Source organism: Oryx dammah, unplaced genomic scaffold (assembly GCF_014754425.2).
Source record: "Oryx dammah isolate SB20612 unplaced genomic scaffold, SCBI_Odam_1.1 HiC_scaffold_8, whole genome shotgun sequence".
NCBI classification, from domain to species: domain Eukaryota; kingdom Metazoa; phylum Chordata; class Mammalia; order Artiodactyla; family Bovidae; genus Oryx; species Oryx dammah.
Genome location: NW_024070192.1, coordinates 33,789,809 through 33,932,233, shown reverse-complemented (window position 1 = coordinate 33,932,233; position 142,425 = coordinate 33,789,809). Strand labels below are relative to the sequence as shown.

General features: G+C 49.7%; 3 protein-coding genes and 1 long non-coding RNA gene across 6 annotated transcripts in view; all 4 read right to left on the bottom strand.

Moving 5' to 3' along the window:
* Positions 1-2,516, bottom strand: part of MFSD6L (major facilitator superfamily domain containing 6 like) — a 2,679-nt gene extending 163 nt beyond the window's left edge. The window contains exon 1 of the mRNA XM_040243380.1: positions 1-2,516. This exon is cut by the window's left edge and continues 163 nt beyond it. Within this exon, the coding sequence (XP_040099314.1) occupies positions 558-2,336 (1,779 nt within the window). The 5' untranslated portion in view covers positions 2,337-2,516 and the 3' untranslated portion in view covers positions 1-557.
* A 2,879-nt stretch (positions 2,517-5,395) lies between these two features.
* Positions 5,396-53,021, bottom strand: PIK3R6 (phosphoinositide-3-kinase regulatory subunit 6). The gene is made up of 20 exons (XM_040243379.1): positions 52,932-53,021; positions 43,019-43,122; positions 33,459-33,542; positions 32,799-32,890; positions 32,032-32,100; positions 31,196-31,328; positions 30,986-31,055; positions 29,737-29,920; positions 22,324-22,489; positions 20,091-20,177; positions 18,287-18,710; positions 17,872-17,950; positions 17,030-17,152; positions 15,060-15,170; positions 13,191-13,281; positions 12,837-12,907; positions 12,258-12,348; positions 11,803-11,918; positions 6,618-6,730; positions 5,396-6,032 (listed from the first exon to the last, which is right to left on the bottom strand). Exons 2-20 carry the CDS (start codon positions 43,029-43,031, stop codon positions 5,879-5,881), a joined length of 2,271 nt encoding a protein of 756 aa, XP_040099313.1. The 5' UTR covers positions 43,032-43,122; positions 52,932-53,021; the 3' UTR covers positions 5,396-5,878.
* A 12,797-nt stretch (positions 53,022-65,818) lies between these two features.
* PIK3R5 (phosphoinositide-3-kinase regulatory subunit 5) lies at positions 65,819-139,736 on the bottom strand. Of its 3 annotated transcripts, none has more exons than XM_040243375.1 (19): positions 139,621-139,736; positions 93,023-93,138; positions 90,758-90,858; positions 87,746-87,814; positions 86,811-86,949; positions 76,220-76,289; positions 73,494-73,668; positions 72,737-72,890; positions 72,020-72,103; positions 71,031-71,772; positions 70,740-70,902; positions 70,296-70,421; positions 69,704-69,832; positions 69,478-69,571; positions 69,230-69,306; positions 68,635-68,728; positions 68,352-68,434; positions 67,713-67,825; positions 65,819-67,602 (listed from the first exon to the last, which is right to left on the bottom strand). In XM_040243375.1, the coding sequence occupies exons 2-19, from the start codon at positions 93,123-93,125 to the stop codon at positions 67,449-67,451; spliced, it is 2,670 nt and encodes an 889-aa protein (XP_040099309.1). In that variant the 5' UTR covers positions 93,126-93,138; positions 139,621-139,736; the 3' UTR covers positions 65,819-67,448. The 3 variants fall into 3 exon arrangements, with proteins under 3 accessions (XP_040099309.1, XP_040099312.1, XP_040099311.1); XM_040243378.1 differs by having other exon boundaries at positions 69,704-69,829; XM_040243377.1 differs by lacking the exon at positions 139,621-139,736 and adding an exon at positions 94,672-95,268.
* Positions 84,446-85,943, bottom strand: LOC120865993. The gene is made up of 2 exons (XR_005721576.1): positions 84,833-85,943; positions 84,446-84,608 (listed from the first exon to the last, which is right to left on the bottom strand). It is a non-coding gene; the product is annotated as an uncharacterized LOC120865993 (long non-coding RNA).
* Positions 139,737-142,425: the final 2,689 nt, after the last annotated feature.

The window sequence follows — 142,425 nt, the reverse complement described above, 5'->3', positions numbered from 1 at the left end:
TGTGACACTTGTATATCAGTGCAGAGAGAGAGAGGCAAAGAGAAGAGTTTTGGTTTCATTATCATCCTGACCTGCCCTATAAGACAGGGCTCATGCCTTAGGATCCACAGGAATGCACGTGGCTCACCAAAGTCAAGGCCCCCTCTGCCAACTGAATCCTGCAGGTCCCATTGCCTTCCTGGCCCCATCAGCTTCATCTGAGCACTTCAGCCATGGCTGAAATCAACAACAAACCATACAAAGCTCTTCCAAACCCCATCGCCAATAGAGTGACTACAGAGGGAACATTTTTTGTTTTATAGCAAATGTATTCTTGCACCATTATTTTCAAAAGATTGAATGGCCAAAAGTTGAATCTCCTTTTACTACAAAAGTAAAGAAAATCATGCAGTGAGATGACCCCGTGGAGCTTCGGCACAGACACGCTTCTGTCTTGCAGGGCTTCCTGCAGCCCTGCAGGACTTGTGGGCCTTGCCCTAGCAGAATGAGTCTTGTCCATCCGTCCGGCTCCTTCCCAGATCAGTGCGCATCCTGGCTCTTTCTCTCAGCCCCTCCAGTCAGTGTTCCTCCCTCATGGCCTTCACTAGCCAGTCCCGTTCAGTCCCCTGCTCAGAGTCGCTTGTGTCACTGGCTTCCACAGCCAGCAGCTTGGAGTAGTTGATTTTCCGCTCCCGGGGCAGTCTGGGCTGGATGGACAGGAACAAGGCCAGCCAGAGCAACAGGAGGACACAGCAGGCCTGGTAGAGCACAGGCAGGCTGAAGCGCATCACCACGAAGCCCCCCACAAAGCTTCCCAGGCTGGCCCCGCTCCCACACACGTGGCCTCGGAACACGGCGCTCAGGGGTCTCTCTGTTCCCGGAGTGGCCAGGTGCTCTATGGAGGTACTGACTGCCCACCACAGAGCCCCGTGGCTGAGGGCGCTCAAGATCTGAGCAGGCAGGACGGACCACCAGCTCCAGAGAAACGAGTAATACAGCAGCTGCCCCGCCAGGCAGCCCAGCCCCAGCCCCACCGTGCCTACCCTGGACAGCTTCCTAAGCAACGGAGCTTTGAAAGGATGAAGCATAATTTCCCCCAGCAAGCCCAGGGCCACCGAGAAACCCATGATCAGCTCACTGCTCCCGTGGTCTTTCATCTGCCAGAACAGGAAGTTCTGCACTGCACTGGTGGCGCCTCCTGTCAAGAAGACGGTGAGGGCCAGGACGGTGAGGTGGGGGTCGCCGACCACGAGGGACAGGGCTTTGACCGTCCTGTAGCTGGGCTCCTGCCGCCGGCAGACGGGGACGGGAAAGGTGATGCTCACCAGAAAAGCCAGGGCGCTGACGAGGGAGTAGCCATAGAAGTGAACCACGCCCCGCGGGCCTCTGGTCGCCAGGAAGCAGTCCAGAGGCCCCACCAAGGCCGCAATGCCGCACACGCCGACTGATGTGCCCAGCAGCCTCCACACCCATAGGCTTCGGTAGCGGTCAGTGGCGTCCACAAAATCCAGGTATTCGTAGAGGCTGTCGTCAGCCACCTGCTCCAGAGGGGATGTCAGCAGCTCCCAGAGCACCATGGAGCCCAGCGAGAGGATGAAAGTCCACTGCAGCCCTTCCAAGGAGAGGCCAAGGGCCCTGCCATCCCCCTTGGCTGCTGACTGGTTGGCTGGACTTGCCAGGGCCGTGCCCCCAGCAAACAGAGGGAGTGGCAGACTGACCACTCTAAAAGCACCTTCGCGGGGAGAACCTGTCACTCCTGGAGTGTCAGGATGGAGGAGAACTCCGGATCTGTTCCTGGTTCCTTGGGTGGAGCCCACGGAGGAGCCGGGTGGGTAACTGAAAGGTTCTTGGCCACTTTCCCCAGGCCCTTCTCCGAAGCCACGGGTTCCAGCGACCCCAGAACTCCTCTCCCCTGGGAGGCTGAGCGCCCCCGCTGGGGAGTTGGAGGCTGGCTCTGAGGCCAAGGTGACAGTCACAGTTAGTGCGACCCCCGGTGGTGGGCCCTCGGCGGTCAAGCTGTGGCTTCCATTACACCGGCGGTGCCCTGGGTCTCTGTCCAGGGGCGGCACCAGGACCATAAACAGGCTGGCCCCCGCCGAGCCCAGCAGCGAGGCCGTCATGAGCACCCTCCGCTTCTGGTAGCTTCTGGCCAGGAAGGCACAGAAGGGAGCCCAGGAGGCAGCGATGAGGTGCTTGGTTCCCATGAGGATGCCCACCCAGGGCGCAGCCAGGCCCAGCTGCCGCAGGTAGAGGGTCAGGAACGGGGTCACGCAGGCATCCCGGACTCCACACACCAGGTGGAAGAGCCTGGCCACCCTCAGCGCCCTGCTGATGTCCCACTGGGGGTTGGCGCTCATGGCTGCCCGGCTCCCTCAGACCCGGGCGGGCGGCGCCGGCGCGTCCTGTCCCCCGGAGGGAGGCGGCGGAGCGAGCCGCAGGGCGCCTCCAGCCTCCGGCGGCGCCGCGGTCACCGGGTCAACGGCCGCCCCCGCCCCCACGTCCGGCCACCGGCCCGGAAGTGGCCCCGCCCTGAGGACGCCGCACCTCGGGGGCGGGGGTTGCGCACCTGCGGGGCGCACCTGCGGGCCGTGCGCAGGTGCGGGAGGCTTGCGGACTGGGGCCTGCGGGGTGCGCTCCAGGCCGCCCCTCAGGGCCCCACGTCGCCCGCGAGGCTGAGTTACCTGCCTGAACTTCTAGAGGCAAGGAAAACTTGGGGAGCGAGAATGGAATTCGTGATATGACACCCCGCCCCGCTTCATGCCCTTCAGGTGTTTACTCACTGGCCCCTGATTAAGGACCATCCAGTTCCCCTTCAGGAGCCGTCCCTGCCACCCTCACTGACAAATCCTGCCCCTTCCGCAGGCTCACCTGCTCGCCTTCCTGCTTAGTTTCCTCCACAGTAGTGTCCCTGTCAGACACACTACTGGCTTCTGTTTCAGGGGTGTGTCTGGTTGACTGTCTCTCTCCCGTCAGAATCAAAGCGCTATTTTTGTCCCCCAGGGCCTAGAACAGTCTGACTGGATGTGAGCTGCCCCTGGAAGAGGCATGACTTTAGGTAACACAGTTTCCTCCAGTGGAGACATCCCCTGAGAGGGACTGACAGCTGAGGGCGGCCTTGAGGTGGCAGCTCCTCCAGGCAGCCCTCCAGCACACCCCCACCCCACCAACATTATGCATGTCCTGGATCGGTTTTTATTTTGGGCTACATGTGTGATCTTAGTTCCCCAACCAGGGATCCAACTGTGCCCCCTGCATTGGAAGCACAGAGTCTTTACCACTGGACCACCAGGGAAGTCCCTGGATGGTTTTAGATTATCCCTAAGAGTGCTTTGTTGTCCATTTGGGGATACACACGCCTGGGATGGCTAGCTAACATTTCATCCAAAAGTCACTCCAGAGGCAGTAATACTAGCATGTGAACAATCTTACATCAACGGAAGTGGATTTATTAATTATCCCGAAAGATACTGGCAAAATTTCACATGTCACATGGATTGTTTATAATTTTTTTGAGGCATTTCCTCCCTTGGTGAACAGGGTATTAGAATCCAGAGATTCCAGCAGCCCAAACCCTTTGGAATAGCAGCCTTTACTCTGGGATGGCCCAGTGTTCATCAAGAGCTGTTCCGTGAACTTTTCAAGCAAGATTTGTTCAGAGCACCTAATTTGACTGGGGGTGAGGATGAGAGGGCTACTTGCCAATGCACACCTGAATGTGCAGCAGAATTTGGTCTACGACATGCTTTCTTTGTAAGCTGGTGGGGAAATTGTTGCGGGAAGGCTCAGAGCCTTCCGTAACTCTGAGTAAATCCTGCAAACATTTAGTCCAAGAATCTAGTACTTGTTGCCCAAATTGGTATGAATCAATTAACATCACCCCAATGACAGAAAAATAAAATCTAGCCATGTTCAGCGATGCCAGTCATTCCCAGTTTAAAGACACCTTAGTCACATTCAGGGCTGTTCCTAGTTCCCCCCTCTTCCCTAGGCTCCTCACGGGGCAGCTTCAGTGGAGGACTGCACATTCACCGACCTCTGCATCTTAGCTGTTTAGGGTCGACTGCCAACGAGCAGCTGGAGAAGGCAATGGCACCCCACTCCAGTACTCTTGCCTGGCAAATCCCATGGATGGAGGAGCCTGGTAGGCTGCAGTCCATGGGGTTGCTAGGAGTCGGACACGACTGAGCAACTGCGCTTTCACTTTTCACTTTCATGCATTGGAGAAGGACATGGCAACCCACTCCAGTGTTCTTGCCTGGAGAATCCCAGGGACGGGGGAGCCTGGTGGGCTGCCGTCTCTGGGGTCGCACAGAGTCGGACACGACTGAAGCGACGTAGCAGCAGCAGCAGCAGCAGCCAATGAGCAGCAGAGCCTTCGCCATGTGGTGTCCATCAAGATATCCGCAGTCCATATCCTGGGGTCCCTGCTGCCACCTCACGGCTGCACCTCTCCCCTTTCACAGTGAGACCCCTTGGGCTTGTCTGCATTCAGCTATCTGGGAAAAACCTTACCGGCTCCCCATGCCCACAGAGGCACAGGGGCTCTCTTTAAGGCTACTCTTGGGCCCATCTGCCTAAGCACCCCAGGCAGCCCCTCTTACACCATCTCCTTAGGCTTTGAGAATGTGCTCAGACTTGCCCCCCACTCCTGGGGCACTAAGGCCACAAGAGAAGTGCCTACTTCTCTACTCTTCGGTCCCAAACTTGGAAGGGACTCTTCCATCCCATGCCCAGTCACTGGGCATTCCAGTCACCATGCCTAGCTGATAGGTATGAACTTAACATCTGGATATATGCTGTTGAACTCAAAGCCAAGAAATCTGATGTCTTTAATCTCTGGCTCCTCTGAAACAAACTTGCATTCCCACCTCCACTTTGGCAATAGTGCTGGTCAGGAGGCCCTCAGTGAACGTGAATGAGGAGGGAGCTGGGCAGGTGGACAGAACACACCAGTGAACGTTTCACCAAGCTCTCACCTAGCTAAACGGATTCATCAGGTTAGACTAAGTCGTGCCTCCGCTGTCTGTTGAAATACACATGTTGAGAATTCCCTGGCGGTCCAGTGGTTAAGACTGTGCTTCCACTACAGGGGGCGCAGGTTCAATTTCTGGTTGGCGAACTAAGATCCCACGTGTCATGCAGGGTGAAAGTGAAGTCGCTCAGTCGTGTCCGACTCTGCGACCCCATGGACTGTAGCCTACCAAGCTCCTCAGTCCATGGAATTTTCCAGGCAAGAGCGTTGGAGTGGATTGCTATTTCCTTCTCCAGGGGATCTTCCCGACCCAGGAATCGAACCCGGGTCTCCCGCATTGCAGGCAGACGCTTTACCGTCCCAGCCACCAGGGAAGCCCGTCATGCAGGGTGGCCCAAAAGAAAAAATTTAAATGAAATAACATACAAGTATTGCTGGATATCGGATGAAAGCAGGGAGACTTTAGTGTGCATTTACTGAATCTAACATGTCGTCTCACCTGGGAGAGACGCCCTCCTGGGAGTGGTGGCAAGGCTGAAGGGAACAGCCTGGGCGGGAAGGGAGGGTTGTGGCTGCTGCTGCTTGCTTCCTGTTTTCCCCAGGCTGCTGGGCCCTGGCCCGGACCGCAGCTCTCATCTTGGTTTCAGCCTGAGTGGGAGAAGATAGTGGGAGAGGCGGGAACTGGAAATTCACGCAGGAGTGGATGCGGGCTTGAGGAGCTGGGTTCTATGTGCATGACTTGGTCCCGGCCTTCTTGGGCCTTTGTGTGGGTGCTGCTCCATCGCCCCCGTCCTGTGCTCCGTTGCAGTTGCCGGCTTCTAGATGCGGCTGGAAGCCGCCCCAGGGAACCTTGTTCTAGCCACTGGGGCAGGGACGGGTGGTGTATCCTTTCTCTCAAGCCCGCCACTCTCGGACTCCCCTTTGGGTTCACTGGACGATGCCAGAGAACGTGTTAATGGGTATCAGAAGAGGCTTAGCCTTGGCTTTGTTCCTTTCCATCTCCTGCTGGTGGGAGCTGAACCCCAGCACTTTGGATTTCTGGGTCCTGGAACACGGCTCTGGACAGGGAGCAACCTCAAACCTATGGGCAGAGAGAGGCCAGCTCAGGAGACCCATCTCAGGGGTCAGATCTGTCTGGGCATTTTAAAGGTATTGACAATATACCTTTAAAATATACCCTTTATTGTCTTGTATAGATAAGGGAGAGGGACCGATGAGAGCTGAGGAAGAGTCAAAATGAGAAAGAGCATGCTGGGGTGAACACAGGGAGAGGACGTGCCCAGGTGGGTCACTCTGTGTGCCTGCCTGATCCAAATACACCTCCCAGGTGACTCCAGTAAGTGTCACATTAACTGCAGCGTAGCTGCCTCAGAAGAGCAGCCTGTGTGTGTGTGTGTGTGTTTGTGGGGGAGTGGGGCACAGTGCCAGCCTCAGGGATGGGTCAAGGGCTGCAGGCTGAGCGTCTGTAGAGGAGATCTGGAACCGTGTCATCTCAGCTGCTGCCCACCTTCAGCCACTCAAGTGCTCTTTTGCCTGGATTTAAGTCATCACCTGAGTCCTTACCCATCTGGGACAGCTGCCTGGCACAGGATTCAAACCCCCTTCAAGGTGTTCAGGGCTCGAGGCAGGAGGGGGAGGGGCTGGCTGCCATGGAGCCCAACCTCACCTGACCACATCCCTGTACGTGCGGCAGCTGTCCTTGTCCAGTGACAGGGTCAGCAGCCTCCGGTCCTGGCTCTGGATCTGGATGTTGGTTGTCCGGAAGGTGTTTGTCACCACCTGCAACAAAAACAGCTCAGGGAGCATCACCTTGGTAACGGATGGCCCAGCCAACACCTCCTGCCCTGTTCATGGGGGCCCCCGCCTCTCTTTCTACAAGTGACTCTTGAGCAGTGACAGCCCCGCAGGAAGCGCTTCTAGGCTGCCCTGGCCCTTGACTTGCCCATCATTTGTGCAGTTCTTTTTTCCAACCTGTTGTCCTTAATTTAAAAAACAACTTGGGATGCTGTGGCTGGACCCTCCAAGTGCTCCAGAGACCTGAGCACCTCCTATATGACAGGCGTGTTATGTGTGAAATTGGGGGATACTTCCAGGTTTTTATAAGCCCTGACCCCAGTTATTAGTTGGATTGCATACAAGATCACTTCTCTGGGGCAGAGACAGAAGGTCTAGAAAGTGGCAACTTACCCCTGTGAGTCAGACCAGGCCTGTATCAGTTTGTTCCAGGGTACCAGTGATAGGCAGGAGGGATCCATCCTCTGCTTGGGAAACCCGGGTAGGGGTGGAGGAAATTCCACCATCCAAACCCAAAGCCCTGTAGCTTCTTCAAAATGCACCCAGGACCAAAGGAAAACAGCCCTGAGGCAGCCCTCCAACCTGTGACCTGGGGAGCACGGAGGTGGGGCAGGGGGTTGCTGCTCTTGAGAGGCCCCTCCTCCTGGACAGAGAAGGTGGAGCATCTTGGGTTCCAGATGGGGCTCTGAGGGCCTTTCTGGTCACTGGCCACTTCCACATGTGGACAGCAGGTTTGGGTGATCCACCACCACGGAACACTAGTTTCTAGAGCCTTAGTCTCCACCTCTTTCAAGCACAGAACTGCCTTTCCCAAACATAAAATTAGAGATTCTGATCTGAGTGGTCTGGAGTCCAACCCAGGCCTGGGCATTTTTCATAAGGTCACCACTGTAGGCAGGGCTGATTTGTCTTCCTGCTGTCAAATTGCAGGGAACTGCTTCCCTGATGGCTCAGTTGGTAAAGAATCTACCTGCAATGCAGGAGATGCTGGTTCTTTGCCTGGGTTGGGAAGATCCCCTGGAGAAGGGCAAAGGCTACCCACTCCAGTATTCTGGCCTGGAGAATTCCAGGGACTGTATAGTCCATGGGGTCACAAAGAGTCGGACACGACGGAGCAACTTTCACTTTCAAAACAGCGCCGAAGGTAAGAATCTGCCTGCCAGTGCAGGAGATGAAGGAGATGCAAGTTCAATCCTGGGGTTGGGAAGATCCCCTGGAGGAGGAAATGGCAACCCGTTCCAGTATTCTTGCCTGGAAAATCCCAAGGAGAGAGGAGCCTGGGGGGCTACAGTCCATAGGGTTGCCAAGAGTCAGACATGACTGAGCATGTATGCATGCAAACAGAGACTAAACCTGGGGAGGTCAAGCTCATCCGGGCATTTCTGCTGGACTTTTGTGGACTGGGAGGGTTGGCTGCCAGAAGTCTCTGGGCAGGGTGTCCAAGAATCTCCCAGGAAGAGAGTCAGAGACTCCACACCCAGAGCATCCGGGTTCCTATCCTGGCTCTGCCATTTATTAGTTGTGTGACCTTGGACATGATTCTTAATCTCTCTGTGCTTTTTGTTTCTCACCTATTGAGAACAAAAATATGTTACTATTAGCATCTACCTTGTAGGTAAAAGGGAACTCACTGGGGTGTTTAGATTTTCAAAAATCCCACAACCAGGTTATTTAAAGAGGTCATTCAAAATAGAAACCATTGTAAGGAACTGACTTTGAAAGAGGAAATACATGAAAAGGAAATAGGTCCACCCTGGAGCTCGAAGCTCAAACACAGAGCATCCTGTCTGGAAATCTCAGCTCAGTACAGAGCTTTCAGCCCGTAGAGGGCTCCTCCAGGCCAGAGGCTGCCCCAGAAAAAGGGAGCTCTAGTTAGGGGTGAGATCCTGCAGAGGTGGAGGCTGGATCAGGAGACATTTGGAGAGCTCCTGCTGTGAGCCGTTCCCACAATGAATGATGGGAGGGTGGAGAAGGGCCTGAGCCCTACAGAGGCCTTGAGATCACATCACTGATAGTTTTGCAAATGCTGCCCATGGCCATGTCCCCAGGGTTTGTGGCGGGGAGGGTGGCAGCGGGCACAGACGTGGGGATGTAGCTCTCCGGGGAGAGGGGTGGAGGATGTGCAGGGAAGGGCCTCCTGGGGAAGATGACACCTTAGTTTAATCTTGAAAGAGAAACAGAGGTTCTTAAAGGAGGACAGGGAAGAGAAAAGGAGGAACGGGGTTTCAGGCCAAGTGAGGCACAGAGAAAGGATGGCCAGCACACTTCCAAATGTAACTGAGCATGGTGCTATGGGGCCTTCCGGGGAACAGGCCCCTCCCCCATATCCTCTGCTTCAGTTCCTCTCTGAAGTACCTAGATCACAGTATCTGATGCACATTTCCTGAGTTGTTTTATTACAGATGCTAAAACCACCACCAATGGAAAAAATTAACTACATGATAATTATTAATTACATAATCATGAGCAGGTAGCCCCCAAACCCACTGGCACCTAATGATTGATGGTGTTAATGCCTATGACATCATTCCGTTCCCTTGCCATCAACCAATCATAGAATTGTATTATCAGCTGATCACATACCCTAGGACGCGCCTCCCTCATCTGGCTTTTAAAAGTGCTTTGCTGAAACTCCTTGGGGAGGTCGGTGGTTTTGAGCATCAGCTGCCCTGGACTCCTTGTTTGGCACCTGCAACAAAAGCTACACTGCTCTTCACCACAACCCAGTGTCAGTAGACTGGCTTTACTGCATCTGGGCGAGAGGACCCAGATTAGGTTTGGTATCACAGATAACCCAGTGTCAAGGGCATGCAGGGCTGGCTGTGGTTGCAAATGGAGCGGAAGAGGAACCAAGCTATGCAACACTGAAGTTCTTCCACCCTTCTGCCTGCAGAGAGGAAGATGATCAAGGGGTTTTAAGCACGGAGTGATGTGTCTGTTTTAGAAAGATCACACAGGCAGAAGTGTGGAGAGTGGACTGAAGGAGCACTGGTGTGACAACGGGGGGCTGTTGAGTTTGTCCAGAAAGAGGTGGATGAAAAATCTGGCCCAAGAATGACAAGTTTGTCTAGAATTTTCACTAATTTTAGCACTAAGAGCCTCAAATCCTAGCAAACTCTCCAGTCCCAGCAGATTGGGACAGCTGGTCAACCTTGCTGGACCAAAAGGAGGATGGAGAAGAAGGGAGGGGCATGAGAGCATTTGAGAGGGAACACCAGCAGACAAAGGGAAGTAAGGAAGAGAAGGCATCTGAGCTGACTCCCAGGTTTCTGGGAAAGGTGACTGGTTAACGATGGCCTCACTGGACAGGAGATGGACACAGCAGAGGAGGGCATGAAATAACAACAGCCACTAACACATATGGGACCTCCCAGATGGCTCAGTGGTAAAGAATCCACCTGTCAATGCAGGAGATACAAGAGACACTGGTTTGATCCCTGGGTTGAGAAGATCCCCTGGAGAAGGAAATGGCAACCCACTCAAGTATTCTTGCCTGGGAAATCCCATGGTCAGAGGAGCCTGGCAGGCCAGAGTCCATGGGACTGCAATGAGTCCGACACGACTGAGCGACTAAATAATACCGTACCACATATATAGCTCTGACTTGGACAAATGCTCTCCTAGAACCTTTACATGTCACCATCATTCAGTCCTCACAGCAGCCGGATAAAGTAGCTACCATTATTATCCCCATTTTCCAGATGGTGAGACTGAGGCACAGAAAACTGGAGACACTTCCCTAAAGTCACATAGCTGGTAAATGAGAGCCCCAAGATCTGAGTCTAGGCAGTCTGGCTCTAGAGAACTGCACTACTGGAAAGCTCTGGCTTTGGTTTTGAGTATCTTGAGTTTGGGGTGTTGTGGGACACCCAGCTCATGTTAACTTAGGGGTCAGACACTCAGAGGTGAATGTCAGAGCAGGAGATAAATGTGGGTGCCCTGAACAACTTGGACTAAAGCCACAGACATAGCTTTGATAGCCCAGGAGCTAAGAAAAGAAGTGGGTTATGGACCAACGTGGAGAACACTATTTAAGGAGCTGATTTAGGAAAAAGAGTCCAGAGGAAAGGGTTGAGTAATGCCCAGGGCTAGGATGAGGTGGGAAGTGATAAGATATCCTGACCTGCAGGGATGCAGGATGTCACAGAAGCACTCGAGACACTTGGGCATCAGACCTCCTAGGCAGCTTGACCTAAAGGGAGCATCTGCCTGGGTGAGGGGGGAGTCCAGGCTTTCTGACAACATGGTTCAGGTGTAATCATGCACTCCAAGCCCAACTGACTAGGGCAGTGACATCCAGAGTGGCCATCAGATAGGGAGAAAATGGGCAGGTCCTATGTCTGTATCTCTATGAGTATCAATAAGAGCAAAGGGCAAAGTGCAGTGGTAGGGCCATGGGCTGGTTTTATTTGGCCAAAGGCTGGGGCCATTGCTGGGACTTCTTAGATGCTACAGTTGCTAAGAATCCCTCAGCCAATGCAGGGGATACAGGTTTGATCCCTGGTCCGGGAGGATTCCACATGCCACGGAGCAACGAAGCCCATGGGTCACAATTACTGAGCCCACGTGCCCTAGAGCCTGTGCTCTGTGACAGGAGAAGCCGCTACAGTGAGAAGCCCAAGCAGCACAAGGAAGAATAGCCCCTGCTCGCTGCAACTAGAGAAAGCCCAAGCACAGCAATGAAGGCCCAGTGCAGCCAAAAACAAACAAACACAAAGGCTGGGCCGTTGCTGTTTTGGCTGCTGTGAGCAGGGGATACAGTACTCGGGTGCATTCTGTAGTTATCTGTGTGCGTCTCAGGTCCTCCGATGGTCCAGGTGGAGGTAGGGGTGGGGCCTTACCTCTTCCAGGGCCCTGGAAGAGGGCCAGTGGGTGCTCAATATTTCAAACAGACTGGAAATCAGATTCTTCCCAACAGGAAGACTGGCTCCAACAGCAGGGGCTCACAAAGGCTCGGGGTTCACTCCCTCTTCTCTGCACACCCTCCCCAGGTTCTCTTCTCTAATTCACCCTACCCTGTGTGAATATCCCCGGTTCCTGTCCTCTCCAGGACTTACAGAGAAGGACCTTCCTGCCAAGTTGGAGGTCTTCACAATCTCTGTCACACTAACTCTCAGGCACGTGTGGTCTGTGTCGGGCGCAGCAGTGGGGGTGCAGTAGGTGGGCCCTGAAACTGGGAAGGGTGAGATGCGGGGCTGTGAATGGGCCTCCAGGGAAGGAGGGCAGCTGGGGATGCTATGTCCTAAGAAGGACACGAACCCACTGTGACCACCACCCCTTCCTGCTTTAACCCCTTCCCGTACCCGCTCATGCAGGGGAGCGTCACCCTGGGCGGCTTGATGATGACCCACCTGAGGGCCGGGCTGGGCCTCGCCAGGCAGCCTGGTGCCCAGCTCGGCCCGGCATGAGTGGGAGCTGGACTATCTTCCTGCTCTCCCAGGGACGGGGAGGGAGGCTGCCTTCCCCCGCTCCCTCTACCCACCCCAGCTTCCCTGCTTGCCCAGCTCCTCACCTTCAGTGTCACTGGCTGGAAGGGTCTTCAGGACCAGCCCAGTGGCGCGCAAGGAGACGGTGACCTCCTGGGTCCGGTGGCTTAGCAGGGCCTGGGGAGGGGGACGCAAGGACAGAAGGGGTCCTCAGGACAGGGCACACATCCCCACATCAACAGTCTGCTTGTCTCCCCACCCCTCCTTCTCTGCTTCCCGCCACTGCCCTGAGCATCAGTTAAGCTAACGTCCAGTAAGGAACCAGAGGACGAAGGCTCAGAGCACTCAATCCTGGGAGCATGTTCCTTCCTCCAGACTGAGGACTGTACTCCAATGCATCTAGTCAGCTAGGGAGGAGGGTATTTTTGAACAAAGGGACAGTGCCCTGTTCCTTACATCAGATGGCCTCCTCGTCCATATGTAAGGCCAGTCATAACCCACCCATCCCTGCAAAACTCTCTGGAGGTCGGGAAACTGGGGGCTGTGTCAAAGGAAGGTCAGAAGGTCCCTCTGTCTGCTCCCCGCTCTCCCCCACCATGTTCCTGACACCTGCCTCCCTCCAGTGGTACCTCTGGCCACGTCCTGATGGCACCACGCCCACTGACCTTCTGGTAGCAGATGGAGAGCTCAGCCCCTGGACCCTCAGCCACGCCTCTCCTCCGGGGTGAAAAACTATCTGTGGGAAGAGAAGAGGCTGAATGAAGGTGGGAGGCCCTATCCCTCCCTCATCAAGGCCCAGGTGAAGCTGCATCTGTTCCGAGCAGAAAGGCTGCATCTCAGGGGGGACCAGGCTGCCCTTAGGGCTGGGCGAGCCTGCAGGGGACAGGGCACTCTGGTGTTCAGCAGAGGTGGGAAGGAAGGGGTGGGATGGGGCCGTGAGAGGTGGGAGGAGTTTCTGGAAGTGGGCCTTGAGGAAGCTGAGTCGGCTGAGCTTTGGGAAACGGGAGACAGATGCTCACCTTTGGGGAACTTGGAGTCTTGGATCTTGACCTTGAGCTCGGTGAGGAAAATGTCCTCGGCAGGGTCTTGGCTCAGGTCACCAGAAAAGATCTGGAGGGAGGTTGCGAGGGGAGAGGGAGGCTGGGGGAGGTCGTCCCTGCCAGGGGCAGCTCCCAGTAACCCCCACAGCCCAGGATGTTTTTAAAATATTTACTTATTTATTATTTATTTGGCTGCACTGGGTCTTAGTTGCCGCATGTGGGATCTAGTTCCCTGACCAGGGATCGAACTCAGGCCCCCTGAGTGGAGTCTTAGCCACTGGACCAGCAGGGAAGTCCTGGGATGTGGGATTTTGAACTTCCCACCACTGTCCTAGAATCTTCCATGTGCCGACCGCCTTGCCATCATCTTCCCCCATCAATCGTTTAATATATTTTTCTACTCATTTGAGTTCTCACAAAAACCCTGTGATGAAGATTACTTTCCCCATTTTATAAATGGGGAATATGGGGCTTCCCTGGTGGCTCAGTGGTAAAGAATTCGCCTGCCAATGCCAAAGACATGGGTTCGATCCCTGGTCTGGGAAGATCCCACATGCCACAGAGCAACTAAGCCTGTGTGCCACAGCTACTGAGCCTGAGCTCTAGAGCCCTCGAGCCGTCACTATTGAGCCCATGCACCCGAGAGCCTGTGCTCTGCAAAAAGAGAAGCCACCATGGTGAGGTGCCTGCAAACTGCAACTAGAGATCACTGCAACTCAGGAAAAGCCAGCACAGCTACAGAGACCCAGCACAGCCTATATATGAATACATAAAGTCATTTTTTAAAAAAGGTGGGGAGGGGGACTTCCCTGGTGGTCCAGGGGTTAAGAGTCCACCTTGCAGTGCAGGGGACATGAGTTCAATTCCTGGTCAGGGAACTAAGATCCCACATGCCTCACAGTAACTAAGCCTGCATGCTCTGGAGGTGCAAGAGGAGAGCCCGTGTGCCACAAGCCAATGCAGTCAGTAAATTAAAATAAATATTTAAAAAAAATGTGGGGAGAATCAATGTGAGGGAGGTGAAGGGAGCTGTGATCATACAGCGAGCATGCAGAGGGACCAGAAGGCGAACCATGAACTTCTCACTACCTCACACTGCCTCTAACTCTATACCCACTGCACACAGCCAGTCCCACACTGACCCATCCTCTGATACCTCCCCCCCACACACAGTTTACTGTGCTGCTAGCAGGAGACTCAAGATGAACAAAGTATAGTCTCATCTCAGGGGACTCAGAGTCTTGGTGGGGAGGCACTGGCGTCTGCAGATACATGACAAAGTGGCAGTGGATCGTGTAATGGGGTGAACAGAGCAGAGGTGAGGGCAGTTGCTGCAAGAGGTGAGGTTGGCAAGGATGATGGGGAGGATGTAAGGACAGAGAGTCCTTCCGCGTGAAGTCTGCTTCTGCTTGAACGTGAGGTGTTAGAAGTTAACGATTATCTTACTTATCCGGAGAGGAAGAAGATAAAGTCAACAACCAAGAATGTCTGGATGGGGGACTTCTCTGGCGGTCCAGTGGTTAAGAACCCACCTTGCAATGCAGAGGACACGGGTTCGATCCCTGGTTGGGGAACTAAGATCCCACATGCCGAGGAGCAACTAAGCCCATAGGCCAAAACTTAGAGGGTCTGTGAACCACAACGAAAGATCCTGTGTACAGCGAGGAAGACCTGATATGGCCAAGGAAATAAAATAAATAAATATAGGGGGAAAAAAAGAATGTCTGGATGAGTTTATGACTTGCATCTTCATCCCCTGGTTCCCCGGAGCCAGGGTATTTAGGTTGTAGGGTCCTGGAGTCCAACAGGCTGCCATGGTCTCGTTGGAGCCCCAGGTGGGAAGCTTACCTTGACCGTGTAGATCTGGAAATAGACAGGCTGGGTGCCCATGCGAACATAGTAGGTGATGGCGTCTAGGACGAAGGGGTCTACAGTCTGGGATGTGTCCAGGGAGAGAGGCTGTGAGGGAGGGAGGGAGACTGTCTTCAGCCAGCTCCCTCCACACTGCTGCGGGAGCTGCCACTTTCTTAACAGAGAAACTCCAAAACCCCCTCGTGCCCCTTGCCTTGCACTAACCTCGCTGTTTCTTCAGCACTGTCCAAGCCTTTCCTGCCGGCTGATTTCTACCCCTAATCAAAAGGGTCCCTCCAGCACCCCAGTGTTCATAACAGCACTATGTACAATAGTCAAGACATGGAAGCAACCTAAATGTCCATCAACAGATGAATGGATAAAGAAGCTGTGGCACATATATACAATGGAATATTACTCAGCCACAAAAAGGAACGAAATGATGCCACTTTCAGCAACATGGGTGGACCTACAGATTATCATACTAAAGGAAGTATGCCAGACAGAGAAGGACAAATATCATGGGATATTACTTATATGTGGAATCTAAAAAAAATAATACAAATGAAAACTGAACACCGATCCTGAGGGAAATAAAGACTTTAAGAAGTGAAATTATACCACACCCCCAGAGGGTAACTTAATGTGCTAAAGAAGGTCATTCTCCAAAATTCAATCAAAATCTCAACGAGATTAAAAATAAAACTTGACAGGCATTCCCTGGCTGTCTAGTGACTAGGACTCTGTGCTTCCACTGCTGGGGGCATGGGTTCAATTCCTGGTTGGGGAACTAAGATCCCAATGCCTTGCAGTATGGCAAAAGAAAAGAAAAGGAAAGGAAAATCCCAAACAAACAAACTCAACAATGGAATTCTAAAACTTATATGGAAAGATAAATAAACATAGTCTGAAAAGTTTTGCAAAAGAAGAGTAATGAGGTAAATGTATCATGCCACATATTAAAATATAAAAGTGCAAATTTATACAGAAATGAATAGATCACTGAGAAAGAATAAACTCCAGCATGTGTAAGAATTTTAATAAATGATAAAAGTGGCATTTCAAGCTGATAGTATACCCAATAAATAGCTTTACAACAATAATCTAAACACTTGGAAAAAATAAAATTACATACTGAAGTTAATTGCAGACAGGTTATCTAAATGTAAAAAATTAGATGCTAAAAGTGTTAGAGTAAATTATCAGTGAATTTAATCTTGGAATGGAGAAGGTCTTTCAAAGCATGGCTGCAAAGGCAGAAACCATAAAGGAAAAACATATTTGAAATTCTGTAGGTCAAAACAAACCCCACTTCTGATAAGACTGAAATGAAAAAAGTGGGAAAAAAATGTCTGCAGCACATATGACAGCAGAAGGCCTTTCAAATCAGTGAAAGTCGAGCCCCTTCTCTGCCTGTCCTCACCACAGCCTGGGCCTGGGGACAGCACGATGGCTTGTGGCTCAGAGAATATGCTTTGAAATGAAGCTGCCTTATTCCAAGTGGGACTCATCCTGTTACTCTGGACAAGAGACCTAATCGCTTTGTGCCTCAGCTGCTTGATCTGTAAAATGGGGATGTGGTGACTATAGCAGGTAGACAAACACGCGTACCCAGCTGGCAGGGCTGCAGGTGGGAGTGCTTAGAACAGTGCCTGGCATGGAGCCATGCTCAGGAACGTTAACTGTTGCAGCCGTTGCAAAGAGGCCCAGGAAACTCACAAGTTTCCAATGAGAAGCATATCATTGGCCCACACACTTTAATAAAGAATAAAAAATGTTTCCCTTGTCCTCTCCACACAGCGGGACTGTCCAGACAGGAAGGTGCCTGGTACAGAGTAAATTATAGCCACTAGCTCCCTAGGGCCCCTCTTCTGCCTTATCCTTGTGGGGCCCCTTGCGGCTGACTCTTGAGGTCAAAATTCAAGAAAACACCCCCCACCTCCCACCACTATCCCTCACCCCCCTACCATCTCTGCCAGCTTGTGGATGGTGGGGCACAGGGTGTTGACGATGCTCTCGTACCACGGGTCCGCACGGCCCAGGAACGCAGCCAACTCTCCCAGCTCCGAACGCCTGGATGCTGCAGACATCTGCGAACAAGGGGACAGGGCAGACGGGTCAGGCCCTCTCTGGCACTTTCTTCCTGCTCGGTGGGAGGCGGGTCCCCACGTACCGGTCCTAGACAAACTAGCTTTGGGAATGGGTCAAATTATTCAAGCTCTTGGGGCCTGGATTTCTGTACCACATGAAGACGGGTCTCATACCTGAGGTGAAGCTGGAACCCCCCTTCCCGAGGATGCCTGCCAGGGACACCAAAAAACGGTCATTAGCCTTAAAGGGGAGAGACAAGCAGTGCCTTGAATTTAAGGATCCCCTGTCAGAAGTAGAATGGGCGATAGAAATGAAATATTGCCAGTGCGGCTTCATCTCCCCCTAGGAAGGGGTAGGGGTGTGTGTGTGTGTGTGTGTGTGTGTGTGTGTGTGTGTGTAAGAGAGGCCCTCCTGTTTGAGCATCAGCTTGCCACTGATTCCATCAGACAAGCAAAACGAAATCAGCCATGGTGTCGTGGGGTCATGGGCAGGCTGCCACAGTAAAAAGGCATCTCTGCCACCCCTAGGGCCCATGTCTGTGGCTTCTGTGATCGAAGCCCTCCAGGTCTTGCCCAGCTCCGCATCCTAAGGAAGACTGACCCCAGCTCCTCCTCCTGACACCCTTGAACCCTTCCCCAGGGCTCACCCCCCAACTCTGCCCTCCACCCCTTCCCCTAGGTTCCCCCATCTCCCAACCACCCCCTACCCAGTCCAGCACCTCGGGAGCCAGCAGGGGGATGTAGTAGAGCTGCAGGCTGAGTCGGGGGGTGAGGCAGAACCTCTGGGTCTCTCGCTTCCTGGCAGGGGGAGCAGAGCGCAGGCATGAGCAGGGGTTTGGGCTTCCCACAGACTTGGTTCCACCTCCTGGCTCTGTTACTTAATATCTTTTTGACTTTGGGCAATTGACCTGCTCACTCTGAGCCTCTGCCTTCTCATCTGTAGAATGGGTGCAGTAAAGCAGGGAGCATGGTGCTCCACGGTGGCTGGGTGTGGGGTTTGGGGGGAATACCGTGTACCCCACCCTCCATTCCACCCTGGTCTCGGCCTCCCCCAGCCCATTTCTCCATTCTTCATCAGCCCAGGCCAGGCCCACCTGTGTCCCAACCGTCCCCAGCCGCCCTCTGGGGCCCTACCTGAGGTTGCAGTAGGCCCGGGCCAGGCGCCCCAGCATCCTGTCATCCCCCAGCACCAGTACCCGGGCTGTGTGCAGCCGGGAGATGCCGGGCAGCAGCTCCCCATCCCCGCTGGGTCTGCCAGTCCTCCGGTGCAGCCCCGGGGGCCCATCCCAGCTGCTGGGCATCATGATGTCCGCGGGCCACACCCGCTTCTTGATGCCCCCCTTGCGCTGCAGCCCAGCTCGCTCTGCCTCGGGGCTGCCAGGTGTCAGCAGCTCGTCGGCCCCCAGAGGAAGGTCCCGCTCGATGCCACTGTCGGTGGACAGCATGGATGCCCGGGCCAACTCCCAGTCTGGCAGGAGGCCCTGAAGATCCAAGGCCTCCAAGTCTGCACTGAGGCGCAGCTGGGTTTGCGGGCGCAGGAAGAGCACCAGTTCTTTCCCTGGGACATGAGACCAAGGGGACTGTCAGGGTGGAGAGGGGACACCAGGCTGGCTGGGCCTCACCCACGAGGCTGGTGGTTCCAGTTTGCCACACACTTGTTAGCTGAACAGAAGCCCCATGAGATGCTTTGAGAAGGAACAGAGGTTATGTGGCAAACAGAGACTGAGAACCCCACATACTCATACCACAAGTAAACATCTTAGAGGTTCGAGAGCAAAGACATCAGCTTAAAGGGCTCTGAGAAGTCCTGCTGCAAAGACATCAGCTAATGCACTGCCTCTGGACTCTGGAGCCCTCTTCCCCGTGGGCTCACGAGCACCCTCCTGTGCTCCCACTCCCCTACAGCTTCCCCTGGAACAGAGACAACAGAGCATCAGCTCCTGGAGAGGCCTCTGGGCTTTTCCAATTGCCTTTCATTTTGTTGCTCGTGAGGAAACTGAGGGTCCAAGGGCACTGAGCCCATCTAGGGTGACCCAGCATGTGAAAGATTGTGTGGACCTGGAACTTGGTTCACCAGCCTGGCACTGCCCACTGCAACCTACCCCTCTGACTTCCCCCTCCCTTGAGAAGAGCAGGGCCTGTGGGGGAAGGAGACCGACACCAGCATGGAGGGGAAGTGTGGGCCCCCTCCTGCTCCAGGAACCACAGGTTCTTTGGCACCTGCCTCCTTCTTAGGGTATGCACTGTCTATTGGCATCAACATGGTGTGTGGCACTTTCTGGACACACGTGACCAGAGGCTAATGCACAGGGCTGCTCTGACACAGAGAAATGCTTTTCGGATGCTGCAGACAACTCAATGGGCAAGGAACACACACACAGACACACACAACAGATGCATAGAGACACAGAGACAACACAGACACACACACGCAAACAGACATACAAAGAGGCACACAGGCACACAACAGATGCACAAGCAGACACTCAGAGATAACACAGACACACACACAGAGGCGCAAAGACACACACAGGCACACACAGGCATAGACACACACACAGGCATAGACACGCACACAGACACAGGACAGATTTACATAGGGATAGGCACACAGTGCACACACAGACACACACAGGCACACAAAGGCACATACAGGCATAGACACGCACACAGACACAGGACAGATTTACACAGGGATAGGCACACAGTGCACACACAGACACACACAGGCACACACAGGCACACACAGGCATAGACATGCACACAGATACAGAACAGATCTACACAGGGATAGGCACACAGTGCACACACAGACACACACAGACACCAGCACACACACCGAGAGACATACGCATAAACACACAGAGGCACAGACAGACACACACGCATATCCCCCGTGGTTTCCAGCCCGCTCCCCATGGAGGTCCAAGGCACTTACAGAGCTGCTCCTCGTCAGTCCACAGGTGGAAGGTGATGCGGGGGCTGGGCAGAGGGACACTCAGCGCCCGGTCCTGGAGGGGGTCACCTGAAGGAAGGAGCAGGCTGTGGAGACCACGGAGGAGAGGGTTGTGGGAGTCTTCTCTGCCCCACCCCTGGCCCCTGTCAGGGGTCCCAGAGGAAGTGGCAGAGACTCACTACCTCCCATGTCTGGCCTTGCTGAGTTCCCCTGCCTCTCTGCCACCATCAGCTCATTGGAGCTAACACCCCTGGTCTCGCAACCCAAGCACGCCTAGTGGCTCCTGCTTCCTGCAAACTTCCTAGCTGGAACCATAGGACCCTTCTCAAGCCAGTCCACTTTATCCTTCCCAACCTTTTCTCCCGCTGTTGGCCCCTCCCACTGCAGTCCCACCCCCAGCCCCGCTGCTACCACGCTGCCGTTCCCACTGTCCATGAGCAGACCAGGGGAAGAGGCCTCTGGATTTCTCGGGGTCTTCTCTAGGAGCTGGGTGCAACAGATGCTCCATTAACGTTAATTTTACAGACTCACGGCCAAGTACTAAGTGCAGAGGGAAGCCTGCATCTAGGGATGAGACCAGGGCCAGCTGATCCCCACTCCTCCATCCAGAAGCTTCCTGACACTCCAGCCCCGGGAGTCATTCCCTCCCCAGACCTTATTGGCTGCACATTCGGCACACCTAACGGGCAGCCTTAGCGTTTAACTTCCCCAGAGCACGGCTCCCTCCAGAATAAGGCTGCAGCTTCCTCAGGTGAGAGCAACCCACAGTCACGGAACACTTACTACTGTTCTCACCTCACTTACCATCTCACCAGGTCCTACCAGTGACCCAAGGTCACAGGGAATAGTATCTTCACTACAGAGGGGAAGTCAGTGGCACAGAGAGGTTAAGTAACTGGCCTAAGGTCAGACAGGAAGGGGCAGAGCCAGAATTTAAATCCAGGCAATCTGGCTTCAGAGTCCATGCTTTTACCCATGATGTGGTGCCCATAACCACTGTCTCATATAGCCCCCTAGAAGCAAGGGATCAACGGGGATGCTGGCTGGTCAGTAAGATGTGCTGGGCAAGTCTGGGTGGGAAGCAGGTGTCTGGATATGGCAGAGATGGTGGGGACAGTCCAGACAGGTCTTGTCCTGCCAATGCAGAGTTACCACTGAGTTAGCAGGTGGTACCCAAGAAGAGTAAAGCCAGGTTTGCTCCAGGGTTTGGCCCAACTTTGGGACTGGGGGTAGGGTTGGGTGGATGGGGAGCTTCATGAATAGGTATTTCCATGTGGTAATCAGAAGCACTACAGAATACTTATTTTTTTGCTGCACCGAGAGGTATGTGGGGTTTTTGTACCCTGAACAGGAACTGAACCTGTGACCTCTGCATGGGAAGCACATTGGTTATTATAATATACTGACGGGCTTCGCTGGTGGCTCAAATGGTGAAAAAATTCTCCTGTAATGCAGGAGACCTGGGTTTGATACCTGGGTCATGAAGATCCCCTGAAGAAGGGAATGACTACCCACTTCAGTATTCCTGCCTGGAAAATTTCACAGACAGAGGAGCCTGGTGGGCTACAGTCCAGGGAGTTGCAAAGAGTCAGACACGACTGAGCAACTAACACCACACACCTAAGAACCAGACAGCCTATGCTTGAATCTCAGTTCAGCTACTTAGGAGGTGGGTGACCCTGGGCAAGATTTATAGCCTCTTTCTAACTCAGTTTTCTCATCTGTAAAATGGGGATAATGCTTTCTATTTCATAAGTAGTTTACTGCGAGGATTAACTGATTTAATCTATGCAAACTGTTTCAAGGGCTTCTCTTGTAGCTAAGTCGGTAAAGAATCTGCCTGCAACGCAGGAGACCCAGGTTCAATCCCTAGGTGGGGAAGGAAATGGCAACCCACTCCAGTATTCTAGAGTCCATGGTGTCACTGGAGTCAGACACGACATTGTCTAAACCACCATGTAAACTGCTGAGAACAGCAACTGTGGTGTAGGGAGGTGCCCAGTAGGTGTCAGCTGTTATCATGACCAAATTACCCGCCTTCATATTAACCCAGGACCTTCAAGTTCTTGAGCATCCTCAGGCCCTGGGCTCCTGGGAGCTGCTGTGTGTCCCACCCCTGCTTCAGCCACACTGGCCCGCTCCCGGCTGGTTTAGAGTTGCTCTTTGGCGCCCCCTGCAGGTGCCCGAACCGCAGCTCACCGCGCCTGCCTCTTACCGCCGCAGCGCCCCCTGGCGGCCGCCGGCGGCCCCAGCAGCGAGCAGTAAATCTCCTCCAGCCTCTCCAGGTGGACCTCTCGGCTAGGGCTGGGCTCTCTGGCCATCTGCTCCACTGCTGTCACCACGGCGTGGAAGTAGCCCTCCAGGGCGGGGCGGGAGCTGGCCTGCCGAGAAGGAGCATCAGAGGTTGAGCCTTGGCCCAGCACCTCCCGCCCCTGCTCCGCCCAGTCCTCAGGTGTACCCACATCTGGTGGCACCTCCCCTCTGCCCTGGACACCGGCAGGAACTTTCCCAGGATAGCTTCTGCTCCCCACGTCCAGGGACTCGCTGTTGCCTGATGCTCTCTGCAGCTGAGGTGGGGTCCCCTCGGCCCCTCACTTCCTGTTGTGGGGGGATGGCTGGCGACCAGGAACCCAAGGGGCCAGGGATGACACTGACGCCCACCCTCCTCGGAATGTCACCAAGCATTCTGGATCACTGTTCTGCGGTCACTAGGATGTAAATTCCAGGAAGGCGGCAGTTTTGTCTGTTTCGTTTACAGCTCCCCAACCCCTATTACATCTGCCGGCACAGTAGGTGCTCAATACATTACTTGCCGCATATTTCCTAAACATCTGCCACTCCTATACTGCTTTGACATACCACCTATAATCATTACTTTTCTTTAAATCGGTGCACTTTTTCTTTGGTTCAAAATTATATCAAAAGGAAACTTTATATTGCTGCTCTAAGTAAAAATGCTACAGTCACTTCTCATAAATAGAAAATAAGTAAGCTGAATATAATAATCACAAGTGTTAAGCTCTCTGTCTTGTCTGACTCTTTGCGACCCTATGGACTGTAGCCTGCAAGGCTCCTCTGTCCATGGGATTCTTCAGGCAAGAATCATGGAGTTGGTTGCCATTCCATTCTCCAGGGGATCTTCCTGACCCAGGGGTCGAACCCGGCTCTCCTGCATTGCAAGCCGACTCTTTACCATCTGAGCCACCAGGGAAGGATCACAAAGCTCTGTTATTAAATTCTAGCCAGGTACTATGGGCTGCCAAGGCTTTAGAGCTGGCAGCTTGCTTTCTCTTTTGAGAAAGGTAGATTAGCGAGTGCTAAAGAGGTGAAGGGGAGGACTTCCCTGGCAGTCCAGTGGTTAGGGCTTCACCTTCCAAAGCAGGTGGTGTGGGTTCCATTTCTGGTTGGGGAGCTATGATTCCACATGCCTCGGGGTGAGAAAACCAGAACATAAAGCTGAAGCAATAGTGTAACAAATTAAAGACTTATATAATGGCCCACATAAAAAAAAATTCTTTAAAAGAAAAAAAAAAAGAGGCTAAGGGTAAAGCACCAGAGCCCTTCCCCTTAATAGAAACAGGTTTTGAAAGAGTTCCTCCCTCTTTGAAAGAGCGGCACCACACTCTCCAGCACCGCAGGCTCCGTCTCCAGGGTACCGTCCTGCCACCCTGACCTGACAACCACCCTGGGTCACCATTCTCGGGCTGTGTCCTGCTCCCTACTCCCCAACTAATCCCAGCTCATCACTGAGAATGCAGGACCCAAAGAAGTGACACAGGCGGGCACTGCAGGACTTGCTCTCTCTTCTGTTCTAGGGGTCTGCTGAGCAAAGTCTTAACTTCCTGGGCTCAGGGAGAGAGGGTCATTCTGACTATTGAGGCTTCCAGTAAACACCTGCTGGATGATCAACTGAATGAACACAAGTGATGACAGGGACAAGGAATCAGAGCTGGAAGGGACCCTGGGGACCATCTCATCTTGTTGCTTCATCTTACAAATTGATTATAAGTGAATTTAATTAAATATTTACCAAGTACCCCCTAGGTGCCAGGCACTGTTCTAAGTTCCAGGGTACAGCAGTAAATAAAACAGATAAAAATTCCTGTCTTGGGGACTTGCCTGGTGGTCCAGTGGCTAAGACTCCAAGCTCTCAAAACAGCTCTCAAAATCCCTGGTCAGAGAACTAGATCCCATCTGTGGCAACTAAGACCCAGTACAGCCAAACAAATATTTTAAAAATTCTTGTCTCCATCTAGCTTATATTGAAAGTGAAAGCTTATAGCGAAAGTGTTAGTCTCTCGGTTGTGTCCAACTCTTTGTTACCCCATGGACTGTGTAGCCTGCCAGGCTCCTCTGTCTATGGAATTTTCCAGGCCAGACTGCAGTGGGCTGCCATTTCCTTTTCTAGGGGATCCTCTCAACCCAGGGATTGAACCTGGGTCTCCTGCATTGCAGGCTTATTCTTTACCATCTGAGCCACGTGGGAAGCCCAGCTTATATTATAGTGCATCTCTTTGTATGTGTGCATGAGTGGGGGAGGGGAAATAATAAACAAGATTAGTGAAATGTACAGTATCATAAATAACAGTAATGAAAAGAGAATAAAACAGGGAGTGGATGCGAAATGTGGGGGAGGGGCTGAAGTTTTAGATAGTGTGACCAGAGGAGCCTCAGTGAACGGTGACTTCTGAGTAAAGGCTTAAAGGAAGTGAAGGACCGAGCCTTGTGGATACCTGCCGCGGGGCAGCCCCACCTGGACACCCGTCTCCAGCAGGCAGAACACGGTGCAGTGTGGCGGAGAGACAGTCGTCCCAAGCTGACCTTCAAGCCTCGAGGCCTTGTCAGCTGATTCTGTGGACACGCGGGGAGGCCAGTCTACTTCCCCCACTCCCTACCTGAGGGTTGGAGCAGGCCCTCCGCAGACAGGATGTGGTCTGCTGGCCAGATATGGCCTAGCCACCAGACCGTGGTTGGCTGGGCCACCTCTCCCAGGCCCTACTTGTCCTCCAGCCGGCAGGTATGACTGGACATGGGATCCCTACAGCTTCCCCAGGAGCAGAATTCCAGGTAAGGAGGCTGGGGTCTCAGGGAGTGGGCCACCCCAGGCCAGGCCTCTGTCTGGGTGCACCCAGAATGGGCGGGGGGTGCCAGGGGCCCTTCAGGACCCCTTAACTCCAAGTTTCTCAGGGTCTCTAACTTCAGATAGATGGTGCAGTCCCTATGTCTCTCCTGGCACTTCTTTGGCCCCTCCCACCACTCTCTATTCCCTAAAATGGACACTCAGATAAAGTGACGGAGAGGGCATAACAGGCTGACTGTGCTTAAAAAAATACAGCTTTCATTTTCAGCATTTTTTTTTTTCCTGTAGCAAAATAGTGCAGGCACCCTTTAATTCCAGCTCCGAACCCCACTCCATTCTTGACCGGCCACCTCCCAATCCTTCCTCATCCCGATGCCCTCAAACTCTGCCCAGCCTCACTGCTAAGCCAATTATTCCTGAACCCCAGGCGCATCTGATTCAGGGATGGAGTGAGGCCTGAGATGCTCTATTGCCTGTACCACTGAGAAACAAAAGCCAATGTTCCTATGTTAGGGAACCATTGGTTAACACAACCCGCCTTGGCCGGGCAGGATGAGAAGTGCTCGCCTAAGTGGTCTCACAGCAGGAGGTCCCAATAACACTAACGGGGAGAATTCAGGAGAGGCCACAACAGGATGGAGACAACCAGCCTCCCAGAATCCTTTGCACTGGGGTCCATCTTGGCTGAGAGATGCGTGTGCCACCAGGAAGGACCCGAGTCAGACCATGGGCCAAGCAAGCTGACTGGCCAGAGGCAATCCCGAAGCTAACCCCCTCACCACAAAACCTGAGACTGCGAGCCACATGGCAGAGCAGTCCTCCTGCGTTCCCTTACGCTACTGCTCTCCACCTGGCGCCTTCCCAGTAGTCTCTTGCTTGGTAAGCATGTGTGTCTCCTTGGACTACTCATTTCCCAGCGTTGGACAAGAGTCCACTCTTGGACCCTGGAAGGGATCCCGCTTCCTGCAACACTGACGTAGCTGACATTGTTGTGTCAAAATGGCGACTTGACCACAGCCTGTTTGGTGGCCAGAAACCATCTGCAGAGCCGCAGGTGGCCGCACGGGGGCGCCGGGTCAGCCCACGAGCTCTGGTCAGGAAGGCTGGTCAGAGTTCCCCTTCCTTCTCCCCGAGAGCCACGGCAGAGTGCAGGGAGAGAGGACAGCAGCCCACAGGAGGGGCCTGAGGTGTCTGTGCTAAAACCAGCCTGGGGAGGCTTTCCTGGTGGTCTCATGGCTAAGATTCCCTGCTCCCAAAGCAGGGGGTCCGGGTTCAATCTCTGGCCAGGGAAGTAGATCCCATATGCCACAACTAAAATCCAGCACAGCTAAATAAATAAATCTGGGGCTTAGGTACAAGTTGGGGGGGCATTCCTCCATCATGTGGCTGTGTGCACTGAACCCCTAAAAGGACTGTTATGGAAAGAGAGACGTCCGGGATGGTGAGGTGGGAGGAGTGAGTCGAGAACCCTCAGTGGGTCCAAGCAGGTGGGCAAGCACAAAGGAATGGGGTGGATGGTGCTTCTAGAGAAAAGGTATGACAGAAAACAATTGACACAGTTTAAGGTTTATTTCAAATCCTAAAAGGTGATGCTGTGAAAGTGCTACACTCAATATGCCAGCAAATTTGGAAAACTCAGCAGTGGCCACAGGACTGGCAAAGATCCGTTTTCATTCCAATCCCAAAGAAAGGCAATGCCAAAGAATGTTCAAACAACCGCACAACTGAACTCATCTCACATGCTAGTGTAGTATTGCTCAAAATTCTCCAAGCCAGGTTTCAACAGTATGCAAACCAAGAACTTCCAGATGTTCAAGCTGGATTTGGAAAAGGCAGAGGAACCAGAGATCAAATTGCCAACATCCATTGGATCATAGAAAAAGAAAGAGAGTTCCAGAAAAACATATACTTGTCTTTCATTGACTATGCTAAAGCCTTTGACTGTGTGGATCACAACAAACTGTGGAAAATTCTGAAAGAGATGGGAATACCAGACCACCTGACCTGCCTCCTGAGAAATCTGTATGCAGGTCAAGAAGCAACAGTTAGAACCCGGCATGGAACAACAGACTGGTTCCAAATAGGAAAAGGAGTAAGTCAAGGCTGTGTATTGTCACCCTGCTTATTTAACTTATATACAGAATACATCATGAGAAATGCCAAGCTGGATGAAGCACAAGCTGGAATCAAGTTTGCCAGGAGAAATATAAATTAAATAACCTCAGATATGCAGATGACACCACCCTTATGGCAGAATGTGAAGAAGAACTAAAGAGCCTCTTGATGAAAATGAAAGAGGAGAGTGAAAAAGTTGGCTTAAAACTCAACAGTCAGAAAACTAAGATCATGGCATCTGGTCCCACTACTTCATGGAAAATAGATGGGGAAACTGGAAACAGTGACAGACTTTATTTTAGGGGGGCTCGAAAATCACTGCAGATGGTGACTGCAGCTACTACATTAAAAGACACTTGCTCCTTGGAAGAAAAGCTATGACCAACTGAGACAGCATACTAAAAAGCACAGACATTACTTTACCAACAAAGGTCTGTCTAGTCAAAGCTATGGTTTTTTCCAGTAATCATGTATGGATGTAAGAGTTGAACCATAAAGAAAGCTGAGTGCTGGAGAATGGATACTTTTGAACTATGGTATTGGAGAAGACTCTTGAGAGTCTCTTGGACTGCAAGGAGATCAAACCAGTCAGTCCGGAAGCAAATCAACACTGATTATTCACTGGAAGGACTGATGTTGAAGCTGAAACTCCAATACTTTGGCTACCTGATGTGAAGAACTGACTCCTTGGAACAGACTCTGATACTGGGAAAGACTGAAGGCAGGAGGAAAAGGGGACAACAGAGGATGAGATGATTGGATGGCATCACCGACTCGATGGACATGAGTTTGAGCAAGCTCTGGGAGTTGGTGATGGACAGGGAGGCCTGGTGTGCTGCAGTCCATGGATTTGCAAAGAGTCAGACATGACTGAGTGACTGAACTGAACAGGGGTACACAAAAGACACGCATCAAAGGAAGGATCCAAGATGTAGGGCTCAGGATACGGAGAATGGAATACAAGAGGAGGAAGAGTAATGCCTCCAGTGTGTTTTGACTGGCAAAGAAAGAACAGACACCCACTTCCTGGGGCAGGACAAGCAGAGGATCGTGGATCCCTCCAGAAGAGGCAACCCCTCTTTTGGAGCCAGCTCCTCCTGCAGCCGCAGCACCGCACCACAGAGCCACCCGCCAATCCACCTTCCCCAGGGCCGGCACCTTGCCCCACCCCGTGCAGACTCCGATTGGCCCTTCTGGCACCCTCCCCTGCCCAAGAAATCCAGCACCTGGGGCCACCCCGCCCAGAGAACCTCTATCTGCTGCGGTCTTGGCTGTGGATAGGGGCTGAGGCTGAGTCAGAGAGAAAAGCTAGTGAAAAGTGAAACTAAAGTGGCTCAGTCGTGTCGGACTCTTTGTGACTCCATGGAGGTCTCCAGGCCAGAATACTGGAGTGGGTAGCCTTTCCCTTCTCCAGGGCATCTTCCCAACCCAGGGATTGAACCCTGGTCTCCCCCATTGCAGGTGGATTCTTTACCAACTGAGCCACAAGGGAAGCCCAAGAATACTGGAGTGGGTAGCCTGTCTCTCCTCCAGGGGATCTTCCCGACCCAGGAATCGAACTGAGGTCTCCTGCATTGCAGGCGGATTCTTTACCAACTGAGCTATCAGAGAGGCAGAGTCAGAAAGGAAAGCTAGGAAACAAACCAAATGCCCACAAGAGGAACAAGGGACTAGTTAAACTAGTTAAAGGGATGACAGCATGTTCACGAGAGAGAATTCTTGGCCCTGTTAGAAGCATAGCTTTCCAAGGAAAATATTTCCATATGGCATATTTCAGTGTTAAAAAGGATGGGGGAGGGGTGGGGCTGGACGGCAACTAAACACAGGCTTGAAGTCAGATAGACCTGGGTTCACATCCAGGCATAGCCACTTCTTATCTGGGTCACCGCAGGTAGGTGATCGGCTTCTCTGTGCCTTTGTTTTGATAAGTACACCCATTTCACGGTGCAGTGGTATTTTAAGGTGATACATGTAAAATGTCTAACATGGTACCTGGAACCCAAGAGACATTCAAAAAACTGGTTCTGGGATTCCCTTGGTGGGCCAGTGGCTAAGGCTCTTTTGCTCCCAAAGCAGGGAGCCTGGGTTCCATCCCTGGTCAGGGAACTAGATCCCACATGCCCCAACTAAAAGATCCTGTGTGCTGCAGCTGAGATCCAATGCAGCCAAATAAATAAATAAATATTTTTTGAAAACAAAAAAACAGTGGTTTTTATGATGGCCAGCATCGGTATTATTCATGAAATATACCGAATGTTAATTGCTAACATGACTGAGTAGAAGGGTGCGAGTGATTTTTATTTTCTTTCTCGGCTCATCTGCATTTTTCTCCGCAATTTTCCTTAGTGAATGTGTATTTATGTTTGGCTTAAGGGGTGAAAGTTGGTATGGAGAGAGGAGAACGAATATGGGTGAGCAGGGCAGTGACCTTACCAGCAGCTTCCTTTGCAGCGCGCCTGCGTGGCAGGCCGCCCCCAGCGCTGCCTGCAGGGCGTGGGAGACCACGTGACGCATGCAGGCCTCCGGCGTCTGCTGCCGCTGGGCCGCCTCGATCTCCAGCAGCAGGGCACTGCACACGGAGGGAGACACCAGCTCAGGATCCACGAAGAGGAACACTCTGAGGGCAGAGGTGGGGGGGCCGGGGGCTGATGAGGATGACCGTGGGGAGGAGGGCCACTGGAGGGGCACCCTCAGAGCCTTGCAGACTCCCCCCAAGTTATTTACTTCCTCCAAAAACAGGAGCTTCGAGTTCAAAAGTCTGTGGGGGGAGGGGTGGATAACACTAGGGAGCGGTGGGGACTGTGGCAAAGAACAGCAGGCACAGTCCTTTTGGGGGGCACCTCGTCGCTCTGAGGACCTCTAGTCTCCTGTCTAGGGAAACTCCAACTGAAATGTCGCTCTCCGCCTCAGCGTTGTGCCCCAGTGACCCCGCTATCCTCCAGGAGGGACCGTATATCCTTCTCACTGAAACTGGAACTCCAAACCTTAAGTGAGCCCCATCTCTCATCGCCTTCATCATACCGGAAAACCAGTCTCACCCACCCTTTCCTCCGTACTCAATCCTCCCACCCTCTCCTCCGTACCCAACTGTCACCCAGGCTCTCTGATGCCACGTCCTCTGGGTCCCTTCCACTCCCTGCACTTCCATGAACACTGAGCCTCAGGCTGCCCCTTTCAGTACCAGGTCAGCAGAGGTACCTGCGGGGAGGAGGCTCTGCACCCCCTGCCCCACCCCCAATCCCATCAGCTCCTCTCTCCAGCACGAGCAAGGATGTGTCCTCAATCTTATCAAAAGGGGCTACACTCACAGCCCAGACGTCATGGTGTGACTGTGGCCTGAACTACTTAAATCCTGGAGCCAACCCCCCGCTGCCTGATGCTACATCATAGCCAAGGGCAGGCTGGAGGCAGAGCCACAGAACCGCAGCATGGCCCAGGGCTCACATCCACGTTCTGCAGGTGAAAATGCGGGAGCTCTGAATCCAGGCCAAGAAGAAAGACCTGACTGCTCTCCGGGACTTCCAGGGAAGGACACATCCCATTCCCCCTGGAGGACGACGTCCCTTCCCCCCTGGAGGACATCCCCCATGGCTGGACAAATGAGAAGCTCTGCTGGGGCTCCTCTCCGTCCAGCCTCCCGGCTCACCCTCCCGGCGGCAGCACGCTGGCCGGGGCCACTCACCTCTCCCGGTAGGGGTACAGCTCGCTTGTCAGGTTCTGCTCGGCAATGACCAGCCTCTGGTACAGCGTCCCTGCAGAGCAACTGCTTCAGCCAACCAGTCCCTGAGTCTCTGGCCCCTGTTCCCCACTTTCCCAGAAGCTGCTGGAGCTTTCGAGCTGCCTGGAATCCTGAGAGGAAGGCGAGATCTCAGGTGGAGCTGGGAGTGCTCACCTGGGACGGCCGTCTCCGTTTTCAGCCTGATGGCACAGTCCAGGGCGATCGTGCAGTAGGGGGCGGGCAGGGTCAGCAACCTCATGCAAAAGGCGTATGTTCTCCGGTGGAGCTCCTCTGTGATGCCTGTGGCCTGGGTGAGAGGGAGGGGTCAGGGTGCCAAGAACCCTGGGTCACAAAGGGCCCTGGCTGGGGTGGGCTGATGGGATGGGAGAAGAGCCAGAGACCTGGGCTCACACTTCCCTCCCAAGTCTACACCTTTAGCTTCTTCTCCCATCATCTCTAAGACTCCTCCCCTCTTGACACCCCATTCAGGTTTCCCAGGTGGCGCTAGTGATACAGAATCCGCCTGCCAATGCAGGAGGTGTAAAGGACATGGATTCAGTCCTTGGGCTGGGAAGATCCCCTGGAGGAGGGCATGACAATCCACGCAGGTATCTTGCCTGGAGAATCCCATGGACAGAGGAGCCTGGGGGCTACAGTCCATAGGGTTGCAAAGAGTCAGACACGACTGAAGCGACTTAGTATGCACTCATGCAAGACACTCCATTCACATTTATCAAGGTGGAAATTCATCCCCATCCTGTTCCTCCAGCAAATCAACTCTCCTCCCAACCCTTCTGCTCTGTTGGGGTTGCACCTTTACCCCCTGCCCCCCACCTCCCCAGTTTCATCTCTTCATGTCCCAGGGCAAGGACAGGGCTAAGGGAGGAAGCCAGGTAGGGGCAGGCAGCAGTTCTTCCAGGCTTGCCAGGCAGAGACCCGGTGTCTCCTGGGTGTCCAGCCTAGTCACTTGCGGGGTCACCACGACCACCCAGACCCTCAGCCCAGCTCACCTTAGTGAGCACGTACATTAGAGTGTGCAGCAAGGGGATGATGATGTGGCGGGCGTCCTCACTTTCTGCCTGGAAGACAGGAGAGAGCACAGGGCATGGAGGGGGCCAGAGGCTGGGGGGACTTGCTTCATCCCAGTGGGAGATGGGGTGGAGGCAGTGTCCCACCAGGCCAAGGGGTGTGGAAAAGGGGCCAGAGCCTGCCCTGGCAGAAGAAGAGCAGTGGGGGTGGGGAGGGCGCACGGGTGCAGGAGCCCAGGTGTGGGGGGAGGGGAACAGGGACCTCCATGGGGGAGGGGCAGCAGCTGGCAGCAAAGGACAGGTGAGTCCCCAGCCTGGAGGACCCTGTGAGTGCAGCTTTCCCAGGTCTAGAGCACTGGGTGGTGAGAAGGATGATTATAACTTTGACAATTCTTAGTAGTCATACATTTATGTTGGTGGGAGCTTTTTGTTTCTGTCGAGTGACATGGGTTTTCCATGTATGGTGGTGTTCTAGAGATTCTTTCTGAAAGATGTTAACTCAGGTCAAACAATGGAATCAATGTGCGAATACTATTGCTCACAGGAAAGTACAGGAGAGGGAGAAATATGGTAGAAACCAAAAGACCAGAGTGCGGGGAACATGGGGCTGATGGGCAGACATGGCCCTTCTTCCTCTCATCCCCTCCTGGAAGCCCGAAAACCTACCTTCTTCAGCTCTCCGAGTGAGAACCCACCCACCTTCTCTGAGCAAGAACGCACCTTCCCCAACTCTCTGAGTGAGAACCCACCTTCTCCAGCTCTCTGAGCAGGATGCGGACCAGCACCGGGCTCTTTCCAGGATCCCGCTCAACCTTCTTGTGCAGGGACCACCTCCACATGCCTGGGCCAGGAGAGGGTGGGCACAGTGCTGAGCAGGACCCTGAGACTTGGAGCCCCAGAACCCCAAGTCTGATCCTGCCCCCCACTGCCTTGGGTGCCAGGCTCCAAGCCCATGGGTAGGCTTCTCACACATGGGGGAGCTCTGATCTTCACCCCAGTGGGCAGTGAATTCCCAGGGCAGAAAGGACAGAGGTGGGATGCTAGTGGGGACAGGTGTGTGCACGTGGCTTCTGGAGCTCAGCCACGTGCTGGGGAGTCCTTGGGGCCTGCAGTGCCAGGGGAATCTTATTTGCAAGGGGAGTTGGAGAATGTGGTTAAGAAAGAGGATGGCAGACCCACGATGGGCTCTGCCACGGTCTCTGGGAGGGCGAGCCAGCTAGCAGAGAAGGCATCTGGGTTTTTCAGGCCCCAAGGACTTCCAGCAGGATGGGGTCTTGGCTGAAAGCCTCCCTCATCCTGTGAGCTCCGGGTCGGGGCACTTTCCTGAGAAGGCATGGGCAGAGCTGGCTGGGGCGGTGACGGGGTAGTAGGGAAGCCAACAGAGTGCACGGAGGACGGCTGGTTCTCACCTCGGTTGCTCTGCAGGGCGGGGGCCTGGGCGCTGAGCTCTCGGAGCACAGCCTGCACGCTCCGCTGGAGATCCAGCTCCACATCTGGGGTGGGGGCGTGGAGAGGGTGGGGGCGGGGAGGCTTTTAGGCTGGGAGCTCTGAGGCTCAGCTGCCCCAGCCTTACCCTCCCTCCCACCTCCTCTTTCCCTGAGAATGTCTTTAGCCTCTTCTTCAAGCCTCAGAAGGAGCCCAGAAGCAATCAACTTAGAGCTGGCAGCCTGCATCCTGGCCAGGGCTGGAAAACAGCCTTTTGATCAGAATGTTTGTGTTCTTTGTACAACCAGAGTATCTCAGGGCGAGGTATATATACTGCCAGAGATATGTGGGACAGTCCCATTTGTTTCTTTCTGGTGGCACCATGAGCCATGTGGGATCTTAGTTCCCTTACCAGGGATCAAACCCTGTCCCCTGCAGTGGAAGCACAGAGCCTTAACCACTGGACTGCCAGGGAAGTCCCATGAGACAGTTTTCAGTGGTATACAGGTGATCCCCAAATCTGAGTAATTCTGCACTGATTTTAATATATAGAAAAACTATGTAACTAGTTCCTCGACTAGAGTGAAGAAGCTAAAATTTAAAGTCAACTTAAAGAAATACATGAGCTAAATGGCAGGAGGTGACAAAGACTCTCTTCCTGACCAAATTCGGGATCCTCGAAGCCTTTTTCTCCACTAGGCTCTCAGCACAGCCCCTGTCCTGTCCCTGGCCTCCCAGCCCAGTTTTAGAATGAATCCTGCTGCCAGTCATTCGAGAAGCCCCGGCTCGATGATCAAGTTCTCTATTCCCCACCTTTGATGGGTAACTCCTCAACCTGCCTCCAGCAAGAGTCCTGTTAGGACCGTCTGTCGAGAAACCCCCGGCCCTGAGGTTCTTAGTAGTTTTCCACTTACCGACCTCTCCCTCTGTTTGTTGACTGCAAACCCCCTTACGTCTTTGCCTTATTTAGAGCTGAGCCTCATGCCCCTCCTCTATTGCAATCATCTTGAATAAAGTCTTCCTTAGGGTTTTTTTTAATACATATATAATTTTACTTATTTATTTATTTTTGGCTGTGCTGGGCCTTCCTTGTTGCTGTGGGCTTTTCTCCAGTTGTGGCGACCAGGGGGCTACTCTCTGGTTGCAGAGCACGGCCTCTAGGGTGTGCGGCTTCAGTACTTGCAGCATGCAGGCGCGGGAGCCGCGGACTCAAGGGCTCCAGAGCACAGGCTCAGTAGTTGTGACACTCAGGCATGGTTGCTCCTTGGCACATGGGATCTTCCTGGACCAGAAATTGAACCCCGGTCTCCTGCACTGGCAGGTGGATTCTTTACCACTGAGCCACTAGGGAAGCCCCCGTTAGAATTTTAACAAATGTCAAGATAATTTTTTTTTCCTTTAACAGCAGCGTGCTGACATGGCAAAACTCTGGAGATGGTAACTGACATTTGGAAAGCATGGTAGCTGTGAAAATGCACCTAACTCATCTCCCGCTACAAGGAGTTTAAGGGATCCAGGAGCTTGGGGCTGTCGGGCTGTGAAATCCATCGCTTTCCAGCCAATACGGACAGCAGCAGGGATTCTAAAGCCAGCTCGTCCTCAGGAACCTTTGTGGACGGTTGACTTGTTCAGGGGTTCCTCAGCCCGTGGTCAGTCTAGCACATTTCCACCCAGCCCTTCCTTCCTTTCTCCTTCTTTCAGTGTTGGGCTTGCCCCACAGTCTGAGCGCTCGCTCCTCCAGCCCTCACCGGCTCCCTGTCTGTTTTCTATCCCACAGGTGTTTCCCCACATGAAGCCTTGCATGTCCAATCTTGTCTCCTCCGTCTGCTTTTTGGAGGATCAGGACCAACACAGGAAGCACGGCAGACACTCCCTGTACCATCAATTCCCCGTGCAGTCTCTGGTTGCCAGTACAAACCACACACCCCAAAAGGTTCCGCTTTTGCCTGAGCTGTCAGGAAACTTACAGCCACATGGAGGCCCTGCCTCAAAACCCTGCTCATCTCAAGAGATGGCGATTTCTTTCCTTTGCTCCTTTTGGGGTGCTCCTGCTTTACAAACATATATTTTAATTCTTCTCGGGTTCCTTTGAAAGTAGGTAGGACGAAGGCATGGAGAAGGCACTGGAGACCCACTCCAGTACTCTTGCTTGGAAAATCCCAGGGACGGAGGAGCCTGGTTGGCTGAAGTTCGTGGGGTCGCTAAGAGCTGGACATGACTGAGCGACTTCAGTTTCACTTTTCACTTTCATGCATTGGAGAAGGAAATGGCAACCCACTCCAATGTTCTTGCCTGGAGAATCCCAGGGATGGGGGAGCCTGGTGGGCTGCCATCTATGGTGTCGTACAGAGTCAGACACGACTGAAACAACTTAGCAGCAGCAGCAGTATCAGGACGAAGGTGAGAACGTGAAAGTGTTAGGTGCTCAGTTGTGTCCGACTCTTGGAGACCTCATGGACTGTATGTAGCCCACCAGGCTCCTCTGTCTGTGGAATTCTCCGGGCAAGCATACTGGAGTGGATAGCCATGCCCTGCTTCAGGGGATCTTCCTGACCGAGGGATCAAACCCAGGTCTCCCGCATTGATGGCGGGCTCTTTGCCATCTGAGCCAGCAGGGTAGATAGAGAGGACAAATCTAAAAACCCAGCAGGTTGCAGCCCAGGAGTCAGAGTTTGTTTAGGTCAAGGCACCCCATGCTGTCACAGTCATGGACCCACTTTTCCATGACTCTTGCGTGGACCCTTGCAAGTCTGGGGTCGCCCAGCATCCCTGATACTCTCACTTTCCTCCGGCCTCTCACTCACCCCCCTGCCCAAGGCAGGTCCAGGTCTGAGTCTCCTTTGGGCTCCGAGCAGGAAGTGGGCAGGTGTTCCAGTCCACATTAGCCCACACGGCCACTCTGCTGGGCAGTGCAGCATCTCCCCAAACTGGGAAGGAAATTATTTTGCCTGGCAAGAAGGCTTGTCCCAAGCCATCCTTCCATCTACCTAGTTTCACATGGCATGAAGATGAATGTGTTAATGCAGGATGAGTTAAGCTTCCCACGGTGGCTCAGTGGTAAAGGATCTGCCTGCAATGCAAGAGACCATGGCTTGATCCCTGGGTCCGGACAATCCCCTGGAGAAGGTAATGGCAATCCACGCCAGTATTCTTGCCTGGGAAATTCCAAGGAGCCTGGTGGGCTACAGTCCATGGGTTGGGGCCGGTGTGTTGGGGGGAGGGGTCCCAAAGAATCAGACATGACTGAAGCGACTGAGCACAGGGTGTGTTATTTAAAAAATATGCTACGTTCTGTCTCTTCTTTCTTCCTTTTCCCCGCCACCCCAACATGGACCACACAAAAGACTTAAAACTGTGATATTAATAACTGTGTTTTCCTCACTTATTAAAAGGGTAGCCAAACCTTTGTCTTTGGAGCCCTAGGTTCCCCTACTGTTTTGCACAGGGAGTTATGTTTTTATGTTTCAGAAAAATAGAGAAGTTAAAAAAAAAAAAAAACTCTGCCAATAGCCCGGGGAGAAAACCCCTAAATAAATCCTGTTTTCGAAAGTCTGGGCAGCCGGAACAAACTCAGGCTTTGGTCCACATCTGGTTTGCAGACATGTCTTGTTTGGGCTTGCAGAGTGTCTTTGGGGAAAAAAAATTGAACTAGCTGCCAACATTCACAAATGAGGAGATTTTGCATAAAAGCTCAAATTCCTGGCATCTCTGGAAAGTCTGTCAACACTGGGCATGCATTCTTCTCCCAGGTGCCAGTGACAGGGGCTGGGGAGCAGCTGCTCTCCTGAGACAGGGCATGGCTCCTCCAGGGCTTCAGAGCGGTCACTCTCCTTGTTTCCCTTACTTACATCCTTTCCTCGGCCCCTTGACCTTGAGACCCCTGGCTGTCTGATTGAGACATTCACGCTGGTTGAAGGCTGCTGCTTTTTGTTAAAAAGAAGACTGGCATATAGATGTCAATGCTACTCTCTCAATTCGACCCATCCTCTCCTTCCCCCGCTGTGCCCACAAGTCCACTCTCTACATTTGTGTCTCTAGTCCGGCCCTGCCAACAGGTTCATCAGTACCATTCTTCTAGATCCCATATATATGTGTTAATATATGATACTTGTTTTCTCTTTCTGACTTACTTCACTCCATATGACAGACTCTACTAGGTTCATCCACATCACTCACTACAAATAACCCAATTTCATTCCTTTTAATGGCTGAGTAATATTCTACTGTATATATGTGCCACATCTGCTGTATCCATTAATCTGTTGATGGACATCTAGGTTGCTTCCCTGTCCTGGCTATTGTAAATAGTGCTGCCATGAACACTGGGGTACCTGTGTCTTTTTGAATTATACACTACCGTGTTTAAAAACAGATAGCTAGTGAGAATCTACTGTATAACGCAGGGAGCTCAACTTGGTACTCTGTGATGACCTAGAGGGGTGGGATGGGGGGGCGGTGTGGGGGAGACTTAAGAGCAAGGGGGATGTTATGTATACTTACATCTGATTCATGCTGTACAGAAGAAAGTAACACAATACTGTAAAGCAATTATCCTCCAATTTAAAAAAAAGAGAGAGAGAAAGTGGCAATTTGAGGGTAGGAGGTCAGATTCTCCAAGATTGTGAGGATACAAGTGTTGTGGGGACCCCAGGAAGGAGGAAAACCAGGGCTGGCTGGGACAAAGTTGATGGGTGGTGGCAGAGATCTCAGATGGGGGAGCTAAGCACCAAACTCTGTGCACCTGAGTGCCCCTGGTGTGTGGTGTGGTCTCCTAGGCCACCTTGGCCAGGGCGCAGGAATGTCCCCAGAGGAGCCCCTCGTCTCATGGATCACACAAGCCTGACCAGAGTGTTCTGGGGGCTGCAGGCACCATGGACTGAAGACCTACAGATGTTTCCATCATCCAGACTTTGTGACCTCTGGGCTTCTCACAGGATACCAAAGAGCTGGGGGTGGTGCCCCCAGTGAATGACACAGGAATCTGTCCTGACCTCGGAAAACTAGAGCTGGAAGCTGGACTGGATTTGATTAAGCCCACGAAAGTATTTCTCATGCTTCAAATATCTCAGAGTTGTCATTCTTTCTCTTTTTTTGGCCCTACCACACAGTATATGGGATCTTAGTCCCCCAGTCAGGGATTGAACCCATGTCCCCTGAATCTCTGCATTGGAAGCACAGAGTCTTAACCACTGGACCACCACGGGACTCCCTCTGACATCATTCTTGATCCAGGACAGCCACTAAATAAACAACATTCCTTATCCTCCACTCCACTCAGCAGCAGGATATAACTATCAGGTATCCAGATAACTACTCATCCCTAACATTTAACTAGCACTTGAGAGTAGACACGTAGAAAGTCTTGTGTAGGTGTAGCAAGACAATGGTACATGTTAAACCAGTTTGATTTTTGTCATGGCTAGATGAGAAGACTACATTTCCCAGACTCCCTTGTGGTGGCTCAGTGGGGGCCATGTGACTGAGTTCTGGCCAATGGCATGCGGTGGAAGTGGTATGTGGCATTTTCAGGTGTGGCCATAAAACCCTCTACCCTGTCCTCCATGAGCTTGGAAGAAATGATGATGGTCCCTAAGAGGAAAGAAATCTCAGTCCCTGAAAGACTGTAGCCTGTATTGAGGAGCCACCTGAGTGAGAAATAAACATTTGTTGTGTTGATCCACGGACACTGGGGTCATTTGTTATAGCAGCTACTGTTCTCTGACTCAGGGACATACAAAGTGTTCTCTGGTGTGTTGAGTTCATTGGGTTTTGGGCAGAGCCCTGTGAGTTTGGCAGAATAAATACTGTTCTCCCTGTTTTGTGCAATCTAGAGGGACAGACCCTTGTCTCTGTCACCTCTCCAGCCACAGAAGGTCAGACCCAGAGGGGCCCTGGAGCTGACTCTCTTCCCATTTCACAGATGAGGAAATGAGGCTCGAAGGGGAGAGGTGATTTTTGCAAGGTCACAGAGCTGCTAGAGCAGAGCTTTCTGTTTGCCAATTGCTCTTCCTTTAAAGCTGTCATCTTATGTGCAACCATTCACCTCTTCACTGGGGAAAGAGAAGAGGGTGTACCCAGGTGAAACCATGGGCATGTGTCTACTTATGTGTGCCTGGGGCTTGAATGCACAAATAAACACCCCTGATGAAGTTGCCTGAAAAAAACTTCCCATAGGATCTCCCTGGTGGTGCAGTGGTTAAGAATCCATGCTTCCACTGCAGGGGGCATGACCCTTGGTCGACCCTTGGTTGGGGAACTAAGATCCCGAGTACCATGCAGTATGGCCGAAAAATTAAAAAAAGAAAAAAGAAAAGAAGGTGGAGAGACAAACCACACACACACATACACATCGGTTCCCAGCTCTCCAACCAGCGTAGATGTTATCACAGCTAAAGAGACAATAGGGAGGAAGGAAAGGAGAAGAAAAGCTGACAGGGTCCTGACCACAGTGGGACCCCCTAGTCTGGGGTCTGCTCCTCAATTTCCGGCCATTCAAAGCTGACCTAGGACTTGGCAGTGCCAGCTCTCTGTTACCCTGCGATCCTAGACAATCAAATCTCTCCCCAACCTACTCTTGGATGGTGTCTTTTCCGCTAGTTCCCAACCTTGGCTGCACATTAGAAGTACCTGGAGAGCTTTCAAAACTGCCAATGCACAGCCCACTCCAAACCAAAAAAATCAGATATCTGAGGGTGGGGACTAATAACCAATTTTTTAAAATAGCTCCCCAGGAGACTCGAATGTACAGGATTACAGAATTAACCTAATTCTAATGAGAATCAGTGTCTTAGTTTGGAGATCTGATATCTGTTCTGTAAGGGAAGGAGTGAAATGACAAGATGCTCAGAGTTCACAGAGGACAGTCATCCCTGAATTAAGAATGAAGGTCATGACTTCCCTGGTGGTTCAGCGATTAAGAATCTGCCTTGCAATGCAAGGGAGCTGGGTTCGATCCCTGATCAGGGAACTAAGAACCCACATGCTGTGGGACAACTAAGCACACAAGATCCAGAGCTTGCGGGCCGCAAGGAAGGATCCCACATGATGCAACACAGAATGAAGCTCCCAGGGTCAGGATGGTCAGGGATCAAAGCTGCGCCCCCTGCAGGGGAAGCGTGGAGACTTAGCCACTGGACCACAGGGAAGCTTCTCAGTTATTCACTGACATTTATGTGCTCAGCACCCAGATGCGCCATTGACCGGAGTAATACAGTTCTTGCTCCTCTTCCATCCTGTACCTGACCTCTGCCTTCCCTGCATGTGGAATAAAGGCTCAGATGGTTCTAAAAAGATTTGCAATCTTGCCCCTGTTTGCAGGAATGACAAAACAGCAATACCGTTGGTGCCCTTGAAACACTGCTCTTTTGCCCTCAAAATAAACATCTTCATTTTCTGGAGCCCCTCTTCCTGACCCTAGAATGAGAGGACTCTGAGGACTGTAGAAAGGCGGAGCAATGTAAAAAAACAACTGTGATTTGGGAAGTCAGCCAGGACAACTGCAGTCCTAGCCATGATGAGAAAGCTCCTCTTTCGCGCTCCCAGACAAGCATCCTAATTTGGGGAGGTTTCTCTCACCCACTGAACTTTGGGAGGGTGGGGGCCATCTGTCGCATCTTTGAGAGTGGATGCTGGTGGTCCTGCCTGCCCAGTAGCCTTCTTTACTCACTGTAATCTCAGTGAGACTGGCCTTGGAGTGGCACAGAACCAAGCTGGCCAACAGGCCCTCCTCGCCCTCTGGGTGACCCTTGTGTGGATGATGGACTGGAGTGAAGAAAACCTCCCTTTTCCTGTTCTGCTGGCAGATCCACTCTGTTCCTTGTCTTTTCTGCTGCCTGGTGCTTCAGTTGTTCCTTCCATGCTCTGCTATATTTTTGAAAATTAAATGAACCGTATGGGTTTCTATTGCTCGTTTCCAAAGAAAGTTTATCGGTACACCTCTCTTCTTAAAGGCTTCCCTGGTGGCTCAGACGGTAAAGCGTCTGACTGCAACGCGGGAGGCCCGGGTTCGATTCCTGTGTCGGGAAGATCCCCTGGAGAAGGCAATGGCAATCCACTCCAGCACTCTTGCCTGGAAAATCCCATGGACGGAGGAGCCTGATAGGCTACAGTCCATGGGGTCGCAGAGTCGGACACGACTGAGCGACTTCACTCACTCACTCTCTCTCTTCTTAAAACACAGCATGGTGGGTCTTAACTGTGATTCAAGTGAGTGCAAAGTAAGTTGATTTTGAAATATTTAGGAAACTTTCACAGTGCTCCGCTACCCCTGTCCTCCCAGCCCAAACCCCAGCTGGTTAAAGACAACCAGGAATACTGAGACACCAAGAGTCACTGGTGAGGCTTCTTCTCATTGGGCGATTCACTGGTTGAAGTTTCTTCTCATTGGGGGATTCATTGATTGAAGCTTCTTCTCATTGGGTGATTCACTGGTTGAAGCTCTTCTCATTGGGAGAGTCATTGTTTGAAGCGTCTTCTGATTGGGTAAAGCTCTCTGAGAGTAAGCAGGGTGTGGAAAGGATGCTTGTTTTGGGAATGATAACAAGCTGGTAGCTGTGCCTGCCTCCGGGTGTCCCCTACCATTCCCTGAAACAGGGATCTTCAATGACAGTAGAGTCTATGCCTGGTGGGGGGAGGAGTGCCTTCTTACTTGCTGGAAGGACATTAGTTGATATACATCTTGGAGGTAGGGTCATCTCTGCCTGTTATCCCAGGATGGTGCAGGGAGAAGAGTCTGGGTCTTGGAATTAGCCAGGCCTAGGTTCCAATCCTAGCTCTGCCACCAACCAGCTGGGTAGCTTCCAGCAAATTACCTAACTTCTCTGAGCCTGTTTCTCTTTCAGTAAAATGAGGACAATTGTGCTGATCTCCCTACTTCGCAGAATCCTTCTGATGTTTGCAAGAGGCAGCCCACAGTGAAGTCATTCACAGCCTGGACGCTGGAGCTAGATTGCTGGGTTCAAATCCTAATTGCTGTTGTTGTTCAGTTGCTAAGTCATGTGTGACTCCTTGCAACTCCATGGACTGCAGCACGCAAGGCTTCCCTGTCCTTTACTGTCTCCCAGAGTTTGCTCAAACTCATGTTCATTGAGTCAGTGATGCCACCATCTCAAATCCTGTTTGGACCACATACTATCTATGTGTCCTCTCTCACTTTCCTGTTCTGTAAAATGAAGGCAATAATGCTATCTGTCTTACGGGGTCTTTGTGAAGACTCAACAAGTTAATATTTGTCGGGTGCTTTTTCTACTACTTGATATATTGTTAAGTCATGGAGATTTTTGTTAAATAAATGCAAGTATTTGGCAATACATATTGGCTTTTACTGTCATTACTCCCAAAGTCCAGCTGAGTGATCTGCTAGCAGCTGGGACTCATACAAGTGCATGGATGTCCATCTCTCAACAATGTTGTCACATTTGGGCAGCTGAGTGGGGATCTCCCAGCCGGGCTGGGTGGAGGTGGCCTTGCCAGCTCTTGGGGCATTCTCACCTTCAAGAGGGGCCTCCCCAACCCTGCAGACCCCTCTCCCCCCAGCCATACTGACCTGAGCTCTCCATGGGAGCCTGGGGTGTGTGTAAGAGGAGGATGTGGTTGTCTCAGGCAGCAGAATGGAAAGTAAATTGGTTGTTTTTCTGCAAAGAGGTGGTTCTGCAAAATAAGAGACAATGTAAGTGGTGAGAAAGTGCAGAAAGTCTGTGTGTGGAATGGAGTGGAGACCAGGGGACCGAGGCGTCTCCCACACGGAAGGGGAGTCTAGATTTATTTAAGAAGTGCTTCTGTGATGCTTGCTACGTGCCAGGCACTCTTCTAAAAATTTAAAAACTGTCAACTCTTCACCCTCAGTGTTTTGTTTGTTTTTGGTCACACTGTTCGGCCTGTGAGACCTTAGTTCCCTGACCAGGGATCAAACCCATGCCCCACCCAGCCACCCCAGCAGTGGAAGTGCAGAGTCTTACCCACTAAACCTCCAGGGAAGTCCAAACTATCCACTCTTTAATATTAACCTTATGCTGTTGCTGTTCAGTGGCCAAGCCGTGTCCAGCTCTTTGTGACCCCATGGACCATGATGGCATACAAGGGTTCCCTGTCCTTTCACTGTCTCCTACAGTTTGCTCAAACTCATGTCCATTGAGTCGGTGATGCCATCCAACCATCCTCATCCTCTGTCTCCCCCTTCTCCTTCTGCCCTCAATCTTTCCCAGCATCAGGGTCCTTTCCAATGAGTCAGGTAGGTACTCTTTTCTCCCCATTCTACCAATGGGGGAATTGAAGCACAGAGGTTAAATATTGATTCAAGGTCAGATAGTTAGTAAAAGAATGAGCACTTGAACTCAGACTGTCTAGCTCGAGAGCTCAAGCCCTCCATCATGACCACAAGCTGCTCCACTGGTACCCCAGAGGGAAGGACTCCCAGAGTTAGCTTCCCAGAGCAATACACTCCCCAAGTGAGAAGCAGAGGAACTCTGAAAGGATCCAAGAGCTTGTTCTTAGAAGAAAAAAAAAAAAAAAAACTACACACGCGGGACAGCTAATCAAGAGAGAAAAAAGAGACAATATTAGGAATGATAAACATCACATAGGACATTGATCTATACAAAGAAAGCCCTGAATCCTCGATATCACAGTTTTCTTGGAAAATAAAAATAACTCAAAAGGTTCTAGAAGACTCAGAGAAATTGCTTATATTGGTAACCAGTGAGGAAACAGAGAAAGCCCTCAAAGAACTAGCTCTTAAAAAGTGACATCTGGCTCAGATGGCTCCTCTGATAAGTTATCTCAAATACGCAGAGCAAAGCAAAAACTGTTCCAAAGCAGAGAGAAAGAAGAAAAGATTCTCTGAAGAAGGCAGCCTACTCTTGATATGAACATCTAATGAGGATAGTTTACAAAAATAGAGGAAACACTTTGCATCCACCAGGATAGCTATTTTAAAAAATAAATACAACAGTTGGCAAGGGTGTGGAGAAATGAGAACTTGGGTTCATGGCTGGCTGGAAAGTAAAACTGAGCACCTACTATGGAAAACAGTAAGGTGATTCCTCAGAAAGTTAAACAGAGATTCCTTGTATGGTTTACCAGGAATTCCACTCCTGGGTAAACACCCAAAAGAATTGAAAATAAGGACTAACAGATATTTGTACACCAATGTTCATAGCACCATTATTTAAAAATTGCCAAAAGGTGGAAAGACTCCCAAGTGTTCACACAAAATGTGGTGTATGCATAAAATTATGCACCCCTAAAAAGGAATGAAATTCTGATACATGCTGCAAGGTAGCATGAACCTTCATGCTAAATGAAATAAGTCAGACACACAAGGACAAATGTTATATGATTCCACTTACATGACACATCTAAATAGGCAAATTCACAAAGACGAAATATAATGGAGGTGACCAGGGGCTGGGGGGAGGTAGGAATGGGGAGTCACTGTTTAATGGGCACAGAGTTTCTATCTGGGATGATGAAAAGCTTCTGAAAATAGATAGTAGTCATGACTGTACAATATTGTAAATGGACTTAATGCCATGGAACTGTACACTTTAAGGTAGTTAAAATGGGTAAATTTCATGATATATATAATTTTACCACAACAGAAAAAAAAATAGATCTGGCTCACTTATAAATACAGATGTAAAATTATAAAATAAATATCAAACAGTTGAATTTAAAGTATTAAAATTATAATGTACTCTGAATAATTTTAGTCTAATGATAATCATGGATGTGAGAGTTGGACTATAAAGAAATCTGAGCACTGAAGAATTGATGCTTTTGAACTATGGTGTTGGAGAAGACTCTTGAGTCCCTTGGACTGCAAGGAGATCTAACCAGTCCATGCTAAAGGAGGTCAATCCTGAATATTCATTGGAAGGACTGATGCTGAAGCTGAAACTCCAATATTTTGGCCACCTGATGCGAAGAATTGACTCCTTAGAAAAGACCCTGATGCTGGGAAAGATTGAAAGCAGGAAGAGAAGGGGATGACAGAGGATGAGATGGTTTGATGGCATCATCGACGCTATGGACATGAGTTTGAGTGAGCTCTGGGAGTTGGTGATGGACAGGGAAGCCTGGCGTGCTGCAGTCCATGGGGTTGCAAAGAGTCGGACATGACTTAGAGACTGAACTGAATTGAATGATAATCATCAAAATGAGTGCAAAAATGTGACAAACCATTAGCAGAGATTAGAAAAAAGAGTAACATCAACTATTGGGGAGGACATGAGAAATTTGTTCTGTCAAATTAGGGGACTTCCCTGGTGGTCTAGTGGTTGGGAATCTGCCTGCCAATGCAGGGGACATGGGTTTGATTCCTGGTCTAGGAAGAATCCACATGCCACAGGGCAACTAAGCCCGTGTGCCACAAGAGAAGCAACTGCAATGAGAAGTCCAGACACCACAGTGAAGAGTAGCCCCCGCTCACCACAACTAGAGAAAACCCTCATGCAGCAATGAAGACCCAGCACAATAAAAAATAAATAAATAAATAGAAATTTGAAAAAAAGATAACCAACAAAGACCTGCTGTATAGCACAGGGAACCGAATTCAATATTATATTTTATTATTATACTATACATATGCACTGTAATGTATATGTATTATAATATATATTATTATAACTATATAATAACATATAAGGGAAAATAATCTGAAAAAAAATATATGCATATATTTATTCTTGAAAGTGAAAGTGTTAGTCGCTTAGTCATGTCTGACTCTTTGCGGCCCCATGGACTGTAGCCCACCAGAGTCCTCTGTCCATTGGATTCTCTAGGCAAGAATACTCGAGCGGGTAGTCATTCCCTTCCCCAGGGGATCTTTTCAGGACCCAGGGATTGAGTCCAGTTCTCCTGCATGGCAGGCGGATTCTTGACCATCTGAGCCACCAGGGAAGCACTATATATATATATATATATATATATATACACACACACACATAAACTGAATTGCTATGCTGTACACCTGAAACTTACATGACATTGTAAATCAGCTCTACCTGTAAAGCTGTGGATGACCTGGATGGATCTTTAACATTCATGTATCTATTTGGTTATGCTGCATCTTTGCTGATGCTCAGGCTTTCTCTAGTTGAGGCAAGCAGTGACTACTCTTGGTTGTGGTGCTCGGGCTTCTCACAGAGGCGGCCTCTCTTGTGTAGCATGAGCTCTAGGGCTTGCGGGCTTCAGCACTGCAGCACATGGGCTCAATAGTTGTGGTTCACGGGCTTAGCTGCCCTGTGGCACATGGGATCTTCCCCGACCAGGGATCGAACCTGTGTCCCCTGCGCTGGCAGGTGGATTCTTATCCACTGTACCACCAGAGAAGCCCTGGGCTGATTTTTTTTCTTGAAAGTAAAATTCTAAGAAGCTTCAACAGTCACTGTCAGAAAGCCTGTTTATTCATTCTTCATTCACTCGCTCATTCATCAAACATTTATCCAGCGTCCATATATATTTGTGTGGGACCTGGGGATTCTCTGAGCCACCCCCTTGTTCCTCTGAGGGGACCTGTGTAATCTATTTCCTGTCCTTTGGGCTGCTGACCACACCCATGTGGGGCAGAGCCCTTGGGGTCAAGTCTGCCTCAGACAGGAAATATGCAGAACCCAGGTCATTTCTTGGAATGCATCAACATTGCATTTGCTTCAGTTCAGGGTGATGTGAACTTCTCAGGAAATAAAGCTTGCCCTTTTAGGGACGTGGACATGCCTCTAAGGTGTTCTGGGTGAATGTCATGGGAGCTGATTGCATGGACTAGGCTGTAACACGGTGAAGATTCCAGGGGCTGTTGGCAGCTAAAGGAAGCCTCCATCCCACACTGAAAGGCTTCTTTTCTCTGGTGTGAATGCTGTTTCAGCAGTGGGCTTAGAACATCTATCTGGGCTGCTCCAAGGCCCAAGGATGCTCCTCCCTAGCTCCTGGCAGTAATTCTAGGGGCTGAGATCGCTGAGTAAACCAAAGTGCACCTATGGAACACTATCCTCATGGTGGAAATTGTGCCAGGCCCTAGTGTTTAGAGATAAATGAGACACGGTTTCTTACCCTTAGGAGCTGGGGGGTCTACCTGTCCGTGACTTCTTACTGACCGTGGTGTGACCCTACTCGTCACATTCTCCACAATTGGCACATTGACCATGCAACAAGCATGAGAACACATTTATTTCACAGAGACCGAGGGCAGTTATCAGTGAGTCGTTTATAAATAATAAGTCGCCTGTGCTAATTTCATCATTCCTGAGCATGCATCCCATGAAGGAGCCTATAGCTCAGCTGTACTAGTGAAGAATGATTACCTCACCTTTTTCTTATCCCCATCACCTTTCTCCATGCCTCATCTTTTAAAATTATGCATCTATATGTCTGTTCATTTTTTGGCTGTGGTGGGTGTTTGTTGCTGTGCACGGGCTTTCCTCTAGTTGCAATGAGCAGAGCCTACCCTCTAGTTGCCGTGCAATAGGGTTACATCCTGATAAGCTCATCGTTGGAGCTTCCCTGGTGGCTCAGATGTTAAAGACTCTGCCTGCCATGCAGGAGACCCAGGTTCGATTCCAAGGCCAGGACAATCCCCTGGAGAAGGGAAAGGCACCCCACTCCGGTATTCTCACTTGAAAAATCCCATAGACAGAGGAGCCTGGGGAGCTTCAGTCCACGGGGTCGCAAAGGGTCAGACACGACTGAGCAACTAACACACACAAACCCATCGTAGGTTGAAAATATCTTACGTTGAATGCATTGAACACATCTACCCTTACAGGACATCCCAGCTTGGCCCCGCCCACCTTAAACATGCGCAGAACTCGTCCATGAGCCTATGGTTGGGCAAAACCATCTAACACAAAGCCTATCTGCTAGGCTATCTGACGATCTCATGTAATGGACAGAACACTGTAATGAAAGTGAGAAAAAGAATGCTTGTCTGGATGCAGAATGGTTGTGAGTGTACTCGTTGTTGACCCCTGTGACCGTGCGGCTGGCTAGGAACTGCCCTGCCAGCAGCAGGAGAGAGGATCATACCCTCTACGCTAGCGCAGGAAAAGATCACAAATTGGAGCACGATTTCAACTCAATGCATCTTGCCTTTCCACCACTGCAAGGTCGAAAAACCTTAAGTCCAACCATCATAGTCTGGGGACTGTCCACTTCCACCCAGGCCCCAGTTCTAAGAGAGAAGAGTTCATTACAGATGTGCCTGATGTGAGCTGGGAGTTGGAGTTGCCCCGAGGTGCCATGTGAGTCATTCGATAAACGCTTATGGTACACCTCTCTACTCCTCCGTAGCCCCTGACTCACTGTATAGTGACTGTCAGGCACACATGTGAAGACAACACAGGGTCCCTGTCTCCAAACCATTCTTAGGTCAGGGAGCAGAAGCCAGTCTGTTTGGCACGGTTGGCACGACAGATGGCACAGGTCACAGAGATGAGGCTGATGCTCAGAATCCTGGTAAAGAGACAGCCTTCCCGTGGGAAGGGGGCCCGGATGGAGTGGTCAGGACACTACTCACCCTCTGTGGGAGGGACTGGGCTGGGCTCTGTCTTGGACTGTGGCTCTTTCTATGCATCGCTGACCAAGCAAATGGCACATCCAAGCTCAGCTCGCAAGCCCCTGCCCTCTCCCCGTTCTCCCAGTCACAGCAAGAATATGACACCGTGGGATAGAAACACACCAGTCTTGGCCACCAATCCGGAAGACTCCCAGCAGTGGGTACCAAGAGCATGGGAAGTGGCCGAAGGGAAAATTCCAACAACCTGGGAGCATCCCCAAGGTCACAGCACCGTGGCCTCTTACCCCCCCACCCCAACTCCCAGCCTGAGCTACTCGCTCCTCATCTCACTTGCTCTATGTGACAGAGCCTTGTCTGTCCTACAGATTCAAGTGAGGAGAACCAGGTCTTCCTCTGAAGATCAGACAAATGGATGGATTCATTCATTCACTCAATGAGTATTTTTTGAGCCTCTCCTAAGTGTCAGATGCTACTCCAGGTCCTGGAGATGTGGTAGTAAGTTAAAAGCAAACAAACACCTGCTCGCATAAAACTTGTACTACCTGTGGGTTTGTTGAGGGGAGGCGGGGGGTGGTTTAGTCGCTAAGTCATGTTCCCATGCCTCTTGCGACTCCATGGATTGGGAACCTACCAGGCTGCTTTGTCTATGGGATTCTCCAGGCAAGAATACTGGAGTGGGCTGCCATCTCCTTCTCCATGGGATCTGCCCGACTGAGGATTCAAACCCGGGTTTCCTACACTGCAGGCGGATTCTTTACCAGCTGAACCACAGGGGAAGCCCTATGTGTGTGTGTTGGAGAGGGGGGGTGCAGACAAAAATGCCATCGAGTTGTGTATTAATTATACAGCTGAGAGGTGCTAAAGAAATATGGCTGAGAATAGGATCACGACATTCCAGTGATTGGGGTGCAGTATGAAAAGGTCTCCCCGAGGAGGTGACCTCTGAGTAGAAGCCTGCAGGAGGAAGGGAGCAATCGGGCAAAGTCTGCAGAAAACACGTTCCAAACGAAGGGAGGGCCAGCCAAGCACTGAGGAGGGGGTGCTGGAGGCATTTCAGGGGACAGTGCAGCCGGGGTGCAGTCAGTAGGAGAACCCTGGCAGGCAATCCTCCATGGGTTTGTGCCCACCTCGTGAGCGTTCGTTCCAGATCACTTCTTCAAGATCTGTATCACAGACAACCTTGGAACAGAGAGCCTGCCCTCCCCAGGGCCAAGAACAGATTTCTTCGCCACCAGTGGAATAGAGGCAATGTTTCCTTCCAGGGCAGAAGTGGCAGCTTTGCTGGCAGCCCACCCCCTCAACCCCTTGAACACTAAGGGTTTCAAAGCTCCGGGCTCCTCAGTGGTGATGCACAGCACCCTCCTGGGACCACCTCTTCGCTCTCCCAGGGGATTTGAGAGCAGGACGCTCATGCTGCGAGTGATAAAGATATGTGACTCTGGAGTCTCGTGTTTTCTGCCAGCGACCATAAAACTGCAGACTAACTTGTTAGTGGTTGTTGTTGTTTAGTCCCTAAGTCATGTCCAACTCTTTACAGCCCCTTGGACTGTAGACCACCAGGCTTCTCTGTCCACGGGATTTCCTGGCAAAAATACTGGAGTGGGTTGCCATTTCCTTCTCCAGGGGATCTTCCTGACCCAGGGATTGAACCCGTTTCTCCTGCATTGGCAGGTGGATTCTTTACCATTGAGCCACCTGGGAAGCCTCAACTTGTTAGTTATCAGTAGGGTAAATCTTAGACCCTTACAGCTCTTGTCAGAGGGATGGGACCAGAGACAAAGAATGAACAGTGCCTGAATGAATCGGGATTCAGAGCACATTCCTCCTTAAACACAGAACACTAGCAAAGAACAGTCCTCAGGGAGGGTGCAAATGCACAGCTGTTCACTGCCTTGCGGCGGGGCGGGGGCGGTAACACAGGCCACAGGACCAGCCACAGAACCAGAGATGGCTCCATGACACACAGCAGCAAGAAGCCGATGGGACTCTATCGGCAGCAGCTGTTGCTCATTCATTCTGTGCAGGAGATTGTGGGAAAGACTTCTTGGCCAGAGGAAGGGCTGCAGGCAGCAGGACTGAGAGGGTCTGAGATGGCCAGGCTCTGGGTCATTTTGCCATGAAGTTTACAGCTGATGCCCTGCTTACCCTGGCCTCCCACCCCCACTGCTGGCTCCTGGGCCAGACTATTTAGCCAGAAAAAGCCGCCACCCAGCCCACCTATGCCACCCCATGGGAAGAAAGGCACGGAACTTCCCAGGAATGCACTTCTGCCCCCTCCTGTCCTCTGCCTGCTGTTCTAGCACAGAGAGGGGACCATTCCACCACGGAGCCACTTCCCTCTCCTCCCACCCATGCTCCCTCCCGCCCCCAGGGTATCTGGCAGATGCCATCTCCAGGGCTTGGATTTTTTTCTCTCCATAGATACAGACTTGCCAGGTGACACACCCAGTTCTTTGATTTAAAGCATGTGATTAGCGGAGGTAGAAAGGCAGAGCTTGGGGTTCCGAGGGGACCCCGTCAACCCTCATCCCACGAGGCCCCGCTGGGCTTTCCAGATCCCTGAGGGCTTTATTTCCCAGCTGTCCCCGAGGACTGGGCAGGCCTGCTTCCTTTGTTGTGTCTGCCCCTGACTGCGAAGGAAACACCTGGATGTGAGAGAGCCAGTCTAGGAGGCAGGAGAGTATTGTTCCTGGGGGCAGGGAGCCTAGGAGGAAGGTGACGGGGCCTGGATGCAGACCAGGAAGGCCTGAGGACCAGGTGGCCACCAGTCAGCCTGGGATTCATGCCCACCCTGGGAGCCGAGGAGGTAACAAAGGGGAGCCACACAGTGTTGGGGCAGGTAGCATTGGGCGCTAGACTGCTGGGTACCAAATCTCTTTGTTGCTATGGCAACATGTTGCTTAGAGCCTTTGTGCCTCAGTTTCTCTATCTTTAAATAAGACTTAATAATAGCACCTGACTCATAGGGTTTCTGTGAGGACTCAAAATGATGATATTCAAAAGCCACTTATTTACAGATAAATAAACAGGACAGGCCCCTGCTGGTTGGTCCTCCACAAACGCATGCATTAGCAGCCAAACCGAACCTCTAGCTGTTCTTTCCTGCCATCACACCACCTTCCTCCTCTGTGTTTGCAGTTTGTCCCCTTCAGCGAGATGCCTGCAGCCCCATCTCTGCACACCAGCCTCTGTCTGCCTCAAGGCCCAGTTGACATTTTGAGCAGAACCTTCCTTGACCCCACCCCTGGGGGGCTTTCTCCACTTGAGCCCACACCTCACTCTACCAGGGGCCCCGGCACCTGTTACTGTCTGTGTTGGTCATGCACAGTTGGGTCTCAACCCCATGCCAGCTGGGCCTCTTCATGTGTGTGTGTGTGTGTGTGTGTGTGTGTGTGTGCAGAGAGTAGCCAAGAGCTGAGACAGACAGGGACAGATGATGTCCCAGGAGGGACACAGATGGGGGCCCAGAAGATTCTCTCGGAGTCCTGCATCTTGCTTCCCCACCCTACAATCTTTGGCAAGTTGCTCCATCCCTCTAAGCCTCTGTCTCCTGATCAATAAATGGGCAGTATTAACACATACCCAGCCCTCCTCCAATCACCTGTAGGAATCCAACAGGCTAATGAATGTACTCTGCAGCACCAGGGAGGAATAATTAGCCCTTCATTATGGGCATTTACTGGATCTGGAGAAGAAAGGAGAGGTCTTCTCACAGGGTCTTGCATCCTTTTTTCTTGTGAAAATGGGTTGAGTAATCTTAACCTGGCAGAGCGGTCCTAGTAGCCACCATACCTGGGTGACCTGTCTCAGAAATGCTGGGCGTGTGTTCATAAGGGCTAGGGATGTCTCAGCCCCTCATGGGCTCCCCTTCCAACGTCCCTCCTCCGGGACCCTCCATCTGCCCCTCCCAGATCCCTCCCTGGAGACCCTGCCCCCAGCCAGCACCTACCTTGACTCAGCAGCAACTCAGCGGCCCACAGTCTTGCCCAGGGAGGCCACCAGTCCCGGACGATGGGTGTCTGCAGCTCTAGCCCTGCAGAGAAAACTCGGTGTCACAAAGGCCTGGCTCTGTCTCCTCCTCTTCCTTCCCCTTCCCCATGGCCCTCGAAGCTCCTCCCAGAGCACATCCTGCTGTGAAGTCTCTTTCTAGAGAAGTGTCTGTGGTCAGCCACAGCCACTGGACCTTTTTTTTTTGGCCATGCTGTAAGGCATGCAGTATCTTAGTTCCCTGACCACAGATCGAACCCGCACCTCCTGCAGCGGAAGTGTGGAGTCTTAATCACTGGACTCCCAGGGAAGTTCCACTGACATTCTTTATTCTGATCAGGTGGGAGGTGGCACCTCCCGGGGGCCCCCTCTGGGGCTGGCTGGATGCAGGGAGCTGAGGATTCTTTCTGGAGCTCCAGACACACCAAGCACCTCCCACTGCAGACACTGCTGGCTAAATGCCCCCAAGCTTCTCCAGCTCAGTTGGTACAAACCCAGTTCATCATTTCACCCTCAAAACCCACTTCTCTGCTGCTCATCTCAGAACCAGAAACCTGGGTGTCACTTTTCATACCTCCTTCTCCCTCACCTGTTACACCTCAGTGGCACCAAGTCTTATCACTGTCTCATGAATTGTCCCCCTTTTTCCCATCCCCATGGCAGTCATGAGGTCATTATCGTCTTTCTCCTAAATTATTACGACCCCTTGCTGTTTACCTGCCTCCACCTCACAGCCAAAGGTCTCTTTCTTAGAGTGAAACATGAATCTGATCCTGTTACACCTTTGTTACAACCCCCAGTAGCACCCTATTACTTTCAAGAGAACAGCGAAATTCCTTCACGTGATTTGCAAGGAATGACCTGGTCCTTCCTTGATCCCCAACCTCGGGCTTTGTCCTCTCGCTCTGACACCTCCAGAAGTCCTGAATGACTATAGTTCCTTAAAGATCCAGGCCATCTCCCACCTCCAGGCCTTCATGTGGGCAGTGGGATTATCTTCCCAACCCTTCTCCTGCCTCACTCCTAACCATCCTTCCTTCAGAACAGAAGCAGGAAAAACAGGTCAGGGAGGAAGGAGGAGAAGTGGAGTGCTGTGGAAGCGGGAGCGAGGACAGTGTCAAGGATATGACAGTCTATGGTATCCAAGCCTGCAGAGAGGACATGGATGCAGAGCAGGAAAAAATATCTGCTGACCTTGGTGATTAGGAGAGAGCAGTGCCGGGGAGCAGATCGCCTCCAAGGGGATGCGCTCGCTAGTTTGTCGTATTCTTTCTTCTCACATTTGGAAGCCAAGCAATATTTAGGGGCCTCTCCAACACATTTCTAGACCTTTGGGAAAAAAACTCAGAGATTCTGTGCTATCATCAGATTTGGCCTAATGGCTAAATGGCTCTGGAGAGAGGCAGATTGCTGACTGCATGAACGCCTGGTTTCAGCTGTGCTTAGAACCCTGAGGCCTAGATCTTCTCTTAATTGTTCAACTATGTGATCTGATAAATGGCCCCTTCCTTTTCCGTTAAGACTGTTTGCATTTGGTTTCTGGTACTTGGGTTTCTCCTTTGCAACCAAAGGAGAAGTCATTGACCCTTCTCTGAAAGGGCTGAGTGGGTTGGTTCCATCTCTTCATTTTGGAGAAGAGGCCATTTGAAAAACAAAAAAAAAAAGACCAGAAATTTAAACCATCTGCTCTATAGCTCAGCTTCCCTTTTATAGTTATTTCTTAAAAAAAAAATTTTTTTTTATTTGGCTGCAGAATCTAGTTCACTGACCAGCGATCAAACCTGGGCTCCCTGCATTGAGAGCAAAGAGTCTTAGCCACTGGACCACCAGGGAACTCCCTTATAGCCACCCCTTTTCGGTCCCACTCATGTGAGCGGACTCCCAATTTTATCAAGCATCTTTGTATTCTTAGGTCACATGTCTGCCTCATCCCTCTGCCCTCCCCCAGTAAGTTCTGAGAAAGAAGCAGCTAGGTCTTATTCATTATTCTATCCATCACAAGATAAGAGAATGTGGAGAGACGGTTGAGGTCAGTAAATAAAACAAATGGTTAAATGGATGAAGGAATGAAGGAGGGAATGAATGAGTGAAGTGAAAAAGTTCAGGACAAGACAAAGGGCCAAGAACGGAGCCCTTGCAGGTTCAGCACTCAGCAGCAGCTGGCAGTGTGGCCATCACCGGCAGCGCCTTCTCATTATCAGCTCTGGCCTAACTGATCGGAAATCACAAGTTGATGTCAGCCTCCTGTGGCTGCTCCTCTCCTCTTATCATGGGCTGCTGTCTCTGCAACTACCCTGGGTGTGGTGGCCACCAAAGGGGCTGCTTGGTGACCGTGGACAGCCCCGGAGCTGTCCCCTGCAAGGATGAGCTGAGGCGCCCTCATTTTGAATTTATTGTCATTTATTTATTTTGGCCATGCCATGTGGCAAGTGGAAATCTCCCAACCAAAGATGGAACCTGTGCCCCCTGCAGTGGAAGTCGGATTCTTAACCACTGGACCAAGAGGGATGTCCCTTGCAACCTTATTGTGATGGCATGCCGCCGAGGGCCAGCCAGGGGCAAAGAGAGAGTGAAAAGGAGGTGCAAGGATGAAGGACTGAGACCCCTAGGTGCCCCCAGTTCACCATATGTACCATCAGCAAGGCAGGTGGCACTGCCTCTCTGGTTGATCCTAGTGGCTCCCTGTCACTCTAGGGTTTGTTTAATCTGGGCTTTTCAGGCCATCTGTTGCCAACTTCCCCGTCTGCACCAGTCTCCCAGGAACAGCCCCCAGCAAAACTGTGGAGCCTTATACCAAGGTCACAGGACAAAAATCTCCATAATTAACCAAGCCTCATAGCAACTGTTGCCACAAGTCTCCTGATCTAAACCGGCCAATTCCCTGACTTCACAGGTAAAATATCTTTCCTATAGCTTCCTGACCAATCTGGTGGCTTAGTGGTAAAGAATCCACTGTAATGCAGGAGACGAGACGTGGAGATGCGAGTTCTGTCCCTGGGTTAGGAAGATCCCCTGCAGGAGGAAATGGCAACCCACTCTAGTATTCTTGCCTGGACAATCCCATGGACAGAGGAGCCTGGAGGGCTACAGTCCATGGAGTCACAAAGAGTTGGCACTCAGGCACATGCATAACATCCTCACCTAACGCCACCCTTTCAGTAGGAATTTTCTTCCTCTTGAGGCTATAAAATTGGCTACTGGCCTGCGAAAGGAGCCATCCCGCTGTTTTGACAGCATCTCCCGTTCTAATAAACTCTATTCTCCTCTATTTCTGCCTCATGTCTGGAAATTCTTTTCCCACCCATGCACAGACCACATGATCGATCAGCATCAGAATCCAGAGAGCTAGGGTTCCCTGCACTTATTGCTCTGGCTTCTGGATCATCGGTGAGCTAAGGGCAGCAAAGATGCTCTGGATGGTGGGTGCCCAAGATACAGAAGCTGAGGCTCACTGTCTGTGGCTCCTCCAGCCACAGCCAGATGGCTTCGCCCAGGCTCCTATATCCCTCTACATTCCTGGGTGTGTGGAAGACTGCTCACTAACTCACTTGAGGCTGCCAAGTTACTTAGCTTTCCGGCAGAGAATCCACCACTTCTGTTCCATCCTTATTCCTCTTTCCAAGCCCCTCTATTCAGAAAAATATTGACCTATTTTCCTGTCTATTACAGAGCAAATGAAAGTTTTAATTTTTAAACAAATTAAAATCCTCTTGTAACTATGGTGGCAGGTAGATGAGTGCTGGGATCAGGACACTCTGGAACACCACGGTATGGGAGTCCAGTAAAAATTGTTAACATTTGCTTTGGGGATAGGAAACCCAGGGCGATCTGTGTGTTCCTCCAGCCCCACCTTCTGTGGGAACTGTCTCTGGGATCGTTCAGTAGCTGATGCAGAATCTATCACCTCATTGAGTTTTCTAAGGAATTCACTCACAGAAAATCCTAAAAGGCAGTGTAGGTTTTCCTGAAGATTACATTGGGAGGACAGAAAAGAAGTCAATATTAATCATCTCTTAACAAGCTATCTAAAAATCTTCCATGAGAGACTTCCCTGGTGGTCTAGGGGCTAAGACACCATGCTCCCAGTGCAGGGGGCCCAGGTTTCATCCCTGGTCAGGGAACTAGCTCCCATATGCCACAACTAAGACTTGGCACAGCCAAATTAAAAACAAACAAGCCAAAAAAAAAAAAACATCTAAACTTCAAAAAAAAACTTCAGTGGATATTTATTTTGTCCAGATGCCCTCTTCCAGACCATGCTATGGAGCCAGAAGAGTTCTTTTTGTCCTCTCTTTTCTCCCCAAGTGATCCCAACTCACTAACTCCTGGCTCCTTCCACCCAGAGTTTTTCACAAACACCTCAAAGTCCTCTTGAAGTGCCTTCAGAGCACCTCAACTCCATTCTAATCCTTGTCTCCCAGTTTTTATACCCCGAACTCATTAACAACAACCCAAAAGTCAAACGGTTCTCTGGTTGGTAGGACCTATTCTTAGAAAGCTGAGAGAAGTAATAAACCAGAAGATAGCTGTTATAGAAATATGCAATCACTTTATGAGTTAGGGCAATTATGGCAAACTTCACTTCAAAGGCTCATGCAGGGATTTCCCTGGTGGTTCAGTGGCTAAGACTTCATGTTCCCAGCGCAGGGGACACTGGTTCAATCCCTGGTCAGGCAACAGGGAGCTAGGATCCTGCATGCTGCACAGAGTGGCCAAAGTAAATAAATAAAGAGATGTTATCGTGGAAAACAAAACTTTTTTAAAACAGGCTCACGTAACTGGCAAGTGGTGGGACTTGAACCAGGAAACATCTAGTCCAGGGAGTTCACTGAGGGCCCACAGAGAGGACCGCAGGCTGAGCAAGCCTGAAGCCTGTCCTATGCTCCTGAGGCGTTGGCAAGGCTGCTTTCCTGGTGGGCATCTCTGCTTCTAGTGAATTCCCTCCGGCGCTCACACCGGTGGCCCAGGGAAGCAGGGGAAGCAGAATGTCAGGCTCTAAACCAGGGTTTCACAGGCGTGATTCCTGGACCAGCAGCATCAGAGGCATCTGTTAGTAACTTGTTAGTAAGTTGAACTGTCTGGTGTGGGTGTGTAAAAGGAGGAACAGTACACGTATCGGGAATTTTCCAGACTTCACTTCCAACAGTGTTGTTTTGTGGGGTATGTGAGAACCCAGACTTAGGGCTAATAGGGTGACAATTGTAGGAAGCAGATTTATGCTTTTATCTTTTTTTTAATCTAGTGACTTATCCTTTCAGGCATTCTTATGTGGGAAGAGAAGGAATTTTTATTTTATTTATTTTTGGCCATGCATCATGTGGGATCTTAGTTCTCTCATCAGAGATTAAGCCCGTGTCCCTGGCATTGGAACTATAGAGTCTTAAACACTGGACTTCGGGAGAAATCCTGGAATTTTTATTTTAAACACCATTAACTTAAAAAAAAAATTTAGTGTTTAAAAAATTGTTCAAACAATTCACAAATATGTTTTCATTGTAAAAACAAACATTATACTGCAGTATACATATACATTCATATTTAAATTATAAATATTTAATTAGAGTAAATTAAATATATATAATTTTATATTAAATATAAACTACATATTATATATATACATATATATTATAGAATTAAAAAATGAGCTTTCTCTTCCTCCTTCCCAGCTTCTTTTCCCTCTCCATTCAGTGATCACCAGTTTCCATAGCTTGGAGTGATTTATACAAATTGTTTTTCAGCTTGCTTTGTTTCTTAGAAATCATTATTAGTATCTAAGGACCAACTACATTCTTTTCTTAAATGTCCATAGTTTCTGGACTAGTAACACATTTAAATGGATCAAGACTGGAAAAATACAGGGCTTCCCTGCTGGCTCGTGGTAAAGAATCTGCCTGCTAATGCAGAAGACACATAAGAGGAGATGTGGGTTCCATCCCTGGGTTGGGAAGATCCCCTAGATGAGGGCATGGCAACCCATTCCAGTATTCTTGCCTGGAGAATCCCATGGACAGAGGGGCCTGGCAGGTTACAATCCATGGGGTTGCAGAGCCGGACCTGACTGAAGCAACAGCACGCACACACGCCAGTGCAGGAGACCTGGGTTCGGTCCCTGGTCTGGGAGGATCCCACATGCCTTGGAGCAGCTATTGAGCCTGTGCTCTGGAGCTTGGGAACCACAGCTACTGAGGCCATGAGCCCCAGAGCCCATGCTCCGCAACGAGACACCACCGCAATGTGCAGCCTGCGCACCGCAACTACAGATTAATTCCTGTTCTCTGCAACTAGGGAAAAGCCGGCGTAGCAACAAAGACCCAGCACAGCCAAAAATAAATAAATAATTTAAAAAATCTGGGTTTGGCTATTAAAAAAAAGAGAGAGAGACGGGATAGATAGAAACCCAGTCCATTCTCTCTGGTACAAGCCATTTTTCAAGCTGGTGAGGAAAACTTTGCCCAGGCCTCTCTTCACACCTGTTCCCCTTCCAAACTCCTGGGGACCCTCAGGTTCCTCTGAGACTGGGTCAAGGGCAGAGAGAACTTCGGGCTTCCCTGGAGGGCAGGGCCTGGGATCCCCTTACTCTGCCTGTTCTCAGGTCGCCTGTCCTTCATAGCATCCCCAACCCCCTTTACCTTCCTATTAGGCATGTCCTCCAGGACAGGTCTGCAAGCTTCTCAGGGTGTGGAGGAGGTGCTTGTCTGTGTAAAATTCGCACTGAGAAGGCAGAGAATAGACGAGGACACCAGGGAGAAAGCTGAGTCCAGTCCTCTGTTACCTGTGCGAAGCGTCTGGCTCGTGCACGTGTGCACACATGCACACACATGCAGGCACACGCACATACACAGCGCATCCTGGCCCCCACGCTCTGGTCCTAGCTGCTTCTGCTTGTCAACCCCTCCTCTCTGGGTCTCGGTATTCATCTGTGACCCAGTGACTGGAGAGTGTGTTTGCACAGCCCTCGCCAGCCCTCGCCAGCCCTCTCCGGCTTCTTCCGCAGACAGTCCTGGTTCTGGCCTTAGAGCCCTGTGGTTACAGTTTTGCTCAGAGAGGGCCTCTGGCCCCTCAGATGAGAGGCCCCTTCCTTGGGGTGGGGGATGGGGGGGTAAGGCTGCTTTGCTGCCCCCCCCTTTCCTCTCTCCAGAAGTCCCAGGGGATCCCCTTGGGCCAGTACCAGCTTTGGGGGGGTGGAGCGACATTCATTCACCGAGGGCTTCCTTCCTGATTCTGCTCCCTCCCCCCACTCCCACCCCAGCAGTGGCCGCCCTGGACTTGCCTGGAGCCTTGCCAACCATTTTCTGTCCACCTCCACCCCTACTTGCACTTCACCGCACCCCACTCCCAGCCGGTCCCCAGGGAGAGAAGAGGGTGGCTGGGCTCCTCTGGAATTCCCTTATGATGAAGCCATCTCTCTCAGATTCGTGGGAACTTTACTTTTCTGGGCCTCAGTTTCCCTACAGCTCACCTGAGTGGGTTGAGGGAGTAGCAGTAAGGACAGGGACTCTGGGGTGGCGCTGAGCCCTGGCTTCCGCTTTTCACAGTCTCTGTGACCTTGGACAAGTTCCTTAGTTTCTCTGCCTCAGTTTTCTCATCTGTAAAATGGGGCACAATAGTACCTACCTCACGGTGAGACAGGCTGGGAACTGGGACCTGGGACCCTTTGCGGCAGTGCTTGCACCTGGACAAATATCTTGGAGCAACAGAATACAGAAAAACTATAAGGGACTAGAATTAACTGCAGGCATATTAACTGCAGCAGTTGGGGCCAATTATGAACAAGATACAGAAAGGTCAAAACCCAGCTGCAATTTCTGAGCTTCCAGGAGCAAAAGCAAGGTCCAGTGCATGAGCAAGACTGCTGCACACAGCACCACCCAGGGGCGGGCAGACCACCTAAGCTGCCCCTCCAGCCCAACCCACCCTCACCCTATTTGAGGGACCAGCTCACCCCACCTCAGGGAGCGAGCCAGGACACTTGCTGCTTGTTTTCAATCCCTTGTGCTACAGCAGAGTCCCAATAAAGACCTACCTAAATGCCTCCTCTGGCCTCTCATCAGGCTCTACTGATTAAGGAGTCCAGGCATCCTGGGTGTTAACAGTGGTGAAGTTGGCGGGCAGGTGTGAGATGATGTAAACACTTAAAGTGCGTGGACCATGCTGGGCCCATACACAGCATTTGCTAATATCTCAGTTTTTACTACCTTGATGTTCAGGGGAGATGCCCTGGTCAGGCTGTAGTGACCCCAAGGCTCCACCTTCCACTCTAAATGTCTGAGATTCCCCGAATGGGCCATTTCTTCCCCCTCACCCTGTGCAGAAAGGGGCACACATGTGTGGCTGCTGTAACCACAGCTGACCCTCCAGGGACCACACGTTCAGAATGGCCAAGTAGCGTGGACTGAATGTCTTGGGTCGTCCCCAGACTCATATGTTGAACCCCAATGCAATGGTGTTAGGAGATGGGACCTTTGGGAGGCGAGTAGGTTTAGATGAGGTCATGAGGGTGGAGCTGCCATGATGGGATTAGTGTCCTAAGAAGAGACACCAGTGCTTCCTCTACCTTGTGAAGATGCAGTGAGAGACAGCTATCTGCAACCTAAGAAGAGAGCTCTCACCAGACACTAAATCTGTCAGCACCCTGACCCTGGACCTCCCAGCCCCCAGAATTATGAGAAGTAAAAGAAAGGTAGGGTTTCCCAGGTGGCGCTAGTGGTAAAGAATCCACCTGCTAATGCAGCAGACATGAGATGCAGGTTTGATCCCTGGGTTGGGAAGATCCCCTGGAGGAGCGCATGGCAATCCACTCTAGTATTCTTGCCTGAAGAATCCCATGGACAGAGGAGCCTGGTGGGCTACAGTTCAGGGGGTTGCAAAGAGTCAAACAAGACTTAAGTGACTTAGCACAGCACAGCACAAAAGAAAGGTTGTGTGCTCAGTTGTGTCCGACTCTTGGCGACCCCATGGACTATAGTCCACCAGGCTCCTCTGTCCGTGGAACTGTCCAGCAAGAATACTGGAATGGTTTGCCATCCCCTTCTCCAGGGAATCTTGCTGACCCAGGGATCGAACACACGTCTCTTGAGAAGTAAACATCTGTTGTTTAAATCACTCACTCTATGGTATTTTGTTATAGGAGCCCAAGCAGACTGAGATCCTGGGGCTGGGATCTAACCAGGACACAGGTGTGCCTGCTGCAGATGGGGATGACTTGCTGCCTGCCTTTGCCCCAGGGAGAGCACTCTTTCCTAGGAGAGCTGGCTTCCTTTACCATGATTGTACTGGTAGGGCTAGAGGATCAAATAGGATTTCGAGATTGGACAAAAAGAGTAGTTTCTTCCCCAAGAAAACCCAGGAGCCCCACTCCCAGGGCAGCGGCTGACATCCCAGTGCTAGAGGGTGTGATGGCTGTGGCAGTTGGGGGAAGGGAAGTCTGAAGTCCCAGGGCAGGTGCCAAGCAGTCCACGTCCACGTGCATTTCCTGCGGGGAGAAGCTGTAGGACCTGGAAATCTCTCTGATGTCTTTTCTTTGAGCAGACTGAGGGGCGCTAAGCGTTCCCTGCCCCAGGGGTTGTGGGAGAACCATTCCTCTGGAAGAGGCATGATGGATGTCAGGGACCACAGGAAGAGGTCTGAGACCACTGTGTTCCGGGCCCCAAAGGAAGTTCCAAGCTACCAGAGCAGAACAAGTGGCTAAATTGGACTTCATTAAAATTAAGATCATCTGCTCTGCAAAAGGCAGTGTTAAGAGAATGAAAACATAAGCCACAGATTGGAAGAAAATATTTGCAAAACACATATCTGATAAAGGACTGGTATCCAAAATTTGTGCTCCAAAAACTTTTTAACATTCAACAATAAGAAAACAAACAACCCAATTAAAACTAGGGCAAAAGATCTGAACAGATACCTCAGCAAAGAAAAGAGACAAAGCCAATGTAAAAAAAGCCACATACTATACAATTCCAACTACGTAACATTCTGGAAAAGGAAAAACGACGGAGATGGTAAAAAGATCAGTGGTTGGCAGGGGGTAGGGGAAGAATGGGTGAACAGGGGAACACAGAGGTTTTCAGGGCAGTGAGACTACTCTGTGTGATATTATAATGGTGGATATATTTTTCCAAATCCATAGAATGTATTATACAATGCCAACAGTGAGCCCTAATGTAAACAACAGACTTTGAGCAATAATAAGGGATCCATGTAGGTTCATCAGTTGTAACAAATGTACTAGTTGATAGTGGAAGGAGGTGGGGTATGTGGGAACTTTCCATATCCTCTGCTTAATTTTGCTTTGATCTTAAAGTTGCTCTAAAAATAAAGTCTATTTTAAACATTAAAAAAAGGAAAATAGACATATGGCAAATAAACACATGAAAAGATGCTCAACATCAGTCTTTAGGGAACTGCGAAAGAAAACAACCAAGGAGATATCACTACACACCCATTAGAATGGATAAAATCCAAAGCACCGACAACACCAAACGCTAGTAAGGGTGTGCAGGTACAGGAACTCTCATGCATTGCTGGTGAGAATGAAAATATAGAAAAGCCTAACTATACTGTATTTGTACCATACGATCAAGCAATATGTTCCTTGGTATTTATCTAAATGAGTGGAAAATGTGTGTATGTCTGAACAAAAACCAGCACCAAATGTTTATGGCAGCTTTATGCATAAATGCCCCAAATGGGCATCAACCAAGATGTGCTTTATTAGATGAATGTATAAATAAACCCTGGTACCTCAATAAATTGAAATACCATTCAGCAACAAAAACAAATGAGCTATGAAGACATGGAGGAATCCTCAATGCATATTGCTAAGTGAAAGGAACCAATATGACAAAGCTATGTAAAGCTGAGCTATTTCAAATCCTCAAACATGATGCTGTGAAAGTGCTGCACTGCACTCAACATGCCAGCAAATTTGGAAAACTCAGCAGTGGCCACAGGCCTGGAAAAGGTCAGTTTCCATTCCAATCCCAAAGAAAGGCAATGCAAAAGAATGCTCAAACTACCGCACAATTGCACTCATCTCACATGCTAATAAAGTAATGCTCAAAATTCTCCAAGCCAGACTTCAGCAATACGTGAACCGTGAACTTCCTGATGTTCAAGCTGGTTTTAGAAAAGGCAGAGGAACCAGAGATCAAATTGCCAACATCCACTGAATCATCGAAAAAGCAAGAGAGTTCCAGAAAAACATCTATTTCTGCTTTATTGACTATGCCAAAGCCTTTGACTGTGTGGATCACAATAAACTGTGGAAAATTCTGAAAGAGATGGGAATACCAGACCACCTGACCTGCCTCTTGAGAAATCTGTATGCAGGTCAGGAAGCAACAGTTAGAACTGGACATGGAACAACAGACTGGTTCCAAATAGGAAAAGGAGTACGTCAAGGCTGTGTATTGTCACCTTGCTTATTTAACTTGTATGCAGAGTACATCATGAGAAACGCTGGACTGGAAGAAACACAGGCTGGAATCAAGATTGCTGGGAGAAATATCAGTAACCTCAGATATGCAGATGACACCACCCTTATGGCAGAAAGTGAAGAGGAACTAGAAAGCCTCTTGATGAAAGTGAAAGTGGAGAGTGAAAAAGTTGGCTTAAAGCTTAGCACTCAGAAAACGATCATGGCATCCGGTCCCATCACTTCATGGGAAATAGATGGGGAAACAGTGGAAACAGTGTTAGACTTTTTTTGGAGGGGGCTCCAAAATCACTGCAGATGGTGACTGCAGCCACGAAATTAAGACGCTTACTCCTTGGAAGAAAAGTTATGACCAACCTAGATAGTATATTCAAAAGCAGAGACATTACTTTGCCAACAAAGGTCCGTCTAGTCAAGGCTATGGTTTTTCCTGTGGTCATGTATGGATGTGAGAGTTGGACTGTGAAGATGGCTGAGTGCCGAAGAATTGATGCTTTTGAACTGTGGTGTTGGAGAAGACTCTTCAGAGTCCCTTGGACTGCAAGGAGATCCAACCAGTCCATTCTGAAGGAGATCAGCCCTGGGATTTCTTTGGAAGGAATGATGCTGAAGCTGAAACTCCAGTACTTTGGCCACCTCATGTGAAGAGTTGACTCATTGGAAAAGACTCTGATGCTGGGAAGGATTGGGGGCAGGAGGAGAAGGGGACGACAGAGAATGAGATGGCTGGATGGCATCACGGACTCGATGGACGTGAGTCTGAGTGAACTCCGGGAGTTGGTGATGGACAGGGAGGCCTGGCGTGCTGTGATTCATAGGGTCGCAAAGAGTCAGACACGACTGAGCGACTGAACTAAACTGAACTGATGTACTACAGGTTGTTCAGTTGCTAAGTTGTGTCTGACTTTTTGACCCGAGGGACTGCAGCATGCCAGGCTTGCTTGTCCTTCAGTATCATCTCCTGGAGTTTGCTCAAACTCATGCCCATTGAGTCAGTGATACTGTAGGGTCCCAACTATATGGTATTCTGGAAAATTTGCAACTAGGGAGACAGTAAAAAGATAAGTGGTTGCCAGTCTAATTAAGTAATGTTTTCCATTATAAAAATTATATTACCCCATTTGGGATATCCATTTCCTTTGTCAGATTGGCAAACTGTAATTTTGAGAAATTTCTCCATTTTATCAAAATTCCCAAATGAATCCAAGAGGTCCAGCACAAAGCTCACTTCCCTTCTGCTCAGCAGCACAGTGAGGGCTATATGGAAGGAAGACTTGGGTATAAAATGTATTTTTTATACAGAGGAAAATTACAAAAAGATAAACAAAACAATCCCCAAAGAACCTTATTTCCATTCTATGTGAAATGATTTACATGAACTAAAACTAGCAGGAAAATAACTGTAGATCATCAAATCCAAGAGAAATCAAATTTTATTTGACAATAATATTAAATTCCACTCATTTATTCTTGAACATCTGTCAATCATGTCATAGGACAACTGACTCACAGACAGGAAACATTGAAGGTGTATTGCCCACCACTGTCTGGGGCCTGGACAGGGGAGGAAGGTAATTCGGGGGCTGGGGGAGATGGAGCCGCTCTGTCCACTTCTCTCACATCCTGAGTACGCTGGGCTGGGGCTTCACAGGCTCCTACGAGCCCAGAGCCTTCGGCACAGATGAATCAGGAGCAGGAGGGCTTCTGTGCAGATGTAACTGTCTGTGTCTGTGGTTACTTCCCCACCTCTCTCACTCCAAACCCCGAGCCCCATCCACCCGACCACCCCAGCCCACACATCAGCGTCCAGATTCTCAAACCAGTGCCACCTGGCAGTTACTAATTTTTGGCTCTCGTGTTCTATCAGCCATTTGCCCCCAGTCAGGCTCTAAGCTCCTTGAGGTCAGCTCTCCAGCCTCTGATCCTCTGGGAACTTGCACAGGCACAATGGTGCCTGTGAACTCTGGGGCTGGAAGATTCCACACGTGATGGCCTGAGTTGGGAGGTGGGGTCAGGCGGGCCAGGCTGGGAGAGGCAGAGGTGAAGGCTAGGGCAGCTGTGGACCCTCTCCTTACCCAGACCAAGGCAATTCCTTCTTCAGAGGGTAGGGCTGAGCATCCCTTCCCCTCTCATCTGGGTCCTGCCTCAGCAGCAAATTGGAAAAGAGGCAATGAAGAGCCTTCCCTCCCCTCCACCACCAGACCGGGGACTCAGTGCTCAGGGCGCAAGGCCGCTGAGCTTTCCTGAGCACCTGAGAGAGGTACTGGGCCAGGTGCTCTGCAGTCTTGTCTCAACCCTTCAAGGAGGCCTCATCACCCCCTTTAGGGCTCAACAAAGAGGCTTGAAGATGCTAATTCACTTCCTTCTGGCCATTTAGCCAGAAGGTCACTGAGCTGCCACCGAATCTAGGCTTGTCCTGTCTCCTCCAGGAATCTCGATCCAGGAAGGGGCTCCAGAAGGAGTCTGCTCTGAGTCCTGACAGTAAACAGGTGTTGGTGCTGTTCTTTAGAAGACCCAGGGAATTTGAAAGAGAGAAAGTGTACATGTGAGAGAGAAAGATAGATGGAGAAGGGGGTAGGGGGCGGCACTGGGGTCAGAAAAATAACACCCATGTTTCTACTACCTGAACCCCAGGTAGGGGGACCCAACTCCAGACTCAAAGGCCCCCCACCCCGTAAGTCTCTGACAAAGTAAGGGGAGGGCCTGGCCAAGGGTCAAGAGGGAGCCCTAACCCCTCCACCCCCCAGAGCACCAGAGCCTCGGATCTTTCTTCTCGAGAGGATCCTAGACCATCTAGAGGGCAGGGCCACCTGAGGAATCTGAGGGGCTGTGAGGCCAAATCCCTCCCCCTAATGCCTGGTTGTTTTTTTTCCCCAAACAGAGCCCTGAGGCACCATTAACCCCCTGTCTGCTGCAGAGCCCACAGCGGGGACTCTGACCCAGCACAGGGCCATTCAGCTGTCCACCAGGAGCCAGGCCCTCCCAGGAAAAGGTGGCCTCAAGAAGGCTGCCCCCAGGCTTCCTGTCCAGGCTGGTGCCACACGACTAGGGCAGAGCTCCACTGAAGGTCATGATGGGCAGACAGAGCAGGGAGCAGAGGTCAGGCGTGGTCTGCCCCTGCGCCGGTGGGTGGGAGGGCCTCTGGGGCTGGGGGCAGAGGTTGCTCTTCTCGGGCTTGTAGCAGGGCGAGACCTCGCACCTGTGGGGCAGGGTGGGTGTCAGGGCAGGCTCCCACCCTTCCAGCTCCTTCCAGGCCTCGGGTAGGGGGTAGGGGTGCTGAAGCAGGGCTGGGGGCCCCCACTTTCCTACCTGACCACACTCTGCAGGATCTTCCGCTCGTCCTGGTCCAGGCACACAGCAAAGGGGCAGCTGTTAGAGCCAATGATCTGCACCTTGTCCACCTTGACCTGCGACGTGGTAATCTGCAAAGAGGGCCTGGGTCACCTGGAGCCCTGTCCACCCCCTCCTCTCCTTTGGAGCTGCCAGCCCTCGGCAACCTCTCCCCTTGGAACCACCCAGCTGGGTCCAAGGGATGGGGGCACACAGGGGATGGGCCCACCGCCTCCACCAGGCCCTGACTCCCTCCCAGCCTCTGCCCTTTCCTGAGTCTAAAAGGAGCAATTGTTCTGGGAGGAAAACCCCACTGCCTGCATCATGAGAGCCTGGGTTCCCTGACACAGAGTCCACTCCGACACGAGCCCACTCGGGGTTCCCCTGGCAGCCACCACGGAGCCTCTCTGTAGGTGCAAGGGTACCTCCTCCTCCCAGAGCCCCCACACGTGTGCATATCCCTCACCAGCCTCGCCTCTCACCCACGTGGCCCAGCATAGCCCTTGGACATGCCACCCCCATAGGCACAGACACAGACACACACGGATACACACACGCATACACACATGTGCCCAGTAAGTCTCCTGAGGGGGTGGCGGAGAGGAGGGGCGCCCTCACCTGGTTGAAGCCCTTCTTAGATTTAGGGTTCTGCCTTTTCACCACTTCCGTCAGGTTCAGCGTCAGGGCCTCTGTGCTCGAGTCTGAAGGGCAGGGGCGGCTCAGGCCAGGCTCAGGACCACCCGCGTCCCTACCCCCTCCCTCACCCCCTGCCCCCACCTCTGCCTCCCTGTCCCCCACCTCCACTTCCCGGTCCTCCACCTCCCTGTCCTCACCCCTACCCTGCCCCTGCCCCACCCCGCCTCCCGGTCCCCCTACCCGCGCCCCCAGCCCCACCCCTCACCTAACTCCTCCTGCTGCCGGCAGGCCTTGCTGAGGTGGACAGAGGTGCAGAGCTTCTCCATGTTGCTCCAGCGACTGCGTCCGCTGATGGCCCCCTGGGAAGGGAGCAGAGCCACACTGAGCCCCAGGCCCCCGGTGCCTGGCGCCTTCAGCTCCAGACCCACCAGCCACAGGGTACCGCCTGCCACCAGCACACCCAGGCAGTTCTCTCTCCTTCACCCGTCAGCCAGCTTCTTCACCAAGAGCCCTGCGACTCCTATAAACACCTTGCGGACCCCAGGAGGAGCTGCCAGGTCACTGGTTTGGCCCATGGGCCAGCCTGATGACTGGGTCGAACTCTGCTCCATCCTCACCCCCAGCCTGGAATCCGAGTCCCCGAGCACACTGATGAGGGGGACTGCCCCGGGGGAGGGCAGCTTTGGAGGCAGAGGAAGAGGGCAAGGGCCTCTCCTTCCCCATTCTCTCAGCATCCTGGAGAGCCTTGGCAGCCTGCCGCGGCCTTCCAGCTTATAGACTGGACCCAGTACATAGGAGGCTGGCTCTGGGGAGGTGGCCCGGGGAGCAGACCCGGAGGGGCAGGCCAGCAGCACACTCACCTTGCTGTAGATAATCTGTAGTGTTAGCGGGACGGCCTCCCGGTCACCGTCGATGCCCAGCCGCTTGCTGCCAGGACCTGGGCACACAAACAGATCCTCTGCTCCTCTCCCTTCCAGGCCCTCACAGACCCAGGGCCCTGCCTCCCCACCCCGTCTTGTCCCTCCTGCCCCACTATCCTTCGACCCCTCCTCCCCAGGGGCCCCCTGGATCTTGGCCCCACCTCCATAGGGGCTCAGGTAGGACCCACCTGAAGCCTTGATGGCACGCGTGGCAGCAGAGTGACCCAGCTCCAGGGAGTGGATGAAGATCTCTGTCGTCTTCTCTCCGGTGATGAAGGTCAGCTGGAGTAGGCAGGAGGGCGGGCATCAGCGTGGACCTCCCAGAGGGACTCCCAGGCACCCTCCGCACAGGGCTGCCGGGGATGGGTGGAGGGGGACCCTGCAGCCAGTCTGGAGCGGCAGGACAGGCCTTACCTCGGTCTGATAGACCTGTAGCAGCACCGGGCGGGCAGCGAAGCGGCAGTAATAGAGCAGCATGTCGGCCAGGATGGGCAGCTGGGCAGGGGAGCCCTCCAGGGGCCGGGACTCCGCCTTCAGAGACTGCTGGGGGTGGGGGGAGCCCCGAGATGGAGAGAGAAGGGGGAGGATGAGAGGACGACGCACAAAGGAGACAGATCCAGAGGCAGGCAGGGCCAGGGACGGGGGTGGTGAGATGCGGGGAGGAAACGGAAGGGTTGGAGAAGACCCACGGCCTGCCTCTGTCCCTCCTCTCCAGCCTCCGAGCTGGTTGAAGCTGGAGGTTGAGGAGTGGGGGCTGAGGCCTAAGATGCCTGGATCCTTCTGGGGCCCCTCCCTGCCTCCCAGCATAGAGACCCCTCCCTGGGCCTTGGAGCCCCAGGTTCAGCTCAGCCCTGCTTCCACCCAGCCTCCCTGCTCGATCACGAGGGAGCCCTGGCCCTCCAGGTAAGCCTCCGGCTGGACCCCTTAAACTAAGGCCTTCAAAGCAAGACTGGGTGACTGCAGCCAGGGGCCCCCCAGCCTCTGCACCCCGAAAGGGGTGGCTCACCTGGCATAGGACTTCGGGGGGCAGGTGCATGAGGCCCAGCACGTTGCGCTCATACCAGGGGTCGAGCATGCCGAGGTAGTGGGAGATGTCGTTGGTGCTCTCGCCCCAGGGGGCTGCACCCAGCTCCTAGACAGGGGGCAACAGTCATACCCAGTGCCCTGGCCCTGTCACCCTCGCTGTGGGCCCTGCATGGCACCCGCTGTCCCATCCCAAGCTTCTCCCTTGCTCTTGGAGAGGTCTAACAACCGTCAGTCCATGCCCCTCCCACCCCATCCCCACATGCAGGGCAGGGAGCACGCCCGGGAGCCAGGCCCACCCAGGAGGGTGTGCCTCGTAAACAGGGGTAGCTGCTGCTCCTGACTTCCGACCAGCCCCTTCCAGGGATCTGGGACCTGCTCGTCTCCTTGCTTTGCCACCCTGCTGGGCCTGGGGCTGGGGACGTACCGCAGGGCTGGGGTGCCTCGGGGAGTCTGCGGGGAGTGGGGACGTCTGGCATGGAGAAGCCGGGCTGGTGCAGCCACCAGTTCCTTGGCTCCGCTTCACGGGCACGTAGAAGAACTGGAGCTTGAAGAACCGTGTGAGGAGCGGACGGTTGCTCTCCAGCTGCCTGTGGAGAAGAAGATAGTGAGAAGGGAGCCCCTGGGCCCCTGGGAGACCCCAGTCCTCGAGCCCAGATGCCACCAGCACCACCCCTCTTTAGCCCAGGGCAGATGGAGGCCCAGCTCCAGCTCTCACCGCAGTTTGCTGTATGCCCGGGCTACCTTCCCCGAGATCCGATCGGAGCCAAAGACCACGACTCGCAGCGTGGAGGCCTTGGGGTCCTCGTCCCCGCTCAGGAAGGGGCGGCGGCGCTGGTGGCGGGAGGCGGGGGCCAGGAGCCAGCCGGGCAGCGGGGGGCTGAGCTTTGCCTGGGGCAGGGAGCGTGAGCGCTGGGCCCGGGAAGCGGGCCTCGGGCCGTCCAGGGGGCTGACGGGGCTGCAGAGGCTGCCGGCCCGCCGCAGGGGCAGGGCGCTGTCTGGGCAGCCCTCCAGGGCCCGGGAGTCCCTTCGCAGCACGAGCTGGCTGGTGCTCTTGAAGAGTTTATAGATCCTGTTGAACTTCTGTCCGGACCTGCGGTGGCCCCGGCGTTCCTGGCTGCCAGGCCTTTTGGGCCTCTCGAAGGAGCTCTCCTCACTGTCCTCCACGTAGCCACTGTCCATGCCGTCCGACAGGCCCAACACGAAGGAGGTCAGTAGCTGGCGGTGGAGGGTGGGTCCTGAGGCCTGGGACGAGGCAAGGGACAGGGTGGAGTCGCGGGAGGCTGTGGAGCTGGTGGAGAGCAGAGAGTCCCTCTCGGCACAGTGCCTGTCGCTGTCCAAGTCCTCCTCCTCCTCCTCCTCGTCCTCATCCTCCTCCTCCCCGTCCTCCTCCTCGTCGTCCCCCAGGATGCCCGGTTGGAGCAGCTCCTGTTCCTTCAGCAGGATTTCCTGCAGGATGTCTGCCGGGAGTAACGGGGTACACCGTCTGGGCGTCAGGCCCTGGGACCCCTCCTGCACAACCCTGGGAGGGGTGACAGACTCAGGCAGAACAACACTGGGGGGAAGAAGGCAGGGAGCCAGCCCCGGACGCAGAGCCTGCCCTCTGCTCTGCTCAGAGCCTGCTCAGCTGGGAGGCCCACTGCAGAGGAAGAGAGCCCCGGAAGTTTGGGGGGTGGGCACCAGGGGGGAGCCCAGCGGGCTGCTCACCGAAGCTGTCCTGGTTCCAGCTGTAGGTGTAGCACCTGGCCACGGGCATGGGGATGGTGCGCAGCTTGCCGGGTTTGGCGGTGTCTGGAGGAGCCGGGGAGGGAGAGGCAGGAGGTGAGGGCTGGGCCAGCGCCTTGGGACAGGCCAGCCCAGACCCCTCTTCGTCTTGGAGGAGAGACCAGAGTGGGGAGAGGGACCAACAGCCGGGTGGGCTGAGTCTGAGTTGGAAGCTGAGATGCCTGACCTGCAGTCAGGGGGCTTTTCTCAAGCCCACCGGCTAGAAGCCACGCCCTTCTGTGAGCTGTGGGACTGTGGCCAAGTCTTAGGCTCTGAACCTCCTGTTCAAACAGGAGAATGAGGGCACCAGCTCACCAGGAGTCCCTTCTTCTGTAACAGACTTTCCCCAGAGACGCTGGGGCAAGGTGGGCCATGTGACCAAGGGGGCTCAGAGGGGTACGTGCAGCTTCTGTGTTGTCTTCAAATGCAGCCCGGTGCCCTCGATCAGTCCTCCCTTTTCCTCCTCCCACCACCACCCCTGTGGCAATCTGCAGCCGAACCCTAACTCTGCAGAGAGGAACCGTGCCCTCAGGATGGCAGAGCAGGAGGTGCTGGAGAATCTGGGTCTCTGAATGATTATACGGAGCAGGCCCAGCTGGGCTGCTTGCCTGGGCAGCTATGGAGCCACGGGGGGATGGGGCCTTATCCCCAGAGCCTCACCTAGGACACCAGGGAAGCCGGCTTTCTCTCCCACTGCCTGCAGCTTGGTCCTGAGCCACCGGCGGGCCTCGGCAGCATCCCCGATGCCGGATGCCAGTTCCTGGGCCTCTGCCGTCTCCGTGAAGATGTCCTCAAGCTCGGCCAGGGTCTTGGACTGAAAGCCAGGGTAGGGGAGGGAGGTAGGCAGACTTGCCCATGAACCTTGGCCTGGCTGCCCAACTTCTCAAACTCCCAGTGACCTGTCTCTCCCTGGCCTCGTTGCCTGCCTCCACCCACGAATGACCACCGAGCTAGGCCCCCCTTCAGTCCCCTTTCTCCAGAAATGGTCAGAAAGAAAGGCCCAGAGCCTTGCAGAGCTGGGGCAGGAGGGGGCGGAATGTCAGTGCTCAGGGAGGGGGAGCCACACAGCCGGCAGGTCCCAGAGCTCAGCCTAGACACCAGGGTGCCAGGTTCACTGTAAAGCTCACGCCTGTGCCACCCAGCTCACGCCGCCCTCGGAGGCTGCGTTCAGTCCCTCGGTCCCGGTTCCACCCACCCAGGTTAGGAACGAGCAGAACAGAGACCTCTCAACGAGGTCAGTGCTCCAGCGACTTCACTCAAAGTGAGGGGGGGCCAGTGTACCCGGGTGGGCTCCAAAAGGAGCAGTGAGAACTTCTGCCGGGAGGGGGCGCTGCTGAGCCCAGGGCGGACCCTGTCTTTGTAGAGAGAACCTCTGCCGGGAGGGGGCGCTGCTGAGCCCAGGGCCCCAGGCACATACCTGCAGCCTGCAGTGCAAACCCGGCAGGTCGCAGTGGGGCCCAAAGGTGGCCTGGAAGGCGTGCAGGAGCAGGGTGGTGTAGGTGCTGTGCGGTGAGGGCCCGGGCGTGCTCAGCTGGTTGGCCACGGCGAGGAACTCGGCCTGCACCTCCAATGGGTTCAGCAAGAGCACAGTGCTGGGGACAGAGGACCGGCCATGGGCACTGGCGACAGGGGTGGGGCCGCCATAGAGTCCACTCGGGCTGGGGTCGGCCCCTCTGACACCCAGGCCTTCTCACAGCCCAGGCGGGACCTGAGGTCAGGGCAGAGCTGGTGCCTTGGGGGTCCCAGTTCCAACGGGAAACCTTACCACCTACTTTTGACCAGTTTTCAGCTGGTCTTTACAAAGACCTTTTAAAAACTGAACTTCATTTCCACAGATAAATTCTACCTTCTTTTTTTTTTAATAAAAAATTTTCCTACAAGACATCTGAACAGATACAAAATGACACAATAAAGGATTCTATTTTAGGAGAGGTGACTGGAGGCCAGGTGATCATTTTGGGGAGGGGGGCAGCAAGGCAACCACATGCTGTGAGATGTGGCCTGAAATTTCAGCCCGTGTGCTCCTCAAGTCAAGGGTCGGGTGTGAGGTGGCTTCTGCTAGGAGGAAGGGGAGCAAGTCAGGGCTGCATCTAACTCCTCTTCTGGCAGAGGGTGCCCTTTCTTTTTTTTAAAAAAAAAAAAATTATTTATTTGGCTCCATGTGGGATCTAGTTCTCTGACTAGGGATTGAACCTGGGCCCCTGCACTGGGAGCTCGGAATCTCAGAAACCGGACCACCAAAGCCATCATGAAGGCCAGCACTGGGCTGGTGGAGGGAGCATGCATCGTCACCAACCCCCACCTTCCTTCCCCCGGACTCTTTTTTATTTTTATTTTTTTGAGTGAAAGCACTCAGAAAGTAGATATATTGAGAAAGATACACATCCCACCGGCAGAATGTGGTCCATCTCAGGAGGTGAGATCGGCCCCTGGGTTCCCTCCTGATGCCAGTGTTTAAATGTCTGCATTATGGACATTTTGAACATACCCAAATATTAAGAGAATCATGAACCTCAAGGATCAATCACTCAGTTAACACATGACTGTTTGAACTTCAGCCACGACAACCCCCAATCACTGGGTTTTCTCTAAAGTACTCCACTCCAGTATTCTTGCGTGGAAAAATCCCATAGGTAGAGGAGCCTGGCAGGCTACAGTGCACAGTATCACAAAGAGTCGGACACGCCTGAAGGACTGAGCACACACCAGCCATAGCAGCGGTATTCCTGTGAAGGCTGTTAGTGTGAACTGCTCACGCTTGTTCCCTCACAAGCCCTGCAGTGTTTAAACACAGCACAAAGAAGCACCAGGCCGGTGGCCCTTCTGCCAGTGTCTGTGGACGACTGTCCCAGAGCAGGCCCGGGGGTCAGAACTCAGGGACGGGATGGGGCTGTGTCAGATTCCCCCGGGTTTAGGGAGAAACTCATTTTGATTTCTCTGTTTGTAAGAAAAAGGGATCAGGCTCAAGTAAGTAGTCCCCCACTGAGTCATCCTCCTTTACTGACTGCTGGATCATCCCCTCATGGACATGCATTAAGCACCACTCTACACATGACCGGGCCAGCCACCCCAAGGCCTCACCACTTGCACCTCCTCTGCAGGCTTGTTAACCAAAGTGAGAATGACTTGCCCGGTGAGCTCTTTCTATGAACCTCTCTCTGTGCCTCAGTTCCTGGATCTAAAGCATACCTCTCTCACAGGCTTACTTAACAGGACTGGATGATGGAGGGACGCCTGCAGCACTACCTGGGGTTCAGGAAGTGCCTTGAAGCTGTTGGTGATTATCCATCATCCACCTGCCTCAGCCCCGCTGGCGGAATTCTGCTTGCTTATTAACCAACCTTTCTTTACCAGACGTTTTTTCTGTCCTTTCTCTCTCTCTCAAAATCTACCACTTGCTTTTCTGTTTGTTTTTACCAAGAAGGAACTCAAATGATATCTGCTCAGTAAATGTGCTGTGAACCCCTGGGACTGAGGATGGGAAGGGGCTGGGGTGACTGGAATTTCTGAGCCAGTGGAGGCTGGGGTCTCCAGGCACCCATGTGCTTGGAGGCTTGCTGGAGGGCCCACAGAATAGAGGTTTCCTCTCAAATGCTTTTCCAGCTGCAGGCCGTGGGTAATGAAATCAGCTCAGGAAGTCCTAACCAGAACTTGCTTTGAAATGAAATTGAACTAGAACATGCTTGGGAGAAGGTGACTTTTCTTTCCTAAAACTTGTCTCAGCTCTATGTGTGTGTATCAGGTTTTCATATAAAATACATTTTTAAATTATGGGTCTTGGTCAGGAAAGTTTGGAAAACCCCGTTTTACTGACAGGCAGAAAGACATTATGCAAAGAGCCTGGGCTTTTGAGTAAGACTGAGGCTCAAATCCTGGCTCAGACTTTTACTAGCTGTGTGACCTGGGGGAAGTTACTTGCCCTCTCTGACCTTTGGCTTCCTCATCTGAAAAGTAGGGTTAAAGAAAGGTAACGTGTGCTTGTTCAGCATAACCAAAGCAGGTAATTTTTGTTTTTTGTTTTAAAGTCTCAGACCCATTTAGGAATCTGATGAAAGACCCTTAGCCCAGAAAAATGAGCCAGTGCGCAAAACATCACACCCCCTGCCCCCCGCCCTGCCATTCCTTCCCCCCAAGAGCACTCACACAGTGGAGCTGCGGTGACTCCTAGTGGACAGGCCCTGCTCGGCCCTCACCAGTCGCTGATAGGAGATTCCTGTGGCCAAAAAACCCAAAAGAGCAGTTCATGAATTTACCTGTTCCTTCATCAGTCATGGCCCTGCTCCTTGGAGGTGCTGGCACTGGGAGTTCCCAGATGAAGGTCAGAACACGGGGAAGATTAGACCGCTGGCCTCCAGGCCCTCTAACAGTCTGACTTCCAGCCCCCTCCGTGCCAACCCACAAAGCTTCACTCTTTAGGGACTGAGGGGCAGGGCACCCAGGGAGGAGAGTAGGGACCCCGAAGTGGCCTCCCGCTGCCCACCTGGCACCAATTCTGCCACCTCTCCAGGTCCCGGTGTCCTCCTGCAGCCCAGCCGTAGCCCCAGCAGCCCCCCAGCCTTCCCTCAGCATCCCGGCCCTGCCTCGGGGGACCCTCAGTATCCTGCGGTCCTGCCCGGCGTTGTCCTCCTCTGCGGCTGAGTCTGCACCACGGGTCCCATCCTAGCCTTCCTTTATGGTATCATCCATCTCTCCATCTCCCCTGATTCAAAGATGATGAGAAGAAACAAGCCAAGGTTTCCCTTTTCCCCTGAAGCTTAGTTCTGTAGCTGGAAAGTAGGTACTCGGTGCCGTGTCAACCACGGTGAGGAGACTCCGCAACACCTGGTTCTTCTCACCGAGGGGGCTGGGATTCGGCTGCAGAGGGTGGGGGCAGGCAGTCCCCCTCATTAGGGTTTGGACAGCCTCACAGGGACCCTGCTGGGCGTGTACTGGGTGAGAGTTTGGAGCAGAAGGCAGCCTCCTGGGGGAGTCAAAGCCACGACTGGGGTTAGAGACGGCTGTAAGCCGAGGGCTGTGACTTTTGTTTCGTAAGTGGTCAAACATTTCCAATTTGTGCTATTCCAACTTGAGACCTGATTTCTTTGATTTTGGTGCCTTTTGTTTGATGTGTCTTTTATGTAACTGTCACATGTTTAGATGTTAATGTTATATCTACTTCGACAGGCAAGTCCCTGAAACAGAGATGATGACTATCAGGACTCAGGACGCCACCTAGTGGCCGCCTATAGACATGACAGAGAAAAGTCCCCTCTTTGCCCCTTCAACCTCAACAATGTCGCTGGCCACCCATGTTTCCCTGCCCCCCAGTCTCCCAGACTCCAAAACACACAGACATCAAAGTCTTCTCTTGATCTGTCCACACTTCTATTTTAAATACCATGTAGTGTTCTTAACAGGCAACCCACACCCCATTGATCTGTCATGCCACACCCCCGCCACCCTGTTCTGCCCCTGTAGACTCAGGCCAGGCTGGGGCCACCGTCCAGGAGGGCCACTTTATCCTTGAAGCCTGCTGTTCTCTTTAGTCTACAGGACAAGGAGCATTCTCTAACCTCCTGTTTCTCCACCTGCTCATCTTAGGGGCTTTCCTGGTAGCTCAGCGGTAAAGAATCCACCTGCCAATGCCTGCCAAAGAAGGAGACATGGGTTCAATCCCTGAGTCAGGAAGATCCCCTGGAGAAGGAAATGGCAACGCACTCCAGTATTCTTGCCTGGCAAATCCCATGGACAGTGAAGCCTGGCGGGTTACAGTCCATGGGGTTGCAAAAAGTCGGACACGACTTAGTGAGTAAACAACAAACAATCACATTTGGGAATTATGGCATCATTAGCTGGGAGCTGCTGTTGGCTGATGATGTTCTGTTAGTGGGTGCTGTTTCCAGAGTGATTGGCAAGTGCTGAAGAGCCCAGATTCCAAAAGCATCAGCTGAAACTCTCTACCCCTCCCCCAAAGACACCCATCAAATCCCCTTCCTTGGCTTCTCTTGATAAAGAACCTTCACTTATTGGGGAGCCTCATGGCAATGGGTGCTTCTCTCCTCTTTGACCTTTACCTGTCTTCCCTGGGCAACTCAGCAGACACGAACAACTTTCTGAAACGGTCTTACTTAGACCAAAACTGGCTCAAGGGCTGGACAAAAAAACCCACCTAAGTGGTTCTGTGTCTGGTCTTAACATGTAGGAAATCAAAAGGGTCCCCCCATATGGGCAAGGGATGTGTCCTGGTGAGTGGGAGCTGATGGTGGGCGGCCATGGTGAAGTGCAAATGCCTTGTCCAGGCACAGGAGTGCCCTCATAACTGAGCTTTGTTAACCCAACTGAGCTTCCCTTCTTTTTATTTTTTAAAATTTATTTATTTTTGATTGATTGAAGTATAGTTGATTTTTGGAGAAGGAAATGGCAACCCACTCCAGTGTTCTTGCCTGAAGAGTCCCAGGGACGGAGGAGCCTGGTGGACTGCCGTCTATGGGGTCGCACAGAGTCGGACACGACTGAAGCGACTTAGCAGCATAGTTGATTTACAACACTAAGTCAGTTTTATGTGTACAGCAAAGTGATTCAGCTTTATATATTTTTTTTCAGGTTTTTTCCATTATAGGTTATTACAAGGTATTGAATATGGTCCCCTGTGCTACACAGTAGGTCCTTGCTGTTTATCTGTTTTATATATAGTGGTGTGTAACTGTTAATCCCAAACTCCTAAATTATCCCTCCACCATCCCTTTCCCTTTTCTAAAGTGATAACTGGAAATGGCCATTCTGCATAGGACAGCTGACAAAGAAGACAGAGCCTGAGTGACAATCACTGCTGGTGTCACCAAGTAGGAACTGGCACCACGTTAATGACATTCTTATGGAACATCCATGCTGAGGACACGACGAGGTGCCTGGTCATTGTGAGGCAGAGAGTCCCCAGGGCTGACACGAGGCAGGGGAGGCTCAGCCTTAGCCGCACCGCTGTCCCAGGACATGATCCTGGCTTCCTCCTCCTGACCCACATTGTACCCCGACACGAACACTCCTGGCTACTGGCTTCCTCTTATGCTTTCCTTCCTTCTGGGGTCCCTTGGACAGCAGCCATGGAACCCTCTCACATGCACGCACACACTCACACACACACACACGCATCTCCTTTATCCGTTCATCTGTTGATGGGCACTTAGGTTGCTTCCGTGTCTTGGCTACTGTAAACACAGCTGCTATGAACACAGTCCTACTTTTGATCAGGAGTCTTAGAGAGCTTCTGTAACCTGTCCAACGTCATCAGCTAATAAGTGACAGGGCAGAGTTCTTTGTTATCCAAAAGCCCATGTTCCTGCTCTCACATTTGACTTTATAGCTAAAGCAAGAATCATCAAACTTTTCTGAGTCTAGTTGTCTCATCCACAAAATAGGAGCAATGCTGCTTTTCCGTCATACTCTGCAGGGCTGTAGGCTGGGTGATGCAATCGTGGAGGTCTGGGTGCTTTGAAAACTGAGGCGTGACTCACACATATGATGCCCACTGTCCCCCATCAGGATGACAGACCAACTCTCAGCAGGCAAGTGCTGTGTTCTGCACAGCCAGGCAGGCACAGAGTAAATACTCAACAAACATGTGGGCTGAACCCAAGGGGGCTGTGGTGGGTGGGACCCGGAAGTACTGACGTGAGGCTTCCTGCCACCCAGATGGAGGCAGTGGGTGACCCTATGGCGGGGGTGGAGTCAGGAAGAAGTGGGAGGTCCGCAGGCTTGATAACCTGCCCACTTCCTCTGCCACCCAGCCACATCAAAGTGGGATAAACTGTTTCACTCATCTCCATGGCAACTGACTCCACAAGGGTGCATGGGTGGAGGGCCCAGCTCACCAAGTCCCTGTCATCTTCTCCCTGTGACCTTGCCAGGATCCACCTACTAAGATAAGACCACTCTGAACCCTCCTGCCCCCAGCAACGGGAAATCAAAGTAGGCCAGCATTATCCTCGCAGACTGCTGAGAGGGAGACACAACTATCCTCCCATTTTACAGATGAGGAAATTGAAGCTCCTATGACGTGAAATGTCTTGCCAAAGGCCCCACAGCTCCAGGGTTGTAAGGACCCCAAGATGGTCTTGTACCAAGTACTGGTAACCACCAAGTGATGCAGGCTCAGCCTCCCACACAGAGCTCAGTGCCTGTTCTCCCCTTCCCCCTACTGCCTCCCTCAGCTGGGTTACTGGGGGTGGAGCCACTCAGCAGTGAGGCAAAACTATTACCCACCTGCCTTTACCAAATTACACCAAAGCACTTCCTAACTGGACTTCCCCGGTGGCTCAGTGGTAAAGAATCCGCCTACAATGTGAGAGCCATAGGAGACATTGGTTCACTCCCTGGGTCAGGAAGATCCTCTGGAGAAGGATAGGGCAACTCACTCCAGTATTCTTGCCTGGAGAATCCTGTGGACAGAGGTGCCTGGTGGGTTATAGTCCATAGGGTGGCACAGTCAGACACGACTGAAGTGAGTTAGCATAGTACCGCATAGCACTTTCTAACTAGCCCACCTAAGGGTTAAGGAGAAGAAGCTAATGTGGTTGAATTTACTACTTGCTATTAATATTAATGAGGGGTCAGGTTCTATGAAATTAGAGGCTTTCTTGTGGATGTGAGATGAGTGCTTTTTGTTCACTATAAAAGATAATGTCATGGAAGCAACCTAGATGTCCATCAACAGATGAACTGATACAGGAATTGTGGTACATAAATACAATGGAATATTACTCAGCTATATAAAAGAACACATTTGAGTCAGTCCTAATGAGGTGGATGAACCTAGAGCTTGTTGTACAGAGTGAAGTCAGTCAGAAAGAGAAAGACAAATATTATATATTAACGTGTGTGTATGGAATCTAGGAGATCCAACCAGTCCATCCTAAAGGAGATCAGTCCTGGGTGTTCATTGGAAGGACTGATGTTGAAGCTGAAACTCCAATACTTTGGCCACCTGACTCATTGGAACTGATTCATTGGAAAAGACCCTGATGCTGGGAAAGATTGAGGGCAGGAGAAGGGGACAGAGGATGAGATGGTTAGATGGCATCACTGACTCAAGAGACATGGATTTGGGTGGACTCCAGGAGTTGGTGATGGACAGGGAGGCCTGGCGTGCTGCGGTTCACGGGGTCGCAAAGAGTCGGACACGACTGAGCGACTGAACTGAACTGAATGAAATCCAGAAAGATGGCACTGATGAACCTATCTGCAGGGCATCAGTGGAGATGCAGACACAGAGAACAGACTTGTGGAAACGGTGTGGGAAGAAAAGGGAAGGACAAATGGAGAGAGTAGCATGGAAATATATACATTACATGGAAATATATACTATATGTGAAATAGATAGCCAGTGGGAATTTGCTGTGTGACACGGGGCGCTCAATCCAGTGCTCTGTGACAGACGACCTAGAGGAGTGGGATGGAATGGGAGGTGGGAGGGAGGTTCAAGGGGGAGGGGACACATGTATCCCTGTGGCTGATTCATGATGATGTATGGCGGAAGCCAGCACAATACTGTAAAGCAATTATCTTCCAATAAAACATTTTTTAAAAAAGATAATGTCAAAGGATTTTCTCCCCACTGTATGATGTTTCATTCCCCTAAATGATGTTGACTAATTTTGTATCTAATTCTGCCATCTTTTCGTGGCTTAGATGAAAAATTAATTTCAGTTTCTGATACCCTTCTTTAAACTGCCTCTCCCACCTTCCTGGCTAGTTCCCTCAGTAAGAGTTGGAATGCGTCTTTGACACAGGCTCACTATGCATCTGTTTGAGTTTGAGGCTTTTTAACTGTTTGAAAAGGATTGTCTGGCAAGAGCAAACGGTTTCCTATTTCGGTTCTGCTTCCCCTGGAAGAGGAGGCGTTGCTGGCATGGGCAGCCTGGCCTGAGCATCCCCCTCCAGCACTTGCTTGGTCCCCAGCATACCTGAGCCCTCATATGCTCCCAGGGGCAAGATCCAGAGAAAGACCCTCAGCAGTGAGTGGAGGGTTCCACGAGCCCTCACTGCTCTAAGTTCAAAGACTCACTCCATTTCCATCTCCAGCTGCTGCTCTGCTTGGCTCTCCTCTCCCCAGTAGAACCCGAGTCCCACTGTCTGGGCCTCCCCACAGCCCGCCTCTCAGCTCCACATCTGTTCACTGGGGGCTGCTGGGAGCTGAGTTCCTGCTCAGTTGCCCACAAAAACATCTCAAGCCATAGCGTGCGGGCGGCAAGAGGGCAGCCAGCTGGTTCCACTTGAAATTGGGAAGCGGTCTCCCTGCAAGCAGGTGACAGCCCTCCCCCGGACCCATTTCAAAAAGAATGTCATTTAGATCTTAGGCAGAGACTGAAGGTCCTACCAAGACATTTGCATTTTAAATCCTTTCTGTCCTGTTACAGAAAAGAAGAAAAGCTTTGCCTTCTCATTAAAGGAATTCTGGTCACCACCAAGAAGCCCAGAAGCAATCTAGATCTGTTTGTTTGGGGGGATAGTGAGGAGGAAGGGAATGGAAGAGATTAAATTGGTTTGTTCATTTAGGGGGCCTTGGAAAGCGAGGTTGGCCTACTTGTCTATTTATCACGTGCCTCAGCACCTGCCTTTGTCCAACCATTCTCTTGAGAGCCTCCCTGATTTCTTGATTCTTCCATGCAAGCCTCTACCAGGAAGTGAAGCTCATGCAGTGCGGAGCTTTTGACTGAAGGACACCTAGCCTGTACCTATCCAGGCCCTTAGAGACTGTAACGGCAGCTGATTGGTTGGGCAGACAGATCAGCTGATAGGTTGGAGGAAGATAGATTAGCTGATTGGTTGGGCAGACGGATAAGGTGATTGTGTTATGTGCTAAGTTGCCTCAGTGGGGTCAGACTCTTGGTGACCCTATGGACTGTAGCCTGACAGGCTCTAGGCTATTCTGTCCATGGGATTCTTCAGACATGAATACTGGAATGGGTTTCCATGCCCTCCTCCAGGGGATAATCCCAAAGGAGGGATAGAACCCCGCTTCTCTTACATCTCCTGCATTAGCAGGCGGGTTCTTTACCGCTGGCACCACCTAGGAAGCCCCTGATTGGCTGTGACTGAAGTCGCTTAGTCTGTCCAACTCTGACCCGATGGGCTGTAACCTGCCAGGCTCCTAGGTCCATGGGATTTTCCAGGCGAGAATACTGGAGTGGGTTGCCATTTCCTTCTCCAGGGGATCTTCCCCACCCAGGGATCGAATCCAGGTCTGTCTGCATTGCACGCAGACGCTTTACTGTCTGAGCCACCAGGGAAGCTCTGTGGTGGAATCAAGCCCAACCTCATTGGCTGGGCGCAGACAAATCAGATGATCAATTGGGAAGGGAAGTCATAAATTTCTCCAAAGCACTTTTCATATAAAGCTTCAGTCTGGAGCTTTCTAGGGTCCATTAATTACTAGGGAATAAGATTCAGCACATCTGTTCTGTGTGTATTTAATGCCCATGATCAGACACTTAGATACTCTGGGTACTAAACAGAGCCTGGGGCATATACAGATTTAAAAGAATAAAACAAAAAATGGGACTACGACACACATAGTATTTGGGGGCCTGCTTTTTCACTCAACAAGTCACTAAACGTCTTTTCATCTCAGTAACCTTATTTCTATGATATCATTTTACTTAGTTACTTATTTTTGGCTATGCTGGGTCTTTGTTGCTACTCTGGCTTTTTCTAGTTGCAGCAAGCAGGAGCTACTCTCAAGTGGCGCTGCGTTAGCTTCTCATTGTGGTGGCTCCTCTTGTTGCAGAGCATGGGCTTCAGTAGTTGCAGTTCCCTGGCTCTAGAGCACAGGCTCAGTGGTTGTGCTGCACAGGTTTAGTTGTTCCACAGAATGCGATCTTTCCAGATCAGGGGTCAAACCCGTTTCCTGCATTGGCAGGCGGATTCTTAACCACTGAGCCATCAGGGAAGCCCTATGACCTCATTTTAAATGACTGAGTAGGATTCCACCAAATGACTCTGGTACAATATATTCAACTATTAATATGTACAATATTTAAGTTTTTTGGAATTGGCAGATTATTAAAAAGAATGCAGCAATGAATACCTTTGTAGCTAAACCTTTGCACAGCCATAATTATTCATCAGGTTATAAACTTCTAGGAATGGAATTTCTGGGTGAAAAGATAATTACTTTTAATGCTTTAGAGAACACCCTCCCACCCCACTTCCTAAGCAACACTGGTATTTTGTTCTATTTTTAGGTTTACCAATTTGATAGGGGGAAAAAGGTGTCTTCACTATTTAGTTCTGCATTTTCTTTACTACTAGTGAGGGTAAATATTCTGGAGGGGTGTTGCTCTGCTGTTAATGGTTCTTTCTGGATGTGCTTGAATCATATCCTTGTATTGATACTTCCATTGGTGTGTTTGCTTATTTTTTCAATTAACAAAAGAACTCTTCATGGGCTTGATATATTGTTCGCTGCAAATATTTTTCTTAGTTGCTTATTTACTTTCCATTTATGGTAGGTTCTGCCATAGAGAAGCTTTAATTTCATGCTCTCAAATCTGTCAGCCTTTTATTATTTGTGCCTTGGGTGGGGGGACACATTTGCCATCTGTTCTCCACTCCAGGCTCATATAACCTTTTTTTTTTTTTTCATTACTTTCATGGTCTTGATTTCCACACTTAAACATTTAATCCATCTGAAAGATATTTTTATGCTTGCATTAGCACTCAATGCTTTTTGAGATAGAATTTTAACTTGTCCAATTCTCAGTCTGTCAATTACCCTAATACCATTTATTAAATGACCAATTTTTTCATTACTGACTTGTGGATGCTTCTTTGTCATATAATACATTTTTATACACTTAATCTGTTCTGAGACATTCTATTTCATCCCATTAATTTATCCATTCTTATACCAACACTGTACTATTTTAATAGCCATAGCCTTACAGTACTTTTAAAGACCTAGTAGAGAAATATTCCTTTCTTACTTTTCCCTAAGAATATATAAATAAATAGATAATAAATGCCACTGTAGAGCATTTATTCTGTTCAGTAGACTTTATTTTGTCAAAATTTTAAAGATACTGGTATTTTTTATCACGGTTACATTTATTTCCATAATACTGGATATTATTACAATATTGATTCAATCCAACAAAGTCTCTTAAATTCTTCATCCTTCAGTAAAGTTTGCTGTCTCTGTGTAGGTTATTCACATTTCTTTATTTACTTTATATTTTTAGTTGCTATTGTAAATTATTTTTCCCCATTATGTTTTCTTACGAGTTGATGCTATTATACGAAAAAGCTCTTAGCTCCCTGATTATTAGTTTGACATTGCTTTGGGTGAGTCTCACAGTCTTGACAGATAACCAGTTCTTTCAACTCTGTGAAATTAAAATTTTATCTTCTCTGGAAGAGGAAATATTCCTTACTTTTGTCTTTTTGCATAGGCAAAATCATATAAGCACAAAGAGGAAGGCTGTTAATAACAGAAATGCTTCTAGTATTTCACTATGGGTTGTTACCTTATTAAGGACCCTCCCATATATTAGTAGTTTCCACATATTGGAGGGGCTTTGAATATCAGGAATATGGATGTTGAATTTTTTTTTTAAACCGGGATATTTTTATTCAGAATAGATACTGAATTTTATCAAATGTTTCAGAGGCATCTACTAGGATGTTTAAGTGACTATTCCTTTGAGCCACTGATATGAGGAATTACTCAAATGAGGGGCCACCTGTCAGTAAATTGTACTTGATTACATTTTTCTTGCTCTTACAATAGCTTTGTTAGACCTTGTTTCCATGTTGGTGAAAGTCCCAACTCTTTTTGAACTTCCCTGGTGGCTCAGATGGTAGAGAATCTGCCTGAAATGCAGGAGACCTCAGTTCAATCCCTGGGTTGGGATGATCCCCTGGAGAAAGGAATGGCAACCCGTTCCAGTATTCTTGCCTGGAGAATGCCCTGGACAGAGGAGCCTGGCAGGCTACAGTCCATGGGGTCGTATAGAGTTGGACATGACTGAGGGACTAACACTTTCCCTTTTCTACCATTTTTTGGCACCAGGGACCGGTCTCATGGCAGACAATTTTTCCACAGATTGCGGGGGGATGGTTTCAGGACAATTCAAGCATATTACACTTACTGCGTGCTCTATTTCCATTATTATTGCGTCAGCTCCACCTCGAATCACCAGGCATTAAATCCTGGAGGGTGGGGACCCCCGTGTTATGGCACCTGCAGTCTCTGAGGGACCCTGAGTGCCACTCGCCCATACTGTCATGGTGTCCGTCTGCCTATTCATTCCTGGACCAGCCACCTTCCCTGGCCAGAACCTAGTCCATCAAACATATATCCCCCTATCTGCTCTGGGGTAGAGAGAACAAACAAGCCGTCAACACTGTGGCGGCTTCTCTGTCTGACCTGGGCAACCTCGAAGACCAGTCTCTTGGCAAATCAGAGCAGAGGCACAAGCCATGAGATGGGGTCTCCTTAACCTGAACCTCTGCTCAGCTCCCCCTGAGAATTCCTCCTGGAGTTTCTGCTGGTGTTCACAGCTTTCAGTCTTCTGGTGTTGATGTAGACGTGGAACATGAGTGCCGTATGAAGAGGGACTCCAAGGTTGTGAGGCGGGCCATGGACAGAGATAAGGTGAGGGATGTGAGGTGAGGAGGGTCCTAGCCCAGTTTCAGAAGGGCGGGAAATCTCCTGACCTGTAGGGCCCCTGCCCCACGTGCTGGCCGCCTCCATACTCACCTGGGGCCTTCAGTTCAGCATCGATGAAGGTGAGCAGTTCCTGGCAGATGCTGCAGTAAGGTACGGGCCAGGTCAGGAATCGGTGGTAGGTTCTGGATGCTTTCAGAAGGAGGTCTGAGTCTGGCGGGAAGTGTGGTGTCTGGGGTGGAGAGGGAGCAGCAGTCAGAGAAGTCCGGGTGAGAAAAAGTTCACTGATGTTCCAGGGCAGACCTGGCTTCTTTCTGGAATGTTCCACACAGGGCACACTTTTCCTGGCAGCAGTGTGTCCCAGGGAGAAGGCGGGCAGAATGGAAAGTTACCCACAAGAAGTGAGTTACAGACGGCCAGGTGAGATGGTGCCCAAGGATGTCTCTAAGACAGGGGCCTGGCTTTCACCAAACAAAACAATTTACCAAATTCTGAAAAGCTGTCCCCTTGGAGGTCATCGTAAATGGGGCCACTGCAGCCATGGAATGGTCTTCAGGGCTAAATCGTCTTTATTTAAATATCCTCATGAGAGGCAAATGTTTATTCTTTGAAGTGGACTGACTCAATGTACATGGAGTCATCTGGCGCCACTGGTCTGGTGAACAGGGGGTGACCGAATTGGGGGAACTGACCACTGGGGTACAAAAGGAGGAGACACCACATCTCAGCAGAACCTGTCTGTGACTGGGACCAGGCTGTGACTGCATCCCTTCCGTGGGTCCCCAGATAGTCCCGACACGATGGTGTCTATGGGGAGTTACTGGAGGTCTCTCAAATGGTCATCTGAAGCCATCAGAGGGGTAACACCCATCTGCAGTGTCATCGGTGGACAGTTTCTCTCGCTGTGCCTTTATCCTCGGAGCTGTGAGGGCTCTGCGCACCGCCCCCCCCCCCCCCCCCCCCGCCAGGAGGCTGTTCTTCCCTTCCCTCCCCCGCAGCCCCCAAGGCTGGCCCATCCGGGAACTTACACAGAGGACAGTGGAGTAGAACAGCAAGGCCAGGGGGGCCAGGAGGTCATAGGTGCCCTTCTCTTGGACCTGTGTAGAGGACAGGAGGGGCAGGGGCTCAAACTTTTAGAAAATAAAAGCTTAAAAAAATCCCTCAATATCCCCCTTAGCCACGGCTAATATTTCAACTTACCGCTCCCTACACCATGTTTCTCTATGTATTTTCCTTTGCAAAGTTGTAATCATTGGGTGTGTATTTTTACACTTCATGTCTTTTACATACAGTATGATAAATGGATTTCTGTCTTTCTACATCATCTCTAAGACCACCTTCATCCCCCTCCTGGTTACACAGTTATCTATTATTTGTGTTGTATATATGTTTTCCAGTTTGTTGTTGATCTTTTAATTTTATGGAGTTTTTAAAAAGTCTTTATTGAATTTGTTATAATATTATTACTTCTGGTTTCTTTTTTATGTTTTGTTTTTTTGGTCACAAGGCATGTGGGATCTTAGCTCACCGATGAGGGATCAAACCCGAATCCCCTGAATTGGAAGGCAAAGTCCTAACCGGGGAAGTCCCAATTTAATGGATTTTTTAAAAATGTACATAAATTACAAACGTTAACTTTTTCCTTTCTGGATTAAAAAAGTTGAAAAAAATTTTTTTTCCATGTTCTTTGGCCACATCCTGCAACTTGCAGAATCTTAGCTCCCCAGCCAGGGAATGAACCCAGGCAAGAACAGTGAAAGCACTGAGTTCTAACGAGTGGGCCACCAGGGAACTCCCTAAAATTCTATAATGTATTAAATTTTGTTTCTACTCTTGGGTACTATTCATCATTTTTATTAGCTGTATAATACTCCTTCTGGTAGAGGCTCCATAATTTATTAGCTTTGTTTTATACACTGGAAATTATTTATTGCTATTCTAAGTACTCATGCAATGAAAACTTTTGTGCACACTCCTATAATTTGGATTATCTATCTGTGACAGAGTTCAAGAAGTAGAATCAATGGTTCAAAGACTATAACCATATTTATGATCTTGGAAATATATTGCCAAACTGCTTTCCCAAAGAATTTGCCATTTATATTACCTTGTATGTATGAAAGTACCAGTTTCACCATGCCTTTCCCTGCAAGGGTTATTTCAAAGTTTTTGCAAATTTGCTAGGCAAAAGCTGTGTCGTTATGGTTTTCATTTGCATTTATTTTATTATAACTGAGGCAACATTTTCCATATTGTTTACAAGCTCTGTTTCTTCTTTTATGAGTCATCTCTTTGATAGAGCTCATCCACTCCATCATAAACACACATATATACACATGATTTGGAATTCTTTGGTTAAAATGCTAGTGGTCTCCCCACTCATTGTGGCATTCATGGGGGTTGAAGAGGCAGAGAAAGGCACGCCACCTCTGCTGTGGCCGGTGATGTCAGCAGGATGAAATTTAGAATTCTCCTTCTCTTTTACCCTGAAGAGACTATGTGTCCAGCACATCTGCTGCTCAGCTGGCCCCTTCTATTGGGTTAGTTAAAAAGTTCACTTGGGATTTTCTGTAAAAACCTGCACGAACTTTTTGGTCAACCCAATACAAAATCGTCCCCTATTGCTACACAGTGGTTGTTCCTATTTGGGTTCATAAGATAAGCAGCCTTGAGGTGGTTTAGCCCTTCTAAGCTGGTCTGCTTGTGGCCAGGGAAAGCATCAAGTAAATGGTGGTGTCAGAACTGGCCTTGGGTGTCTTGATGAACCAAGACTTTCTTCTTACAGGCAAAAAACCAGCTGAGAAAGACATGTGTTTTTTAACGAAGTCATGTGTTAAAAAAGAAAGAAGAAAGAAAGGAAAACTTAAAAAAGAAAACTCTTACAAAAAAGCAAGTCTCTGTAGGGATTTGTGGCTGCTCTGGAAGCCTAGCCCAAACCAGCTTTAAACCTACTCTTCAACTTTAAGTCATGAAAGCCTATTTATTGAACTGTTGGGCTTCCCTGGTGGCTCAGTGGTAAAGAATCCACTTGCAATGCAGGAGACGTGGGTACAATCCCTGGGTTGGGAAGATTCCCTAGAGGAGGAAAGTGTTCTTGCCTGGAGAATCTCCATGGATAGAGGAGCCTGGCGGGCTGCAGTCCATGGGGTTGCAAAGAGTTGGACACAACTGAGTGAGCAACTGAGCACGTGTGCACACTGAACAGTTAGAGGAGGTCTCGGTTTACTTCTCCAATCAGATCAGTTTTCACTTTTGTGTTTTTGTTCTCATGGGACTTTTCGAGGAAAGGAATTTGGCAGAGATTCCTCTCTCCTTTGTAGTCAATCCTTTGACTTATAAGGAGCGGGTGGGCTAAGTCACTTCGGTCATGTCCAACTCTTTTGTGACCCAGACTGTAGCCTGCCAGGCTCCTCTGTCCATAGAATTCTCCAGGGAAGAGTACTGGAGTGGGTTGCCGTTTCCTTCTCCAAGAGATCTTCCCAACCCAGGGACTGAACTGGCGTCTCTTATGTCTCCTACACTGGCAGGCAAGTTCTTTACCACTAGCGCCACCTGTGACATAAAAGCACTGTCTGTCTTAAGAAGCAGCGTAAACTTGGGCCCCTGGCTCACACAGCACGCGTTCTTAGTGAACGATGTCCCTCTCCTGAGGACTTAGATCCACAAGCACCGCTGAAGCAGAGAACTCAGGCTTCCAGTGCCTCCAAGCCCCCTGGTAGTCCAGGCACCCTTGAACTGACCTTCAGAACGTGCATTCTAAGTCACTTCAGTCGTGTCCGACTCTGTGCGACCCTATGGACTGTAGCCTGCCAGACTCCTCTGTCCATTGGATTCTCCAGGCCAGAACACTGGAGTGGGCTGCCATTCCCTCCTCCAGGGGATCTTCCTGACCCAGCAACTGAATCCATGTCTCTTACGTCTCCTGCTTTGTCAGGCGGGTTCTTTACCACTGAACTACCAGGGAAGCCCTGTGGGGACCTATTTCTCGACTCTACAAGGCTGGCCCAGTGCCACCCTTCAAAGCCAAGCTGAGCCCTCACCTCTCGGGTCTTCTGCAGGATCTGCTCCAGGAGGATAAGGAAGTGGCCTGGGTCCCTGCTCACCAGCTCCTGCAGGCTCCAGCAGTTCAGACACAACCCAGCTGGAAAAGGGAGGAGAGGCCATCTGTCAGCTCAGGGTTGGAGAGAATTGGGCATTCCTGGGGCTGCACTGGGGCATTACCTTCTGATGGAAGAGTCTCAGAAAATTCTAGACCAACACAATGGACCCTATCAGGCCCCATCTAGATAATAGTAAGCTTCTTCCAGGAGACAGGAGGTTCAAGTGACACAGAGGGGCTGGGATCCCCCTTAGAGGCCAAGGAACAGGCCACGACTCTGCTCCTTGTCCCTCCAGAGAGGATCAGCCTGCCCACAACCTCCGAGATGCAGAGAAGGGGGACAGGAGCAGAGACAGTTGGAGAAACAAGGACAGGTACTCCACAAGCTCCATCTCAGGACACGAGGCTGTGTCTATGATAGCCATGGGACCTCCCGGGACTACCGGGTGGTGGAGCCTGGGAAGGGGAAGCACCATTCATTTCTGTTTTAAAAGTGACAATTAGCACTTTGTCACCCTGTAACTTCCCCAGACTTTTCTTAGTTTGTCAATCTGCTTCCCTGCAGTCAGTAAGGGTAAACCCCCAAGTTAAAGAGGTGGTCATGGAGGCCTCTGTGTGTGTGTGAGATAGGGGGGTGAGAGCAATGCAGGCACAAGTGGCCCCCTCTTGTGTCTGAGCTCCCTCCAAAGTTCTGAAGGCCCTGACGCTGCATTCCTATGGTCACAGGTTTTGGTAACTTTTGCCAAAGTCAGACATCTTTGCATTCTTTAACTTAACAATGGCCCCTCAATTCTGTAAACTTAGTCTCCTTAAAACCTGGGTGGGAGGCCAGAAGGAAGAAAACTGCCATTATTGAGCACCTACTGTGTACCTTTAGTCATGTACAGATGGGAGAGTTGGACATAAAGAAGGCTGAGCACCAAAGAATTGATGCTTTTGAATTGTGGTGCTGGAGAAGACTCTTGAGAGTCCCTTAGACAACAAGGAGTTCAAACCAGTCAATCCTAAAGATCAATCCTGAATATTCATTGGAAGGACTGATGCTGATGCTCCAATAATTTGGCCACCTGATGCAAAGAGCCAACTCACTGGAAAAGATCCTGATGCTGGGAAAGACTGAAGGCAAGAGGAGAAGGGGGTCAGCAGAGGATGAGATGGTTAGATAGCATGACTGACTCAACAGACATGAGTTTCAGCAAGCTCCAGGAGATAGTGAAAGACAGGAAAGCCTGCTGTGCTGCAGTCCATGGGGTTGTGAAGAGTAGGACACAACTGAGCAATTGATCAACAAAAACTGCACCTATAAGTTGGCAGGCTTTTCATACGCCACCTCCATTGAGTCTCCCATCCTCTCCTTGGGAAGGTGGTTCCTGCTACTATTATTCTCGTTTTACAGGCAAGGAGGTTGAGTCCTGAGAGGCTAAGGGACTTGCACAAGTTCCTACAGCCCATGAGAGTCAGCTGTAAGTCAGATATACTGAACTCCAAAGGCCAAGGAAAGCTTCTCTGAGAAGGTGACATGTGAGCTGAGACTCGAATGAGAAGGAGCCAGATCTGCAGAGTTCTGAGGGAAAAATACCAGGCAGCAAGTGCAAAGGTCCTGAGGTAGGAAGAAACCAGGTGTATTCAAGGTACATGGATATCTATCTCATAGGGTAGTTAGGGAGGCAAGTGAGATAGGGAAAATCTTTAAGAGCATAAGGAGACATTAGAGTTAGGCACTAGCCTTGGAGACACAACTGCCCTAGTCTATAGATACCCCCGTTTCTCTGTCCTGGGGATCACGTGACATGGAGAACTCCTACTTTCTGAAGGTCTGCCAAGATTCCCCATTGTTTTATGGGCAAGAGAAGGATGAGGCTCTGGAGAGAACTAGAAATCAGGTAAAATGGGAGAATTCTGTGGAGGGCTGTTCATGGAGTCTTAGCTGCTCTTTTGAAATCAGCAGCTGAGTGTCTAAGCAGACCTTAGGGAGGTAGGCTTCCAGCACCCGAAGAGGATGAAGAAGACAGCGTGGGGGAGAGGAGAAATGGCAGCCCTCTGACCCAGGGCAACTCTCCGTCAGGTGCCCTGCTGCCGAGCACCTGCCTAGGTGAGGTCCGAGTCACGCAGACAGGGTTGGAACCGGAATCTGCTGGCCCGGGCCCGGCCCAGCGTTCCCTGCAGCCCCTCAATGCGCCTCCTCCCCTGCTCCCTGTGAACCTACCTGACCAGGAGGTGGAGCGGCGGCTGAGGCTGAGCCCATGCAAGCAGCGCTCCAGGGCATGCTGGATGCGGTCCTCTGTGCATGTCGTGGCCCCTTGCTGCATCCTGAGTCATCGCCTGCATGGGGGACAGATGCTGGTCAGTCTGGAGACCCTCAGGCTCAAGGAGCACATGGCCGAGCAGGGCAGCCAGTGGAGACAGCGGGCACTCTGTGCCGTCAGTCGGCTGCCTCCAGGGCTGGACCGCCCCTGGCCGTGCTGCTCAGAGAGGCAAGACAGGGCACTCGGGCCACCCAACAGCACAGGCTAGGGAAGTGAGGGGTCGGGGGAGGAGGGGAGTGGATATGTGTGGGCTCCACAGGCAGGGGTGAGTGTCTCCAAGAGCCCGGGGAGTGCCCGGGACATGGCCAGCCCCATTGCTGGGCAGGAGGACCTCAAAGGAAAAACCAGCATCACTTGGGGACTTTCTTCTGAATTTCCAGGCTTGAGTCCCCCAGCCCCCAGGGACGGGCAGGCAGGGAGCCTGTTCCTGATGACCACATTGCTGAGATCCCCCTCAGTGTGTCAGGGGCCTCCCGCCTTCACAGGCGCCCCACGCCCACCACACCATACCCTCTGCTCAGGTGCCCAGGCCCTAGGCACCCAGTCCATTCCTGCCCTCACCTCCACTTTGGCTGTTTTTCTTTGCTTTCTCTGAGGCTTAGCAAAGTTACCAGTTATTCAAAGACCTTCCTTGGCTTAGCCTTTCAGAGAACCACTTCCTCTTTCCTGCTGACGAGGGACAGGGGTACTGAGCTCAGGCTGGAGGGCTGCTGAGGAGGAGATCTAAGAAGGGGTTTTAGCAACAGATGGGCAATGGTGCCAAGGGCCACATTCTGAAAGCCTGCAGCAGGGCCAGCTTCACACTGAAGCGTGGGCTCCTGGGTCCCCAGGGAAGCTGTGACAGGTCACCTAGTCAAGGAATAAGCCTGGTGTTTGGCATCAACAGACTTGGACTCAAATCTCCACTCTAGTATTTGCTAGCCATGCACTAGGCAATGTCTTTCACTTCTCTGTATTTCTGTTTACTTAGCTGTAAAATGGGTATGACGAGGGTACTAAGGCTCCAGGGCTGTTGGGGAAATTCAGTACCAAGGTGGATGCACTGAGCAAGCTTTCAAGACAGGAAAGCTTTCCTGCTGCAGTCTTTTCCGTGATCCCTCTTTTCTAGGGAATTTCCCTGCATTCACCCTGTCCAGGCTGATCCCACAGTTGGCCAGTCAGGCCAGGTCACAGAGGGAAGCCGAGGAAGCAGTTGTCCAGCTCTGTGGAACAGGGGATGGACCCGGAAACCACAAGCAGAAGCACAGAGCTCAGAGCTGAGCCATGCAAATGACATGCAAAGACGCAGGACATCCTGGCCTGGACCCTGTGGTCAGCTCACAGAAGCCCAGCAGGCAAACTCTCCCACTTCCCTAGCTGGGAAGGAACAAGACACCGAGGGAAACAGAAGCCCTTTGTGAGCGGCTCAGCATCACCTCACTTTAGTGATGTCCCTGGGATGGTGTGGGGGCGGGCCTCCTGGGAAGCAGTGTGCGTGCGTTCTTTCCTCCAGGGATTTACTAACCCCCAGGCACTAAGAGTGGCCCCGCTCTAGGGGTAAAGAATTCACCTGCCAATGCGGGAGACGCAAGAGACGCGGGTTCAATCTAGGATACTAGGATGAAAAGCTGGACTGGAGCTATTTTGCTGATTCTTCACTTGGAGGGCCTCCAGCCTGGTGAGGGAAACATAGCAGTAAGAGGCTGAAGACTGGACACTTTGGGGGAGAACCAGAGGGAGCATGGGCACTCTGTAGCACAGAGAGGTTAAACAACTTCCCTAAGGTCACACAGCTAGGGGTGGCAACCCAGACAGTCTGGCTCTGACTGCTCCTTGGCCCAGTCATATACAGTTGCTGGGAGAAAAATAAAATTTTTTGTTAACTACCACAGCGAGTGTAGACTCAGTTAACTAACATGATCTTGCTTTAGGAGACCTCCATTCCCACCACACGTGTCTATATTAGCTGCCCACTGCAGCCCTGCCTCCTCCAGGAAGAGAACCAGGGCCCCCAGAAGCAACAACCTCGGCTGGACCAAGTGATGACCACGATGGCTCAAGGGGACCAGGTGTTCTCAAGCTCAGAGCGAAGGCAGAACCTGCTGTGTTCCCGTTCCCTTCACTCAGTCATGTCTGACTCTTTGTGACCCCATGGACTGTAGCCCGCCAGGCTCCTCTGTCTATGGGATTCTCCAGGCAAGAATACTGGAGTGGGTTGCCATTTCCTCCTCCAGGGGATCTTCCCTATCCGGGATCAAACCTGTGTCTCCTGCATTGGCAGGTGGATTCTTTATCACTGAGCCATCCCGGTGAACTAAGTTTAAAGGTCCCTCCGTCCAATTCCTGCTGCAACAGACAATCTGGCTGTGTCAGGAGGCAGGAATGAGTGCCCTCCGGTGTCCCAGCATATCTGACGCAGAGGCAGGACTCAAATGCACATCCTCAGCCGACATCATGTCTGCCGCCACCCCATCCTCAGAGCAGTGTCCTGGGCTGCTGACGGTGGACGCACGGACGCTGAAGGCTGCTCCCCACCACCCCGTCCAGGGCCATGGGGCCAGGCTTCTCCCCGTCTCTGGGCCCCGAGCGACTTTCCCATCTCCAGGCCTCCGTGTCTTCAGCTGCTCGTTCGGAGACAATCAAGACCTTGTCCTCGGGGCACTGGGCAGTCTCCCTGGTACCCTGAGGCCATCTCGAGCTTGACCCAGCTCTTCACAGAGGCAGGACCTCCTTGAGGTGCTGGGTCCTGGGAGCCGAGGGATGGGAGGGATGGGAGCCTGGCAGGGGATCCTGGCAGCCCCGGGGGGTTAGCCCAGCACACTGCGGTTCACAGCCCAGCCCTCTGGCATGCTCACTTCCGTGATGAGTCAGTCATCGGCCGCCTTTGGTGACTTGTCAGCAGAACTCCAGTGGCTTTCGGGTGAAGATGAAAGGGGAAGAGGGGGTACCTCTCCCTCCCTAGGATGATGACTTTTCTCAAAGGCTTGGTGGGCAAGGCCTGGCCTCCCTTGGCATCCCCCTCCCAACCCCCCAGCCCTGCCCCCTTACTACCAGGAGGTCAAGTTGTGAAATTCCAGCTGCTGCCAGGAATGGGAATTGCCCCCCTTTCACCCTCAATGGGGTAGTGTTGAAACACTCAACAACAGGGCCTGCCTCCACCTCCGAGTTCCTCTTCTGAGCCAGTAAGGATGAGTCCTCACTGTGGACCTGAGCAGGACAGTGAGGCCAGTGAGGCCAGTGAGGCCTGATGGCTCAAGGGTGTGGGGAGCAGGCGCTGGAGGGCAGAGGGAGACCACCTCTTCTCATGATGACATGACCCCGCGATGCAAGACAGGAGGCACCTCCCCTCATGGGCAGGGTCGGCCTGGTTTCCTGATGCAGCCCCACATGCGGCCAGGAAGAAAGGTTCTTTTCTTGAGGGATTTAGTGGAAAACGGCAGAACTGTGGAGTCTACATCTCCTAGAGAGGGAAATATGGGCCTCCAGGCTCTGGCAACACTCCACACGGCTTCCTTTGTGTTCTGGAATATTCCAGGCCCATGTTTTGAAGACTTAGCCCCATAGGTGGACATATGAGAAACACCAAGGCCTGTGGTGCTGAGCTGACCCCACTGCTTTGGTCCTGGGCCACTCCTCCCTCTCCCCCTTCCTACGGTCCTCTGAGGCTTCATCTCCCTTCTGTGTCACCAGTCTCCTCCTTAGGTCTCTTCGTAAGGCAGAATCTCTTCTTTGAACTAATTTGTAAAAATTTCACTTCCAATACAGGAAGGATATACCAGAAACCAAGGAGACTGGGGTGAGATGGAAGGGGTAAGGGAATGAGATGGGGGGTAAGGAGGAGTAGCTCTTCTCTGAGGACACCTTCATATATGGCTTCAACTCTTGGAACCACAGCAATATTTAACATATCCCAAATGAAATAAATAGAGGACTTCCCTGCTGGTCCCATGGCTAAGACTCTGTGCTCCCAGTGCAGGGGGCCCAGGTCTGACCCGTGGTCAGGGAACTAGATCCCACATGCTGCAACTAAGACTCTGTGCAGCCAAATACATAAATACATTAAAAAAAAAATTTAATGAAATAAATCAACCAGGATCTGGGGAGGCGCGGGGGGAGAAAGTAGGAACCAAACAACAAATTACCTTAATGTACTATTAAATGATTAGTAGAACCACACTGTAAGGAATGGGGAATACAGAAACGAACCTCAGTAACTGGAAAACCGTACTTCCACTGCATACTGTAAGGCTAAAGACAAAAAGAACCATATATGAATACTGCCTTCTAGTTACTAAACTTGCTTCTTATAGAGATGTGGGTTATAAATCCTGAAACTCCTTCATGTGTATGTCGGGGGTGTGTGTGTTCAGTCATGTTTGACTCTGTACGACCCCACGGACTGTAGCCCACCTCCTACAACTGTAGTCCACTGCTTTGTCCATGGAATTTCCCAAGCAACAATACTGGAGTGGGTTGCTGTTTCCTTCTCCAGGGGATATGTCCGATTCAGGGATCAAACCTGTGTCTCTGGCATTCCTGCATTGCAGGCGGATTCTTTACCACTAGCACCTGTACGCTAGGACTGAACAAATTAGCCAACAGATCACAGATAATGAGAGCCAGTTTCTTACTGTTAGAGAAAGAAGTTACAGATAAGGAAAGGGGTAAGTCTAGAATGAACCACCTTCTGGTGTAGGACTGGAATTGGGGAAATCACTATCAACTCATGGGTTTTAATGTCTACTCATAGATACGTATCTGTTCAGTTGCTCAGTCGTGTCTGACTCTTTGCGACCCCAAGGACTGCAGCATGCCAGGCTTCTCTGTCCTTCACCATCTCCCAGAGCTTGCTCAAACTCATGTCCATTGAGTCAGTGATGCCATCCAACCATCTCGTCCTCTGTCATCCCCTTCTCCTCCTGCCCTCAATCTTTCCCAGCATCTGGGTCTTTTCCAATGAGTTGGCTCTTCACATCAGGTGGCCAAAGTATTGGAGCAACAACAACAGACGGATACATATAGAAGTGAAAAAACCATTTGTGTGGACTATGAATTAATATGCGTACCTATATTTTCTAGCTCTGTCTGTTTAGAGAGCCTAGAAACAATGACTTCCCAGTAATGATAAGCACCCCCAGCACCCAGACCTTGGTTCCTAAATATCATTTTCCAACCAAAGGAACCAAGGCTTCTTAGGCAAACAGCTGATTTTAGGATTGGGGCAGGAAATACAGAAGATAAATCTGGAGGCTTGGTACATCTTGTAGAACCAGAAAATAAGCCAATATTTAGAAAAAGATGTGTGCATGCTCAGTCATGTCTGACTCTTTGAGACCCCATGGACTGCAGCCCGCCAGGCTCCTCTCTCCACGGGATTCTCTAGGCGAGAGTACTGGAGTGGGTTGCCATTTCCCCCTCCAGGGGATCTTCCTGACCCAGGGATCGAACTTGCATCTCCTGTGGCTCCTGCGTCGGCAGGCAGATTCTTTACCACTGAGCACCGATGGGGAATGTTAAAAGGCATAGGAGCTAACTTAAAGGAGCTTCCAATGGTCCAAGCCAGGATAGTCCGAACAACTAAATAATCAAAGTGTTGGATAATAATTCACAGGATGAAATAAATACCCATGAGTCTACACTAATGTCATAAAGTATAAAGTAAAAAAAAAAAAATCAATAAAGAGAAAAGAGAAAGTACAGGTCTTCTTCACAAAAAAAGGATTCTAGTTAATAAATGTGACAGGAATGAGAGAAATACAAAATGACCATTAGAGCAACACCACAGTTCTAACTATTACAGGCAAAATCCACCAACAGATGCTAAAATCTGTGAGTGAAAATCTGAGAGAAAACAAGATATGTGCAGAGTCTTTTGAGTATTTTCCCCAATAAACTGATCAATCACAAGAAAAAATAATGTCACAGAGGAGAAATCCAGCCCTGCTTTAACTTCAGGACTAAATTTAATATCACCAATAATAACACACCTCAACATCATGTATCCTCCCATATCCTGATTCGAGTCACTAAGAGAGACACAGCATCACTTCTGTGGGATTCTTGCCAAAAATTCCCAACCACATGAACCAAATCATGAGTAACCATTCAAAACCAAACGCAGGGACTTCCCTAGCGGTCCAGTGGTTAAGGGTGTGCACTTCCAAGGCAGGGGGCACAGGTTCGAGCCCTGATCGGGGTAGTAAGATCTCACATGCCTCGCAGTGTGGCCAAAACAAACAAACAAAACAAAAGAACCGAATGCAGGCAAATTCTATAAAATAATTCACCAAAGAGTCAAGGTCATAGAATATAAGGCCGGACTTAGTAACTGTCACAGACTGGAGGAGACTAAGGAGATGCAAAAGCTAAATGTGATGTGGGATCCTGGACTCGATTCTGGAACTGAAAGGGGATGTTAGGGCTAGAATTCAAGGATTTGGATCATTATCATTTCCTGGTTTGGATAATTGCACCATGTCATATAAACTGCTAACATTAAGGGAAGCTTGGTGAAGAGTATGTTGTTGCTGTTGTTGTTTATTTGCTAAATTGTGTCCGACTCTTTATGATCCCATGGACTGTAGCCCACCAGGCTTCTCTGTCCATGAGATTTCCCAGGCAAGAATACTGGAGTGGGTTGCCATTTCCTTCTCCAGGGTACCTTCTTGACCCAGGGATCAAACCCACGTCTCCTTGGCAGGAAGATTCTTTACCACTGAGCCATCTGGGAAGCCCTGGTGAAGGGTATACCTGGGTCTATACAACGCTTTTTAATAGTTACCTAGGCTTTACATACCCTTTGTATATCTTTCCAAGTGGGTATCCAGAGCTTCAATGCCCTTCATGAACTTGATTAGATTTAATGAACAGTCACAGGTCCTAATTATTTGTGGGTGGACCAGTGCAGAACTGGCTGCTTCAAAATCCCCTAATCTCATGTTCCTAAACTGGAGTTGAGAATCACTAGGGTTTTTAGAGGGTCTCTGAGCCCTTTCTGCAAGAATGCTTAAACCGTATTTTCATTTTGATGGCAATTAGGAAAAATTAGTATTTAATAGTTAATACAATGCTGAAGCTGAAGCTCCAATACTTTGGCCATCTGATGTGAAGAGCTAATTCATGGGAAAGACCCTGATGTTGGGAAAGACTGAGGGCAGGAGGAAAGAGGGGTGGCAGAGGATGAGATAGTTAGATAGCATCACCGACTCAGTGGGTGTGAATTTGAGCAAACTCTGGGAGATAGTGGAGAACAAAGGAGCCTGGCATGCTGTAGTCTGTGGGGTCATAATGAGTCAGACACTACTTAGTGACTGAACAACAACAACATTAATATATTCTGGAATATCTTGATAACACTATGACCAAATGTTACCATAAAATGTTGATGCATTTGTTTCTATCATCAATTTGGTGTCCCCTAAAAGGACAGTGTTGTTAGTGTCTGGGAGAGCTCAAGGTTGTACATAATGGGTTAATAAATGAAAAATATTTAGAACAGTGCCTGGTACATAATAAACATTTAATAAATGTGATCAATTAGCTATCAGGGTGCTTTCTCAGTATACACATTTCAACTCCAGGTGGCTTTGAGATCAGGCTAAGAAAACACTCCCTGGATGACTCTGATGTACAGTAACATTTTCTATTTTACAAATACACTCATACTCACATCCCCACCACACACATGCATCATACACTAGACCATGAGACTAGAAAGGCACCTTACAGACCATCTAGTGCAACTCTCCCATTCTACAGACAAGAAAATGGGGGCTATGAGCCATGAAGGACTTGCTCAGATTAGAGAGTGGCACATCTCCTATGACCCAGCAATCCCTTTCATGGGCATATATCCAGACCAATCTATAACTGGAAAGGATGCGTGCACCCCCTATGTTCATAGCAGAGCTGTTCACAATAGCCAAGACATGGAAGCGACCTAAATGTCCATCTACAGATGAATGGATAAAGAAGATGTGGTTCATATATACAATGGGATACTGCTCAGTCATAAAAAAGAATGAGGTCATGCCATTTTCAGTAACATGCGGATAGATCATACCAAGCGAAGAAAGTCAGAAAGAGGAAGACAAATAAATGCTATATGGTATCTCACTTATATGTGGACTCTATGACACATATGAACTTATCAATGAAACAGAAACAGACTCACAGATATAGACAATAGATTTGTGGTCGCCGAAGGAAAGTGGAGTAGGGAAGGGATGGATTGGAGTTTGGGATCAGTAGACGCAAACGATTATATAGAGACTAGATAAACAAGAAGGTCCTACTGTAGAGCACAGGGAACTATATTCAATATTCTGTGATAAGCCATAATGGAAAGGACTATAAAAAAGAATGTATATACATATAGTGTATATATATAACTGAATCATTTTGCTGTTCAGTAGAAATTAATACATTGTAAATCAACTATTCATCAATAAATGTTTTAAAGAAAGTGGTGAATCTATAACTAGAATTTGAGTCCAGAACCTCAGGACAGTCATGCAACCCTCCGGATTGAGTGAGAATCAGACACTATTGTGCGGCAGTGAGTGACCTCTGCTCCTCTCCTCAAAGTTAATTTTAGAATTCTTTTTCAAACTTATTCCAGAGTTTTGGGGCTGTGTAGATATTCAACTACTTCATGGGTCAATTTTGCAAATTTAGATTTTCTGATGGTATCATTCATCTTAGTCAGATTTTAAAATTTCTTAGCAGGGATCTAGAATTCCTATATACTTTTAAAAATTATTTTTGAATATTGCGATTTTAGCTCCTCTCTTAATCTGAATGTTGTAATATTGTTTTCTCTTAAAATAGGGATCCAGATTTGTGTTAAAATTTTTCATACATCACAATTCCTGAAAGAATTATTTTTTAAAGTTATAGTAAACATAATAACTACGATAATTACAGTTTCTTTTCCCTGAACAGTGGCTTTAAGTTCGGTTTATTTCATTGCTTGCTGTTTTGTTTTGTACCATGCCATCCCTATTTATGAGTTCTTTATTTTAATTCATCTGTTGCTCAGCCAGGGTATTTCGAGTAACTCCAGGAAGTGGGTGAAGAACTTTCTGAGGCTGTGTGCGTCATGTGTCATTCATGGAGGCTTACTATGAATTACAGCTTTGCCAATTATAGAACTGGCATAATTTATACTTTTTCACCCTCAAATTGTTTATAAAAAGCCAAAATAATGAAATGAAAAATGGCTACCACAAATAAGAGAATCAGATAAGGTGGCTGGATACAAATTAAAGTAGAAGTTAATATTATTCAGACACACAAAAAACAAAAATGGTGTTGGAAAGAAACCCACATACACAGCAACGAAAAGAATAAAATAAGAGAAAATAAGCTTTTAAAATCTGCAGGAATTCAGTGAAGTAAAACTTTTGAGGAACACAAAGGAAGGCAAATAAACAGAAATGCATAACCTTTCGGTAGATAGGAAAATTCAGTATCATAAAGAATTAATTCAAAATGAATCAGAGAATGAAACGTACAGGGTTTAAACTGCAAAACTCAGAAGAAAACAGGAGGAACACTTCATCACATTAGCTTTGTCAATAAGTTCTTGGAAAAGACACCAAAGCACAGGAAAGGGAAAAATAGATAAACTTGACTATATTAAAATTTAAAACTCTGCATCAAAGGAAAAAATCAACAGAGTAAAAAGGCAGCCTACAGAGAGGGAGAGGATATTTGCAAATCATATGTCTAACAAGGAGGTGATATCCAAAATATACAAAGTCCTGCAACTCAACACAACAAAAAACCCAATTAAAAATGGTCAAAGGTCTTGAATAAACATTCCTCCAAAGATACACAACTGGCCAATAAGCACATGGAAAGATGCTCCACACCCCTAATCATTAGGGAAATCCACATCAAAACCACAGCGAGGTACCCCTGCACACCCATTAGCATGGTCATTATGAAAAACAAAAATAAGTGTGAGTGAGGATGTGCAGCGACTGCAACCCTTGTGCACTGCTGGTGGGAAAGTGACACGGGGCGGCCACTATCGGAAACGGCAAGCTGAGTCCTCACAAAAGTGACAACAGAATTGCCGCACGATCCAGCAGTTCCACTTCTTGGCATATTCCCCAAAGTACTGAAAGCAGAGACCAGGATATCTTATTGTACACCCTTGTCCCCTGAAGCAGTATTCACAGCAGGGAATGTGGAAACCATCCGTGGACGGAGGAATGGATATCGGATGTGGTCTGCACATACAACGGGACAGCATTCAGCCCTAAAAAGGAAGGAAGCTCTGTCACGCGCTCCATCACGGATGAGTCTTGAGGACAGCACGCCAAGTGAAACAAGCCAGTCACAAAAAAACAAACACTGTATGGTTCCACTTCTATGAGTCTCTAGAGTAGTCAGATTTGTAGAGACAGAAAGCTCAATGGTGGTTTCCAGGTGTTCAGGGAAAGGGGCGGGGGTTATTTAATGGGTATAGAGTTTTAGTTTTACAAGATGAAAAGAGTTCTGAAGGTCAGTTGCACAGAAATGTGAAAAAACATTACAAAATCATACACTTAAAAATAGTTACAGTGGTCGAGTTTATGGCATAAGTATTTTACTGCAATTTAAAAAAGAGTGAGAAATAAAAGAAGAATTAATCAATATTTTTGTGATATTAGATAAATTTACCGACATCTTTGTGATATTAGATAGGAACGTCAATTGTCTATCAGTTTCAACCTAGAGAACGGGAGAGAAGGAAAGAGGACAGACTGCCTACCACCGAGCGGCTGTTCCATGTCAGGTCCCAGGCTTGGTACTTCCCCGTGACAGTCTAGTTTAATGATCACAGTCACCCTATGGCATACTCACAGTTATGTACAATTCCTGCAGTTCAGGGAGGGTGAGCCGTTTACTTGGACAAATTCCCGTGGTCATCGTTCTTATAGCCTGAGCTGTAAGCACAGCCCATCTTGGCTGTACTCCAAAGCCCACGCCATCGCCTACACCGTGTTCGCAGGAAGTTATCTCTACTGTGTTCTAGACACCCAAAGGGCTGGGTACATGGTTTCACCTTGGTGTTATCATCTGAGGCTTCCCTGGAAGCCATCTTGCACAAAAATTGCCTAAATCCTCATCGTCAGTGATTCATTCTCCCTGGATTAGTGTGGTGGCTCACTTCCTCTGTCCTCGCTTATTTTTCAAGAACATAAGATTCCTGGGGGGACATTTAGCCAACAGATGGGTCTGTGACGGCAGTGACGGTGGACAGTGGGCAGCAGAATGGCTCTAGGGCTGGGGGAGCGAGGATGTGTGAAAAGGTAGGTGGTGGTGGTAAGGGGGGGCAGGGGGCGGATGTAGGGGAAGTGTGCCAAAAGGGGCCAAGAGGGCGAGATAAGTCTTTGCCTACTTCCCACCTTCGCTCGCACTCTTCTTTACCAAGGAAAGGGCACAAAGATTCCCAAGAAGACCAAGTTGTGGTTCAGACCAAGAAGAGATGGGATGAATGGAGGAGAGGAGAAGAAAGATGCTAACAGTTTACAGCACTGACTCCTGTGCTTAGGGCTTGAAGCCTTGAGCTCATTTACTCTAAATAACCTCACAAAACTCTGAACATACAAGGAGGAGGCAAATGTAGTCCCTGGTAGCTAAATGAGCTTCCCAAGATCATACAACTGCAAGCAGTTTAGGCAGAATTTGAACCCAGGTCTATCTGACTCCCTCTTACCCAAGTAATCATCTGGAAGAATACTGAAAGACAGTAAGATGCATTATATTGCCTTTGTATGTAATAATTATAACAGCAGCTAATGCTAACTGAGGACGTACTATGTGCCAGGCACTGTCTAGGTGCTTTCAATAAATTAATTCACTGAATCCGTATGAGGTAGATATACTCTTTCCCCCATTTTCCCATTTTACAGACGAGGAGACTGAGGCACAGAGCTTTCTCTCCCTGGTAAGTGAGGCTTGTCTTTTCTTGGCATGATCTAGGCAATTTAGCTCTCTGTATACATAAAGAAGCTGGAGATGGGCAAACAGAAATTACTGCCAAGATGGGGAAGCAAAGACAGACTATAAGAATGTACCAAGGCATAGACCAGGCAGCAACCAAATTCTATGGATTCCTGGGCTAAACCATGGGCACCTGGCCTTGGAGACTGTTTAATCCTGTGTGCGTGCTAAGTTGCTTCAGTTTATGTCCAACTCTTTGTGACCCTATGGACTTTAGCCCACCAGGCTTCTCCGTCTATGGGATTCTCCACACAAAAACACTGAAGTGGGTTGCCATGCCCTCTTCCCAACCCAGGGATCAAACCCACATCTCATTACATCTCCTGCTAATGCAGGTGGGTTCTTTACCACTAGCACCATGTGGGAAGCCCCTGTTTAATCCTGCTGCCTTTCAAATTCAGAGCCTGTCTTGTTTGCCAGCAAATGCTCATGGAGTAATAAAACAGCAAACGAATGCAAACGTAGAAACTCCAGAAAGGCCAATTACACATATACTGGCAGATTTCTGATTTTTTTTTTTTGGATGTGGAAAAAGATTGTGGTTGTGACAAACTGCATTCATTATAGCTGCTCACTTTCTGCAAAACCACTTCCAGTTTGTAAAACAGACATGAATATTTCATAGTTTTGGGCAGAGAAGACTTTTTTGGAACACTGAGACCTCCAGATGCTCTGCCATTGGAATAAATTTGAGACAGATTGTCTAATTCATTATCTCATCCCTTGAACATCTTTTCTTCCCTCTCAGAATGAAGACCACTTACCACCAATCTTCTCTCCATTAATCACCAGTAGGTGACTGCTCTCAGTCACCAGCATGCCCAGCTTCTTCAGCCTCCTTTTTATGCTCTTTCAACTTGTGCCCAATTAGATATGAAAAATCTCTCTCCTTCTCTCTCTCTCTCTCCCATTCATGAATGGTGGTGGTGGTTTTGTTGCTAAGTTGTGTCCAACTCTTGCGACCCCATGGACTGAGCCCGCTAGGCTTCTCTGTACAAAGGACTTTCCAGGCAAGAAGACTGGTGTGGGTTGCCATTTCCTTTTCCAAGGGGTCTTCCCAACCCAGGGATGGAACCCAGGTCTCCTGCATTAGCAGGCGGATTCTTTACTGACTGAGCTACCAGAGTATGATTTGTTAGTTCTGGCCAGGCAGTCATGAGGTAACCCAACCCCTCCCCAACCACAGGTGGTGCCTGAGAAAGCCAAGTAGGGAGCCAGGTCTTGTATCCACACTGGTAGTAATAAGCCCTCTCCACCTTCATTTCTCAGTGGAGGCCACTGGGAAGCCTGGATTTCCAGCCCCACCAGACAGTAAGAGCTGTCTACTCTACTGTCTATTCACTGTATTCTAGCTGTCTGTTCACTACTGCCCGGCGGGAATGAGGTCATTTCCTCCACCCCAGGTATCAATGTGCTCAGTCACTTCAATTGTGTCCGACTCTTTGCGACCCCATGGACTGTAGCCTGCCAGGCTCCTCTGACTCTCCAGGGAAGAATACTGGAGTGGCTTTGCCATGCCCTTCTCCAGGGGATCTTCCCAATCCAGGGACTGAACCCATGTCTCTTAGGTCTCCTGCATTGGTGGGTAAGTTCTTTACCACTAGTGCCACCCGGGAAGCCCATTTGGTATCAGTGGAGCTATGATGCACCCTTGCCCCTCCCAGCAAGGCAGGTATCAGTGGAGGCCTATTTGTGAAGCCAGAATTCCCACTCCACCCAGTGGAGAAGGAAATGGCAACCCACTCCAGTATTCTTACCTAGAGAATCCTGTGGACAAAGGAGCCTGGTGGGCTGCCATCTATGGGGTCGCATAGAGTTGGACACAACTGAAGCAACTTAGCAGCAGCAGCAGCAGCCAGTGGTAATACGGATGCACCTCCTCAATGTTAATGGAAGCTAACTATGGAACCTGGATTTATACCTTCACCTGGCAGTAAAAGGTGGTTCCTTCACCCCACCCCCTGGCCCTGCCTCACTTTCCCTTTCAGGAACATGTTGGAGAGAAAGTCAACAAAGCAGATGTTTAAATAAGATCCAGCACCTTATAACTCTTATAACAAAATACCCCGAATGTCCAGATTGCGATAGAAAGTAACTAGTCACATCAAGAATAAGGAAGATCCTAAAATGAATAAGAAAAGGCAATCAGTAGATGCCAACCCCAAAATGACAGACATCAAAAATATCTGAAAAAGATTTTAAAGCAATCATCATTTAAAATACTTCCATGAATGATTATAAACACATGAAAACTAGAAAAGTCTCAGCAAAGAAATATAAGAGGAAAATTAAGTACCAAATGGAACTGAAAATATATAATAATTGAAATAGAAAAAGCTTAGTGGATGAGTTCAACATCAGAATGGAGGGGACAAAGGAAAGAACCGATGAACTTGAATACCGAACAATAACATTATCCGATCTGAACGATAGAGAGAAAATCAAATGAAAAATGGACAGAGCCTTAAGGAAATGTGGCTATACAAACAGCTCTAACATTCTTATCACCTGAGTCCCAGTGGTAGAGGACAGAGCTAAAAAAGTACACCAAGAAACAATGGCTGAAAACTTGGCAAATTTGGCAAGATATATAAAACAACAGATTAAAAAATTGTGTGAATCCCAAACAAAACAGAGCCAAGAAATATGCACGAAGACCCAACACAATCAAACTTCGAAAAACTAAAGAGCAAAGAAAAATCTTAAAAGCAGCAAGAGAGAAACAACATCTTCTCTGAGAAGAAAAACAATTCAAAAAACAGTGGATTTCTGGGCTTTCCTGGTGGCTCAGTGGTAAAGAATCTGCCTGCCAATGCAGGAGACATGGGTTCAATCCCCGGTCCAGGAAAAGGTCACATGCCATGGAGCACCTATGCCTGTGTACCACAACTACTGAACCTGGGCACCACAAGTAAGAGAATCTGTGCTTCGCAACAAAAGATTCCACATGATGCAACTGAGACTCAACACAGCCAAGTGAACGAATGAATGAGTACTAAATAATTAAATAAAAACTCCTTATCTAAAAAATATAGATAAATCATAATAGCCTCCAACTGAAAACAACCAGATCCACCAATAAGAGAATGTATAAGCCAATTATTTGATATATTTCTATAATCCATTACTACTTGGTGATGGAAGGAATTAAAAAGAGCAAATTAAGAATGTGTGTAACGTGGATGAATAACAAAAATGTGTTGTGCAAATAATCTGGACACACACAAAACAGATATTCTATGGTTCCATTTAAGTTTTAGAACAGGCAAAACTAATCTGTAATGAAATAAATCAAAATAGTAGTTGTCCCTAGAAGGCTTAATAAGGAGAGATGACCAGGAATGGGCATGAGAAAACTTTCTGGGATGATGGAAATATTCTGTATCTTGATAGGAGTACAGGTTACATGGGTGTATGTATCTTCTGTAACCCATCAAACTGTACAATAAAACTTGTACATTTCACTATATGGTAAACCAAATCCCAGGGACTTCTCTGGTGGTCCTGTTAGGGGAAGCACACTGATTGAAACCGCCCACCCTGGCCAGGCACCATAGTAACCATTTGCATGAGTTGTTTTACAACAGGAGATCCTGATAAGGAATACGGAACTAATAAGCCACCACCAACCCGAAGAGTTCGGGAAAGGTCTAAAGGAGACACTGCGTGTCCGTCCACTTCCCAGAATCCCTCTCGCTAGCATCCATCTTGCCTGAGCGATGCGTGCGTCACCAGGAAAGAGGCTGAATTAGAATGATTGGCCAAAGACCACTCGGAAACTAATCCCATCACCATAAAACCCAAGACTGCGAGCCACGCGGCAGAGCAGTTCTCCTGGGTTCCCTTACCCTGCTGCTCTCCACCCGGGTGCCCTTTCCCAATAAAATCTCTTGCTTTGTCAGCACATGTGTCTCCTCGGACAAATCATTTCCGAGTGTTAGACAACAGCCCAGTTTCGGGCCCTGGAAGGGGTCTGCCTTCCTGCACAGTCCAGTGGCTTAAGACTCCGAGCTCCCAATGCAGAGGCCCTGGGTTCCAGCCCTGATCAGGGAACTAGATCCCACATGCTGCAAAGAAGAGTTCGCATGCTGCAACTAAAGATCTCACGTGCCGAAAGAGAGATCAAAGCTCCCGCGTGCCAGCACAGCCAAATAAATAAGTAAATAACATTTTTTAAAAAGTACCTCAATAAAAATATTTTAAGACTCACACTACATATAAGTGTCTAGAATAAATCTTGAAAGCTTTCTTAGCCTGACCAGCTACCTGTGAAGGAGGAAACAGCACAGGCTCTATTTTGAAAGCAGGACTCCATCTTGGGCCGGACTGTGGACTTTGAGCTGTAGGTCCAGTATCTATGGAAACGACATACCAACTGGAAAACCAGGCCCCCAGAAGGAACAGCCCATAGCTCTTCTTGCAAGAGGGGTCTCCGAAGCTAAAAGAATACCCTAATTATCTGTGTGATCGAATAGAATCATAAATTCTATTATGCTTATTGGGGTATGACCACAGGCCTATTGATAATTGTCCCCTGTTAACTACCTAGGCTTAAGGCATATGATTAAGGGTTAACTTTGACTGTATCTTTCTTTTTCCTTTGTTCAGACTAGTTTCAGGGAACCTTATACACTTAGGGTACATAAGGTTTTCACACAAACTGGTCGGGGTCCTTGGCTAAGAGGAGATTCTGCCTTGGGCCCACTGGTGTAATAAACTGCACTCCACTATCTGCATTGTCCTTCTGAGTGAGTTTGTTTCCCGGAACGCGTGGCTACAACACCTGCACCCCACTTTTCCTTTTCAAAGATACACTCTCTCGGCTCAGGGTGGCCTATTATCCTTCCAGTCTGGTTGATACATTTACTTGCCTATGTAACACACCCTTCCCCCATGCATTTTCTTCTTAAACTCACAGAATCAGAGCAGAGATGTTCTATGCAGAATTGTCTTCTCAGACAAAGCATATCTGACTATCATTCCCTCCCTGCTGCTTAAGTTTTTGAACGGTTTTCCGTTGCCTTAGGACAAAGTTCAACCCCCAACCCTGCTTACAAGCCCCTGAGGGGTCTGGGCCCTTCGCCAGTCTCACACCCCCACCTTCCTTCTCCCTTAGAGACTTCTTCCTGCCTCTGCTCCCTTCACTCAAAACATTTCCACCATCTTCCCTGCTTTTGATGTGGCTTTTTTTTTTTTTTTTTACTGTACCTTCCCCCAAACCTGAGATTCCTTTCTTTTTTTAACTGAAGTCTAGTCGATTTACAATGTTATGTTAGCTGCAGGTGCACAGCAAAGTGACTCAGTTATACATACATATGCGTCTATTCTTGTTCAGACTCTTTTCCATTACAATGTGGCTCTTAATAGACATTCTTCTGTCTCCCTTTTACAAGGTCGCTTTGCCTCTAGACTTCAGGCTGGTTTGGGTGCCCATCCCTTCCCCCTCTGCTTCCCCATGGTCTGGGCTTCCTCCAGTGGCCTGTCCTTTGTGCACAAGATTCTAACCCCAGCTCCTGGTGCAAGACCAAGGCGGAGTCTCCAGGGACAGTTGGGTAAGAGTGCAAGACACCCAAGGCCCCACCCCAAATATGTAACCCTGAGGCTGTGACCCTACGAGACGCCCGAGACACCCGGGATATTCCTCAGGCCAGGAGGGGAAATCACACCTCTTGTAACTTCTCAGTGAGTCAGTCCTGGGAGGGTGGTGTGGATTGAGTCATACTGGCCACCCACGATGCGGGGCAGGTTGCCTAGGAAACCTGCTTCCTCCAGTATTTCCTCTAACAGAGGCTAAAGGGAGAGATTCAGGTCAGAATCCAGGCTTTCCAGGAGCTGTTCCTAAGGCCACAGGTTACTAACACAGGGATGTGTTTGATATTATGCCGCTATTGATATCTTTCTTTCTGGACATGGTTCCCTCCCTGGGCTCTGTCCCCATGCTAATAAGGTAACCCCCTTGGGGAAGGTTTGCAGCAGGAAAGCGTAAACACTCCGAGCTACTGGACAGTTCCTGGCAGGAGGAATGGGGCTCAGAGCTGGGTTTTAGTTGAAGATCAAGAAATGGCAAAAAAACAGGGGATATATGTACATCTGGAGATCCAACCAGTCCATCCTAAAGGAAATCAGTCCTGAACATTCACTGGAAGGACTGATACTGAGGCTGAAGCTCCAATACTTTGGCCACCTAATGCGAAGAACTGATTCATTGGAAAAGACCCTGATGCTGGGAAAGACTGAAGGCAGGAGAAGGGGATGACAGAGGATGAGCTGGTTGGATGGCATCACTGACTTGATGGACATGAGTCTGAGCAAGCTCCAGGAGTTGGTGATGGACAGGGAAGACTGGTGTGCTGCAGTCCATGAGGTCGCAAAGAGTTGGACACGACTGGGTGAACTGAACTGATATGTACACCTATAGCTGATTCACTGTGCTGTGCAGCAGGAAGTAACCCAACATTGTAAAGCAACTATATTCCAATAAAAATTTTTAATGTTTTTTTTTTCTTTCTATAAATTTTAACTTTCTTAGAGAGGTTTGAGGTTTACAGGAAAATTGAACAGAAAGTAGAGACTTCACATATATCCCCCTGTCGCCCTGCCCCACCTCTCCCCAGGGTTTCCCCTATTATTAATATCTCCCATTAGTGCAGTATATTTGTTACAACTGATGAATCTGTATTAATCCAACAGTATTATAATAACTAAAGTCCACAGGTTACATTAGGGTTCACTCTTGGTGTTATACATTCTATGATTTTGCCAAACACAAAAGATCATGTATCCACCATTACAGTATCACACAGAATAGTTTCATTGCCTTAGAAATCCCCAGCTCTCATCCTTCCCCACCTCCACCCCCTGGCAACCACTGATCTTTTTACTGTCTCTAGAGTTTTGCCTTTTCCAGAATGTCATGCAATTGGCCTTTTATATTATGTAGACTTTTCAGACTGGCTTCTTTTACATAGCAACATGCATCTGAGTTTTCCCCATGTCTTCATGGCTTATTTCTTTCTATTTCTTTTCATTTTCTTTCATTTCTTCCTATTACTAAAAGGATATTCCATTCTATGAATGTTCCTTGGTTTGTCTACCCACCACCTTTGTTTACCCACCAAAGGACACCTTGTCAATTTTTGGCAATCAGAATAAAGCTGTTATAAACATTTATGTGCAAGTTTGTGTGTGGACGTAAGTTTTCAACTCATTTGAGTAAATATCTAGAAGCACGATGGCAAGACTTAGTTTGCTTTCTAAGAAACTGCCAAACTGTCTTTCAAAGTAGCTGTGCCATTCTGCATTCCTACCAGAAATGATTCAGAGATCCTATTGTTCCACACCCTTACCAGCATTTAGTAGTATCAGGTTTTTTTTTTTTTAAGCCATTCTAATAGGTATGTACTTGTATCTCCTTGTTGTTTTAACTTCTAATCCCCTACTGATATACGAAAAGAAAATGTTAAAGTGTTAGTTGCTCACTTATCTCCAATTCTTTGCGATCCCATGGACTATAGCCCACCAGGCTCCTCTGTCCATGGGATTCTCTAGGCAAGAATACTGGAGTGGGGAGTCATTCCCTTCTCCAAGGGATGGAACCCAGGTGTCCTGCATTGCAGGCAGTTTCTTTACTGTCTGAGTCACCTTGGAAGTCCCAATGATATACGATGTTGAGCATTTTTTTATATGCTTATTTGGCATCTGTTTATCTTCTTGTGAGCAGTCGAGATCTTCTGCCTACTTTTCAATTGGGCTGTTTATTTTCTTATTGTTGAGTTTTAAGAATTCCTTGTATATTTTAGATGTAAGTCCTTTATCAGATAAATGTTTTGCAAATACTTTCTCCGGGTCTGTGGCTAGTCTCTTCATTCTCTTAACAGTGTCTTTCACACAGCAGAAGTTTTTAATTTTCAAGAAGTCCAGCTCATCAAATTTTTCTTTTATGTATCATGCTTTTGGTATTGTATCTAAAAACTCATTGCCAAGGTAATCTAGATTTTCTCTTGTTATCATCTAGGAGTTTTATAGTTTTGCATTTTGCTTTTAGGTTTATGATCCATTGTGAGTTAATTTTTTTGAAAGGTTTAAGTATGTACATGGGCTTCCCCAGTGGCTCAGTGGTAAAGAATTGGCCTGCCAAACCAGGAGATAGCAGTTCAATCCCTGGGTCAGGAAGATCCCCTGGAGAAGGAACTAGCAACCCACTCCATATTCTTGCCTGGAAAATCCCACGGACAGAGGAGCCTGGTGGGCTGCAGTCCATGGGGTTGTAGGAATCAGACATGACTGAGCGACTATACAACAAGATACATATACAGATTATTTTTCTTTTTTTGTATGTGGATGTCCAATTGTTCCAGCACCATTTGTTTTAAAACTGTCCTTTCTCCATTGAATTGCCTTTGTTCCTTTGTCAGAAATCAGTTGTTATATTTTAGGCTCTCTTTTCTGTTTCATTGATCTGTCTGCCTGTTCTTTCACCTGTATACGCTGATTTGTTTGTTTGTTTTATACTACCTTTCCATATAAACTTTAGTATCAGTAAATTTTTTGAATTTTGATGGGGATGGCATTAAATCTATAGATTAAGTTGGGAAGAACTGGCATATTGAATCTGCCTATCCATGAACATGGATTATCTTTCCATTTATTTAGATCTTCCTTTACTTCATTCATCAGACTTTTGCAGTTTTCCTCATGTAGATCTTGCGCCAATTTTTTGGCGCTAAATGTAAACAGCGGTCTATTTTTAGTTTCAAATTCTAATAGCTCATTGCTGGCACATAGGAAAAAAATAGATTTCTTTAGATAAATCTTGTATCCTGTAACTTTCCCACAGTAGCTTATTAGTTCCAAGAGTTTGTTAATTCTTTGGGATTTTCTGCATAGACAATCATGTCACATGTAAACAAAGACAGTTTTATTTCTTTCTTCCCATTCTGTGTAGCTTTTATTTCCGTTTTTATCTTACTGCATTAGCTATGACTTTTGGTACAATGTGAATAGAAAGAATAAGAAGTGAGAGCCTTACCTCATTCCTAATATTAGGGAGAGAACTAACATTTCACATTTAAGCATGATGTTAGATGTAGAGTTTTTGTAAATATTCTTTACCTAGTTGAGGATGATTCCCCTCTATTCCTAGTTTGCTAAGAGAACTGATCGTGAATGGATGTTAGATTTTGTTGAGTACTTTTTCTGTATCTGCTGCTGCTGCTAAGTCGCTTCAGTGGTGTCTGACTCTGTGCGACCCCATAGACGGCAGCCCACCAGGCTCCCCCGTCCCTGGGATTCTCCAGGCAAGAATACTGGAGTGGGTTGCCATTTCCTTCTCCAATGCATGCAAGTGAAAAGTGAAAGTGAAGTCGCTCAGTTGTGTCCAACTCTTAGCGACCCCATGGACTGCAGCCTACTAGGCTCCTCCATCCATGGGGTTTTCCAGGCAAGAGTACTGGAGTGGGGTGCCACTGCCTTCTCCGATTCTGTATCTATTGATAATCAAATGATTTTTCTTCTTTAGCCTATTGATGTAATGGATTACATTAACTGATTTTCACACATTGAACCAGCCTGTATACCAGGAATAAATTCCACTGAGTCACAGTATATAATTTACATAACATTAAATTCATCATTTTAAAGAGCACACTTCAGTGGTTTTCAGTATATTCACCATGTGGTATATCCATCAACACGATCTAAATCTAAAAAATTTTCAACATCGCAAAAAGAAACCGCGTATCTATTAGCAATCACTCCCCATTCTCCGCTCCCCCCACCCATCATTTGACAAGCACTCATCCACTCTCTGTTTCTATGAACTTCCTTATTTTGGAATTCTAGACATTTCATAGAAATGTAATCATACAGTATGTGGTCCTTTTTATTTTTGACCGTGCCATGTAGCATCTGGGATTCCAGTTCCCCAACCAAGGATAGAACCTGTGCCCCCTGCAATGGAAACACAGAATCTTAACCACTGGACACCAGGGAAATCCCCAATATGTGCTCTTCGGCATCTGACTTTTTTCACTTACTCAGCATGTTTTCTAGGTGCATCTATGTTGTAGCAATGTAAGAGTACTTATTTCTTTTCATGACTAAAAAATATTTCATTGCAGGGATGTACCATGCTTATTTCTTAAATACTTCAATTTAGGGACCAAGATTCATATTGGATACCTGGGGACTACCTGCTCCCAGTCCAGAGCAAAAGAAAAAGATGAGAGGCATTAGCCAGGTGTACAGTTTTCCCTTCTGTATGAGAGATAAGAAGAAGTGAACTTAGCTTGGAATTTCCTCTGTAATAAAAGAGAATCCTGCTTGAGTCTTGTGGGCTTGAATCAACCACTGTCACTGTCCCCATCATGCTTCCCACTGCCTGCCTGGCATTTGCACGTAAAACAGTCCTTCAAGGTAGACTTTTTTCTACCTCCATTTACAATAAGGAAACTATGACTCAGAGATAAAGTGACTTTCTCAGGGTCTACAGCAAGGATGCCAAATCACATCCGCAGAACACCAAGGCTCTCCTTAGCTGTCAGGTAACACCTAGAATTTTTTTTTTTTAATGATTTTTTGATGTGGACTATTTTTAAAGTCTTTTATTGAATTTACTACAATATTGCTTCTGTTTTACTTTTTTGTGGGTTTTGTTTCTTTTTAGTCCACCAGGCATAAAGGATCTTAGCTCCCTGCCCAGGGATCAAATGCACAGCTCCTGCATTGAAAGGTGAGGTCTTAACCACTGGATGGCCAGGGAAGCCCCAACACCTAGAACTTTTTACCTAAATGCTCTGAGAGTGGAACTCCTTAACCGTTACACCCCAGAGCCATTTGGCAATTTGCGGAGGTCTACAGACATCCCCCTTCACAATAATGCTTTAAACACAGGAAATAAAATACATGGGACTGCAAAGGAAATGAACTGCATGGAAATATAATTATCAATTGTTTTCAGTAATCAGCCTTTTAGTAATCAGACAGGGTTATATTTGTTCTGCTCATTGCACGTTAAATAACAAGATCCAGCAGTGGGTCAAATCATTAGTATCACTTTGAAGTAGTAAAAGGCATAAACGATGTTTTTGGTACCTATAAGAACTGCAAAGCGATACGAAAACATCTGAATTTCTACTGGTGACCAAGTCACGAGAGCTACTAATATGACTCTAGTTTGCTGCCTACATTCATCACGGCAGGAAACACTCAACTTCAGTTAGAGGCGGGTGACAATAAGGATATCTCATCTTTCTCATCCCAATTCACAGACCCCTGGATAAGAGTCTCTGCTTCCCAGCAGCTACGGGACCAGGGTGAATGGGAATGTGGGCAAGAGAGGAGGGAGGGGAAGAGAAGGACCCCCTCCTTCCCCCACGGAGTCAGCTGTAGCCCCTGGATGTTGAGGAGTCCCTGTGTGAGGAGGGGTCACGTTCGTGTCCACTGTCCTTCCTGAGCTCCAGAATTCCTCAAAACCACTTCTCTTCTGGGAAGCTCCCTAAACAGTCTTTCAGTTTCCCAGACTGGTTCCCATCTTAGTCTCTGTTTTACCATTCTTATCTCTCTCTAGACAGTTTAATGCCTTTTCAAACAACACCCCTGAGAGGTTTGGGGAGTTTCTCATCTCTCATATCACACTTCTCATATGACTTCAGAAGGGCAGCCCCCAGAGAAGGGGAGGCCCCACTGCAGGCGTGGTGCAAAGGTGAGAACCCAGGGCAAAGTCCAGCAATGGTGAGGAGGGGCCCTCCCAGGGCAGAGAGGTTTTGCTTCGAGGGACTGCCTGCAGAAGGAAGGACAGTGGTCAAGTTACATAACCTTTCTGGACCTCAGTTTCTTCAACCATAAAATAGGAGACAGGCCTCTCCAACATGGTACCTTATGGGGTGAGGAACGGACAGCAAGAAGGCTCAAGTACACCTCTAAACCAAGAACCAGGCATGCTCAGAGCCCACCTCTGCCAAAATGAGGCCCGGAAAAAAACTCACCAAGGGACACTGGGAAGCAGCAGCGCTTTCTGGTGCTTTAACCATCTCTCAATGTACAAACCAGGCTTCCCAGGTGGCACTAGTGGTAAAGAACCCGCCTGCCAATGCAGGACATAAGAGACACCAGTTCAATCCCTGGGTCGGGAAGATCCTCTGGAGAAGATCATGGCCACCTACTCCAGTATTCTTGCCTGGAGAATCCCATGGACAGAGGACCCTGGCCAGCTATAGTCCATGGGGTCAAAAAGTCAGACACAACTGAAGCAACTTAGCATGCAAGCACAATGTACAAAATGACCACAGTCCCTGCCCCTGCATTTCTGAGACACAGTCAGGGAGGGGATGACCTGGGGAAGAGCTGGATCCAGGCCTCCTCATCCCCTCCCCGTTCTTCCTGTTTAATCAAGGCATCCAACCTGGGGGCCCTGGAAAGGTCCCTCCCAGCCTCTGTGTCTCCATAGATAAAGTGACTTCTGAGGACCCCGTCAGCCCCAGTCTGACCCACGGGGGATGAAGGACTTCCTGTCCCGGCCACATCGCCCCCCAGTGTCAGCAGGACAGCTGCTCCAGCAGCTCCCCTTGGGCAGAGCCTACTCTGCTTTCTGTATAACCACCACGATAAAGCTGGGGGACGGGGTAGGAGCAGAAGGGCAGGTGCAGGGAAACCAGACTGCCCAGAAGCACGTGCCTGAAGTTACAACATCACCAAGATGTGGCACCTGTGTCCGTGGTTCCCTAGACCTGCCTCCTCCCTGCAACAGTGATTGGGGGTTGGGGGAGGTGGCAGAAGGCAAGAGGGAGGGAGAAAGAGGATGCACTGGACTGGGGCAGGGGGGAGGAAGGTCAAGGGGGAGGCTTGAAAGGCTGGGTGGAGCAGAAATACCCTTAAAATGTCCTGAGACTGGGACGGATGAAAGCAGCTCGAAAACAAAAACAAAAAAGTCAAAATGTACACCGGCAGCCCCAATGTTTCCTGTTTTTCTAACAAATCACCAGTGACTTCCAAGAAAAGCGAGCTGTGCTACACTCGGCCCTGGGCACAGCCGCAGAATTTGCACATCTGGCCTGTGCTTCGAGAGCGGTCCCGGGCACAGGATGTGGCAGAGCCGCCCCAGAGATCTGCAGCTAGAGGATGCTCAGAGGCGGGATGCTGCCTGGGAGACAGGGAAGCAGAAGGTCCGAGGGGCTGAGAGGACCCTTTCGGAGGATGCACGTGGATGGGCTGTGCCATGCTCATCTGAATTCCTGAGTCCGGTCAGGAGCATGTCAGGGCTCCAGGGAGCAGACAATCCAAGAACCCCAGGCCACCATTTCTCCCCCACCCTGCAGAGGCCCCACTGAGCCCCCCCCAGCAAACCTCCCCTCCCTCACTCCCCCACAGGCAGGGCTGGGTAGGAGCTGTGGATGGAGGGAGGGAGACAGAAGTGCGCCAGCCTGCATCTGCCCTCAGGCTTTACTCCTAGTCGGCTGCTACCCCAGTGGGTAGACCTGATCCTCAGGTCGACAACATTCACACATATAAGCTATCTGAAAGTAAGTTTCAGGGCTTCCCTGGTGGTCCAGTGGTGTTAAGAATTCACTTGCCAATGCAAGGGACACTGGTTCAATCCCTGGGCCGTGGAGCAACTAAGCCCATGTGCCACAACTACTGAAGCCCACATGCGCCCTAAAGCCTGTGATCTGCAAAAAGAGAAGCCGCTGCAATGAGGAGCCCATGTACCACAATGAGTAGCCCCAGGTCTCTGCAATTAGAGAACACCGACATGCAGCAACTAAGACTCAGCACAATCAAAAATAAATGAATCTTAGAGAAAAAAAAAAGCAAGGTGCAGATTGTAACATCATGACAAGTCACTCCTCAACATTAGATTGAGCCATATTAAATAGGAACAGATATCAACATGATCATATGGCTCAATCTATTGTCCATTGGCAGATGAATGGATAAGAAAGTTGTGGTACATATACACAATGGAATATTACTCAGCTATTAAAAAGAACACATTTGAATCAGTTTTAATGAGGTGGATGAAACTGGAGCCTGTTATACAGTGTGAAGTAAGTCAAAAAGAAGAACACCAATAGTATATTAACACATATATATGGAATTTACAAAGATGGTAATGATGACCCTATAGGCGAGACAGCAAAAGAGACACAGATATAAAGAACAGACTTTTGGACTCTGTGGGAGAAGGCGAGGGTGGGATGATTTCAGTGAATAGCATTGAAACATGTATATGGTTCAATCTTATTTTACCATGCCTCCCTTAAGGACAAGGACATTCTCTGACTTGAGACCATTATCACACTGAGCAAAAGAATGATGTTACACAATGCCATCTGCTATGCCCCAGGGGCGTGTATATACTTGCAGAGCACCTGCTCTGTGCCTGACTGCCCACCAGCCCTGCATCTTGGGGAACCACCTTCATCCAGTGGCCAAGCATTGGGAGGAGGGGGTGCTGCTGGTCCTAGCAACCTTCTTAGCCTGGGAGCTAATGCTTTATACAGGATACAAAGCAGACATCTGAAAGTCCACCAGAGCCCGGTGACAACATAAAATGAGAATTCCTTCCGAGGGAAGACAAATCATAAGGCTTATTTCCCAAAGACGGCCATGGCACCTCCCATCCCATGGCTTCTTCTACAACGCAGCCCTGACACTTCCCCAAACAAGAGATGGAATCTAATTCCGTCCCCTTAAACCTGGGTGGGGACTTCCCTGCTGTGTGCGTGCGTGCTGAGTCACTTCAGTGTCTGACTCTTTGTGACCCCATGGACCATAGCCTGCCAGGTTCCTCTGTCCATTGGATTCTCCAGGCAAGAATACTGGAGTCAGTTGCCATGCCCTCCTACAAGGGGTCTTCCCGACCCAGGGACTGAACCACGTCTTTTATGTCTTCTGCATTGGCAGGTGGGTTCTTTACCACTAGCGCCATCTGGGAAGCCCTCTTCCTTGGTGGTCCAGTGGCTAATACTCTGTGCTCCCAATGCAGGTGGCTTGGGTTTGCTCCCTGGACATGGAACTAGATCCCACATGCCGCAACTAAGAGTTCACATGCTGCAACTAAAGATCCTGAAACTTTAGTGTGTCGAAACTAAGCTCCAGCACAGCCAAATAAATACATATTAAAAAATAGAAAACCAAAACCTGGATGGGCTTGTGGCCGCTTCAACTGATAGATGACAGTGGAGGTGAAGGGAAGCAATGAAGCTGATGCAGCTACTGCCTCATTTCCTACAAGACTTGCACCTGGAGCTCTGAGTCATGGAGTAAGAAATCTGACTACCCATTTGGAGGTCGCCATTTTGTGAGGAAGCCCAAGCCACATGGGGAGGCCACTTGCAGGCACTTCTGACTTGCAATTCCAGTCCCCAGCTGTTCAGGTCTTACCAGCTGAAGCCTCAGACATCACTGAACACAGATAAGCCATCCCCAATATGCCCAGCCCAAACTCCTGGTCCATAGAATCCATGAGCATATTAAAATGGTTTGCCTCAGGCTTCCCTCGTAGTCCAGTGGCTAAGAATCCGCCTTGCAATGCAGGGGACACCAGTTCGATTGTTGGTCTGGTAAGATCCACATGCCACAGGCTACGCCTGTATACACAATTGCTGAAGCCATGCACTCTAGAGCCTGTGCTCCACAAGAAAAGCCACTGCAATGAGAAGCCCACACATGGCAACTAGAGAAAGCCCATGTGCAGCAACAAAGACCCAGGGCAGACACAAATAATTATTTTTTTAAAAATGGTTAACATCTTCTACCACCACATTTTGGGGTAGTTTGTTACAAGCAATAGGGCCTCCCCAGTGGCTCAGCAGTAAAGAATCCCCCTGCAATGCAGGAGACTTGGGTTCTACCCCTGGGTTGGAAAGATCTCCTGGAGGAGGAAATGGCAACCCACTCTAGTATTCTTGCCTGGGAAATCCCATGGACAGAGGAGCCTGGTGGGCATGTGGGCATGGGGTCACAAAAGACTTGGACATGACTTAGTGACTGAGCATGTTTGCACATTACAAGCAATAGTATCTGGAACATATGTATCTGGCATAGACCCCACACCCAGGCAGAGACCAGGCCACATGACAAGAAGACATTGGACTATGTGGTCAGAAGAGCACAGCTGGAACAACTAGAAAGAACGCTACTCAGACACGGGTGCCATCCACCAGGCAGCTCAGACAATCACAACAATTCAGAGGTGCAAGGGCCCATAGTGGTGTTCAACCTAAATTCACTTACTCAATAAAAACTCCTCTTATGGAGTGCAGATGACCACAGGATATTGGGCTGACCAAAAAGTTCATTCGAGTTTTTCCATCATATCTTACAGAAAACCCAAACAAACTTTTTTGTCAACCCAATGCTTTGCTGGATGCTATGGTATATACAAACACCACTGATACAGTGTTCTTTCAGATCCAGACCCTTGCTGAAGCCAGCATGGAGGTGGCCACAATTCTGTGGACCAGAATGGCCAGGGCAACTTGCCAGGCACACACCAGCCTCAGGATCTTGACACCTAGCTATTCTCTCTGCCTGGAGTGCTCTGCTCCCAGATGTCTGCTTGGCTAATAATGCTCACTCCTCCTGGTCTTTAGGGTACGGTCTTAATTTGGACTTCTGGTAAACCCCACCTCTGGCGCCTGGGGCTTCATTTTCTCATCTCTCTTATCACCACGTGACACACTATCCATGTTACTTAGTATATAAATAATAAACCATAACGGGCTTACTGTCTGTTTCTCTCCTCCAGCCCCATTAGAACGTCACTCCATAAGGACTAGGAGGAGTGCTCGGCACATATTTGCTGAGTCAATGAACAAATAACAAATGAATAAGTGAATGACCAAGAGGTTTGAAGAAAGGTAATACAAGAGAGAAGCATGTGGGATCGCACACATCTGGCCTGACTGAGACAAGGATGCTGCTTGTATGAATCACAGAACTGGGTCACCACGAGGCTGAGGATGGCCAAGGGCATCACCTGGACAGAAGTCGGAAGCTTCCTTGGGTTAAAACCAGGCCATCTGAGAAAGCCTTGCTCCTCTGATCATCTCATCTCTTGGAAGGGCAAGGAAGCAATGAGGAAAAACACTAGTGTGTCTTGTGTCTTTAATTCTGACCAAGAATAACGGGAGGTTTATAAAATAGAAACGAGGGGGAAACACAGGGGAAATGACCACATCATCTCAAAGTGTGGACTAATCCTAGCAGAAAATGCCAGACAGTCAGACCCTTCCTTAGACTTTAAGGAAGCAGGCTCCTAAGAGGCCAGGAACCCAAGAGAATGGCTTAGCAGGGAAAGAAAATTCTGAAAATTAAATTGGAGGCAAGTCACAGAGTCTCACGAAAGTGAAGAGGGGGATGTCAGGGGCCAGCATGACCTCTTGGAGCATGCATTAAACAGGGAAGTGAGGTCCCCAAGTAAGATGGAACACTGAAGATCGAGAGTGAGCATGTCACAAAAGGGAGGCTGGAGAAGAAGACTGAAGACATCAAGAAGGGCCTGGAGACTTATGTTCTGAACCTAAATCCAAAGAGATTAGCCTGGCCATTCAGGAAAGATTGGAGCATAGTTAGATGCTGGAGAGAAAACAGAACTGCTCCATGGCTAGTTCCTCCATCCTTTTTCTCAAGGAGAATAGTTATCCTACCAGAAAGGATGGATCAAAGATGCTTGTTCAGTCAACAACAAGCATGTATTAAGTGTCTATTATTTGAGGGTCTTACTAGGCACTGAGAGGGGGGAGGGGTTCCAGAAATCTCAAGGAGTTCACAATCAGAGGAGAAAATGAGGTCCAAAGGTCACCAAGCAACGTGGTAGGACCATCATAAAGAAAAAAAAAATTATTAAAAAAGACAGGATAACTTGACAGAAAAATGGGCAAAAGACTTGAATAGACCCTTTCCCCAAAGAGGATCTCCAAGTGTTAGTAAACATGCCAAGGTGCTCAATTTCATCAGACACCAGAGAAATGCAAATTTAGACCATGATGTGATGCCACCAGACCCACCTGAATGGCTGAAACAAACAAGACGGGCGCACGCTTCAGGACGTGAAGCACCTGACCCCTCATGACTGCAGGTGGGGTGTGAACTGGTCCAGCCACTTTCCAAATGGAAAGCACTACCCACCACGGCACGACCTGCACCTGTCACATAATATGGCAATTCCACCCCCCTTCCCGGGTACATGCTCAGAAGATACGCACCAGAGAGTTCAGAGAGGCGCCATTCAAAATAACCTCCAAGAAGACCCTTGGAGGGTAGGGCATCTCCGTGTAGGTTTACAAGAGACAGGTACAGTGGAGGAGGGACAAGGCCAATTAGCAAAGCTTCTCCAAGAAGGTAACTCCCAGTGGTTAAGACTCCAAGTTTCCACTGCAGGGGGCCTCAGGTTCAATCCCCGGTTGGGAAACTAAGATCCTGCATACCGCACAGCATGGCCAAAAAATCAAAATTAAAAAAAAAAAAACAAAACATTTAAAAAGAAGGTAACTTCCGAGATAAGTCTACAGGAAGAAGCTGTCTTGGGATTCAGGCACGGGGTGGAGAAATGGACAGAATCAAGAAGTATAGACAGCTTGGTTCCTTCAGGGAATGCCCAGGCATTCAGAATTACTGGAGAGTAAAGGATAACACAGGTATGGGGAGATAAAAATGCCCAGGCTGGGTGGCAGACTGCGAATGGCCTTAAATGTCAGGCCAAGTGCTTAAGGGTTTAGTCCAGTGCCACGTGGAACTATGGCCAAATTTTCAGTGGGTGAATATCTCACTGACCTTGGAATTTAGATGATCATACCAGCAAGGGGATAAAGGGGAGTCTGAGAGGAGACGGGTCTGCCGACACAAAGGGCTCTAAAGTCAAAAGCCACTGCTTAAAATGAGTTGAGGATGGCAGATGAGTATAAATACCTCTCAGAGTCATAAAGAAACTTGAGGTTGTGAAAGGGAACTGCTACTGATACTCTTTTAAGGATCAGAGAAAATGAAAGATGTACGAGAGAAGGACAGGATGAGATAGACAGAGAAAGACAGGAGAGACGCAAGAAAAGGCTGTCCCAGTTTTGGAGAACTTAACAGAAGTAGAAATCTTGGAAACTACAGTCTCGGAGTCTGCCAGCCCCCATGACATCATTCTCTATATGTTATTAAGAGGTAGTTTGTGAACAACATTCAGGGAAGGATCCAGGGACTACCAGGAGCAAGAATGGATTCACTAAGGGGGTGACTCAAGAAAATGCACAAAAATAGCTTTTCTGACTTTTAGCAAGTCCTGCTATAGGATCATGATGGTGTAAAAAAAAAAAAAAGTGAGCACAAGAATCATAAAATAAATGGACTCACCTCTAGCTTAAGAACCTCACCTAAGAGAGCCAAGAGTCTTCATCTGTGGGGGTCACCTCTTCTAAAATGCCAGAGAACTCTGCTTTTGGCCCTCTATAGCAGTGGTCCCCAGCCTTTTTGGCTCCAGGGACAATTTTTCCATGGACCAGGAGTGTGGGGAGGGGGGATGGTTTCAGGATGATTCAAGTGCGTTACATTTATTGTGTGCTTTATTTCTATTATGATTCCATCAGCTCCACCTCAGATCATCAGGCATTAGATCTCGGAGGTTGGGGACCCCTTACGGCATGTCATGGTAAAAACTGTGGTAAATATAAACAACATAAAAGTTACCATTTTAACCATTTTAAACTATACAGCTGAATGGCATTTAGTACATTCATATTACTGTGAGACCATCAGCACCATCACCTCCAGAACTTTTTCATCTTCCCAAACTGAAATTCTTTCCCGCTGAACACTAGTTCCCCGCTCCACTCTTTCTCAGCCCCTGATAATCACCATTCTACTTTCTGTCTCCATGAGTTTGACTACACTACAAACCTCACAGAGGTTGAACCAGACAATATTGTCTTTTTCTGATGGGTTTCTTTCACTTAGCATAAAGTCCTCAAGGTTCATCCATATTATAACATACATGAGAATTTCATTCCTTTTTAAGGCTAAGTACTATTCCATTGTATGTACAGATCTCATTTTGTTTACTCCATCTGTAGACAGACATTTGTGTAGATTCCATCTTTCCATTTTCTTATGAATGGTTTTCAATAAGGCTTAGAAGGTAGGCTTTTGTACAATGGAAGGGATAAAGAACTTTTATATAACATTGAAGATTCAGAAAGATCTCAAACTAGTAAAGTTCAAATGTGGATAAGACTCATAACTGTCTTTCCATGGTCCATTCTCCCTTCTTCTATAGTAATGTCATTTTTAGAAAATATAGATTATATTTCCCAGACTCTCTTGTAGCTAACTGTGGCCATTTGACTACATTCTGGCCAATAGAATATAAGTAGATGTTAATAAGTACAATTTCCAAATCATGCTTTTAAAAGGGATAGGCATGCCTCCTTCTTCTTCCTCTTTCTTCCTTTTGCTAGCTGGAATGCAAATGCAATGGCAATTGCTAGAGCAGCCATCTTGCACCATGAGATGAAAGCTACATGTTGAGGAAGACAAAGCAACAAGATAGAAGGAATGTAGGTGATCTATGAAGTTGTTGTGTAAAGACTGGACCACTTATGCTCAGACTTTTACATGAAGGAGAAATAAAGCTCTATCATGTTTAAGCCATTATCATTTTACATCTCTCTGAAATAACAAAGAAACTAATATACTAACTTAGTTCAGTCACCACCAAGTTATCTAAGAAGCACAATTGTATTTGTTTGTCCATTACTGTGTCATTTAGATACAGCTGGTGGGAGTTTCCCCAAATTTGTAGGCCATGTTGTAAGGTCTGACCTTAAATAGAGACCACACGATGTACCCAAAATTCCCTTATAAAGGGTCACATCATAAAAGCTTAAGTCATCCTCCTGAGAAACAGCACCTATTTCCCATATAGTGTGCCCACCTCTGTGTATCCCACTCCAGGAGGAGCAGCAGTAATTGAGTTATTTAAAGGTCAGACATTCTTCAGAGCAAATTGGCTTAACTAGCTAGTACTGAAGCAACTCAAGTTGAGAGGGTACTGTTTTGGTAAATGATTAGAGATAATCTCTTACTGGTGATAAGAAGGTATCCTGAAAATAAAGTATAGGTGTTACAAAACTCTTCCTCCCTAGACAAGATCAAACAGTTCAGTGAAAAATTATGTCCTCCAAACAAAACCATGGAGATAATACAAAGATCAGTGATTTCCGGGGAGTGGGAAGGGAGAAGGCTAGACAAAGCACAGAGAAATTTTAGGGCATTGACAATACTCTGTATGGGGTGTCCCTGGTTGCTCAGCTGGTAAAGAACCTACCTGCTAGCATGCAGGAGATGCTAGAGATGCGGATTCGATCCCAGGGTTGGGAAGATCCTCTGGAGAAGAAAATGGCAACCTGTTCCAGGATTCTTGCCTGGGAAATCCCATGGACAGAGGAGCCTGGTGGGCTACAGTCCTTGGGGTCACAGTCACACATGACTGAGCGCACATGCACGCATGTAATACTCTGTATACTATTATAATAGTAGATATATATCATTACATTCATAAAATTCATAGACTGTAAAAATATCAAGAGTGAAACCAAAGGTAAACTATGGACTTTGGGTGATTATGATGTGTCAGTGTAGGTCTATCTATTATGGCTGGGATGGGGGAAAGGCTGGGAGTGGGGATAGGAGCTTGAGATTGATATGTACACACTACTATATTTAAAACAGATAGCCAACCAAGATCTACTGTATAGCATGGGGAGCTTGGCTCTATATTCTGTAATAACCTGAATGGGAAAACAATTTGAAAAAGAATGGATACTTGTATGGGTATGACTAAATCACCTTGCTGTATACCTGTAACTAACACATCATTGTTAATCAACTATAATCCAAAATGACAGGATGGGAAAAAAAAGAAAAAGAAAAAAACTATACTCCAATATAGAATATTGAGTATATTCCATAATGTCTTGAGTATATTCCATAATGCTCCAATATCCCATAATCGTTATGAAAAAACCCAAATGAATCTTTTGGCCAACCCAATAAAAATTTTTTTAAATGTACATTCATCCTTGGTGTAAAAAAATATGTGCCCGTCTGGCAAGTGATGTTGATGATGTGCGGGGCAGGGGGTAATATGACAAATCTGTACCTTCCTCTCAGTTTTGTTGTAACCTTAAACTTGCTCTAAAAAGCTAAGCCTTTAATTAACAACAATAATAACGTTCCCACCTCCAACTACTGAATAGGTCTTAGGAGCAAGCAGTCAATGAGAAGTAATCTCATGGGGGGAGGAGGAAAACCGGACTCTCTGAGAGGACTGCACCCTGGACTCAACCATGGTGCCAACCCAATTCTTCACCATTCCCTCCACAGAAGCCTTGAAGGGAAACCAGTAGAGTTGAGGCTTGGTGCAAGAAGGGGCATTCTCAGCCGCTACATCCATCTCAGGGAGGACCCAGGACCATGACAGCACCTAAAGGGAATGGGAAATTGGTGGCATCTCCTTCTGTCTCCATTGCACCCAGTACTCGGCCCAGTATTGAGGGCTTCTCTCTGTCAGTTCCCGCAGGGCCGCGCCATCCGGTTTTTCTAGCCCACTCGAGTGCCTCCTAGAACGACCTCCTCTCTCGACCCCCAAACTTTACCTCCCATGCCTTGGACCTGAGCTCCGCAGCCTCACTCGTTCAGAAATGTTTTTTTTCCTTGATGCCACACAAAGCTCATCCTCGCTCAACATGACCTCTCACCTCCCTTCTCAGCCACCCGCCTCAGGCCGACCTCTGCCACTTTCAAGTAGGAGGTTTGAGTATCAGATTCTTAGAGGGCTGTGCGCGCTTGTTTTGCTTCCTTCGCGCTTTACCGTAAACCTCCCTCCACAGACCAGTGTTATCGCACCGTGATGCGCAGGCCGAGGTGTTGACAGCGCGCGCGTCCCTAGCACCTCTGCCCTGCTGGGGTGCAGCCTCTGTTTTGCATCTTCTCTCTACTGGGTTCGGAGAAAGCAGTCACCAGAGAAACCAGCCTCAGGGCATCAGAAGTCACGTGATGGGGTGAACACCATCTTTGGATCGCCTGCTCACTAGAGAGAGGACACGGGGTCCCCCCTGTCCACAGGCCCGAGAGAGCACGAGGAATGTTCCCAGACCTTTCCAGGCGCTTATGTCTGAACCCAGAGACGGGGGCCCTGGACACAAGCCCCTGGTCTTGTGGGTGCCATGGCAGTGGTTCCAGGCTGGTGGGGGGAGGGGGCAGCTTCAGCCCCCTCGGCCCATTTCTCTGGTGGGTGAGGAGAGGGGCGTACTTGCCGTGTTGAATGAACTCGGAAGCACAACTGGAAGCTTCTCTCTCCTGAGGAGGTCTTTCCACTACTCTCTCTTTCCTCCAGAAAGCCTTTTTCTTCTTTTTAAAAAAAAATATTTAGTTTTTGGCTGTGCTGGGTCTTCGTTTCTGGGCAGGGTCTTTCTCTAGTTGCGGAGAACAGGGGCTGCTCTTCGCTGCAGTGACTTCTCTTCTTCAGAGCAGAGGCTCTAGGTGCCCAGGCTCAGTAGTTGTGGCGCACAGTCGTAGTTGCTCCCCGGCATGTGGAATCATCCTGGACCAGGGATCCAACCTGTGTCCCCTGCATTGACAGGCAGATTCTTAACCATTGGATCACCAGCGAAGTCCCAGAAAGCCTTCTTTCCTCTCCAAAGCAGTAAAGAAAAAGAGAACCTTCTCCTTGTTTACCCTGCTTGGGTGTGACTAAGGGAATTTCTTTTCCCTCTAAAGGGTTCCACATTAGACTAGCTGGGCTGCATTTATGAACAATGCTTTAGAAGTTGTAAAGGGCGATGTGCAAATTAATTTACAGTCACATTTAATTTTCTCCCGGTTCAAAAACCTGAGCTCGTTCCATGTTGCCCTTGGCTTCCTCGAGGGTCAGCATGGCCGGACACCCCACCTTGGGATGTCTGAAGAATCCCAAGAAATCCTCCAAGCATTTCTTTGCCCCAGTGCCCCTGAAGACACAGCTCCTGATTGCCCCACAGTCTGCCTGGTAGGCGGGACAGGAAGCCCCTCTGCCTTGTAAACACCCATGTTGCAAACAGACACTTCCCCAGGCTCCTCTAAGGCGGGGTCACCATCTGGGAGTGGCTTGTTTGGGCTTACCAGGGTTGCCCAGCTGCTGTCTTGAATCTGAAATAACTTGGACGGTGGAACAGTTTCCCAAGGATCAGGGGCTTAGCAATTGGAGTTTACCAGGGGCTTAAAGCGTCTGAACCCCACCTCCCCACCCATCCCCTCCACCAGCCTGTCTTGCCCATACTGGGGTGCAAAGACCTAGGACTTTGCCCCTTTGAAAGCAAAAAGTGTTAGTTACTCAGCCATGTCTGACTCTTTGTGAATCCATGTACCGCAGGCCACCAGGCTCCTCTGTCCATGGAATTCTCCAGGCAAGAATACCAGAGTGGGTTGCCATTCTCTTCTCCAAGGGATTTTTCCAACCCCAGTCTCCTGCATTGCAGGCAGATTCTTTATAGTGTGAGCCACCGGGAAAATCAAAAGGGTACCCTTACCTCAGGTGGGATCCACAGAATCCAGGGAGATGCCTGAGAATGCATTCTCAGAGACTGACTGAATCCCACAAAGCACTCAGATGCCTGATCATCAGCCACCGGGGCTGACCCAGACTTCCTGTGTGCTGGGTGCTCCACCAGGCAAACATTCATTCACCGAACATGAATTGAGCATCGCCAGATGCTGGCCCCTCAGCGGGGAGTTGGCGCTGTACAAGATGGGAAGTTTTCCTCACCAGGAGGAGAAGAGAGAAATAAGAATACCCATCAGGTCTTGGGGAGGAAACTGAGTCAGGCCATCCGGCTGGAGGAGAGAGTGTGGATTCATGGAGAAGATTCAAAGAGTAAGACTCGGCTTTGAAACTCCAAACATAAGACCTTGGACTTTCCCTAGGAGGCAGGTGGCACCAAAGGCTTCTGAGCGTGGTGACAAAAAAAGAGTTTCGTTAGAAATATCTCCTGGGGGAAGCAAGGAAGAGAGCAGGGTCCAGAAGGCCCATGAGCAGGCCTAGGATGCTGGTGACGAAAGCTGAGTTGGGTGATAGGGAGGACTATGGGGAAGTGAAAAGAAATGAGAACCAAAGGAAGCGCCATCAAAGCTGGCTGGAGAGTGGGGGACAGGAAGAGGGAGGGAGCACTCAGAGGTGACTGCAAATGTCTCCACTCCAGACCAGGAGTCTGGTTTCACTAGAGATGCCCAAATGGGGAAGTCTGGAGAGGAAGCCTGTGTCGTGGACGAAGAGCTGGGCTCTGGAGTTGTGTTGACGTTGAAATGGTAAAGTCAACCAGCGTGGACTTGGAGATGAGGGTCTGGGTGAGGGAGCTAAACATGACCTGGGACAGCAAGAAGAGGAGCGTGCACAGGAATGCCAGGAGGTGCCTATGGTGAGGAAGAGGCTCTAGGTCAGGGTGTGTGCCTGTGCTCAGTCGCTCAGTTGTGTCTGACTCTGCGACCCCATGGACTGTAGCCCTCCAGTCTCCTCTGTCCATGGGATTTCCCAGGCAGGAACACTGGAGTGGGTTGCCGTTTCCTTCTCCCGGGGATCTTCCTGATCCAGAGATCGAAACTGCATCTTCTGCACTGGCAGACGGATTCTTTACCACTGAGCCACCTGGGAAGCTCTCTAGCAAGGGATGCTGGGCATCAAATGCTACAGAAACTGCAAAGAGATGCAAACTAGCAGAAAGCCACTGGAATCTGCCATTACAAGGCCACCAGTGACTTCAGAGGAAGACTTCCAGTAGAGAAGCCTGGGTGGAGGGAGGCAGGGCACCACTGTGGTCAGAAGGACTTTAGCCTCTGCGAGCCCTGCTGTAACATGGGTACCATGAGGGAAGGAGCAGTCCCCTCTCTGCTCAGCCCATCAGAGCAGCTCCTATCAGTCTACACTTGGAGAGAAGACTTTGTAAAACTCATAGGATGTCAGAATATAGAGCCCCTTGAGCCAAGAGGGAACAGGCTTAGGGAGATGAGCAGCTGAGTGGGGAACAGCTAGGACTAGAGGTCTCAGCTCTTACTCCCATTCAGTAGGCGGAACATCACACCACAACCCCACTGTGTTCACTTAAGCACAACAACAGGCAAAGGAGAGCTCTGAGTTCTGGGTTTTCTCAAAATGAAACTCTCAAGATGTCAGTACAGAAGTGAATGCGAAATGCAAAGGCCCATTAAACGTTGGCTCAAAAACCCCAAGAACAAAAGACCATTAATTCCCCACGTGACCTGGAGGTGGATCAGATTGGCGCTGAGAGTTTCTCTGGGACAGCCACAGAGGAAGGTGTCTCTGAAGTAGTCCATTTTATCAGATTGGTTCAGAAGGAGCCAAGAACAAGAGACTCCCCCCTACCCCCCACCCAAAAAGAGTCCATTCTCAAGCACAGGAGATGGGCAAGCATCCCCATGTCCAGCTCTGGCTCCAGGGTCTTAGCATGCACGGCTCTGGTTTTCTAACCACCACTGAGCTCCTGCTCTGGGAGGATGGGCTGTGAAGACGGGCTGCAGGATTTGTGAGGGAACTGCCCAGCTATGGGATTTGTTTATTCAAGGCCACTGAATTTCTTAAATTCAAATTATGTTATCAGAACAACCAACTTTCCTACAGCCAGTAAGACACAGTCACCAAGATTTGGAGAGTTAGAGATGCTTAGAAATGAAATGATGTGTCTCTATTCTCACAGCTTTTGTTTCTACATCTGGCATGTGTTTTCCTTGAATGGTTCTCCCAATGGGGAACTCACTACCACAAGTCTGCCCATTCCATTGTTATTCTGCTCTGAACTTCTCTAAGATCTTCCCTATGGTGAACTGAGATCTATTTCCTCACAATTCCCTTCATGGGTCCCTTTCCTCCTAGGAGAACGACCTCTACAGGGCAGGTCTTCACCTTTTCCAAAGAATTATGCTTAGTCGCGAAGTAGTGTTAGTCGCTCAGTTGTGTCCAACTCTTTGTGACCCCACGGACTGAAGCCTGCCAGGCTCTTCTGTCCATGGGATTTTTCAGGCAAGAATATGGGTTGCCATTTCCTTCTCCAGCGGTTCTTCCTGACTCAGGGATTGATCCCATGTCTTCTGCATGGATATGACCTTTATGTCCTCTTCATATAGAAAAACAATTCTCTTTCTGTAAACATGCAGTATTGTGCCATCACTACTTTGGTTACCTTTCTCTGGGTATGAGATGGTTTATCAGCATCCCCACTAAACACAGCACCTGGTCTTGCCCCGCTCTCCAGATGGATGGAAGCATCTAAAAGTGGAAATGAGCCTCCCCTTAGCTGAAGGGCAGGAAAAGGAGAGACTCATGGGAATCAGTGGAGAACTGTTGAAGGCTCAAGAATCAAAGATGACTCTGAGGTTCCAGCTTGGGACCACTGAGGTGCTAGGTGTGTACCTGGGAGGACTAAGGAAGAGAGAAGAGGAGAGGAAGGCTTGGGAAATGGGAAACCAAGAATCCAGTAGTGGGAGACCTAAGACCAAGCTGTTCTTCCAACTTCCGAGACACAGATCATGCCCTGCACTGCCAGCTGTCCCGAGTGCGGCAGAAGATTCTCATGCTCACTCACTCAGTTGTGTCTAACTCTGAGGCCCTGTGGACTGTAGCCCGCCAGGCTCCTCTGTCCATGGGATTATCCAGGCAAGAATACTGGAGTGGGTTGCCATTTCCTCCTCCAGGGGATCTTCCCAACCCAGGGATTGAACCCTCATCTGCCTTGGTAAGCGGGTTCTTTACCACTGAGCCACCAGGGAAGCCCCATGAGGAGATGAAATGCCTCCAAAATCACTTTGCATAACCAGCACATCAAAACATGACAACAGCAGTACAAAAGAGGAGAAAATGGGCTGACCTTATCTGTGAGCACGGATGCAAGAATTCTCAAAGGTATCGCAGCAAATCAAACCCAGCACTGTTCTGAAAGAACAAAACTCCTTGACTAAGCAGAGTTTACTCCAGAAGGGCAAGCAGGGCTGAAGAGAAGGAAGTTAATGATATAACACATCACGCAAACCTACCTCAAGGTGAAAGAATACAAGGCTTTCCTAGCGGATGCTTCCAGCTGTAACTGACAAACCTAACTTCCATCCGTGCTTTAACAAATCCTTAGAAATGAGCAATTGAAGAAAACTTCCTTCACACGTGGCACTTGACTTCAAGGCATCAGCTCTAAAGAACTACAACCACATCAGAGAAATAAAGGCCCACACTCACGCCAGTCCCTGAGAACAAGGGAGGCCGTGAGAATATTTGCAGCAAAAACACCAGCAATGGCTGCCTCTCTTGCTTCCTGGATCGTTTCTATTCATGAGAATAGCCACCAACACGCACCTTCTCTGGTCTCATTTCTAGCCTTAAGTCTAGCTCCTTGGCTGGGGATAGGGGAACCAGAGCAGAGGGCTTCTTTTAAGGACACCACTAGCCAAACTAAGGGCTTCTCTGGTGGCTCAGCAGTAAAGAACCTACCTGCCAATGCAGGGGACATGGGTTCGATCCCTGAATTGGAAAGATCTAGTCTAGTTATTCTTGCCTAGGAAATCCCACGGACAAAGGAGGCTGACGGGCTACAGTCCATGGGGTCACAGAGTTGGGCACGACTTAGTGACTAAACAACAACTAGCTAAAGTAATGTTCTTCAATCATTTTGGAAATGGGTTGAATTCAAGACTCGATAATAAACCCAGGAAGCGTGCGCACGGCTTGTGAGTGGTCCCCACGCCGAGCCCTGAGATCTCCCCAGGGAGAGATCTATCACTGTGACAACAGCTGACTCCTGCATGGAGCCAAAGAAATCAGTGTATAGAAAGTCCTGTTTTCCAGATCAGAGGTTACTCACCTGGGTTCCCTGGTGGACAGCAGAGGTCTGAGAAGACCCAGAGGTTTTCTGCAAAACTTTGAAAGAGCATGCGTGTGCATGCACACGTGTGCCTTTTGTGGGGAGATGGAGGGGGTGATCTATGGCTTTATCAGCTTCTCAAAGAGGCCCATTATCGAGACTGAGTTAGAAAGTCTCCCATAAGAGCAGCAGGTGTAGATGTAATCTCACCCAGAAAATGCACTGAGGAGGAGGGTGGCCTCAGCCAGGCTGCATGGAAGTGGCTGTGGGGAGATTTGCCTGATGAGAGTTAAAACCACCAAGTCACTCAGGAACAAATGCTCAGACCCAAAAGCCAGAGGTATGTCCACAGAGACCTTGGGGTCCTGGGAAGAAAACTTGGAAGGAAGAAGGATGTGGGTGCTGAGAGGATGACTTCTTGGGAAATACACAAAATCTGGGTTGTAAGGACAGCAACTCCGAGAGGGACGGAAGGAAAGGCCAACGGGTGACACAGTGGTTTTCTGTGGACGGAGGCTCCTTTCGCTATGGATGACCAATGTGAGAGCAAATGCAAGGGACTCCTGCAAGGAGCCCCTCAGCAGCAAAGGAACACACTCGGTGATGATCAGTGCAAAGGAAAAAGGAGGCGCCCCCAATAGTGTTTATGACCTTCATGCGACCTCGGAGGAGGGGGAGAGGCAAGGAGGGGGGAGATGGGGCACAGGGGATGGGTCTCTGGTTTATGCCAGTTACCTCATTGGTTTTTGCAGGCAAGGAGGTCCCCACAGCCCACAGAAATACTGAAAGGAATTCCTGAGAGGGTGCACCCAGAGAGGGCTTAGCACACGTCTGCTCAGTGTTGGGGATCATTTTTATTACCACTGGTATTTTCTTCTATTTTGTATCTCTCAATTCTCAACTCGAATGTGACTTCTTCCGGGAAGCCTCTCCTTAATCCTCAAACTATATGGGGTTCCCTTTCCATACTTGCCCAGGACCTCATCATTCGCATGATGGAAATTACATGATAGGTATCTAGTGTCCTGCCCACTAGACTAATTTCCACCAGGGGAGGGGGCTTCCCTGGTGGTCCAGTGGTTAAGAATCTGCCTTCCCATGTAGGGGATGTAGGTTTTATCCCTGGTTAGGGAGCTAAGATCCCATATTCCACAGGGTAACTAAGCCCAAGTGCCGCAACCAGAGAAAAAGCCTGCAATGAAGACCCAATGCAGCCAAAATGAAAAATTTCCAGGACTGTTATCTGTCTCCCTCACGGTCCTCAGAGCCCCAGCACATACCTGGCACACGGAAGGTGCTCTGTGCAGAGGTGCTGAGCCAAGGAATGAACTGTTGGAGATGAGGAAGGTGCCGTAGAAAGCATCCGTGCACGCTTCTGGGAGATGGGAAACTGACAATTTTGATGTAGGTGGACTCAACCCAGGGTCACAGGGCTGGGAATAGGGGAATCAGGCAGAAACACAGCCCCCCTGACTCCACAGGAGGCAGAAGCTGCCTTCAGCCGTCACACCCCAGCCCTGCCCCCCACAAGGAAACCACACAGACTCATTTGCCTAGGTCAACAACAACAGCAGCAAGACTCTTGAGGACATGAAAATGAAAAGCACACCACTCCTTCCGGACCCCACCCTCTGCCCCCCCCCAACACCCTGCGCTTGGCAGCCCCCTTGGCAGCCCCCACTATTGCTGTTCGTGGATTTCTAAGAAATCCTGGGGAGTTTGATGGTGACAGCTGAACAGCTGCGCTGAGCATCAGAAGGCCCTAGTGAGCCAGCCACCATGTCACTGGTCAGACTCTGCAGGCCAGAGGGGCCAGTGCTCCGGGAGGACACGGAAGGCATGGGGAGGACGGAAGGATGGCGTGGCCAGTGCTGTGGAGTAAGGAGGGGCTTAGGGAAGCCTTCAAAGATGATGAGGTTGGAGCTGGGCATCCAAGGATGAATTCATGGTCTGCCAGGTAGGCAGTGGACAGGAAGGGCAATGTGGCGGGAAGGAGCAGCACGTGCAAAGGTACTGAGGTCTGCCCAAGCTTCAGGAGATGAAGAAGGCAGGGTGACCTGAGCTGGGTGGCGGAGGCCTTGCTGGGCATGCTAAGGGGTACCTTCCCCAGAGGGCCAGGGCAGCTCGGGAGGATTTACAGCTGGAAAGTGACCTGTTCAGCTTTGTTGTCTTATATCCCCATGCCAACATGAGAGAAGCCTGATTGGGAGTTGGGGAAAGCTGGAGGCAGGCGTCTTCCACTAAGGACAAACCCTAAAGCTCAAAGCCATGCACCCCAAGTGCTAGATGTGGTACACTCAAGAAGGACCCAATGTCTGCTTGGTGCCACTGGCCATCCACTTCTTCCCATTCATCGGCCCTATCCTCCAATCTCATGCACTTTGCTACAGCTATACCTCACTTATCTGGAAGCCACTTGGCTGTTAACCCAACTATCCAGAACCTTCCAGTCACTAGCCTGGAAGCAAACAGAAAAGACCTGTAGACGGCCACATTCAGGCTCCCAAAGTCAGCCCCACAAGCCATGCCCTCCACACCCACAGGCACAGGCAGAATACCCCTTGGGCTGGGTCAACTCTGGTCATCCACCCAGCCCTGGCGCTTCCTAGCAGTATCGTCCTGGTCCTTAGTTTCTTCCTTCATGAAATGTGGATAATAGTTGTAGCAACCTCAGTATGGCAGTGAAGATGAAAAGGAAATGGAGAAATACTTAGCCCACTGCCAAGGACCATGAAATGATAGCTAAAGGGGGAAAGGACAATAAGAAAGATGACAAAAATTTTGTCCTGAGCAGACCGAAGGTATGCACAAAATGACAGGTAGAACCGTTGACTATTTTCAAGAAATTATTAAATCACACACCATGTGCTAGATTTATAAAGGCAAGCAACACATTTTATAAGGATTTCTTTTAAAAACTGGATACCATGAGAAGTTTTGGTGTTTAAAAGGTAGAGCTGGTGGAAAAAGTGATACGTGCAATTTCACTTACGAGAATGATGTAGTTCTGTGCGTACCCCTGTACATCGAAAGCACCCCCCATATTTGTAAAATACACATCATATTTAACAGAATCGAAAAAGATGCCATCAATTGTAAGATGCACCATTATTTTGGGCTTCCTTAGTCACTCAGTGGTAAAGAATCCTCCTGAAATGCAGGAGATACGGGTTTGATCCCTGGGTCAGGAAGATCCCCTGGACAAGGAAATGACAACCCACTCCAATATTCTTGCCTGGGAAAATCCTATGGACAGAGGAGCCCGGCGGGCTACAAGAGGTGGAAAATGACTTCGCGACTACACCACCATTATTTTGTGTGCCAGTAAGAAAGAAAGAAATATTGCTGCCTATTATAATGATAAGATGATTTCAGAGTTGTGAAAATGTGTACATCTTCACATCAACGGAATACTCTAATAAGTAATATATGTTTGCTGTGCTGTCTCAGCTTGCCTCTGGGCAGAAGTCAGACATAGTCTTTCCTTTGTCCACCCCCCACCCCATCTATGCCAGAACCTCAAACCTCTTCCTTGAGCTGATGACAATCACTCCATCTTGCCCCTCTAGATACTTCCTCGCTTAAAAAGCTGATCCAGGCTTTCAGTCCACCCACAACTGAGGCAAACAAACCTTCTAATTCACAGAGGTCCCACAGAAGTCTGGCCAGCTCAGTCCTTTGGGGGTGAGGCTCTCTGAACAAAGACCAAGTCAGCGCTCTTTGAGTGTTCCTCTGAACCCAAGCTGGAGCCTCTAACGCTGGGCTGCCCAGGCAAAGGCGACTGCCTCTCCTTTTTCCTCATCTCTGCTGGAAGGCTGGTGATCAATGACTAACCTGGGGCCATGGAGCAGCCTCCAACAGCCAGCCTCCTCCTCCACATTATGACCCCTGCAATAACCCCAAACACACTGGTCACCCGGTTAGCTTCCGCTTGATTCTTCTCGAAAGAAAAAAGGGGGGGTGCTCATTCTGCGGAGAGACAGGCAAAGAGACAGAGGTCTTTCTCTGTCCACTACAGCTTGTAAAGAGAAGACAGTTCGTTATCCCTCACCTAAGAGATTGGCAAGGGTCTTAAAGCCCTGATGAGGGGCCTTCCCTTGTGGTCCAGAGGTTAAGAATCCCTCTCTCAATGCAGGGGATGTTCATTCAATCCCCAGTCAGGGAACTAAGATCCCACAGGTCCCCGGGCAACGGAGCTGCCCCACAACTACAGAACAGGAGTCCACGCAGCAACAAAGAGCCCTCGAAAACAAAATTTAAAAACAACAAACAAAAAAACCAATGAGGCTTGGCACACAAAGACTGCACTGTCCCCAGAATAACCATCCTGGCTAGTTATTCTCCAAGAAGCAGGGGAGGGTCTTCTGAGCAGGAAGAGAGAGTAGACCATTCAAAACTGTCTTCCTGGAGCCACACCGCAGTGTCCCCACTGAGGAAGCAGGTAAGCCCGAGACACCCACTCCCTTGTTCTGCAAACACCCAGGGCAGCTCCCTGTGCAGTCGCCCTGCTCACACTTTTCTCATTTGATTTGCTCCCTGAGGTTGCATGTTAGGGCCCATTTTGCAGATGGGGAAGCATGCTGGGAGAGGACAGTGTGATGCTCATGAGGCTCAGGGTCACACAGCTGGGTACAGCTGGAACCCCGGCCTCCTTTCCACAGCATCCAAGGTTCCCAAGGAACGGCACCAGCATCATGTAACAGATCTTATTCAAATTTTAGAAAAATACAGATTCCAGACCCCACCCTTGGAAAGCTGTACCATAAGGGGTGCCTGGAGAAGGTGTGTTTTAACAAGTTCTGGGAACCAGTGCCCTTCTGGGCAGTCCCGGGCCAGGAGGAAGGAAGGTGTGGAGGAGAAGGCAGAGTGACCACTGCAGGGAGGGAAAGATGGACCCAGACGCACATAGACCTGGCCCGGTTCCGGCCCTCATTTCGCCCAAACCCACTCCTTCTCTCTGCAAGAGGCTTGTAACTTACTTGATACCACATCCTGCTGCTTTCATCTCGCCTTCCTTTTCCTTCTGAATAATCTCCTTCCTCCTACTGACCTAAAGAACTTTATTTACCCGAGGGCTGGGATGGGCCAGCGCACACGCGCACGCGCACACCCATCCACACGCGCACACAGAGTCACGCAGGGATACCGAGGGGTGTAAACACGGATAAGCTGACAGCGCCAAGAGTGAGCTTCTGGAGAAAAGCAGCCACTGTCTGGGGGCCCACGCTCGCTGGAGGTCCTGGTGGCTAAGGACCCCGCAAAGCTCCCAGAGAAAGAGAGTGCTCCCAGAGGGGAGAGCAGACTCCTTGACCCGAAGACACAGGGCAGCCTCGAAAGAGGCAGCAGGAGGCTGCGGTCACAGTCGGACCGCACAGACGCCTCCAGCAGTGGCTACTTAGGTAAGGATGGACAGTCGCCGGCATACCCTTCTGTCTGTGAGATTACTGGGCACGCGTATGTGCGGGTCGTGTCCCCGGCAGTGGGCCCTATTCTCAGAGGCAGAAAACGGCAGGATCTGTCCAGCGCACTGGCTGCAGCCTCTGCTCTCAGGGCGCACCTGTCTCCAAGTGTCCGCGGGCAGCTCTGGCTCTGCCTCAAGCCCCTACGCGTGCACTCCGCGTCCCCGCGCCCCGGCCACACACCTGCAGTCCCCGCTGGGCGCCGAGTCCCTCTCCAGAGGCGACTCCCTGCGACTCCGGGTACCGTCGCGACCACCGCGCCGGAGCTGGGGACCCGCGCGGCGAGTCCCAGCATCGATCGGGGCTCCGCTCAGACGGCGGACTGAGGGCGGGGCCATGCAGGGGCGGGGCGGGGCCATGCAGGGGCGGGGCGGGGCAGACCGCCCAGCCGGACTCTCGCGCCACCTGGTGGCCAGGAGGCGTCGGCTTGGCGCCAGCCTGACCCCAAGGATCCTCGGATTCCCGAGCCCGTCGCGTGTATAGGACGCCCAGCTCTGAGCTCCTCTGCCATCGGAAGGAACAGGTCCTGGCTGTGGGCTGGCCAAGGCCGGAGGGACGCCAGTGCCGGCGTCCCTCCCCCTAAACCGCCCCCAGGAATAAGGTGAGGCTGGACCAGGGGGAGCGGAAGCGCGGCTTGGCAGGGCTGGATGGGTGGGCGGAGCGGGCGAGGGGCCTGGGGTGGGGGCTTCGGGGAAGGAGGAAAAAGGGGAAGCTCCGACGAGTTGCTTCCTTCTCGCACTGCGCCCCAGCGCCCCACTTCCTCCTCCTACTTCTATTTTCTACGGGTGCTCTTAACCTTTAAAATGCCTGCACCCCTGCTGTGCACACGGGCCCCGCGACCCTCGCCCTTCGTCCTTGGGCAGAAATCTTTCCAGAAATACCAGCCCATCCAGACTTTCGGCCCGGCTGCCCCAGCCTCTGGTCTGACTTCCTCATCTTCCCATCAACAGTGGCTGTGACTGCAGCCATTTCTCCTGAAGGCGGGGAGGGGTCGTCTCCAGGGTCCAGGCCCTCTTCTGGGGCCCTCCCCCGCCCGTTCTCCCCACAGGCCACGCGGGCAGATGTGTTTTTTTACCCAGAGCTGGAAGAACTCTTAGGGATCCCGGAAATCACTGCTCTTCCCCATGCCTCCGTTTCCTCGTTACAAATTAGGAATGAGAAGGTTGGCTGCTGTGCTGTGCGAGCAGCTCTGGCGAGGAAAGAATAGCAGTTTATTTCAGAGGTCACAAAGGGCGAGGCTGGAATTTCCATTTTCACTCTTGAATGGGACTTGTGTCACAATATCTGTTAGAGGCATTCGAAATCGGCCGCAAGATCAGCCGTTAGTGTTGTCAGAAGCCACAGCCCTACCTGAGGCTTTGAGAGATGAGACTGCCAATGATTTTTCTTCTCCTGACTCACTCAATACCAAGAAAAAGCAACTTCCCCAAAAACACAGAAACAGAAAGTACTCGTGAATGAGCACAGAGAACTGGTCCCAGCCTCTATGAGAGATGGGAAGGCTGTCAGAACCATCCGGCACTTCTGCTCTTGCATGGACCACCCAGAGCACCACCCCCCACCGTTTTACAAACAAGGAACCAGAGCCACAAAGTCTGTGAGAAGACATCCTGGAGGTCTTTCATCTTGAGAAGGGTAAACAAGGACTCTGGTCTCCCCAGTCCTTACTTTTTCCACCACAAAATAAAAAATAAAAAAAAATAAAAAAGAAGGGGAAAGAGGGAGGCAGGCCAGAGGTGGCAAAGTTGGGAGGAAGGGGTGGAAGGGCTCTGGAAGTGGGAAGTTAGTAGCAAGAATGACACAGCATGAGCGGGGTTGACATGGTGGATCCTGAGAGCACTTTGAAAGCTACAGGAGAAGTTATGGGATCCTTGGTTCCATATCCTTGATGTCCCTGAAACTGGAGGTGGCGGAAAGCTGAAACAGAATTGCCCGCTAGGGTTCACTATCAGGGAGCTGGGCATCTCATGAAGCCCACTTGGTCCCATCCCACATCAGGGGGACTTCTGTAGTGGTCCAGTGGTTAAGACTCCTCACACCCAATACAGGGTGCCTGGGTTGGATCCCTGGTCAGGGAACTATATCCTGCATTCCACAACTAAGAATTCTCATGTCACAGCTAAGACCGGGTACAGTCAAATAAATTGAAAAAAGAAGTGGATCCAGCTTGCCTGTTAACCATCTCCACTCTCCACCTCAGCTCTGTGTTTCCCCATCCCAAGAGCACAGAACAACCAGGAGATCTGATTAGCACTTGACAGCTATTGGCCAGGACTTCGAACTACAGCCACCCAGGACTGGAGCAGGGTCAAGAGCTAAACAGCTCAGATTCAAGGACAAAACTAGCGAGATGGTGTTGGTTTGCTAGGTAGAGTATGACATTTCATGATAGCATTGTGGGTGCTCTGTGCCTCCTGAAACAAGCCCAATGGACGTGTCAGACCCCCCTCCTCCTTTTTCTTTCCCCTACACATCTTTTTCATATTCTTCTTACTAGTTTCTTAGCTGGTGTCATCTCACATTGTATCTTTTCAACAGGCACAGTTTGTGTATTGAGCATTATAGGAATATTCTTCACTTCCCCTGAGAATTATGTGTGCTTCCATTTCTCCTGAAGCTCATATTCCTCTTGGTCTCTTTTGTTTTTTTGCATTTGCTAGGGACATGATTACACACTTTAACCTAATTCCATTATAAGAAAAATAACTACACAAATATAAAGTCTGGCAACTGACCCTTGACCTTGATGTCTGGGAACAATATGGTATGGAGACAATAGGATGTGAAAAAGATGTAAATGAGGAGTCCTCTACAGTAGCCCCTCACCCAGGGGGCAACTTTAGCTCACTGTCACCCTGTGAGAATGTAGGACTCACATGGTCAGATTTTATCATTTGTAAAGAGAAACCAAAAATTGGAGCTCTTAGTCTGAAATCTCCTGATTTTTAAACGCTGGAAACTAATTCAATACAGTATTTTACCCCCCCA

What these genes read in the sequence shown, in the direction of transcription:
- PIK3R6 (XM_040243379.1), bottom strand. An exon ending in TCCCCCTGCTGGCTCCCGAG is followed by an intron (nt 17,153 to 17,871) that starts GTGCTGGACTGG and finishes CCTTGTTCGCAG; the next exon opens with ATGTCTGCAGCATCCAGGCG. An exon ending in TCTCCATCTGCTACCAGAAG is followed by an intron (nt 12,349 to 12,836) that starts GTCAGTGGGCGT and finishes CCCCCTCCCCAG; the next exon opens with GCCCTGCTAAGCCACCGGAC.
- PIK3R5 (XM_040243375.1), bottom strand. Translation starts at nt 93,125, where the DNA reads ATGCAGCAAGGGGCCACGACATGCACAGAGGACCGCATCCAGCATGCC. An exon ending in CGGCTTCCCTGGTGTCCTAG is followed by an intron (nt 72,104 to 72,736) that starts GTGAGGCTCTGG and finishes CGGCTCCTCCAG; the next exon opens with ACACCGCCAAACCCGGCAAG. An exon ending in GCGTGCCATCAAGGCTTCAG is followed by an intron (nt 69,307 to 69,477) that starts GTGGGTCCTACC and finishes TTGTGTGCCCAG; the next exon opens with GTCCTGGCAGCAAGCGGCTG.